The 144179-nt window shown below is 39.3% G+C and overlaps 9 protein-coding genes and 5 pseudogenes across 9 annotated transcripts in view; 11 read left to right on the top strand and 3 right to left on the bottom strand.

The window, feature by feature from the left end:
• Positions 1-500, top strand: part of LOC149062999 (uncharacterized) — a 1542-nt gene extending 1042 nt beyond the window's left edge. Inside the window, exon 2 of the mRNA XM_089215476.1 lies at positions 1-500. This exon is cut by the window's left edge and continues 461 nt beyond it. Within this exon, the coding sequence (XP_089071602.1) occupies positions 1-434 (434 nt within the window). The 3' untranslated portion in view covers positions 435-500.
• Positions 501-13742: 13242 nt separating this feature from the next.
• Positions 13743-14456, top strand: LOC149062998 (uncharacterized). Its single transcript, XM_089216155.1, has one exon. The coding sequence runs from the start codon at positions 13777-13779 to the stop codon at positions 14437-14439; it is 663 nt and encodes a 220-aa protein (XP_089072281.1). The 5' UTR covers positions 13743-13776; the 3' UTR covers positions 14440-14456.
• Positions 14457-32815: 18359 nt separating this feature from the next.
• LOC149062997 (small subunit ribosomal RNA) lies at positions 32816-33777 on the top strand (annotated as a pseudogene; the record flags this gene model as incomplete).
• A 3402-nt stretch (positions 33778-37179) lies between these two features.
• On the top strand, positions 37180-45258 carry LOC149062996 (uncharacterized; annotated as a pseudogene).
• An 18100-nt stretch (positions 45259-63358) lies between these two features.
• LOC149062995 (uncharacterized) lies at positions 63359-64947 on the bottom strand. The gene is made up of 4 exons (XM_089216192.1): positions 64271-64947; positions 63954-64088; positions 63686-63882; positions 63359-63579 (listed from the first exon to the last, which is right to left on the bottom strand). Exons 1-4 carry the CDS (start codon positions 64307-64309, stop codon positions 63423-63425), a joined length of 528 nt encoding a protein of 175 aa, XP_089072318.1. The 5' UTR covers positions 64310-64947; the 3' UTR covers positions 63359-63422.
• A 122-nt stretch (positions 64948-65069) lies between these two features.
• Positions 65070-69908, top strand: LOC149062994 (uncharacterized; annotated as a pseudogene).
• Positions 69909-72926: 3018 nt separating this feature from the next.
• LOC149062993 (uncharacterized) lies at positions 72927-73977 on the bottom strand. Its single transcript, XM_089216372.1, has one exon. The coding sequence runs from the start codon at positions 73975-73977 to the stop codon at positions 72967-72969; it is 1011 nt and encodes a 336-aa protein (XP_089072498.1). The 3' UTR covers positions 72927-72966.
• Positions 73978-74125: 148 nt separating this feature from the next.
• On the bottom strand, positions 74126-74776 carry LOC149062992 (uncharacterized). Its single transcript, XM_089217482.1, has 3 exons — positions 74636-74776; positions 74304-74479; positions 74126-74218 (listed from the first exon to the last, which is right to left on the bottom strand). The coding sequence occupies exons 1-3, from the start codon at positions 74766-74768 to the stop codon at positions 74126-74128; spliced, it is 402 nt and encodes a 133-aa protein (XP_089073608.1). The 5' UTR covers positions 74769-74776.
• Positions 74777-76569: 1793 nt separating this feature from the next.
• Positions 76570-77344, top strand: LOC149062991 (uncharacterized). The gene has a single exon (XM_089217481.1). The coding sequence runs from the start codon at positions 76570-76572 to the stop codon at positions 77320-77322; it is 753 nt and encodes a 250-aa protein (XP_089073607.1). The 3' UTR covers positions 77323-77344.
• A 128-nt stretch (positions 77345-77472) lies between these two features.
• On the top strand, positions 77473-78719 carry LOC149062990 (uncharacterized). The gene has a single exon (XM_089217480.1). The coding sequence runs from the start codon at positions 77475-77477 to the stop codon at positions 78681-78683; it is 1209 nt and encodes a 402-aa protein (XP_089073606.1). The 5' UTR covers positions 77473-77474; the 3' UTR covers positions 78684-78719.
• Positions 78720-87310: 8591 nt separating this feature from the next.
• LOC149062989 (large subunit ribosomal RNA) lies at positions 87311-88108 on the top strand (annotated as a pseudogene; the record flags this gene model as incomplete).
• Positions 88109-104971: 16863 nt separating this feature from the next.
• Positions 104972-106456, top strand: LOC149062988 (uncharacterized). Its single transcript, XM_089215475.1, has one exon. It carries the CDS (start codon positions 104972-104974, stop codon positions 106454-106456), a length of 1485 nt encoding a protein of 494 aa, XP_089071601.1.
• Positions 106457-108321: 1865 nt separating this feature from the next.
• On the top strand, positions 108322-108984 carry LOC149062987 (small subunit ribosomal RNA; annotated as a pseudogene; the record flags this gene model as incomplete).
• A 26288-nt stretch (positions 108985-135272) lies between these two features.
• LOC149062986 (uncharacterized) lies at positions 135273-136792 on the top strand. Its single transcript, XM_089215474.1, has 2 exons — positions 135273-135504; positions 135846-136792. Exons 1-2 carry the CDS (start codon positions 135273-135275, stop codon positions 136790-136792), a joined length of 1179 nt encoding a protein of 392 aa, XP_089071600.1.
• Positions 136793-144179: the final 7387 nt, after the last annotated feature.

Below are 144179 nucleotides of genomic sequence, written 5' to 3'. Positions count from 1 at the left end.
TTCCACACGTAATTGTAGGTGACGAAGCGTTTCGTTTACACACTCATATAATGAAACCATATTCTAAAAAATCAAGTAGAGAAGATGTATCAAAAAAAACATTTAATTATAGACTAAGCCGAGCAAGGCGTGTCACCGAAAATGCGTTTGGGTTGTTAAGTCAAGTGTTTCGAGTTTTTTATCAGCCTATAAATGTTCAAACTACAACATGTGATAATTTAATATGGGTGTCATGTTGTTTACATAATATGCTGAGAGACGGATACTTGGAAAAAAATAATAAACCATTTTATGAATACGACTGTGAACAAACTGCACCAACCAACAATATGTTGGAAATCAGTGCAGGAGGTGGATTTTTTAACATGGAAGGATTCAAGGTGAGAGATCAATTTAAACATTTTTTCAACAACGAAGGTGCATTAAACTGGTAGATGTTTACATATTTTTAGTGAAAAATAATATTTAAATACTGTTTGATAAAAAAATTGTCCTTTGTATTTTACTAGGTATCAAATAAATATTACATGAAAAATGTATTAATTACTTTAACATGTATTTTTTAAAATTGTTATAGTCTACTCGACATATTTTTTGTAAGAACTAAATTCATTAAATAAAAAAAAGTATTATGCTTATGTGCTTTTTAAATACATAGTTTAAATTAAAACTATTTGTATCTTATTTTTACCTTATATCTAGTTGTCGAAAGGTGCTAATGACAATGAAGAAGTATTTGCAATTGATGTTTGAAATAAGTCAGGTGAAGCGGAGGGCGTGACTTGAGTATGTGGCATTATATTGTATGATACTGGCGACGGTGTACTTTGAGTATCTGTCATCGAGTATGATATTGCAGGTGACGGCGTACCAGAATTAGAAAACTCAAGGTTATAATTTGGTTGAATTGGGTAGAAAGCTGGTATTGTTTGATGTGAATGATCACCATATTTGTCTTCAAGTTCATTTACCATATTTAATGCTCTGAATTTAGCTTCTTTTATAGCTATTCTGGGTAATTTTTTAACACTTAAAGCTACACTTTTAAAAAACAAATCAATTTCGTCATCTTCATTTCTTTTATTTTCAGCATCTAAAAGAAGCTGGTTCTGCTCTTCAATTTTTTTAATGGTGCTATGGACTAGCGTCCCGCATTGTTTAGTTCACGGTCAACTAGGTACCAGCCGAACCAAGATAGGGTAGGATGCGACCAACTTTGTAATTATAAGAGAGAAAGCATCTCGTGGAAATCATTAACGTTAGGGCAACACGTAATCATGTGGTTAGACGACTATGAAAGATCGTTGATAGGTATGCACAGGATGTGGGATTATGCATCATTACAAAAGTTACAAGAAACAATGTCATAATGTATTATTATAATGTATATTTTTTCATAATAATAATAATGTTAATAATAATATAAATTATCGAAGTCTGTAGCCGCATGGGATACGCATTTAGCTCGTACGTGGGCGAGTGGCATTTCCGTCAATCTAGATAACTTTACCACATCCGTGAGAACAGCGACAAGAGCAAGTAGACTATGGGGAGTAGAGGGTAGCACTATATAAGGGACCCCGAAACGGCCTGTATTCAGACGCGACTTGACCAGACTAGCCAGAGCACCTTCACGCCAGTCTGTTGTTTAAATTAATTCATTGGACTTCGAAAAATTTCTTACAAACAATATTTTGAACTTAGAAAATATTCGAATCACACCGAATTTATTCTATCATTCAGAATATTTAACTTACATTCAGCTTTCATGTTATAAATAAATATATGTTTTATCACAATAAATAAACAATTAATCTAATTAAGAAGAATTCTACGTTGTGTAATTAACTCAAGAGTCACCTTCCAACCATCATCCTTGACTACTGATACCTGTAGGCGACGTGATCACTACATCTGGCGCAGTCGAGTACGGAACCCTAAGAAGAACATCAAAAAATTCAAGAGGAGAAAAAGCAGAATTTTTCGCAAAAAATAAATTTTTTCGAAAATTTTGAAAAATTCCACAACTTCGAGTCAAGAATTTCACGGAGGCAGTTCGACAGAATCAACGTTGGGGAACTGATCACTTTCCAACAACTCCGAGGGTCAAAAGAATCTACGTAGAGGTCAACAGTCGATAGCGCAGGAAAATCAGCTTCAGTCAAGATGAACCAAAATACGAAGACGACAGTATTGTGAGTTATAATTTTTGTGTAGTATTTAAGAGAATGTTTTTGTAAGCTTTGTGGGGTCGCGTCTCCTTTAGATTTTTTAGGATCTATCGTATAAAACACTTTTGGTGTGTGCACCTACACCACCATTAGAACATTAAATTCATAAATATATTATTTTTATATATAAATATAAATTAAATGATTAACTCAGATAATATATATACGTTTAATGAATATTATTGATTAATAATATAATAAAATAAACAGGCAAAAAAAAAAAAAAACCTAGGTAAAATAAAATAAAAAGATAACGTTATAACGAGAAATAATTTAATGAGAAATAATTGAGTATTGATAAATGAAAATAAGTGAATTGATAAATTTGAAGAATATTAAAAGATATATATATATATATAAATAATTGAGAATAATTGAGATTTTTAGTAAGGCAAGAAATAAGACCTTAGATTATAAAGTAATTGGGATATTGATAATTGTGATTTTTTGAGAAGGCAAGAGGTAAGACCTTATGATATATAGTAATTGAAATAAATAATAGTGATTTTTTTGGAAGGCAAGAGGTAAGACCTTATATGTTGATAATTGAGAATTAATTTGGAATTTTAGAAAAGGCGAGAAAATAAGTCCTTAGTTTTATGAATAAATATTGAGAATAATTATGAGATTTTGTTGAAAAAGATATATATAATGTGTGCGCGCACAGTTTATTGAGAATAGATATTGAATATATAGTAAAAAGGAAATTATAGAAAAATGATGAATAAATGATAAATGATATATGATAAATGATAAATGATAAATGATAAATGATAAATGATAAATGGTAAATGAATAATTGAAGTATAGAGAAAATAATTGAGAATAATAAGAAATAAAATTTTGAAGTGAAAGAAAGTAATTTTAGAACCGGTTCGAATTAGATTTAAATAGTATATAATATTAGATATAAAATAATATATAATATTAGATAAATATAGTCCACATTAAGTAAAAATAGTATAATAAATAAATTAAAGTAGTCTAGAATAAGTTATAATAGTTTAAATAAATTTGAATTAGAATTATTAATTAAGATTTAATAAAAATAATAATAAATAAGTTTTGCGATATATTAATTTAATTATTTTATTTGGAGTAATTAACCAAAAGATAAATAATTATAACATAGAGGCGTAATATTTAATAGTAGTAATGATATAATTAATGCGTTAGTGTGAGTGCAGTTTATAGTAAAACTGATATAAAATAAATACGTAATATAAAACAAAAACATCGCGGAACACGATTTTTTTTTATATAATAAATAACGTGTTACGGAATCGAATAAATAATAAAAGTAATATTGAGTATAGAAATCGAAGTTGAGAATAAAGGTATTTAGAAAATAAAATATATTAAATATTATATAGTTGAATAAATAAATAAGAATAAATATTAGAAAGTTATTGAGGGAAGAATAAATGTTATTTTTATGAAATAAATAAAATTATTTTTCAAAGTTTAAATGAATAAAAAAATATATTGATGAATAAAAATTCAGGGGAAATACAAGATATTTTGACAGGAAGCATATTAGTAACATCTGACGACGAAACTAGAGACGTAGGTGTTCAAGTAGACAGCAACGAGGGGGCTGTAGTAGTCCAAACAAAGACAAATATCGTTAAAACAGAACAAACATTAATTAATTTAGATATACCAGAAGAGTATAAATATTCACAAGATTGTGATAGGGAAAAATATTTAAGAGCAGTTAAAGATAAAGAATTTTTAAATTTAACTTTTAAGTCTTTAAGTCCAGCAAGTGATAGTGATAGTACAATAAAGAAACGAACAGGTTTACGAACTGACAAAGGGGTAGTACACGTACAATTACCAAACATAACTCGAACGAAAAAAATAAAAACAATGGCTGAAATGGATATAGATAAAGCCACAGCTTTGATTCCGGTGTGTACAGGAGCAAAGAATGTATCGGAATTTATTAATACATGTGATATCGCGGTAAAATCGGTAGATAAAAGTAATTTACCATTATTAATAAAAATAATAAACTCGAAATTAGCAGGTAATGCACTAGAGGCAACAAAATATAGGGACACAGAAAAATGGGAGGATATAAAGTCAATTTTAAAGGGAGCATTTGAACATAGAGCATCTGAGAGAACGTTAACAATAGGATTAAATTTCGCGCGTATGAAAGAAAATGAGGACGTAACCAGTTTCGCAGGACGAGTTGAGGAATTATTTTATAAATTATGTAAGGAAGGTTCGAAAGATATGACAGAAGAGGAAAGCAAAGTATATAAAAAACAACTTAAAAATCAAGCATTAATAATTTTTGTAAACGGTTTACCGAAACATTTAAATTTAGCACTAAAAGCTAGGGATCCGAAAACGTTAGAAACTGCTATGCAATTCGCAAAAGATGAGGAAATGGAACATAATGCTAACTTACAAATGGAAAAATTACAAAAAGATTTAGAAAAACAAAATTTAAACGGAAATAGTAATACATCGGGAAATAATTTCAAACAAAATAATAATAGTCAAAATTTTAATCGCGGTAACAATAACTATGGTGGTCAGAATAACGGATATAACAATAATAATAATAATAATTTCAGACGTAGTAACGGTTATAATAATTTTAATCGAAGTTTTAATCGTGGCGGATATAACGGGTATGGACGACAAAATTTTGCTAATAATAATAATCAGCGTTATAATAATCAGAATATGACAACTAATAATAATAATAATAATAATAATAATAATGCATGTTATAATTGTGGAAAGAATGGTCATTTAGCGGGAGATTGTGGATTACCAGGGCAAAATAACGATAGACAGTTCGGTGCCAATAATGGGCAACAAAATGCAAATAATAATACGCGTACAATTAATAATAATAATGGACAACTACATTGTAGCTATTGCAATAAAGTGGGACATGAAATTGTAGACTGTTATACTAAATTACGTAATGAAAGGAATAGTTCTAATGTTTCAAAAAACTCGATGGTGCCAACTCAGGGCGTCGGGTTGGTGCGGGAAATAATGGGCGCGGAATCGCCATTAAACAATGTTTACATGTAACAACCGTAATATATAATAATCACGTAACAGTAGAATCACCTAATTTTACTACAAAAACAATTAAATTATTATTAGACACAGGTAGCGATTTAAATATTGTTAAAATAAATAAATTAATAGGCAAAACGGTAATAGACGAAAATCAGAAAATATATTTAAAAGGGATAAATGAAAAAATAGTACCGACTATAGGAAAAACTAAAATTAAATTAATAATTGATAAAAAAGAATTTATAACAGAATTTCAAGTAGTGAATAAGCAATTTCCGGTTGAAGGCGATGGCATTTTAGGACATACATTTTTAGTAGATAATAATGCAGTTATAGATATTGCAAATAATATTTTAACAATAAAAAATAATGATGAAATAAATGATGATAAAATATGTTTTAGTTTAGAACCTAGAACGGAAACAATAGTATCGATTAACATTGCAGATAAAAACATGAATAATAAAAATATTTTAATAAATAAGCAACAGTTATCAGCAGATGTATATTGTGCTAATATATATAATACAGTCAGGGACGGGAAAATTATAATAAGTGTGTTAAATATATCGGAGGCGAGACAGGATATAAAAGTAGGTCAAGTTAATAGAATATCATACGAATACGACATTGACACTGACATTAATGAAATAAATAATATACAAAATAATAATGAACGCGTAAATAAAATAAGGAATTTAATTAGGAGCGATCATTTAAATTCGGAAGAACGCGAATCGATAATAAAAATTTGTGAACAATATGCCGACATATTTCATTTAGAAAATGATTATTTAACAATAACAACAGCAGCGGAACACGTAATTAAAATACCTAAAGACACTCCACCTATTCACAAACGACCGTATCGTATCCCTTTTTCACAACAAAAAATAATTCAAGAACAAATAGAACAAATGGAACGGGATGATATTATAGAAAAATCTATGAGTCCTTTTAATGCACCACTATTATTAGTAAAGAAAAAATCTGATGCGTCGGGAAAAGAAAAATTTAGAATAGTTATAGATTTTAGAGCACTCAATGATGTAACTATAAATGAATTTCACCCTTTACCAAATATTACGGAAATATTAGATCAATTAGGACAGTGCCAACTCTTTTCAATAGTAGATTTAAAGAGTGGGTACCACCAAATTTCGTTATCTAAAGATTCTAGGGAACTTACAGCTTTTTCGACAAGTCAAGGACACTATCATTATAAACGTATGAGTATGGGACTTGCGTCCGCACCAAGTACATTTGCTAAGGCTATGGCTAATGTGATGGCAGGTTTAATAGGTATAAAATGTCTCGTATATTTAGATGATATAATTATATATGGAAAAAATTTGAATGATCACAATAAAAAATTAATCGATGTATTCGAACGATTACGTATGCATAATTTAAAAATAGAACCAGATAAATGCGAATTTCTTAAAAAGGAATGTTTATTTTTAGGTCATATAATTTCAGAACATGGAATTAAACCAGATCCAAATAAAATTACTTCAGTTATGAATTTTCCGACACCGAAAAATGTTAAACAAATTAAAAGTTTTTTAGGACTTAGCGGTTACTACCGAAAATTCATAAATAATTATAGTTCTATAGCTAATCCAATGACAAATCTTTTAAAGAAGGACGTAAAATTTAATTGGGATGATAAATGCCAACAAGCTTTTGATAAATTAAAAACAATACTTTGTTCAGAACCAATTTTGCAATACCCAGATTTTACAAAAGAATTCATACTTACAACCGATGCTAGTGGTAAAGCACTAGGGGCAATTTTATCACAAGGCAAAATAGGGAGTGACTTACCAATTTCTTATGCATCACGAACATTAAACAAATCGGAATTAAATTATTCAACGACAGAGCTAGAATGTTTAGCAATAATATTCGGAGTAAAACAATTTAGACCTTATCTATATGGCAGAAAATTTATAATATTTACTGATCATAGACCATTATCATGGTTATTTAATTTAAAAGATCCTTTGTCCAAATTAGCGAGATGGCGTATTGAACTTGAACAATATAATTATGAAATTAGATATAAACCGGGAGTACAAAATTCGAACGTAGACGCATTAAGCAGAATGTATAATATTAACGAAATTAAAGAAGAAAGTTACGCAACATTTTTAGAAAAATTCGAAACAATAATGATAACAAATAAAAACGTAAAAGAAGTACACGGTGAATTATTAGAATCGCCAAGCGAGTATCATATAGTATCAGAGATAGAAAAATATTATAATTTTATATCAGGAATTAATTACGAACTAAAGCAAAAATTTGGGAAAGATAAAATATTAAAAGCAAATAAAGACTTAGGCGATGTCGTAAAGTTTAAACATGAAGATAGGTATATAATATTTTTAATAACAAAAACTAAAGAAAAACAATTGACAACATATGAAAATATGCATTTAGCATTGTTAAATTTAAAATATTTTTGTCAGAAACATAATTTAAGTAAACTAGCTATGAATCAACTAGGACGAAAAGATGGATTAGAATGGGCTAAAGTGAGATCGATGATTCGATATGTATTTCGTAATACAAATATAGAAATAATAATTTGTTCTAAATTAGAATATACTAAAGAAGAAAAATTAATAATTTTTAAACAATTTCATGATTCTAAATTAGGGGGGCACGGTGGAATACACAGAACATTAAATAAGATAAAAAGACAATTTAATTGGCCAAATTTAAAGGAAGAAGTAAATGAATATATAAAAAATTGTCCTTCGTGTCAAACGAACAAAAATACAAATAAACACCATAGGAGTCCGATGGTCATTACTACTACGAGTACTAAACCATTTGAAAAAATATTTTTAGATATTGTAGGACCTTTATTAACCACTGAAACAGGAAATACGTATATTTTAACAATGATGGACGATTTATCGAAATATTCGTTAGCAATACCTCTTGAAAATCATACAGCAAATAATGTAGCGAGAGCTTTCGTAGAAGGATTTGTTTGTGTCCACGGTCTTCCAGAGACAATTTTGACAGATCAGGGTACAGATTTTCTTAGTAAAATTTTCGCGGAAGTATGCAAATTATTAAAAATAAATAAAATAAATTCGAGTCCTTACCATCCACAAACAAACGGTAGTTTAGAACGATCACATAGGACACTAGCCGAATATCTAAGACATTACGTAGATAAAGATTTAAAAAACTGGGATAAATTATTACCATACGCATTGTTTGTATATAACACAACGGAACACACGGCGACAAATTATCAGCCATATGCGTTAGTATACGGGAGAGAAATCGATATACCAGTTAAATTAAAGTGTAATCCGGAACCTAGATATAATTATGACGACTATATTTACGATTTAAAATACAAAATGCAATTGTCACACCAAGTTGCCAGGGAAAGATTAATTAATAGAAAAATAAAATCGAAAAAACAATACGATAAAAAAGAGCATAACGAAAATTATAACGTAAAAGATTTAATATTGCTTAAAGATAATACACAAAAAAATAAATTAAGTCCTTTATGGAAGGGACCATATGAAGTTTTAGACGTGTTAGACACGGAAAATATAATTATTTTACGAAACAGAAAACAAGTGACGGTACACAAAAATGATGTAAAGAAATATTACGATAATAATGAGCAAATATAAATATATAAATTTAAGATAAATAGAATTAAGTAAAATTGACATAAAAAAAAAAAAATTATTATTTTAATTGTAGGAATAGGAACAAAAGATTCGTGATAGAATTGGAAAAACGAATTATACTTGGGGAACACGATACCAGTACTGTGGGAAAGAATCAAATACCTAAATGTTTATTAGAACACATAAAAAGGGCAAATTCTTTGCTAAACGAAGTTTTCTCGGAAGAAGAATTAGAAATAATTATACGAAACATAACGAGATTTATGTATGACATGACACAAAATCACGGACATATAAACAGATATCGTTGCAGGGATTTAATAAGTTACATAGGCCATGTACCAAAACCAGAGGATTTGTTGTATTATTTAGATAAAGTTAACTTGTAAAAAAAAAAAAAACACTAATTTAGAAATAAGGGTAATTATAAGATATAAATAAGTATAATAAGTTAAATTGATAATATTATAGATTAATGATCATATGGGCAGTCAAAGGACAACAAACAGCGATTGGAGACTATGTGGTGGGAACAACAATTTCGTATAGTTATGAGGACAATGTAAAAATTAGAAATGTATCGGGTGAATTTGACGACGAATTCGAATTACCTTTAGCAAAACCATGTAACATAGCTTTAGTACGAATCAAATGTATAATGATAAGAGATCCACCACTATTTGACATTGAATTAGTAGAATAACCATTAACATATTATTTACAAAAAGAATGTACAATGTACATAAAAAGTGTAGATGGAACGGAATACGAACCTATAAAAATACCAGTAACATACAATTTCCTAAAATTTAAATTAATAAACAATTATACAGATTATGTAATATCTAAACAAAAACAAACATATACAACGTTAAAACCAGAAAATTATATACTAAAAAATCAAAATATAACCATAACTACAAATAAAGAGGGAATAAATATAGCATCACTAAGTAGCAATAGTACCAACATTGATAAAATATTAACTACAAATAACATATCTAAAATAACAACTATGATGTATAATTCAAGTTTAACGATACCACAAGTAACGGAACAAACTACGTTTAAAAATGATTTAACAACAAATACGGAATTATATGAACTAGGTTATACAGAATCCACCAATAATAATAACGAAAATATCACAGAACAGAAATATATAATACAATTAAAAAATTTAAAAAAGGATGTAAAAAATACAGATAATACCAGAATGGGAACTAATAAAATATTTAGTTACATAATGTATGTTATTTCAGGTACGTTCCTGATAACGATAATGTTAATAATAATGATACTACATAATAGATATAAATGCGTAGATAGAAACAGATATAGGTATGCGATGCAACAATTGATGGAAATACCAGAAATTGAAGCAACGGAAATTTAATATGAAATAATAATAATATATTTAGATTAAGTAAGATATAAAATATAAAAATAAAATAATAACTAGTATTAATAATAAAATGATAATTATGGTATAAATAGTTCCGATTAAATTAGGTACATTAAATTAGAAATTAAGAATGTAGATAGAATATTTAAGTAAATTTTTTTTAACAAAATTTAATAACATTATAGGCAAGAGATAATAAAGACAATTGTGGTGTATGACACCCAGACAACGAGTAAGGTGATCAGATTTGACAACAATTCATGGGAAACACCAGAATATGTATTAAAACTAATCGAGCGAGCCGAAGGTCGACTTGTCACGGTGGCATTGACGAAAAAAGGGAAATTAGTAAGAGAAATGGAGATATACAGGTATGAAGAACAAGAACCTTTTAGGAGGCGAACACCATATACAATGGAGAACGCTCACAACGAAATATGTTGGGAACAACATGAATCAGGAAATTCGCGTATGTGGGAATATTGTAAATGCATCTTGGAGGAGATTAGGGTAGAAAACCCAAAAATTAGAATTGTATCAGAAACACCTATGACATACGGCATCGGGGAAGCACCATTGTCTATTAAAAATATTGAAAAGCCAGTAGGGGTGGCAACTATAATTTATAGAGAGACCATACCACCAAGGTTGTCAGGGAATGAGACAACAGACGAATTAAAAAAATATGTAGAATTAGCAATTAGGGTAGAAAGAGAGTTTGCTAGAAATAATAACAATATTAGAATAAGTGAATGGAATAAATTCCACATAGGGTGTTTCTTTAGAATTAGAAATAGACAGGATAGTATTAGACGCAATAGTAATAGAAATAACTAAAATAGTAAAAATAATTATAAAATATAATAATCTAAACGTGTAATAGTCATTAAATTAGGGGTAAATAATAGAATAATAAAAAGTAAAAAAAAAAAAACGTGATTAACTAATTGCATATCTGTGTCAACAGAGAAAAGAAAAAGAAGCCGGTGGGTGTTGCGACTATATTCTATTGGAACGAGCAACCACCGACACTAAAAGGAGATGAGACGATAGAGCAATTAGTTATTTACGAAAACATGGCGAATTCAGCACTTAAAAGTTTCAATGAGACTAGAGAGAGGGCATGGACTTGGCCAAATGGTGATAAATGGATAAAATTTTCTTTTGAATGTAATAGTAAAATATCTTATTTAAGGCAACCAGAACCAAGAGGAGAATACATGGGGTATTTTATATAGATTTATATAATTAATATATGAATATATTATTTTAGGTTTCTTTTATTAACAACCATTCAAGGACAACTACCGTACACGGTGGAGGAATTTAAAAATCAAACACTAATGTACTGCGAAAACAGTGGATCAATAAGGGTAACGGGGGCGTCATGGGAAATTATTACATATGTACCTTTGAAAAATTATGATGATAGACATGATAAGTTGTACAGTGAAATTTATATTATGAATAACCACTGTAAGGAAAAACTAACAGGATACGAAATATGCTCTAGGTTTGATAATATATTAAAAACAATGTTTCAAGAAATATCGGTTCAACGAGAACAAATGTATGAATCTATCGGTAGATATATAACAACAAATAAAGGGGAAACAACAACGAGCCCATATAGGAAAAAACGAGGATTGTTAAATATAGTGGGGGCTGGAATGAAAACACTATTTGGAGTATGTGATAACGATTGTGCGAATGAGGCAACACAAGAAATAGAGAAAATAGAAAAGACAAATGAAAGAATGATACATATATTAAAAAACCAAACAACGGTAGTGAGATCAGCGATAACAGGTATAAGTGGTGCTTCAATTGAAATTAATAAATTATACAAAGAGTTGAGTGAAAAACAAAGTACATTACACGCAAAAATCGGAGAATTAGTAAATGTTACACATACGTTAGAAACACTAATATTATCTGATAGAATACATAGTATTTTTACAGCATTATTAACTCAGTATTCTTACGAAACAACAACAATAAGCGCGATAATTACAGCAGCTAGGACAGGAATACTGCATCCAAGTTTAATAACACCACGGGAATTATCAAAACATCTAACAGAAATCAAATTAAAACTACCTATAAATTTAAATTTGCCAATGGGCACAGACCCAAGTGAAATTTACGAACTAAGTAAAATAACAAAAATGGCAGTATTTTATAGCGGGGATAATATTGCGTTTGTAATAAAAATACCTTTAGTAACCGAATTGGAACTAACACTATACAAAATATTACCAATACCTCACCCAATAGAAATAAAAACTAACGGAATAATCGATACAAAGCATAGTATAATTATTAAACCAGAATTTCAATATGTAGGCATTACCAAAAATCGTAAACAATACACTACGTTCACGGAAACACAGTTACTGCAATGTACCGAAACAGAGCTTTTTACTATTTGTCCTGAATTTCAACCTATTCAACACGAATCAGTTAAGCAACCATGTGAAATTTCATTATTTAAAAATCCAGACACACTACCGAGTAGTTGTGAAACAGGAATAGTGATATTATCGAAAAACGTTTTTCATAAATTAAAATATGTAAATGTATGGATATACACAACGAACGGGGAAACTTTAACAATTGCTTGTCAAGGGATAAACGAACCATATATAGTTAAAATTAAAAATCAAGGGTTAATTAAATTAAACCAAAATTGTAGAGCTTATGGTGAAAACATTATTTTAAATCCTACTAGAGACATAAGATCAAAATATTATGTTAATTTCATACCACAGATAGGTGCGGGAAAGTTAACATTCGAGATACCTGATAAAATAAAAAACCTACCAGACATGAAATTTACTTATGACACAAATAAATTAGATAGCGTGCATACCATGGCTAAGTCGTTAAATGAAGTAGAAGGGTTGATAGACGAAGAAATTTTGAGACAATTAGGTCACGAAGTAAATGACAATAAATATTTGTATTTAATATATATAACAATCGGATCAGTACTATTTTCTATGATGTTAATATTATTCATATATTTAACATATAAATGTAGATGGGGTAATTGGGAAACATATAGACAATCACGTTACAGATTAGATAGAGAACCAAGAAATAACAGTAAATTCTATAGGGAAACACCATGTGCAGAAATAAAAGAACATACAAATGTGAGTCCACTTATGGAAAATAAAAAAGTAAAAAACGATCCACCAATGATAAAATGTTAAATATCAGTAGAAGAAATAATACCTAAATAAAAATAATATAATAAATTTAGAATTATAAAACCAAAATTAGATTAAGTAAATAATAACTAGAATATAAGACATTATTTTATGAAACATAATTATAAAATTTAAAATTTAAAATAACTTATATAGAGAAACTTTATTGTAACAGAAAAAAGTCACACAAGTTCGTGATAATGGACTTTGAGTTTTCAATGGTGAATAGGACAAGTATGGTGTTGATATCAGGAGCGATATCAAACAGTTTGGACAAGTGTAAGGTACGCAAACTTGAAGGGAGACCACTCCTCTTGCCACTTCATGACGAAATACGACCAATGAAAAATCATGAACTACTGTTGGCCAAGAAGGAGATAAAAAGAATATTTAAATGCAAAGAAGTACTGCAAAAAGCTTGCCTAGAACAACTAGACAAAAGTTTAAGATCAACTCTAAACAACCTGAGTCCGTTATTTATTGAAAATTACATCACAAAAGGAGACACAACTAATGTAGTAGTATTTTGGAACGGAAATTCGGATTTAAACGTCTTAAAAAGATTAGACATAAACAGATTCCCAGTATTAAACATAACGTGTTATGACACTAAATTCAATGGCACTTTTACAATATTGTTAGAAAATTTAAATACAAAAAGGACAATCTTCGAGTACGAAATAGGTACATTCAAAAAAACAGGAAGACTATTGAATTTAGAGGAAACACACGGGATGGTTTGTAATAAAAAACATAGATTAACGTATGCTCACGATCCGAGAACTGATGTAAAATTGACAAAATGTATTTTTGATTTTATGGTAAGGAAAGTGAAATACGATAATCTAATAAGACATTTTTGAAAAAAAAAAAATAAAAATACGTAAGGGTTCAATGTAAAGTAAATACACAAAAGAAAAAATACTACTACAAAAGTTAATAAATATTAATATAAAGTTTAATTTAGATTAAAAAAAAAAAAAAAAAAAAAAATAAATTTAAATATATATAAAATTAAAATTTTTTTTAAGTATAAGTAATTTAGCAAAATCATTAAATATAATATTTAAATGTCTGCTATAAAAGAGAATATTAGTACAGTCATTACGAATTATGAGAATTCTAACAGAGATCTTATAATCAGAATGGATCTGTGTTTGATTCTTGTAATTTAACTTGGGCATATATCTACACGAAAGAGTAACAGAGACAGTTGAACAATTAGAAGTCTGATTATGAATTTTAAATATTTGAATAATAATAGTTGTGACTTCTAGTGGTTCACATGTTAAAAATACTATATAAAAATACATAAAATAATTATAATCTGAACTACACGAGAAAGATAAAATCACAACGGTAATTAAAAATCAAAATAATAATAATCAATTCGACCATGGTGTTCGTCTTGAAAAACTTTTTTTTTACATATAAGTTTTTGAGTCGCGCATCAAAGATTGAATGGATGATAATCCACTAAAATAAACAATAGTAAAACAAAATGACAAATAAAATAAATGACAATAATATATTATATAATATAGATATAAGAAATCTAATAATGAATTTAATAATGATAATGATAAAGAACTCTTTAAGTAAATAACATAGAAATAATAAAGTGGTGAGGGATGATATTAGACATAAGATATTCATATTATATTAATCAATTTAATTTAAAAAAAAAAAAAAAAAAAAAATGTATTATTTAATCACTTTATATTCACATAGAAATAAGAAAACATATGGGAATGATATATTTTAATGTAATTATATGGGATTATGGGAATTAATATTATATAAAAGGGTGAGTAACACTTAATATAAAAACTAACACTAACCAAATATACTAACATATTAAAGGAAATATATATATATTGTAATACTAATCACATATTTTAATGTAATAACTAAATCGTAGACTTGTTGTAATACGAAAATATATATTTTATTGTACTAACAAAAATACTATTGTAATCAAAAATGACAAACATGAAATGTAACAATATATAATTGTAAATGCTTCATGCATATATAATATTGAATGTAAAACATAAAATATGAAATTAATGAAAATTGTATTGTAAACAAGTTATTTGAACTTGTGAAGAAATTATTGTAACATAACTATATTGTACACAGATTGATTGATTTCTGTCTTTAAAAACATAAATCAATTTTTTAGAGGGGAGGTGCTATGGACTAGCGTCCCGCATTGTTTAGTTCACGGTCAACTAGGTACCAGCCGAACCAAGATAGGGTAGGATGCGACCAACTTTGTAATTATAAGAGAGAAAGCATCTCGTGGAAATCATTAACGTTAGGGCAACACGTAATCATGTGGTTAGACGACTATGAAAGATCGTTGATAGGTATGCACAGGATGTGGGATTATGCATCATTACAAAAGTTACAAGAAACAATGTCATAATGTATTATTATAATGTATATTTTTTCATAATAATAATAATGTTAATAATAATATAAATTATCGAAGTCTGTAGCCGCATGGGATACGCATTTAGCTCGTACGTGGGCGAGTGGCATTTCCGTCAATCTAGATAACTTTACCACATCCGTGAGAACAGCGACAAGAGCAAGTAGACTATGGGGAGTAGAGGGTAGCACTATATAAGGGACCCCGAAACGGCCTGTATTCAGACGCGACTTGACCAGACTAGCCAGAGCACCTTCACGCCAGTCTGTTGTTTAAATTAATTCATTGGACTTCGAAAAATTTCTTACAAACAATATTTTGAACTTAGAAAATATTCGAATCACACCGAATTTATTCTATCATTCAGAATATTTAACTTACATTCAGCTTTCATGTTATAAATAAATATATGTTTTATCACAATAAATAAACAATTAATCTAATTAAGAAGAATTCTACGTTGTGTAATTAACTCAAGAGTCACCTTCCAACCATCATCCTTGACTACTGATACCTGTAGGCGACGTGATCACTACAATGGTCTTATTTCTTTCTTCTGCCTTTTTTGATAACAACATTGGTAGTTTGCTTGTTTTAAAACGAAATTTCTTCGGCAGAAAAAGTTAATTTTGCCATATTGTCGCAGGCGACGGTCGCGATACACTGCTTTCAGACCGGTGCTGTCGCTGGTCGCGCCGAAAAAAGTTGGTCGCAGCGCGACGGTCGCGTTTGGGAAACCAGTCAATATAAAATACATATAAACAGTGGGAGAGAGACCGTCGCGGCGACCTGTCGCGTCTAGGAAACCGTACCTTAAACGTCTTCAAAGCATGATTAAATTATCAGGAGAATATGCGGCGCCACACATTCCCCACTAATTACGATCTTACTAAGAACACATTTAAAACAAACGCATTAACTGACCAGGCTACAACACTTGGACATGTATAAATGATATTTAAACACTATTTAAATAATTCGATAAATAAAAACCTCATAATATATATATATATATATGTATATATGATAAGATATTCAATACCGGATGTTAAAATAAAATAATCAGTCTAGCTACACAAACGTTGATATATTATATATTATTATTATTATACGTAAATATTATTATACGTAATTATTCATCTTATACTTATACAGTTATACGTAATTATTCAACGTAGTTATGTTGTTTTTTCATTACCTACTAATTTGATCAAACAATCAAAAATTGAATTATCAAATAATTATTAATAATATATATTAATAAATAATAATAATTATTAAATAATTCAAAATAATTCAACTAATAGAACAACGTGAACATGAACGTGAACGTAAAAATCAACAACGACAACGTAAAAACACTAAACGTCGACGTGAACATAATTAATTATATAAAAAGTTGCCCTTCAGATCTGCAGGGCAACTTTTCATATGAAAATCAACAACGACAACGTGAACATAATTAATTGATTTACATAGTTATGTTGTTATGCTTAAATGTATGTTTTAATGTTTCGATGTTTAAAAATTTTTATTTTTATTATAATAAATAATAGAAATGGAAAATTTTAAAGCATCTTTAAATAAATACGGCAACACTCAATATGATTTTGTAAAATTAGATACATTAGAACAAGGAAAAAAATATGAGGTGACTTTTTTCGAATATTTTGATACAGAGCATGGTAAAACAATAACTGTTGTATTAGATAATAAAATTAGAGTATTTTTACCAAATAGATATTTAGATAATGATGAAAATATATCGTTATATAAAAATTCGAAAACAAAATTTAATCTTATTTATAAAGGAATGAAAAAATTAAACAAAGAAAAATCAATGCATTTGATTGATTTTGAATAAATTAGAAAAAAAAAATATATATACTTTTATAAATGGTATTTATAAAAGTAAAAAAAAATGGTTATATTCATTTACCACAACCAGAATTCAATGATAATAATAAATTCAAAATAGGTCTCGAATCAATGTATTTAAAAAGTTTAAATTTGATTAATATTGAATCAGATTGTAAAATAGAAATTGAACATAGAGAAATATATATAAAAAAAGGTATATATAGCATTTCATATTTAAATAAATTAATTGAACCGGTATTCTTATCTTATAATAATAAAAAAATTCAAATTGAATCTCCTTGTTATTATAAATTAGATGAAAAATTTAAAAAAAATTTAGGATTTGAAAATACAGAATTTGATTTTTCATTAGTTTGTAAAACTGTATGTATTGTCCTTTTTCTGAAGAAAAATATATAAATATAGATCAAGAATGTATAATTAGATTAGGTAGAAATGGTGAAATACCGAAGATTGAAATTCCAATAGGAATATACACAATAAATGAAATTGAAAATTTAATGAATTGTTATGATTTTCCTAAAATAAGTCTTGAATTAATTGATGAATTTTTAAATATTACAGCCTCAATCGGTCTAAGTTTTGATGAATATTTATCAAATTGTTTAGGTTTTGATTATATGGGATATTTAATCCCTATAAATAGGGTATGGCCTGATTCATGGAAACTAGGTCCTGATATTGAATATACAATAACAGGATCAAACAAACCAATTTTTTATACACAATGTTTTTTAAAAAATATAAACGGTATTATATTTAGCCAAACAAAAAAATCTGATAAAATATATAAAACTAAAATTGAAGGTAACTATTCAATTGATCAATTGAATAGTATATTACCTTCAAATATCAAATTACTAAATGATAATAATTTTATTAAATTAACTTCAAAAAATACTTGTTTGATAGACGAAAATTTAAAATTAAGTTTAGGGATTGATAATAATTTTTTATATAAACATGTAGGAGATTCTGAAAAATTAGATAATAATATAAATAAACAATTATTAGAAGTACATTGCAACATAATTGAAAAGTCTGTTTCATCTATTGATGAAAAAGTTATCGAAGAGGAACTTTTGTTTGTTTTTTATTATGATTCAAATAATCCTTTTATAAGATGTAATCCAATAATGTACAGACAAGTAAATGTAAGAACAATTCAAAAGATAAAAATATATATTCTTGATCAAAATGGTGATATTGTTAATTTTGGTGATGATTTTATTGTTTATCTTGATCTAATTGAAGAAAAACAAAATAAATATTAAAATTATTTTTCAATAGAAAGAAAGGGCTGGCTGTATTGGACCCACCCACCCCTCATTTCCTACTAAAAAAAACAAAATAAATATTCCAGAAAGAGGTGGAGTACTATTATTGTTGTCAGAAAGACATGAAAATAATTCTCTTAAAAGAAGTGTAAATAATCTATTATCTAATTTAATCAGTAAAAGATTCTTCAATTGTTCCTTTTTCAATATCAAATAAAAATTCATCGTTTCTAACGAAAAATACATAGCAAATTGTACTTTTAGGTAAATCTTCATTGAAATCCACATGTAAAATAATATTTTGTTTAGTTGCAGAAATATTTGTTGGTTGTCTAGTCATGTTTACAAGATATATTGTTCTAAATGTTTTAAAATCGTTTGGATCATTATACATCAAAGGAAGTTCTTGATGAGTTTTATGAAAAGTTTTTTTATAATCCATCAAACTATCATAAGCCTCACAATATTTTTCATTCTTAAAATCTAGATCTTGAGTTTCTTCAGGATAACGTCTTCCATTTATTTCAAACCTAAAATTTTTCACATTACAATGATCAAATTCACAAGGATCATGTTCTTGAGTATTTAACTTGTTTGTTTGAAATACCACACCCGCAAACAAAGGACTATTAAGACTTCGATATTGAGTTGTTAAATCGAGTTTTATGGTTTTTCCTGATATATTTCTTTCTTTAATACATTGCCATGATTTAAAATTAAAAATATTTTTTTTTTCTTGAGAAATTGTTTTTAAATCATTTAACAATAAAACTTTATACATAGGATTGAATTCTAAAATTGGAATTCTAAGTGTAAATTCATCAATAATAATTTTTCCATCTTCTGTTCCTATAACAACTTTTTTTAACAATGCATCATCATCTGTATTTCTCGTAAAAATTATTTCCATATCACCTTGGAAAACAGGATATATTTGGTCTTTAAACCATCCTAATCCGAATTGTGATAATTTACCCATAACATTAAAACGACCTCCACCTTTATATTTGCTTGAAAATCCTGAGTTTATAATTGGTCCGTTTGGATCCACAGAAAAATCTAACACACCTTTAATTGTACTAGCAACTCCTGGATTTTCGATTTCATCCAAGACTTTACCATGTTTTTTAACTTCAATTCTAGTAAATAAAAATGCAGGAAAATTATCAATTAGTTGTATTTTTGATTCTTTAGGATAATCTTTTCCATCTTTTTGCAAATATCTACCATAAATATAAAAGATAAAAAGATAAAGATCAAAAGTTGATAATGGAATATTTTATAAGATCGAGATCAAAGAATATTAGTGTTATTTATTTAACACAAAGCTATACTTCAGTAGATATAAAAACAATAAGAAATAATTTAACTGTTATAATTGTTTTTAATCAGTCAAATTATTATATTGAAAAAATATGGTCCGATTTTATTAGCAAAATTATACCATTAGACAAATTTAAAGACATTTTTAGAACTTATTGTAAAACATATGATAAAAAAAATAAAATAAAAACATATGGTTTCATAACAATAGACATAATAAAAAATTTTATCTATGACAATAAAGGTAATGATATTTTAAGTATTGATGAACGATGAAAATTATTTGTTATATAATAAATGGATATCAAACAAATTCAAAATGAATTCAAAAATAAAATTAAAAAAAATATAACATTTGAAGACCAAAACAATTCCAAGGTCGGAAATAACTTAGGAAACGAAACAGAAAAAATGAAACAATTAATTCATCTTAGACAAAATTTACAAAAAACTTTTAAAAAATCAGATTTAGAACAATCCGAAAAAAATTTAAATTTTATAAAAAAAGATGAAGATGAAGATGAAGGTGACAACAATAACGCGTCCCCTATTCAGGGACACGTTGAATATACACCAAAAAATATCCAAAAAATAATTAATCTTAAAAAAAATTTACAAAATAACTATAGAAAAACAGTTTTAAACGATAAATATACATCAGAAGAAAAAGTAAAACATTATGAACCAATATTAAAAGCCTTATCAAATGTTGAATCATCTGTTAATGATGTTAAAGAGGTTGCTATTAAAACCGATAATGATATTCAAAAGATGATAATACCTACTCCTTATAAACCTCGTAATCCAGAATTATTACGACTAACAGAAGATCAAGATATTATGAAAACGCCTAAAAGTTCTCCACGAATAACAACAAATGAATCTCCTATGCCTAAAAATATAATAATATTAGGTGAAAATGCGCAAAAATATTTACCAACTTTACCAAATGAAGCTAGAGGTATTAATCCATTTGGAATATATCATAGTAGTAAAACTGATGAATTCATGATCGCAAAATACCCTATAATATTTGATTTTGATGATATAATTTTAAATGGAAAAAAACATATACTAACCCCAGGTATGTGGAGATTATTAACTCATACAGATGTTACAAAACCAGAATATTATACAAAAGAAGATTTTGAAAACTATGAAAAAATATTAATTGAAACAGATTCAATATATCAAAATAATGATATTAACACAGGAAAACCTAAATCAAGTGTAAGTGCTAAATATAATGAAATGATTAAACCTATTTGGGAAAAAATTAAACTAACAACAACAACAAAAACTAAAGAAAATAAACCAAAAACATCAAAAAAAGATAAATCACCAACACTGAAAGAATCACAAAGCTTACCCAAAGGAGAAGGTTTAATAAAATATACAAATAATCCTATTGAATTTATTTATATCGATAATATAATAAAAATAATTGACAGACTATATTTTATATTAGCTGAAGAAATAGCGGGAAATTATGGTTTTCATAATGAAAAACTTGGTATTGTTCATTTGTTTAAACGAAACATGGAAACACTGATTGATACTCCCAAAAAAGGTGTTGAATATTTACTACAATCTTTGTTAAATTTACCAAAAGAAACAACAAATAAGTTAGAATATAATATTAAACAATTAATTGACAGACTACATGTTATATCATCTGCAGAAAGATCGGGAAAAAACACTTATCATGATGAAAAACTTGAAATTCTTAATTTTTGTATTAAAAAAATAGAAAAGATAATTGATATTCCCGTTAAAGGTGTAGAATACTTAATGTCGTATATTTTACATTTATCAAAGGATATTATAAAAGGTTCAGGGTTTTTTAATGATTTTTTAAATTGTTCAAAATTACCTCCGATACATTGGCCTGGATATAATTATCTAGGACCATTTAAAAATTTAGATGAAAATATTCCCCCGATTAACAAGTTAGACGAATATGCAAGAGAACATGATTATTTTTATAAAGATCATAAAGATACTAAAACAAGACATATCGCTGATAAAAATTTACAACAAAAAGCAATGGAAAGATTTTATGCTTCTGATAGTTCTTTGAATGAAAAAATTGCTGCTTTGACAACTGCAAATGTAATGAAAACAAAAAGATATTTAGGAATGAATTTAATATTTGAATAAAATTTAATATTTTGTATAATAAAATGCATTTTAAATTAACTGAAAACCATAAAAAAAAGTTGGTTGAAGCTCATAAAAAAAATTCTAATGCAACAATTCATATTGCTAGTGATAAAATATATAAAGGAGAAAATAAATATATTTAGATCAAAATCAAATAGATAAATTAAAAAATGCCAAGAAAAAAAATTCTGGAGTAAGGTTGGAGATTACACCGAAGCAAATTAAAGGTGGATTTTTACCATTAATTTTACCTTTTCTAGAAGCTGCAGCAGTAACTACTCCAGCTTTAATTGCATTGTATGATAGTTATAAAGATAGTAAACATAAGAAAAAAATAGAAGAGGAAATAATTCGACACAATAAAGAAATGGAAAAAAATAAAGGTTCTGGATTGAAGACAAATAAAAAAAAAAAATCGAAAAAATGATTAATTTCGATATATCAACATTTAGAAAAAACATTAAAAATTATCCAGGTTGTTATACAACTTTTTGGAGTAAAGTTAAAAATATAAATATCGAACCGTTAAGTAATTTTGATATAATAAAATTTGGAAATAATATAAAAAATTTTAGAGGTTGTTTCATGATAAATGAATTACCTGAAAAACCTTGGTTAAATGAATGTGGGATATTTAATTTAAATAATTCCACTCAAAATGGTTCTCATTGGGTTGCATGGAAAAAAATAAAAAATTATAAAATATATTTTGATTCATTTTCGAGTACTCCTCCTCCTGAAATTTTAAATTATTTAGGTGATGATAATCTGTGGTATAATAATGACAAGTTTCAAAACTATGATGATCCTCCTATATGTGGACATTTATGTTTAGAATTTATTGACAATTATAAAAAATTTATTTAAATATAATATATTAAGATATTTTTAATAGAAATATTTCTATTAAAAAAATGATGATTATTAAAATGTTACACATACTTAAAATAATTGTATTTCACGTTCTTTGATTTTATTTTCTAACAGTTAAAAAAATGCACAATCGTTATATTTTCCATTTCTATTATTTATATCACATTTCAATATTTTCTAATATTGAAATGTTGCATTTAAATTTTCAATTATTAATATCATAAATGCCCATGACGCTCACCCGAATAAGGTGAGCGTCAAAAAATAAAAAAATATTTTAATAATTATTGCAATTCAATTTTTAATTATTAATATCATAAGTTTTGTAAAAAAAATAAAAAATATTTTACGAATGTATATTGTATTTAAATTTTCAATTATTAATATCATAAGTTTTGCGAAAAATATTTTAATAATTATTGCATTTCAATTGTCTGATCTTTTTGCACATTGTTTTCTTTGTGATCTTTTACTGATAAAATAAAAGTGTGCCAGGAATGGTACATCTATACTACTGTGATCTTTTATTGATAAAATAAAAGTGCGCTAGGAATGGTACATTTATAATACTAGCGTGTTCATATACATATAAATATTATATATTCATGTAGGTGTATATAGTGTTTCGATCTATCGTGCGACGTGCTCTTCAGTATAATATATATATATATATATAATTATAATAAATTATTAAATAATATAACTACTCATCTGCATCGTATATATAACTACGGTGGTAAATATATTTATCATATACCTATCATCATCACCTAAACTATATAGATTTAAGTATAATAAATTATATACGGCATAGCACGTATATAATATAGGCACTATGAAGTATGAAGCTATCAAATAAAAATATCTTGTCTTTAACTATATTATTAATATGTAGGTAAAACCATAATGCATATTTTATGTAGGTGGGTATATCTATATTAACGAATATTATTCTTTATTTCATACCTATACAATAATATAATGGATTTAAACGTTCAATGATATATTATAGGTAGTGATAATTCAACAACATTGAAACCAAAATTATACCAGTTATATATACAGTTACCAAAAATAAAAAACAAATATTTATTAAAAAAACAGAATATTATCATATTATCATATTAAATTATTAACTTTTATTATGAAAACAATTCGGATAAAACTACCCATTATATTATAGTTACATGTTTTTTTTTTTACTTTTTTATGTATTTCATACTTAATGCTCATTATATTATAGCCTTGTATATAACTTGTAAACAAATCATTAAAGTTGTCAATATTATTCATTCATCGTCCACAAATAAAACTGAAATACTTGGACATAGATTTAATAATAAGGAACCATTATACTTAAAACCGTTGAAATCGTCAATCTTGGACATCTATTCAGTTGGTAATCTGTCATCATTAAAATGTTGGGATGTGTCAGATATACATATAAAAATGATAGTATTTTCATTTAAAAATAAACAAATAGCTATGCCAATAATCCATTCAAATTGTATTTAAAGTTTTTTTTTACACTTAAAATTGTGATAATCATGATGGATTTTTATATATTTATATTTTATACTGTAAATAATGAATGTCCCTAGTAATATTAAATATTCAAACTAGATGAGTTATATTATATATATATATGTATATAGTTATTATATAGGTAGGTAATAATATATTATAATTTCTGTTTTGGTGTTAAAGTTAATTTTTTAAATATAGTTCTATTATAATAATGTGGTCAGTGGTGGTATTTGAAAAGGGCAATTCGGTTGAGGCAGTTCCATCATGTTGGTATATCAATGGTAGATGCTTTTGGCCAAAAAATTCAAAGCACTGTAAAAAATTATTAGAGAGAAAATCCATACCAAACACCATTGAATATGACCTATTTACAGCTCGCCGATTATCTCTAAACATAAGTAAGTTTATTTACCTGTATTACCTCTATTCACCCTTGAATTTAGTTTTGGCTCATAAAAATAGAATATTGTTAAGTTACTATTGATTACAGATTTTACACTACTTATAATTATAATCTGTATAAATTCATTCTAAAACTGTAAGTAGGTAGTTGCTGGAGTAATTTTATTGTTCGATATATTCACTCTTATCATTATAAAGTAATACATTTTATTTATTCCCATCTTATTTTAGACAAATTATTATAATAGTAATTTATAGTATTTATAATAAAACATATAATAGTATACAGTGTACCGTTAGCCTAACCGTCGCCAATTCATTTTTTTTTTTTTTTTATTCATAATGTATAATAGTATTAAAATTGCTTAGATAATATATTACAGTGTACTCTTATATTGGTGAAAATATAACTCATCGGTATCAATAAATATATTTTTCCAGCGCCATCGCCAGCACAAGGGGCCTCACCTTCTCCAAAGAGAAGTCTGTAATGGTACCCCTCAAGGGTGGACTTGTACCGGGCTTCACTGCAAGAATGGGTGACAAAAGAATAAAGTCAGTTGCCAGCACTAAATATTTGGGACTACAGCTGGGTCAAAAGCTCCTCTTTGACGAACACGTAATTAAGCTATTAGATTCCTCCACAACCATGTTCTCCAGAATAAGGAGCATAAGGAAATCCAAATGGGGAGCATCGCCTGAACTTGCTATGATGCTATCCTAGCATCATAGCAATGCTATACAAGACGGTCTACATACCTAGGTTAACTTATGGCGCGAGCACATGGTATAAACGTTTGAGCAAACCAAACTGGCTGAAAAAGAAATTAGAAAGCGCGCCGCGAAGAGCACTACTGGCCGTCACTGGTGCCTATAAAACCACTTCCACAGCGTCACTACAGGTGATTGCAGGCGCGTCGCCTATCCAACTAGAAATCGAGATGAGAATCGACATAGAAGAAGGTATGACACGCGAAGAAGCCCGTGATAAATGCCTACAAAAAATGGCAGGAAAAATGGAGCACCTCTCCAAAAGGATCATGGACTTAGAATGGCTATCCCCATAACTTTCGGACATTACATAAACCAACTAATAACCAACCACGGAGACCTCAACCAGAGATTGCACAGCTTCAACCTCGTCGATGAACCAACCTGCGAGTGTGGTTGGCCGGAGGAGACCGCCAAACACATCCTCGAAGACTGCCCTCTGGCGGATCTGCCTAGATCAAGACTTCGGGATGCTATGTCCCAACTTGGAATAATCTGGCCATACACAAATGATGAGTACATACACCACAGGAAGGCATGGGATGCCCTTTCAACCTTCTCAAGAACATACTTAACCAGAAAGGAAACAAAAAGAGCCGAACAAAGACAACAGGAACTACATCTGTAAAGCAACCTACTTCTGCGCAAGGCCCAGAAATCTGGGATGGGCATGACGACCACACGTAACCTGAGTTCCACCGACCGGGGGTGGGGTTGGGTCTGCGTTAAAACACCAGACTCGACCAAAACCCGTACAGCGGGGTCGGGGAGCCCCAAGGCCGCAAGGTTCGTGCCCCGACACTGAGGCCAAACAACACCGTGGGCCTCTGGAGTTGGACTCGCTGGGGTTGTGGTTTTGCTGGAAACGACCACTAGCCATAGGCTAAGTCGGAGGTGGATCCTTAATCCGTTGTCCCTATCTACTATCTAGCGAAACCACAGCCAAGCTAACGGGCTTGGAAAAATCAGCGGGGAAAGAAGACCCTGTTGAGGTTGTCGCTGCCCCCGAGAAAGAGCCAATTGTCTTCGAGAAAGAGTCTTGGTGACCCACTCACGAGGTCTGCCCTTTTTGATATTCCCGAAAATTGATTTCTCGAAATTTCGCTTCCCTAAAAGTTTTTAAGTTAACTTCAACCTTTCTCAATCCGAAATTCTCTTTTGCGTAACTCTAATAAATAAACGGTAAATCGCAAATGACCTTCTCAGGGGCCGGTTCGTCAGTAAGTCAAATGTCCCCGTGAGAGTTCCAAAGTCAATTTCCCCTTGACAATGTTCCAATCCGGGAAGTCGGGAACTCCAGAATGCCACAGGAAATGCCAGATCAAGTTAGAGATTGCCACGTCGGGAAAAAAATTGTACTCCGCCAACCCAACCACGGAACTTTTTTTCCCGACTCGTTGCCCGACAAATTAGGACAAATAGAAATTTCATCTTGGGAATTTCGTTGTTTGATGTTTCGTATTTACACTACAACTACGCCATCTTCTGGGTTGGATTTCATTTTTATTCCTCATTCAAATTAAGCAATTTGTGTTGGGATATAACAGAATATGGTCATCGAGTTTTTCGAAAAATTCATATGTTATATTCGAAGCATAAAGGTTGTAAGTCGCCGAATACAACCGACAAACCGCCGAAGTATAAAAATAAATTTTACTACTTCAATCCGAAAATTCCCATATATTTGTCCCCGTGAGTCGGTCATAGGTCGGGACATCCGCGGATACGAAAAAACAATCAATCACCTAGCGTAGCTGTATGGCGCGCTAAATAATATAATCTTGGTGAGAAATGTCGAATTCGGTGGACGGGCGAATCATTGATTTTAGTACTTCAAACGACGGAATCCGATGCCCCAGGACTCGCTGAAATCAACCCCGAAGACGGCGTACGAATATTTCGATTTAAAACAGTTCAATCCCGAACTTCCCCGCCCGTGTCCCCGTGAGATTATCGATGTATTTTCATTATCAACTATATTCATACCTTTCTCATCAAAATCATCGCTGGTATTAATCGCGAAGACCGATATTTTTCGAGTTATCGAACTAACAAAAATTCAAAAAATGTGTGATGAAAAATTGATGTGCCGCTACGCAGGCCTAATTAATTGTGCCGGTCGTGAAATTTGAAATTTTCTAAACTTAGTGCATGTTTATTATCGGTCACGCGAAGTCCCGTAACAAACGCCCTCCGGGGTGCTCTCGCCCCGGTGACCGTTGTCTTGGAGCTGCTCGCGGTGCCAAAACGCGACTCTGACCGACCCCAACGAAAATCTTTCAGCGTGTCTCTTGTTGGTTTGAAGGGGCGCTGTGGATTCGTTTGGCAGTGGAAAGAACGGTCTCCCATGTTGGTTTGGCCGGGGCCGTTCAAAGGAAACTATATGTGACGGTCGTATTGCCTCCCCAACATCAGGCAACTGGTAATATCTAAGAGCAGTTTCTTCCGAATGTTGGAGTGCTCTCGCCACGTTTGCGCTAGTAGTCTTGTCGTGGCCCCTCGATTGGGTCTCTATCATCTTCCGGAAAATACTTGCAGAGACGTTAACGCCAAACGATTTATTTACGTCATCGTATAACTTCGTTAGACGCTTTCCCTGATTTGTCACAAAAAACTCGGTGGCAGATGTTGAAACCCGTTGCCGCAAAACGTAGTATCTGTAGGCCATTTAATTAAAGGTTAGCCGTCTGTTTACGGAATATTGTCAATAACGAATTACCTCTGAAACTGGTTTTCGTCGTCCTCACCAAAAACTAAGGTGCCTTGAAGGGGCTTTCGACGGTGGGCGCCTCGGGAAGGCCCCATTCTCCACCATACACTTTTAAACGTCCCATTATGCAAAGTCTGCAATTACACGAATATCTGTTAGTATCAAGGTCGGATATTATTATCATATTTCTACATACTGGAAGGCGATTTTTCTCATTGGCACATCGTCCCAATAGGGGCCTAATTGTTTTTTGATTAATGACATTGAAACGAGGGATACCGATCTTCGTGAATAAGATCCGAATATTTGACCGATACTTTTAAGAGTTTTGTCCACCGGGGCCCTCAAAAAACCACGGTGTTTGATGTAAATGTGTCTGGTGATTTTGTTGTCGTCTGTTTGGTAATTGCATAAAGGGCAATACTTGATCAACTGCGAAACAAGATAAGTTAATTTAAATTCGTTAATTAGTGCAAACATACTACTTACTCGGTGGCTTATTTCAATAAGATTTTTTTCCGTGACATTGAGCCGATGTCTCCGGGGTGTTTCAATAACATCATCATCAATTCTCAACGGACTACTCGCTACATGGAAAACAAACTTTTAATAATCAAACCCCAATAGACTAAGACACAAAAAAATACTCACGATGAATTATTGGCGAAACACGCCCAACTGGTGACCTCACTACGATAGCTGAAACAAAAAGTATTTAGTATTTAAAAAACAGGTCAGGACTATAATATAAATTCGACAATACCATCTTCCGAACCACCAACTGGGCTATATATTAGTGGTGACGGGGAACTCCGACGGCTAACCGTAGTCGTTCGAACCAAACTTTTGAACGGAGTTTCGATAGCTGGAATGGTCAATAAATGTCGTTAAACGTTTATCTGTTCAATTATAATTACGTGAGTTTACTTACGATCATCTTCACTGAAATCAAACAAATCCGGTGATCCGGGGGGTGTAGGTGTGTAAATTTCTTCTATCGGTATAGGAGAAGTGAATCTTAGGTGAGAGTTCACGATATTCACTGTCTCGACGGGTTCATATTCATCATCCAAAGACCCGTCCTCTTGATCGACGTCTAGATCAAGCTCAAGTGGTGAATAGTCTATTATCTTGGCTTTTTTAAAATAAGCTGTCCGGCTATGCACAGGTACTATCCGGTGAATGATTTTTGTTTTTTTGCCTTTAAAAACAGTGATAGCTAAGAAGAAAAAAAAATTAATATAATTAGTAGATAAAGTTTCTAAAAGAGATGTCTACATTACCTTTAGTCATCAACGGTTTTTGAGTTGACGGTAACGGTGAGTTGTTGGGTGACGTTAGCTTAGTAGGTGGAGACAAAATATTTCGTGACTCTGCCGGTGATGGTGAGTTTTCGGGTGCCGTTACATTGGCAGGCGAAGACGGAGTTAGTGACTTGGCGGGTGACTTAGCTGATGCACGTAAAATTACGGGTGACTTGGACTCCATGACGGGTGACGAAGATTGTCGCAAACGTTTAGAGTTTACCTCGTATCTCGTTTTTTTGGACACGCAGGTTGATGCCGCCTTTGTTTTATCTCCCAATTTTTTTAAAGCCACCCGCAATGTTGTTCTTGGGACTTTTTTTAGTAGGCTAGCCGTATTGACAGCAACCCCATGCTTTGTAACCAGATCGATTGCTTCTTGGAGCGGTTTGTTATTCTTGGTCTTAACATAATCCCGAGTACCCTGAAAAAATTCAAAGTCGTGCAAAAGTCAACCAAACAAATAAAAAACAAATTTGATACTAACTGCATTAACGGATATCCCCTCTTTGATTGCGTATTGACGCAAAGTTGTGTAAGGGATGGTGTGCGTACGGGCAACTTGGCCTAAAGAAACAAGCCCAGATTTCAGATCCCTCAAAGCTGCCTCCATTTGTGAAAACGACATGTTAACTGCAATAAACAAAAGTCAACGTTACGGAAAGATTTAAAAATCGTTTCACCCAAGTACGAGGTTTAAAAATCATTCATAACGGTAAATCAAATGCATATACAACGTATTGAGAAGGTTGTAGGGATCAATTTTATGTCTTACGACTTTCGACCTATCTATCACGGTTTTCCTGTAAAACAGTTCGTAAAACGAGAATTTTCAATTTTCATTCGCGTTTTATAATCTAAACGACAATATATCACAGGAGTTAAAAAGTTGCCGGGTACTCGGCTTAGCTTCCCCGGGAGAAAAATGAAAAAATACGAAACGCATTCTGGTGGCGGGTGGTCGGTTAGACGAAATGTATTATCACTGTCCCAATCCGCGCGCCCGGTGGTCGGTGTCGTAGGTGGTCGGCCGCACTGCTACGCAGGACCGCATAGCGGCCGGCTAGCGGGACGCGATTTGCGTCCCGCCCGCAGGCGGCGCCATTTTTTTTCGTGCCGTTCCGCCACGCGGCGTGCAGCGTTCGATTTACGCGGGTGCGTACGGTGGTCGACGACTTGTAACAACGTCACGGGTGGTCGGTTAGACGAAATGCGCTCGGGTGGCCCGGGTAGACCGCGGTCGGTGGGACGGGAGAAGATTTGTTCATGTCGGGTGGTCGGGTGAAAAAAAATTACGTAGCACTGTTACGCGCGTCCTAACGTCGTTTACGATGAACACGTTTTATTTTCCAGTCGACCGTCCACGGTGGTCCGTCGAGCCGGGGTAGGTCGCACGCGGGCAGCCCGGACGTCGACGTTGCACGGGGTTTCGAAACCGGAGTTTTTGGATCGCGATTTTTTCCAAACCCAATACCTCGTTAACGGTCGGTTTTCGGTGGACGAACCTAAGAGGTGATCTCGTCGGGCGCACCGAATACTATCAGGAATAGTAGGTCCGACGGACGTGATGCGATTTTTAAATATTTTTCGGCTCGTCACGGTCACGCCGTCACGCACCGCGATTGTGGCGGGGGTATTAGTGTTCGGGTGGGGGGAACCGATACGCGCGCCGATTGCGGTAGTTCACGGGCGCGCGTCCACCATTACACGAGCGACGCTACGCCATTGCGGTGGAAAACCCGAGATTTTGTAAATTTGTGAGCGGTTCGGTCGTCGGCGTTGCAGTCGACGGCCGGCCGCCGATCACGAACACCACTACAGCAAAGCCACGGGCGACGACGAAGACGACGCGTCCCGATCGCGTCCCGCGCAAAGACCTGGTGACTCTGAATAACTTCGAGCTGATCGCACGGTCTCCGTACCGGCGACGCATCTTTCAAATGTCTGCCTTATCAACTGTCGACGGTAGGTTCCATGCCTACCGTGGTGGTAACGGTTAACGGGGAATCAGGGTTCGATTCCGGAGAGGGAGCCTGAGAAACGGCTACCACATCCAAGGAAGGCAGCAGGCGTGCAAATAACCCACTCCCGGAACGTGGAGGTAGTGACGAAAAATAACGATACGGGACTCATCCGAGGCCCCGTAATCGGAATGAGAACACTTTAAAACCTTTAAACGAGGATCAATTGGAGGGCAAGTCTGGTGCCAGCAGCCGCGGTAATTCCAGCTCCAATAGCGTATATTAAAGTTGTTGCGGTTAAAAAACTCGTAGTCGGATCTGTGTCTTCCGCCGGGCCGGTTTTCGGGACCGGAGGTAATGATCAACAGAGACGGGCGCGGGCATTCGTACCGAGACGTTAGAGGTGAAATTCTTGGATCGTCTCGAGACGAACTGACGCGAAAGCATTTGCCAAGTACGTTCTCGTATGATCAAGAACGAAAGTTAGAGGTTCGAAGGCGATCAGATACCGCCCTAGTTCTAACTGTAAACGATGCCAGCTAGCGATCCGCCGGCGTTTCATTAACGACCCGGCGGGCAGCTTCCGGGAAACCGAAGCTTTTCGGTTCTGGGGGAAGTATGATTGCAAAGTTGAAACTTAAAGGAATTGACGGAAGGGCACCACCAGGAGTGGAGCCTGCGGCTTAATTTCACTCAACACGGGAAACCTCACCAGGCCCGGACACCGGAAAGATTGACAGATTGAGAGCTCTTTCTTGATTCGGTGGGAGGTGGTGCATGGCCGTTCTTAGTTGGTGGAGCGATCTGTCTGGTTAATTCCGATAACGAACGAGACTCTGTCCTGCTAACTAGGCGGGTAAACCCGGGTCGGCGTGGGCGCGGCGCCGGCGGTTTCGGCCGTCTGCGTTCGCGTTCCCGTCGGCTCGGCCCGGTATCCCCGAACGCGTTCGCCCGTCGTCCAAGGCGGTCGTCGGGCGCGGCCGCGCCATCCGCGTCCCGGCGTGCGGTGGGCGTGCGGGGGTCGGGGGCAACCTTGGTCGCCGTGCGTCAGTCGTGCGCTGGGCTCCGCGGTGAAGCGCGCCACGTTCGCGGCCGTCGCCGGCGGATCACGATACGTTACTAGGGCTACCGCAGGCGGCGGACGAAAATAGCCGCACGAGACTGAGCGATAACAGGTCTGTGATGCCCTTAGATGTTCTGGGCCGCACGCGCGCTACACTGAAGGAATCAGCGGGTGTTAACATTCCTGGGCCGACAGGCTTCTACCCGGACCTAACCTAACCCGCTGAACCTCCTTCGTGCTTAGGGATCGTGGCTTGCAATTTTTCCACGTGAACGAGGAATTCCCAGTAAGCGCGAGTCATCAGCTCGCGTTGATTACGTCCCTGCCCTTTGTTCAAACCTCCCGTCGCTACTACCGATTGAACGACCGCAGTGAGGTCTTCGGACTGGACGCGCGTTATTCGGCCCCCTCGGGGGCTGGGTCGTCGCGCGACCGGGAAGATGACCGAACTCGGCCGTTTAGAGGAAGTAAAAGTCGTAACAAGGTTTCCGTAGGTGAACCTGTGGAAGGATCATTAGAGACGGGCCCGCGGCGCCGGCGACTCGCTTGCCGGTCCCGCGCGCGCCTAATCCGACCCCGTGGCTGCGTGCGCTCGCGCGCGACAACCGCGCATTGTTGTCGTCCGCCGACCGCCCGCGCGCCGCGACCCCCGACCGAGAGTCGACCGATAGATGGCTACCGTCGTCGGAAGACGATTGTGTAAACGAAAAAAAAAAAAAAAACAAACACCCGACCCCGAACGTCGGATCACTTGGCTCGTGGATCGTCGTCGTGTAATCCGCAGGTTATACGAACATCGACCAGTCGAACGCACATTGCGGCCTCGGTGACCCGCGGGTCCCGGGCCACGCCTGTCTGAGGGTCGTATACCGGATACTCGGCCAGACCGATGCGCCGGCACCGTCCGCCCGGTGCTCGTGGTCCGTAGACGACGCGCGGCCGGCGGTCGGCGGGTAGCTCCGCCGCACGTCGACCGTGAACCTCCGCGGCCCTCGACTAGCGCACAGCGCTAACGTGAGGTCCGCGGTTGTAGACGCAAGGCACTAAACCCGGGAGTCTTCGTGTTGCTGATAGTGTTCTAACGGGGATCGACTCTAAGGTTAACATACCGAGAGCCGATGAGATGCTTAAATTCTGGGTGCCTATAATTGAAGGCGTAGTAGTATCTCAACCCCAGACCCCGACCGCCGAGCCATTGGCTACCGAAGGCAACCCCCGATTAGTAACAGTGCTAGAGCGCATAACCCCACAGGAGGTGATTGATTCCCTCCCGAGCGCAACAACAGCTCCCGGGCCGGACGGATTTCCGGCTCGGTTATGGTGACGTCTCCCTTGTAACTTGATAGCCGGTGTCTTCAATATGTTTAACGCGTGCGGTTCACTCCCAGAAAAGCTGGTGAGGTCCCGTACAATCTTCGTGGCAAAGAAGGGCAACCCCGATAGCCCGGGCAATTATAGGCCGATCTCGATCGCGTCGATAGCCATCCGGCATTATCATCGAATACTTGCCAAGCGCTTGGAAAGATTGTCTCTGGTGGACTCCAGGCAGCGGGCTTTCAGACGCGCCGACGGCGTGGCGGAAAATCTTTTCCTCCTCGACTCGGTGTTGAAGGATTCTCGCTCGTCCCGGAAAGGCCTGTGTCTCGCGTCCCTCGACTTGTCGAAGGCGTTTGATACAGTGTCTCATTTGTCCATTACATCTGCGATGCAAGGAGTGGGTCTTGACCCGCGCTTTGTCGAATACATTCGCAGCACGTACCAACGATCTGAGACAATTATACAGGTGAGCGGGCAATGTTCGCGTGGCATTTGTCCACGAAGTGGCGTTAGACAGGGAGACCCTTTGTCTCCCCTTTTGTTCAATCTGGTAGTAGACACCGGTCTACGAGCAATACCAGATGCCGTAGGTTACTCTCTGGGTCAAACCAGGGTGAATGCGATTGCCTTTGCGGACGATGTGATCCTTGTGGCAGAAACGCCGGCAGGTTTGCGTCAGGCATGCGACGCGTTCACTCGTAGGTTGGAGGTAACCGATCTAAGGGTAAATCCAGCGAAGTGTGCGACGATCACTCTTGTGCCCTCCGGACGGGATGGCAAGGTAAAGACCGTCGGGGAAGTCTACTCGCTTGCGGGGACAGCTCTTCCGACACTTTCCGTGTCTTCTCTATGGAGGTACCTGGGTGTAGGGTTTACAGGCAGTCGAATCGATGTCTTCGATAGTGCGGCGTATGTGGCAGCGTTGAATCGGATCTCTTCGGAGCCGATGAAATCGCAAATGCGATTAACAATCGCGAGGGACCATCTGATACCGAAGTTCATTCATGGACTGACGTTTTCGGTGACCTCTGTTCAAAAGCTACGGTCTCTCTCTTTCGAGACACGTCGCGCCGTTAGGCGTTGGCTCGACTTACCCACTTCGTGCCCAGACGCGTACATCCACTCGCCAACATCGGCGGGGGGCTTGGGTGTTCCGGATTTCGTTCGTTTCGTACCTAATAATCGCGTTAAAAGACTCGCTCGTCTTGGAAACTCGGGGGTTCCGGCAGTTCGCGAAGCTTTTCGGCTGCACGGGCCAAAAGCTCTCGCTCGTTCTCGTCGGGCTCTCGAGGCTCACTGTTCCAAGCGGAGTCACACGCAGAACTTGTATGCGAGCGTGGATGGCTCAGAACTGAAGCTATATTCTGAGGAGTCGGCATCCGTGTCGTGGCTGCGAAGGCCAAATGGCATACCGTCATCGGACTTCAAAGCTTACAACCGGATAAGGATAAATGCGCTGCCGACTCGCAAGCGGGTGAACCGGGGTAAAGCTGGTCCGATTAACTGTCGGGCCTGTGGAGCTCCGTCGGAGACGCTTGCCCATATCTCACAGATATGCCCGCGCACGCACGAGGGACGCGTGTTGCGACACGACTGCCTCGTAAAACGTATTACAGGTGGTCTGCGTGATAAAAGGTACGAAATTGAATGCGAACACCTCTATAAGCTGCATGGCGGTAACATGAAGCCGGATATCGTCGCAACGATTAGCGACGAGGTAAGAGGCCGTGTCTCCGTTATATGCGATGTACAAGTCGTCTCTGGCGTAGGACCTGAAGTATGGCACACTAATAAGGTCCGCAAGTATGCGGACCGAGTGGATCTAAAGGCCGCGATCCGCGCCCGACACCTATCGACCGACGTACAAACGGTCGCCGCCACGCTAACTTGGCGTGGCGTCTGGGTTCCCGAAAGTTTTCGAGAGCTCAGATCGCTTGGGTTGAGCAGTGGTCTCCTGGCTGTCCTCGTCACGCGGGTTCTCCGGGGGACACACGCCAACTGGCAAACTTTCAACAAAAGAACGGACACTTATGTGCGGGTCGGAGTCGGGTAGCACGCCCGGTGAAGACCGCAACAACCGTGGGCCTCCTTGACCCACCTTCCTTGAACTCTTTCCCTTAACGCCCATTCTTCTCCTTCTGAACTATCCCACTTGCTTCCCGGTAGGTTAGTAAGTGATGATACTCGGCTCGCCCGAGATCTGCCTCTTTCTCCATTCCGGCTATCAGGGTAAGCCGATTCTGTTCCACTATGTCGGTGAGCGGCTGATAACCGTTCATCGTCGGGGCGGACGACTGATACTAGCCAAATGCCTCGTCATCTAATTAGTGACGCGCATGAATGGATTAACGAGATTCTCACTGCGGGGTCGACGAGAGCGGGGTCGACGAGAGCCCACCTTGTCGTGGTGACCCCGCCCGGCTGGACATATGTCCAGTCGCTAAGAGGCTTCTCACACTAACCAAGTCCGGGGCAGGCCGACCCCCGGACCGTACTAACCCTTAGGCAGGTCAGATGCAACCGCCGAACTAGCCCGCCGGCGGCCAGAGGGTGCAGGGCTACCAGGGGCAGCCCCCCTATAACACTAACTAATAATGAATACACCAAATAGAAGAAAAGTTGTTACTGGTACAGAGGCCTCGGAAACCTCAGACCCGGCAGGTGTGGGTGAGCTCGCCACACAGGTCGTTATCATTAGCTCAGGTAACGCGCAATCGAACATAGACTGGAAAAACACGGCTTACAAAGATACGGACTCACCTAACAGAATCTGCTACACAGCCCCCCTTAGATTAAGGGGAGGGGGCGGTGACGATAACGATAACGACGATGTCGATATGTCAGATAACGCTGGCACAAGTGGTGTCATGGGCCCTGCAGGCAGCAGCCAGAAGCGCGGACCCCCCTCGCCAGCGGTCACGCACGAGGCAAAGCAGCCAAGATTCTCCAGACATTCTGGAGAAATAAACGAGCTCCTGGGATGGATTGAGCAGACAATCATCCAGGAGAAAGAAAAAAGGAAGATTGGCGTACAAGTAGCTGATAAGATAATCCAAAAGATGTCTAGACTAAGAGCGGCCACCCAGGCAATCGCACACGACAACAGCAGACTTCTAGGCGAGCTGAAGGGCAAGGACGACGCACATGCGCAAAGCCTTACAGCTTTCATAAACAAGCTCGACGCTAAAAATGCCGAAGCCAATGACTTGAAAGCTGAACTGGATGCACTGAAGGCAGCAAAAGCTCCCCCCAGCCCAGCACCTGCACAACAACAGACATACGCCGCTAGAGTGGCAACAAAAGCGACAACGACAGTCGTGCCCACGATTGCTGCCGCACCCGCGACTGCTGCCGCACCTCCGGCTAAATCCAAGAGGACAGCCGAACGGCGCCAGTTAGACAGAAATAGAAGTATAAAGGCGACGTCCCGCTTCATAATAGAAATACCACAGGATATGACGGTGGCCAGCGCGAAGGCAGGGGTTTGGCAAGCCGTTAAAACTAAATGTAAAAACCCAAAAGCCAAAACAATAGTAAGTGGCAAATCGCTGGTAATTATCCCGGACGATTCCAACACGTTGGAGGTGATGCGAAGTATTGATAATATAATAGAACTAGGCCCTAGAAAACCACGCGTTATCATATATGATGTCGACAGTGGCATTGGGATGGAAGAGCTAACTGAATGTTTGTTAACACAAAATGCAGAACTCGGCCTCACGGCAGAAGATGTAAGTAGCATCAGGCCGCTACACAAGCTCGGTCCCAGGGATAGCGACGTAGTCCATTGGGTGGTCGAAATGCCCCCAAAGGTACTAGAAAAAGTTGAGAACAAGTCACTCTATTTGGGCATGACTAGATGTAGGTGCAAAGTGCACAGCACGCTGCCCCAATGCTTTAATTTCCAGCAGTATGGTCACACGGCGCCCAGATGTGAATTTTGCCTTACAACATGGATTTGTTAAAGGACGATCGACGATCTCGGCCATAACCGAACTATATGACTGGTCTGAAAATAATAAATGTAGATACGTACTGGGCACTTTCCTCGATATCACTGGAGCCTTTGATAATATGAGATGGATACCAGTAATATCAAGACTAGAGGAACTTGGGTCGTCACAACGAACTGTGAAAATCATACAGAGTTATCTAAAAAATAGAACGGTCATGCTAGACCTAGAGGGAAAGATGTACGACAAGCGGCTCCAAAGAGGCTGTCCGCAAGGGTCGCAGCTTGGACCCACCCTATGGAAGGTGGCAATGACGGCCATCGGGAACATTAAACTAGACGTCACTGCAAAAATTATATTATACGCCGACGACATTGCGGTTCTGGTGGGGGCTGCACGATCACCCACAGCTATAAATAGGACAGAGATCCTACTAGACCAACTTACAGAATGGGCTGTTACTTACGGATTGAAGTTCTCACCTAATAAATCACAGTTGATGACAGTAAAGGGCGGGTTGAAACCCAACTATAACGTCAAGTTCGGCACGGAGGAAACGGCACCAACGATAAAGGCAACAGAAACAGTAAGATATCTCGGAGTAACATTGGACCCCCGACAAAGCTACTGGGACCATGTACTATCGTTAAAATGTAAAAACCAAGCTATGTACAATAGACTAAGACGCATGACATCGGCAAACTGGGGTATGGGCCGAGACTCAGCAAAAATAATATACGCCGCCGTTTTTCTACCACGCATCACGTATGCTGCCGAGATATGGTGGAAAGCATGCTTGCTTAAAAAGAGCATAAAACTACTCGGAAGTATACAACGGGACCCGCTTAGGGCCATCACCAGCTGCTACAGAACGGCTTCCACAAACTGCTTGGCGGTTGTGGCCGGCGTCCTACCGCTAGACTTAGAAATACGGAGATATGCCCACAAAGTAAGGCTCAGAAGAGGCGAGATCCAAACACAGGAATATCAGGAGGAACTCAGAGCACTGATAGATATATGGCAAGAAAGGTATGACCAAACGGACAGAGGGGAGTGGACCAAGAAAATGATCCCAAAAGTAGGGGAAAGGCTCACCCTCCCGATGACACTGGACCACTACACATCACAATTATTGACAGGGCACGGCGATTTCTTGGCACAGTTGTATAGATTTGGCTTAGTAAATAGCCCCAACTGCAAATGCTCCATTGGTGGAGCCGAAACCGTTGCGCACGTACTACTAAGGTGTAAGAGAACTGAAGAGCACCGTAAGACACTACGTAATACATTAAGGGACGAGGGTGAGGACTGGCCCCCCAGAGATGGAGCCTTCTTCAAAAGTCAGAAAACATATGAAGCACTAAGGACATTCGCGCAGAACAGCTTACGAAATAGATCGGACCGATAAAAACATAACCAGAATAAATAGGAAAGCCTTCCTGCAAAGGTCAGGACGCAGCCACACCAATTGGTGTATGTGCATAGACTCGGGGTGTCTCAGATGAGCACGCAGGGTGTAAGCGGCACAAGCGGTGAGGCACGCTCGAGCGCGTCCTGACCAGGGGCGTGCTCATGCGCCAGGGGCGAGGCGAACGGCCCTGCTGTGGGGGCCAGACAGAATTCCACAGCAGTACTCCCTGCTTGTCGTAAGAGGCGACAAAAAGGGAACTGGCCAGCCGGGGCCGGCGTCTGGGACGCGGACACACCGAAACCTTCGGGGACTAGGGTGCTGGAGGTTCTGACTGCGACCTCACGAAGAGCGAGTCGATCACTTCGGTGATGCCTCTGGGAGGCGTGGCATAGGCTACCGAGCCTCTAACTCGGGGGTCGCGACCACCGCGCCGGCGGCGACCGCCGCTGGTGAGGGCTCACCGTGAGCCCGAGGTACACGGCCCAAATCTCGGTAGGATCACAGCAGAGGCTTCACCGCCGACGAAGCTCGGTCCCACCATCCAACCATTGATGTGCTGACCCTACGCGGAGCGAGAATGGTACTTCGGGATGTGCGGGGGCCCCGCGGCGCTGAGGGAATTGGCGTCGTGCCCCCACACGCCGGTCGCGTTGCGGCTTCGGTCGCTGCGCGGTCGGTGGCGGATTGGTTTCGGAGTGGCTGTTAGCAGGAGCTAACCTTGTGGTGAAAGACCTAGCTTGGTCTAGGGGAAAGTTGCCGAGTGAGATTACTCCTTAGCGCCTACCCAGCCTACCAGTGGGGCTATATGCACCGGAGGTTGCCCGTGACCAAAAACGGGAAGCGATGAGGATAGCTCGCGGCCCGACCAGGGTGGCGACGGGCACGTGCACGCCTTAGCCAACGGTACGGGCGCACTCTCCCGACTTCGGTGGGAACGGGTGTGCGCCCGGTGCTCGTGGTCCATAGACGACGTGCGGCCGGCGGCCGGGGGGTAACACCGCCGTTCGTCGACCGTGGACCTCCATGGCTCTCGACTAGCGCACAGCGCTAATGTGAGGTCCGTGGTTGTAGCCGCAAAGGCACCAAACCCGGGAAACCTCGTGTCCCTATTATTCTCGTGACTGGCGCCCGGGCGCCCGCGCATAAAACTCGCCGGAGGGATGAGCCCGTGTCACGAAGGCGAGGAGAGAGTTCGCCCGCGTAAGACGGATAAGGGCTTGAAACACAGCCACCGGGGTCAGAGCCTCGTTTCTCCCCGTCACAAAGTTGGTTATGTCTGTCCCTATCTACCCGGGGTCTAGGAAGGTCCACCTTGTCGTGGTGACCCCGCCCGGCCGTCCTTCGGGGCGGTCGCTAAGAGACCTTCAAAACGGGCCCGTTAAACCAGTTGTGACGGGCCCCAGGCGTCGCGTGAGTTGTTACGTGGCGCCAAGTCGTGCGCTCGCGAGCGGCGAGCCTATACCTCGGGCTGGGAGCAACCCGCGAAAGAAACCAGTCGTCCTGCAGTGTCGTTCGGCTGGCAGGCGTCGCGGGCGTAACCCGGCCTCAGGGTCGGAGGGCCGTTGCGAACTTGCGCACTTGCGCTAACCCTTAACTGGGGCGATCGCCCTGGGACCTTAACCAGTTTTCGGGCGGTCAAGCTCGGCCGTGCACTTAACCGTGTGCGGTCTTGCGTGGAGAAGAGCTTCCGGAGGTTGGCAACTCCGGTCATAGGCGCCAGGACTCATGATGACGATTAAATTCCGATCAGGCAGATACGGATGCAACGTACGCTTAGCCCGACGTACGCCAGAGGGTGCAGGGCTAACCTGGCGGTAGGTTTAAACGCAGGGAAGGTCACCCACAAACCAAAGATGATTACTGCTCAAAACTTAATTACCCCAAGTGATAATCCGGTCAATCCGGCAAATTCATCCTCTGCGGAGGCATGGACCCACGGATTTTGGGGGGGTCCAACAGTAATCGTCGACCGGCCAGAGCCGTGCAGCCTGGCTGACGTGTCTTCGGACAGAAAATTAACTGACGTGCCTTCGGGCGATTTTGAGACATTACGGGACAAAAACTTGACGATAATTGACGGCGCTGGCTACGTATTGTCAGCTAGACGGATTTTGCGCCTCAAAGGTGGAGGCGGCGGTGAAGACGGCACCGAAGCGGGTAGCTCATATAACACCCCGTCGTTCAGAGACAAGACTGCCACGAACCTGATTAAGCGCAAAAGGCTCGTTGAGGATGATATAGCCCAGATCATAACTCCCCACAAAATATGGAGATTGAAAAGTATGCCGACGAGGTAGGATCGCTCATCTCGGGTACTAAGACCATTCTCGAGGACATGCTTAAAGAATCCAAAATTGGCAGACGCTGGACCGACCTCCTGAGCCACCAGCTGGATGAGATCTTAATAAGCAATAATCGCCTTGGCAGGGCCAGCTTCAAGATCCTTGGCAAATGGGAGGAACAGCGTGATGAGCTCAACTCGCTTCAGGAGCACGTAAAAGACCTTCACAGCGACATGGGTGCGCTGAAAGAACGGCTCAGCCAGAGCAACACTGAAAGGGACAACGCTACAGCGGAATTAGCTGCCCTCCGTACGTCCGTTAGTTCTGTTCCGAATCCGTTGGCCACGCCGCACGGGCTTATCCTCCCACCGGTAGACTTTATCGATTTGGACGATGACTGCATAATGGTCGTGAGCCCGTCTGAGAACACCTATGCTGCCGCCACAGCAAAAACAAAGAAAAAGAGGGAGGACTTCCCTAGGCTGAAGACGCCAAAAGCCCAAGAGCCCGCAAAAAGAGCCCGTAAAAATGACACCCCTGTTAACAGGAAACCCGAAACCAAAAAGCTCGCTGGTAAACAGAAGGCAGAGGCAAAGATGCAGGCCAGGGCCAGATCCGCTAGGGCAGGCCCAAGATTCGAAGTGATTACCGGTGACGAAGGCTGGAAGGACCTAAGGACATCAATCGAACAAAAGATCCCCAACCCCAAAGTCAGGACGGTTAAATCCAAAAATGGTGGAATAATCTTATTCCCTGAGGACGCCGAGACGGCAGCTGCTCTGCGCAGGACCTCAAACTTAATTGAGAGAGCTCCCCGTAAGCCCAGAGTAATAATTAAGTTTGTCGACAGATATCTGGAGCGAGAGACGATACCGTGGGCTCTTAGCCAGAACAATGATCTCGGAATTGGAGAATCCGAACTGCCACACATTAAGCCGCTATTCATGCTTGGTCCACGTGAAGGGCACGTTGTCCACTGGGTGGTCGAGGTCGCCCCGGAAACTCTGTCAAAAATCGAGCATAAGTCGGCCTTCTTGGGCATGACGAAGTGCAGAATGAAGTTCTACGACTCTGTCACCCAGTGTTACAACTGCCAAGGTTTCGGTCACACAGCGGCTAAATGTAACACAACTCAGCCCATATGTAAACACTGCTCGGAGAAGCACGACTCCAGAACGTGCAAATCGCTGGCAAAGAGATGCCCCAACTGCCGAAGCACCACGCATAATGCGTCTTCCGCTAAGTGCCCGGCGAGAACGACGGCGACAAGGCTCCTTATCCGTCGCACTGACTTCGGTACCCAAGCACTTGCTTCAGACTCCCCATGAGCTGCGAAATAAGTCTAATCCAGCACAACCTGAACCGGGATCGCACGGCCAGCCATCAATTGAGAGCGGCGTGCAGGGATCTGAAAACAGACTTTGTCTTGATCCAAGAACCACTAGTGACCAAAGGAATAGTATACGGGTTCGAAGGCTGTAAAAATTACACTAGCAAAAAGTCCAGCTCCGCGATCATCGTCCTAAATGATCGCTTCCAGTGCATAAGTCTATGAAAATTTTCCTCTAGCCACTCAGCTGTGGTTAAGGTAACTTACGGCAACAGTCCCCGCGATCACGTAGTGCTGGTATCGTCGTACTTCAAGTACAACGTGCCTACGGTAACTCACCTCGAAACCCTGGACCAGATCCTGGCCACAGAGACAAGGGTCATAATCGCCGCAGACACAAATGGCCACTCGCCCAGATGGCATTCGACGTCCCGAAACCGCCGTGGCAGGCTAGTTGAGCAACTCATTGACAAACATGGTCTTAAAATCCACAATACGGCCGGGCAACCAAATACGTTTTGTCGGCGGGACAATCGAACGTCGAACATCGACGTCACTCCACAGATAACATAAGTCCCACGATTAGAGACTGGTCCGTCAGCGACTTGACAGACAGCGACCACCGAGTATTAGGTTTTACCCTGACTGTCGCAATAATTGCAAAACCCGCGTCTGTCGTGAAGCGATACCAACTAAAGAAGGCCAATTGGGATCTTTTTAGTACCACGCTACTAGGCGAGATCGGTGGTATCCAGGATGGATGCACTGAGTCAACGGCCATGGGCATAAACCGGGCTATCACCACCGCGGCGGATCGTGCGATCCCACTTAGAAAATCCCGCCCGTTAACGGGAAGGAATGTCTGGTGGTCCCACGTTCTGACCAGCCTATCGTTGGGGCTATATTCAGCGAAGGTTGTCCGTAACCAAAAACGGAAAGCAAATTGGATAGATTGCGACCCCACCAAGGTGGCGAAAGGCACCTGTATGCCCTAGCCGGATGGTACGGGCATGCCGGAGAAACGTGTGCCCGGTGCTCGTGGTCCTTAGACGACGTGCGGTCGCCAGTCTCCGGCGGTCCTCTGGCCATGCGCAAGTGTGGGGCGGTCCGCCGGTTGGCGGTCGTATACCTCTACGGCTCTTGACTAGCACTTAGTGCTAACATAAGGTCCGTAGTTGTAGACGGAGGTCAGGCCGCAAGGCATGACTGAGGTCACAAATCCGGGAGCTTCGCTTGTCCCTATCTACCGTGACTGAAAACCAGCTAGTTAGCGCCGTCATGGAACAAAATCCAGAGCTTGGCCTGACTCAGGACGACATTGAGGGCATGACTGTCAAGCACAAGTTAGGCCCTAGGGATAGTAGCACGACGCATTGGGTAATAGAGTTCCCAGCTGAAGCACTCACCAAAGTTGAGAATAAAAAGGTATTTTTGGGCCTTACAAGATGTCGCGTTAGGGCACATCAAAGCGTACCACAATGTGCCAGAAGTATGGGCACACTTCTTTAAGATGTAACCAAGAGGGTTTCACCTGCAAATATTGTGCGGGCGCGCACGATAGTCGCACATGCAGCTCGAAAGAAGATGTCAGGTGTAGCAATTGCAGGGGTAACCACAAATCGTCAAGCTCCGCGTGCAAGGCCAAGAGTCAGGCGGTTCAAGGCCTGCTCCGTAGAACGGACTTCGGCCCGAAATGACCGCACCACTTAGAATAGTACAGCACAATGTAAACAGACAGAAGTTGGCTAGCCTACAACTTAGGGACTACTGCGAAAAAGTGACGTCAGACGTTGTGCTGATACAGGAGCCGGTTGTAAATAATGGTGCCACCTACGCCTTTGAAAATTGTAGACAGGCAATGTGTGGTCCGGACCCAGGTGCGATCATAGTGGTTCTTGACCCTAAACTCAGAATAATTGAACTGACGGACCTATGTAGCCAGCATATCATAGCTGTGAGGATCCACGGAGGCAGTGACAGGGAGTCGATAACAGCGGTATCGGCATATTTTAAGTACAACATGCCGACACCCTGGTTCACGGACAAGCTACGGGTAGTCTTAGACCGTGAGACACGCACCATCATTGGTGCAGATGTCAATGGACATTCCCAGTTGTGGCATTGTCTTGATCGCAATGCAAGGGGCCTTATAGTTGAAGAACTAGTAGAGGATTACGACCTCGCGGTGGCAAACCGGCCGGGAAATTTACCCACCTATGACCGGGAAGGCATGGGTTCATCGAACGTTGACGTGACGTTACTAACGCCGCAGGTCCGCGACCTGTTGAGCGAGTGGACAGTCTTTGATGTAACCGACAGCGACCACAATGTAATAACTTATAGTCTGAGTTTTCGCGACAGAGGTGCGCGGCCCCCGATACCGTACAACTACAACACCAGGAAGGCAAACTGGGAGGGGTTCACCCGCAATCTGCTATAACACTATAATCGCGGCTATACAGCGTGCGGCGGATGAAAGTATTCCGCGGAAAAGCAAATGACCCGCGCGGGAAAACAGCCCTGGTGGAACAACGAGCTAATGGTGCTGAAAAGGGACCTTGATAGCAAGAGGCGGCAAGGTCTTCACCGATCAGATAGGCCAACATACAATTCGGCAAAGAACAAGTACCTCAGCGAAGTAAGAGTAGCTAAGGCGAGGACTTGGAGAAATTTCGCAAACGATTTGAATGAAAATAAATGGGGCAAAGCTTTCTGCTGGGCAAAACGGGGCACTAAGGCCCGGACGATGCCCTCGTCTTTGAAACGTGATGATGGTACGTGCACGGGGAGCCTCAGCGAAACGGCTGGTCTGCTGCTGGGTTCTTTCTTTCCAGTAGAAAACCAAGGCAGAAATTTTCACAAGAACGGACCGCTTACTGCATATGGTAATGCCATTGACGCAGAGCGAGTTAAGGCAGCCATCTGGCACATGAAGCCTAATAAAGCACCGGGCAAAGATGGCCTAACAGCGGGGATACTAAGGAAAGCTTGGCCGGTTCTCTTTCATGAGATCACTACTCTGTTTGGGATGTGTATGGAAGAGGCCACCTTCCCACGGTCGTGGAAGGACGCCAAGCTTGTGGTGCTACCTAAGCCAGGCAAGACAGATATGATGAGTCCCAAGTCTTACAGGCCAGTCTGTTTGCTGCCGACGTTGGCAAAGGCGTTAGAGACGTTGATTATCCAAGACATGGTTGCAGAAACGAGTCTTAACGACTATGGAGCCCAGCATGGCTTCGTACCGGGAAAGTCAACGATAACGGCTATAAGGGCGATGTACAATTGGGTTGATGACACGAAGTCAAGGCACGTCATAGGGGTGTTCCTAGATATAGCCGGGGCCTTTGACAACGTCGGATGGTACCCGGTGTTATCTAGGCTGGACAGATTAGGCGCCTCCATAAGAACGACCAGAATGGTACAGAGCTATCTCAGGGACCGAACGGCAACTCTGACGCTGGAAGGTGAGCGTTACGCCGTGTCCTACGTAAATACGGCAAATCCGATAATCGCAATACGATGCGACCGATCCGATACGATTTCGTCATTCGATATTGCGGCGATCGGACACGTGGCAAACGTGAGATCGCATTAACGGACAATAGTCGTGCGACGGTTTTGTAGGTAGATGGAACATTGTACATGCTAATATTCGTTTAAAAACATTAATCATGCCTTTAACCACACTACAAAACAAAATGCTTCTGACTGAAAATTCGGTACTTAAGTATTTATTATATAAAAGGTAAGTTATAAATTTAATTAAATAATGGTAAATTATTAATAATTATAAGTGAATTTATAAATATGTAGGTACAAAAAAATTAAAAAATCGTATCTTACCAGAGCTATCATTTTAAAAGACCGAATGATTTTTGGTGAGTTTTACCATTTATATAACCAAGTACGTTGTGATGACGCCTTATTTCGATCGTATACAAGGATGTCAGTTGCAACATTTGACTATATAGTTGAAATAATACGACCAGAATTTGATCTAAAGTCAACAAATTTTCAAGATCCCATACCAGTTGAAGAAAGATTGGTTGTAACAATTAGGTAAGCATTTTTAATCAATGAAATTAATTTATTATATTGGTAGTAATTTATACAAACACACATAAACACAAATATATATTTATGTACCTAATAAACAAACATCTTTCAACAAAATAAAAAACCTTTCTTTTAAATAACTAATTAAAAACATTATTTTTTAATGTAAATAAGTTTTTAAATCTTTAAAATGTATTATGTTTCTACTTGTATTACAATATTGTTAAATACATTTTTTTTTAAAGCAGACACCCTTAACTTACTGCAAAATAAGTAGTAAAAAAAATGAATAAATATTTTTCAACAACAAAATAAAAAACCTTTCTTTTAACTAATTTAAAACAATATTTTAAATGTAAGTACATTTTTAAATCTTTAAAGTGTATTTTGCACCTACTTGTATACAGTAAGTTGTTTAATAAACTTAGGGCAAGTAAGATAATGCGACATTTAATGATGATTCTTGATTTTGCGACAACTCATTTATTAAAATATTTTGGAATTGATTTCTCACTCGAAGCTTTTGGATGGAATCCATTTTTTTGAAATATGGTAAAAGAGATTGGAAAAAAAGCATATGTTCATCAATTTCTGGAGCAGTTACATTGGTAGACTGTTGCAACAATGCGACTTTTTGACTTTCAATTTTTAATAAATTTTCCAAATACTTATCATCGTCTACTTTTGGTTTCTTTCTTTTTCGAGATAGTAAATGCTCTGAATCACTAGACTGGTTTGTTACTGGTGTTGATGGTGTACTTGTTTCATGTGTGTGTATAAATTGAGTACTTTGACTAATCTCTGTTTCAATTTCTGGTGTTGATACATAATTATTTACAATATCTATCGTATAAGGATTTGATACTCCCGTATCTGTAATATAAGAGTCATCATTATTTATCTGATCAATAATATGATTATCTTCATAATTTTCTGCGTTTTCTGTATCTTCCTCATCCGTAATATTTCCATCAGAAACCCTTGGAGTTGTGGTATCTTTTAAAAAAAGCAACAAATTATAATAAGACCATTTCCCAGTATATATTTCAGCTCCTTCTTGTGGATCTCCTGAGCGGCATTTCTTAACTTTTTTTTTCTCTCTTAAGAAAGTGTCTCGTAAATTTCTCCACTTTTTTTTTGCCTCTTCCTCTATAAAAATAAATTAACTAAAATATAACAATAGCTCTAACTTCAAATGTTATATATGTATAACAAAAAATTGCTCAAAGAACAATTAATTGGGAACCTAATTTACTACAAGTTCGTGTATTTTTAACGAAATAAAATATTTTCGATTTTGTGTGAAGAAAATCAAAAACAAATTTCAAATATCAAATTGTCTATTTTTTTTATTAAAATTGTTTATTATTTGTAGGTACTTGGCGACTGGACTAGCATTTAGACAACTAGCAATGGCATTTAGAATATCTAAGACTGCAGTGTCTAATATAGTGATCGAGGTGTGTATAGCTTTATGGAATTCATTAAAAAACAAGCATATGTCTACTCCTACAGTAGATGATTTTAAAAATATTGCAAACGAATTTTATAAGAAATGGAATTTTCCAAATTGTGTTGGAAGTTTAGACGGAAAACATATCCGTATGAAATGTCCGAAAAACTCCGGGAGCATGTTTTTCAACTATAAACAATACTACTCTATTGTTTTAATGGCAGTAGCTGATGCCAACTATAGATTTGTTATGATAGATGTTGGTTCGTATGGTAAAGATAGCGACGGCAGCGTCCTGTGTAATACACAGTTTTATCAACGTCTGGAAAATGGTACATTAAAACTGCCAAAACTGAGTAACTTGCCTAATTCAAATCTTAAAGCATCGTATGTATTTGTTGGTGACGAAGCTTTCCCGTTACGCAATTATATAATGAGACCCTTCCCTAGACAACAATTAGCATCAGCTAATGATAAAAAACATTATAACTATCGTCTTTCTAGGACAAGAATGACTATTGAGTGCGCTTTTGGCATTGCGTCTTCTAAATTTAGAATACTTCAAAAATCAATTGAAACTAAAGTTGAGAATGCAGATCATATTGTGAAAGCTATATGTATATTACACAATGTAATAATTGATAGAGAGAACGAATCTTCGCGTCAATGTACCATCATATCGGAAAATTTTAACATTGCAAATGTACAAGAAAGTAATAAAATAATGAGACTCCGTGCCAACAGATCTAACAATCGTGCTTCCCGAACTGCTATTGATATTAGAAATATATTTGTAGAGTTTTTTAAAACTAATAATATTACTGAAACAAATATGTAAGTAAAATATATTATGTACCTAATTAATATTGTAGTAATTTTAAGTAAGTTTTTACTATATACCTACGTATATTATAATAATGTATACTTAAATAGGTAGGTAACTAAAATCAGTTTCATTTCTTTATGTTTCTAACGTAAAATTTTGAAACTGGTATTCAGTACTATTGTTTAGTTTAATCTCATTTTAATTATTTGGTATAAAATTAAAAATACAGTGTAAAATGGATACTAATTATTAAACCTATTATTATTATATTATAAACTACTTACTATCCATTTTTGTATTTTTTGCAACTTCGTCCCATTCTCTGTCGGAAATTAATCTATCCCTATACTTTTTGTTCCACTTATTCCACAACACATTTCTCTTTTGTATTTCCGATATTAATAATTCCATAATAAAATAAAATAATATAGGTAAGTAAAATAAGGTAATAAAAAAATAATGTAATAATACAATAGTATTACATTATAATATACGTAATAACTAATAAGTAAACACCCAGCGTGAAAATCGCATACGAATATGCGATCAAAAACAAACTATTTTGTTTTTCAACGCACACGACTAAACGCATCCGATAAAACCGATCGTATCGGTCGTGTCGCATTGGTCACGTCGGACACTCCCGTTCGTTTCCGAAGATTTGTTTATTTTTAGAAATCGTATCGGTCGCATCGTATTGCGATTATCGCATTATCGTATTTACGTAGGACACAGCGTTACTCGACAGCTTTGGAGCGCGGGTGCCCACAGGGGTCACAGCTAGGGCCGACTCTTTGGAAAGTGGCCATGACGGGGATCAGCGAAATAGATTTCGAAAGGACGGCAACAGTAGTCTTGTATGCGGATGACATAGCGCTGCTCGTAGGTGCAGCTAGACCGCAAGTAGCCTTTGCCAGGATAGAGGCGTATATTGACAAACTCAGTGCCTGGGCAGGCGAGTACGGACTGAGTTTTTCATCGACAAAAAGTCAGATGATGTCGTTAAAAGGTGGACTGAAACCAGAGTACACAGTAGGGTTCGGATCGAACCCGAACGCGGACATAATACGGGCCAAAAATACAACAAAGTACCTGGGTGTAACTCTGGACCCACGTAGAAGCTTTTGGGAGCACATTAAGATGATAAAGGGAAAATCGGAAGGCCTATATAGTAGGCTCAGGAAGATGACATCGGCCAACTGGGGCATGAACAGACAGTCGGCCAGGATAATTTATGAGGCGGTCTTCCTGCCACGTGTTACATACGCGGCCGAAATATGGGCTGAAGGTTGCCGCCTGCGGAAGAGCGTGGTGGCGCTAAACAGTATACATAGAGCACCGCTATTGGCGATAACGAGTTGCTACCGGACGGCATCGACGAACTGCCTCTCGGCCGTGGCGGGTATACTACCGCTCGACCTTGAGGTCAGGAAGTCGGTGTTGAAAGGGAAGCTACGCACGGGCGAGATAGCGTACCAACAATATGAACACGGCCTCGAAAGATTAATGGAAGAGTGGCACACAAGGTATGACGCCACGGACAAGGGTGAGTGGACGAAGCATATGATACCCAACTTGGCGCGTAGGTATATCTTACCGCTGGAACTGGACCATTACACGTCGCAGTTCTTGACAGGCCATGGGGATTTCAAAGGAAAGTTACATGCTTTCAAGTTAGTACAAAGCCCGAACTGCGCCTGCGGAAGAGGATCTGAAACGGTGCGACACGTACTTATGGCATGCCCCAGAACAGTGGAGTTCAGAGAGCAGTTAAAAAGAACGATGTCCGAGGAAGGGGCGGCATGGCCTCCGGGAAGAGGGGCGTTCTTGGAGACGCGACGAACCTATGAAGCCTTGAGACGATTTAGTAAACAATGCCTAACAAATAGGTCAGATCGATAAGATCCGTCATGGGTCAGGACGCAGCCACACCAAGGTGGTGTATGGCACAGACTTGGGGTGACCCGGGTGAGCACGCACGGCGTAAGCGGCACGCACGGCGGGTCACGCTCGAGCGCGTCCTGACCGGGGCGTGCTCACGCGTCAAGGGACGACGAGGAGTTTGGGCCCTGTGGCTGGGGCCGAGGACAGAATACCGCCACAGTATTCCCTGCTTGTCGTAAAAGCCGACTAAAAGGGACTGGCCAGTCGGGGCTGACGCCTGGGGCGTGGACGCACCGAAACCTTCGGTGGAGTTTCTGACCGTGACCTCGAGAAGAACGGGTCGCTCTCCTCGGAGAGGCCTCAGGGAGGCGGGCACACCGAAACCTTCGGGAACTAGGGTGTCGGAGGTTCCGACCGCGACCTCGTGAAGAGCGGGTCGATCACCCTGGTGATGCCTCTGGGAGGCGTGGATAGGCTACCGAGCCTCAAACCCGGGGGTCGCGGCCACCGCGTCGGCAGCGAGCGCTGCCCGGTGAGGGCCCACCGTGAGCCCGTGGTACACGGCCCAAATCTCAGGAGGACTATAAGCTGAGGCAAGACGCCGACGAAGCTTCGTCCGAGCATCTAACCATTGATGTGCTTTACCTAACGGGGAGCGAGAATGGTACATCGGGATGTGGGGGAGCCCCGCGGCGTTGAGCAATTGATGCCGTGCCCTCACACGCCGGTCGCGCACCGGTCTTGGCCGTGGCGTGGTCGGTGGCGGATTGGTTTCGATGTGGCTGTCGCAGGAGCGACTATGTGGTTAACAGACCAAGCTCGGTCTAGGGGAAGGCTGCCGAGTGAGATTACTCCTTAGCGCTCACCCAGCCTATCGGTGGGGCTATATCCACCGAAGGTTGCCCGTGACCAAAAACGGGAAGCGATGAGGATAGCTCGCGACCCGACCAGGGTGGCGAAGGGCACGTGCATGCCTCAGCCGAACGGTACGGGCGTGCTTTCTCCCGACTTCGGTGGGAACGGGAGCCCGCCCGGTGCTCATGGTCCGTAGACAACGCGCGGCCGGCGGTCGGTGGGTAGCTCTGCCGCACGTCGACCGTGAACCTCCGTGGCTCTCGACTAGCGCACAGCGCTAACGTGAGGTCCGCGGTTGTAGTCGCAAGGCACCAAACCCGGGAGTCCTCGTGTCCCTATCTACTTAGCTGCCGGGAGAGATGAGCAATCTCCTAGGCTGGCTAGAGCAGACCATTGTACAAGAAAAAGAAAAGAAAAAACTAGGTATTCAAATAGCTGAAAATATCGTAAACAAGCTGGGCAGACTTAGAACCCTTATTCTAGATGTTACTCACGAGAACAGCAGGCTTACAGGCGAACTTAAGGGCAAAGAAGACGCCCACGCCTCTAGCCTCACGATTTTCATCGGCAAGGTAGAACAAAAGAACGCTGAAAATAACAGCCTTAGAGCTGAACTCGATGCTTTAAAAACACAGACAATCGTGCCCGGCCCAGGGCCGTCTCAAGGACCGACTGAAAGACCATCATACGCTGCTAAAGTAGAAACGGCTGTTGAAAAGTGGTAGAGTAGCGGCTGTAACAGCCAAGTCCAAAAATAACAAGGTAGCTGATAAAGAACAGCTCAAGAGAAGCAGGGATGTCAAGACGACACCTAGATTTATGGTTGAAATACCATCTGACATGTCGGCAACCAGTGCCAAAACCGGCGTCTGGGAGACGGTGAAGGCTAAGATCAGAAATCCTAAGGCAAAAACCATAGTGAGCGGGAAAACCCTCATTATAATTCCGGACGATTCCAACACGTTGGAGGTGATGAGAGGACTTGAGCACGTCAAAGAGATAGGTCCGAAAAAGCCACGCGTCATCTTATACGACGTAGACAGTGGCATTGATAAAGAGGAGTTGGCTACCTGCCTCCTGGCCCAAAATGATCACCTCGGCCTTACGCCAGATGACATTAGGCACATGACCCCGCTTCACAAGCTAGGTCGCAGAGACGGTGACGTTGTTCACTGGGTGATTGAGGTGACCCCAGACTTTCTCCGTAAGATCGAAAACAAGGCGATATATGTTGGTATGACTAAGTGCAGGTGCAAACTGCACAGTGCACTTCCCCAGTGTTACAATTGCCAACAATACGGGCATACGTCCGCCCGGTGCGAACAAAAGTCACCAACATGCCGAAATTGCGCTGGCACTCATGATTCCCGCACCTGTACAGCGGAGGTGGTAAAGTGCGCAAATTGCAAGGGGCCACACAAGGCTTCCAGCGGTGTGTGCAAAGCTAGAGGACAGGCCACCCGCAGCTTGCTGAGGCGAACTGACTTCGGCTCTCAATGAGTAACATCATCAGAGCACTACAGGTCAATATGAACAACCAGCTAATAGTGGCTGAGCAAATAAGAGACCGATGCATAGCCGAGCACATAGACTTGGTCTTGGTACAAGAACCACCTATAAACGAAAACGGCATGGTGGTACACTTTGAGACATGCCAGCAAGTGTCTGGCACAGATAGTCCCGGGGCGTCTATCATAATAGCCAGCAACAGGGTCAGGTGCATAAATGTACAGCAGCACACCTCTAAATACGTTGCCACGGCCAAAGTAAGCCTTGACGGTAGAGAGGAATCCAGCGTGGTCGTAGCATCGGCCGCATTGTTTTTCAATTATAAAAGCAACATATTATTGCTCGGCACTCCTCGTTCAACCATATAGCGTTTTTAGGAAACACGATTAAATAGGCAGTAAATTTTATAACTCTTATTATTCCTAAATATATCTTATAAGTAATAATTTCTCCGTAATCTTACTGATTACTAGCCACCAACACAAGATAACAATGCAATGGATATTTATGTTAGCGTTATGCTCGGAACCTTATTATTTTCTTTCAGTTTTTTAAGCATTTTTTATTGCCTAGCACCTTCGTACATTCATATAAGTTTATTTTTTGGTTCATCGTTTCATTGATTTATCGATTCATACATTGGTCTTTGCTGATTACTGTTATATTATAACGTGAGTATCGTTATTGTTGCCGACTGAAGGACTCCAACGATTATGTCGTTCGCATGTAGTGGATATCTCATTATATTGTCGATTATTATTGCATGAAAATCTAAATAAATCAATATAAAATACAGTTATTTACCGACAATGAATACTGAGGTATCTATGATCGCGCGGATAAAATCAGTATGACAAAGTTGGCTTGTTTCGGTCGGAAGTCTTCACTCAGCGTGATTGCAAATTTATATATCGCTTTAGTATAGTTCGCGCGTATTAATGCCGGGCGCCTTTAAAAGTTGTCACTCGGGCATTTAGTGGTTTTTTTCCGATTTTTAAGCGTTTATATATGATTTAGCAACTCTTTATCTAATATAAGTCATTTTTAAATTTATTTTTAACTTAACTGGATTTTTCTTCCTTTGTTTTTTTCATGCGTTTGGTTAGGATGTCTTACAATTCTATGGAATCAGCTTTAAGGCAGCTGAAAGCTGGGAAGACTTCTATTGGAGAAGCCAGCCGGAATTTTGGTGTTCCGGAAACAACACTGCGTCAGTACGCGCAGAAGTTAGATATCTGCGTGAAAAATGTAATTTTTTAGACATTTTCAGTGGAACTTGCACGTGACATATTTTTATTTTTTTTTCAGGCAACTCGCCGTTATGTTTCAACAAAAAATAGTAAGCCTCTCTCAGAGGCTATTGAATTGGTAACCAAACATGGGGTACCAACAAATACTGCAAGTATTCTAAAAGGGGTTCCCCGTACCACTTTGCGCAAGGCACTTGAGAAACTTGGACCGTATTCATCTATTCATAACTCGAAGATGCGCAAGAAGACGCGTTATGAAGTAAATAGCGCCCGATTGTCGGAGGCTTCGCCGGCAAAACTTAAGTCGCCGTCACCGTCAAAACTTAAGTCGCCGTCACCGTCAAAACTTAAGTCGCCGTCACCGTCAAAACTTAAGTCGCCGTCACCGTCAAAACTTAAGTCGCCGTCGCCGGAAAAACTTAATTCGCCGTCACCAGCGAAAGTGCAGAAGACGACGATGAAAAGTATTTTATAGAAATGATTTTAAGCACACGGTTTGTTATTATTATTTTTTTTTTCTTTCTTTTTTGCAAAGCTGTAATCAGATTCAAAGGGAGGAAGACCAAAGCCGTCAAACGGTTGGTTGAAGTGCACTGCCGATCTACGTATTTTCCTAGGGGATACAAAGCACGGAAACTGGGTACCGAGGACTACGTTGATGAGGTAGAGGAAGATGTAGAGGAAGATGTAGAGGAAGAGGAGGACAGAGATCCGGAAAATACTCTCATGTTAAATACTCACGTGCGCTTTGTATCACCTATTAGGCGTGACATATACACCCCTACACCACCCAAGTCACCTGATATGTTTGAGTTCTGCGATGACGGACGTAAGCACCTACGATTAAAAAAATATCTCCATTTTCTTTGATATAATATTTTTTTATCCAATTTCAGAACAAAAAATCGTAGAATTTAGAAGTACACCAAGGAAGTTGGGTTTACAGACTGTGGTGCCGTCATCTCAACCACTACCGGATCTGCCGCAGATGCCACGGTCACCGTCGCCGATTCCCGGTCCGAGCGGTGCTTGTGAGAGCATGCCATTAAATATAAAAAAAAGCTGAAGTTCTCAAAAGTTTCGGAAGATGGTATGTTATATTGACCATCAGTTTTTTTTCATAATTTCTATGTACGTGCTTTTCGTTTCAGCTATAATCGTTGACAGAGATTCGGAAACTTCGTCAGTCCTGAGAGGTGAGTATCGATTTCAATCTATTGATATTTTTTCTTTTTCTTCGACGCCTTTCATTAGAATTTTTTTTCGCAGACCCCAGCCCCTTACGTTTTTCGTCATTAAGTGACGAAGACCACGCTGACGACTCACAAATGAGTCAGGTACGACGCCGGCTGAACGTAACGGAAAAATTTAAAAACTCAGTGAGCCAACGAGTGAGTATTGTGTTTAACACTACAGGTGCCCCCGCTAGCGCGAAAATCAACGAAATTTTTTTTTCAGATGACGAAGTATTGTCCAATATGCAATTTCAAAACCGATGATAATAAACTGACCCGGCACATAGGCATAAAACACCGCCGCCAGTTGAGAAAACCAGTTGAACCTAGTCTCAAAGCTATTGGAAGAATTTTAGCGGCGGAGTCTAGGCGGTCCGTGTCGCTTGTACCTATGTCTGCGATCAAAAACATTATAGGACCCTATTGGGACGATAGAAATTATCGGAAAATGGCGTTCCAGTGAGTACCGTTTATTTTTGTCGTGTAAAATGCTCCATACATGGACGTTATTAAAAAACTGTTTTGAAATTCTAGACTGTGCCTAATGGGCCGAATGAAGGTATATGGAGAGAGCTGGGACTTACCGGAGGCCCCCAGACTCGATAATCCATTTTCAAAGTACCTAATGACCGACTCAAAAGTTGAACGCGAACAGCGTGATTTGGTAAGCACCCACGGCATCAGGACAACAGAAATAGACCAGCAGTCTGATATTCCAACCCGTCTGCCTGTTCCAGAGGCGGACAAGGGGTATTCTCCGTGAGTATTATTTCCCAGCGTGTACGACAGTCATCCGATAGTTTGTTCAAAAACTTTGTTTGTTTGCAGATCCATGAAACAGTTGCGCAAGAATATGATAGAAGAAGGGCTTCAAGAGCAGTTGCCGATGGAGCACCCACTGCTAAAATTGCACGCAAAAAATCTTCAGCTGAGCCACCAGAAAGACTCTACCGCAGTAAAAAATTACTTGGCAAACGTTTCGCGGGTCCTGTATTACGTCTCTGTATGGCTCAGAGACCATAACACGACCCCGGTCCACTGGTCGGATCTACTAAGTTGCTGCATCGACCCCTACCTTGAGTATTTGGAGAAGTGAGTTGGTTAGATTTCAAATTTTTTAATTTTTAATTATTCGTCGTTCTGTCCCGCAGGAGAGAGATACTAGGACAAACCGTCGCTACATCAATTAATTATTTGAAGAACCTCGGAACGCTCTTCGACATGGCCATCGGCCATTATGCCATCGAGGATCAGACGTTTCCGAGGACCTTTGACCTGATGCCATGCCAAAATAAATTGAACAAAATTAAAGTACTAAAGAACAAACTTAATTTGGTTTATAAAAACAAACTAAAAAAACAACCACAAGAGCTGTTCGATCGAAAAACCATGGAGGCGAACACTCTGCCGCAGTACGCCGACGTAAAATCAGTAATGGATCAGGTAGAGCTGGACCTGCCGGGAAATCTGGCAGCGCTTGAAGAGCATTTGGGTTCTGAAGGCTCCATTGATTTATTATCAGAATCTGTGAGCACGTCATTCAAAAAAATGGTAAGTCATGCGTCGACTCCAATCAGGTCCGGACCGACAACCGCTAACCCGTCTTGGTATTTGTTGTTGCAGGTCAGCAAATGGTGGAGGAAGGCGACTTGTGGGCTTGCCGTACAGATATTATGGGTGTCCAAACACCGCAGTGGCGTGGCCTGTAATATGTTATTGGCGGAGTGGGATAGCCGGAAAACAGAAGATGGCAAAACAGTTATTACCGTAACTAAACATAAGACCGGGGACCGAGAGCCTGCGCTAGTCGTGCTCAACTCGCCTCTCTCCGATCTTATGGACAGGTGAGACTGCGCCATTACCAGAGTACCGTAGGCCAACTGACCTAATCGCGTTTGTGTTTGCGAGTTTTCAGGTACTATCGACTCCGATGTCGAATGACGTCGACAGCGAGGGAATTTTTCGTCACCAGCCGGGGACAGCGGGTAGTGAAGCTGTATGACGATCTAAATAAAATATACCATTCGAGGTTGTCGGCTAATATTTTTAGACGAATGGTTGAGAGCCAGGCAAGGGACCACGACAAAGCGACGTGTAGCGGTGTTGCAAAGGCACTCCAACATTCCGAAGAAACGGCTTTGAGGTATTATCAGGTGCCGGATGCGGGAGAAGCGATTCGAAGACAGCGTCACATCGAAATCGTCGACGAGACCGCTGCATTTGAGAATTTAGTGGCCAAAGAGTAAGTAAATTCTTAAAACACTCACGGGACCGAACCTTGACAATACAATTTGGGTTTTCAGGTTTGACAGTTTGTTCCCTCGCGAGGCATACGCGAACTGGAACGACGGCGGAGCCGTACGGGAGAGACTATTGGATTCTGAATCTTATGCAGCGCATCCGACTGCCAATGTCTCAGATGCGATGATACAGCGAATAACGAGCCGATATAACGAGCAAGTTTTCCAGGATAGGGTGGATATCCTCGTTGAGTTACTGCGTCCTGAATATAATTTTGATACTGTATCAAAAATGGCGATCGTGGACATTGCCAAGCGACACAAAGTGCATTATTTCTTGCGACACGAGCCTGAAAAAATGGTGCGAAAGATTATTGCGCAGTTCCGAATGTAGATGAGAAGGAGAGTGGATTAGGTCTGAAGGAGATACCACTATAAAAAAAACGAATCTTGAGCCATACCTCAGGGTGGTGTGGAAACCGGAATACGAGACTATCGGAAAATGGCGTTCCAGTGAGTACCGTTTTTTTTTGTCTCATAAACGCTCCATACATGGACGTTATTAAAAAACTGTTTTGAAATTCTAGACTGTGCCTAATGGGCCGAATGAAGGTATATGGAGAGAGCTGGGACTTACCGGAGGCCCCCAGACTCGATAATCCATTTTCAAAGTACCTAATGACCGACTCAAAAGTTGAACGCGAACAGCGTGATTTGGTAAGCACCCACGGCATCAGGACAACAGAAATAGACCAGCAGTCTGATATTCCAACCCGTCTGCCTGTTCCAGAGGCGGACAAGGGGTATTCTCCGTGAGTATTATTTCCCAGCGTGTACGACAGTCATCCGATAGTTTGTTCAAAAACTTTGTTTGTTTGCAGATCCATGAAACAGTTGCGCAAGAATATGATAGAAGAAGGGCTTCAAGAGCAGTTGCCGATGGAGCACCCACTGCTAAAATTGCACGCAAAAAATCTTCAGCTGAGCCACCAGAAAGACTCTACCGCAGTAAAAAATTACTTGGCAAGTACGCGGCCGTGACGTCCGAGTGCCCGGTGACCCTCCCGAGCGGTTGTCGGGCGAAAACAAAAATACTTCACCTCGTCCCGGGGACCAGTCTGCGGAGTGCCCGGTGACCCTGCCGGGCGGAGCGCACGCCGGTCGACCGGTTCAGTGATCGTCTCTCTCGGGTTGGTCTCGCGGCCTACACCGGGCTAGGTTAGGTTAGGTTCGTGGTTCGGTCGCGGTCGACTGGCCCGCAGGTCCGGGCGACGGGCGCTATTTTTTTTTTGTCAAAACCGTTCGACGTCTCGCTACGCACCTCCATGGAATTTCGGAGTAGACTGCTGCTTGTCAGCCACGCGACCGTGATGCACAGTGTGCAGGGCTACGGTGACGACACTGTCCCCATTCACCAGAGGAGGAAAGGGACAGTGAAATATCATTCGAACCAGTACTGTCCTCATCGCTCTCACGATGCGATGCTGATGCGATCACGGTGGTGTCGGCATATTTTAAGTATAACGTGCCGACCCACAACTTCATAACAAAATTAAGGACCGTACTCGATAGAGAAAATAGAACCGTTATTGGCGCCGACGTAAATGGCCACTCTCCATTATGGCACTGCGATAACACGAATGACCGCGGAAAACAAACCGTCGACCTAATTGAAGATTTTGGTCTAACAGTCGTAAACACAGAAAGCAACCTCCAAACATATGACCGGGAGGGTATGGGTTCGTCGAATATCGATGTCACCCTTGCTACGCCCCAAACCGCGAACTCAGTACAGGGCTGGTCAATTCATGATGTGACCGACAGCGATCATAATGTGCTAACCTATACAATAGACCTCGAAATAGACAGATCCCCGATGGAGGTATCACACAGATATAACACTAAACGGGCCGATTGGGCCAAGTTCGTCACGCGACTGTGCCATCATAGTGCTAATATAAACAGTCCCAATATAGACACGCATGCCCGATCTATAGTCAAGGCAATACAGAATGCAGCTGCAGACTCTATGCCAACAATCAAAACAGCAGGCCGGAGAGCAGGCAAACAGCCATGGTGGACACCTGAACTCACCAGTGCCAAGAAGGCTTTAGAACGCATGAGGAGACTGGGCCTCCATAGGACTAACAGACCGGCTTATAACCAAGCACGAAACGCATATTTCGCACAAATAAGGTTCGCAAAGCTTGAAGCTTTTGCTGGCGACATCAACGTTAATAAATGGGGAAAAGCGTTCAGCTGGGCAAAGAACGGCTCCAGGCCTAAGAAGGTTCCCTCTACCATGGCTCGCCCGGACGGAGTGATGACAAACAACATTGACAACAGCAGAAGTACTCTTGGGGACTTTCTTCCCAAGGGAAGGACAAAAAAGAGACTATGCCAAGAGTGGGCCCTTAGAAACTTACAATGAAACGATCGACGCAAGTAGAGTTAAAGCAGCGATCTGGAGGATGCGCCCTGAAAAAGCACCCGTATCCGACGGCATCACGGCTGGGTTGCTAAGGAAAGCATGGCCGATCCTTGGGGATGAAAAAGTACACCTATTCAGAACGTGTATCACAGAGGCCACCTTCCCTCAGCCCTGGAAGTGTGCCAATTTAGTTGTGCTCCTAAAGCAAGGGAAAAAGGATAACACGAGCCCGAAGTCGTATAGGCCTAAGTAGTATATATTTGTATGTTCACAGCCAGCTTTTCCACGGTAATTTTTTTTTTTCAAGGGGAAAATTCTCCCTTGGAGCACTCTGATTTACCGCGTAACACAATACGGTGATTACACAAGATTGTCCACCTATTTGCGCCTTACACAAAAATATTTACCGTATCAACTATTTTTCCCCGTTTTTTAAAATTTTTTCAATCAAATATCGCTAATTTTTATAAAAATTACAGGGAGATTGTTTTTATGTTTTTAATCATGTTGGTTACACTGTTCTAGTTTTTAAAAATTTATATATTTTAATTTCTACTATTTAGTTGCAAGTTAATAATTTTACATTTAGTTACTGCTGATCCGTCGTGTATTCGAGTTGTGTTTTTCAAGTTATTATTTCAATTAATTAAAGAAATGAATTTACCAAAACTTACAAGCGATTTTCAATCATTAGTTCATCGTATACGAAATAATTCAGTTCCAACCCATCCAGGATATAATTCAATTTATTCAAGATTAAGATCTTTTGAACATTTTCCTTTAAATTGTTTTCAAAATAAATATGCTCTAGCTGAATGTGGGTTAAAATATACAGGAGTAGAAGATATCGTCGAATGCTTTTGCTGTGGACTTATTCTTCATAATTGGAAACGAGAAGATGACGTTTGGATTGAACATTGCAGATATAATCCAAAGTGTATATATGTATTATTAATGAAGGGAAATCAGTTTGTTCAAAAAGTGTTAAGTAAATATTGTAACAATGAATATATTTGTAATTGTGAAACTAGGTCATACGACACCGTTTGCTAAATCATGTTCTTTCATTATATGTTGTAATAAATAAAAAAAAAATATTATAAACAACTTATATGTGTTAGTTTTTAATCTAATATCTCGTGGACGTATAGTTCAGTGGATTAGTGCGTTAGGTTAATTTAATAAGTTAATTTCATGTTTCAGGTAAGTAAGTATAAATAATTCCCTCTACTCCCTTCACTACACACTAATCTACTGAACTGTACGTTCACATTTTTTTTACCATTTTTTTTTACAACAGATTTAGTATATAATATGTTTACTGATGAAAAAAAACCTCAGTTCAAAGTATATGTTCCATCAGTTACATTATACTAGATTTTTTCATATTGATAGTCTGAAACATTACTATAAATATTATTCATCATGGTTCTACCTATAATCGTATCAAAATCAACCTTCGACATTCGTCCGTATAGTAAGAAGAGCGTTACAGTCGGTTTATTAATTAATAAACAAATTTCGATTATTGTGTTATTAGAATGTAAATTATCAAAGAAGATAATTACTTTAAACTTAGAACAATGGTTTACACTCATGTCTGAATCTAATTACATTTCAATTACTAATAATTTACACACCAGATGTAGACGAACAAAAATATCTGATAACTTTACATATTCAACTAATGTTAAGCAGAGTTCAATTACTTTACATATCAATGATGATTATATCACTTTATCACATATAGATTTATGTAGACTTAAACAGCTTCAACATTGTGTAGATCTCTACATTGCAGAAAAACAGAAACGTCTACCAAGTTACCAAGCTACATTTAACACAGCTTACGATCTAATAAAAAACGACGTCCGTGGTCTACCTATCAGTTGTCAGAGAAATGAATTCACAAACCAGTATATACAAAACTATGATTTTAGTTATTACACTCATCTGCAAAACGATGACACATCATTCCTATATGAAATATTACAATACCATTTTAATACAATGTCAGACTTAATACTTCAGGATTTAATAGTATAAAATAAACAAATATTTATATAATATATTGTATTGTTTATTCAATAAAAAACTCATTTTTTAAAAAAACATATAATAATTAGCCTATTATTTTACTTTTGATTGTACGACGTCCTGGGTCTTGTAGCATCGTGTCAAATATTGACTGCATGGTCTGATTCAAGCTTACATTCAATGTCTGGTCTTTTGACTTTTCGCTTGTATACAACTTAACACCAGCTTCACTAAACTTCCACCTATAATTATTATTTTTTAAATCATGAAATGAAGTGATAATAAAAATACTTATTGAAAAAGATTAACAATAGTTTAAAAAAAGTAAATTAATTATAAATTATTTACCTATCCTTAACCGGAACATTTTCAATATTTGAACATTTATAATGTGTTATCACCCAGTAATCTGTTGGCTTCTCCTCAAATGTAGTTTTTATCGTAATTAAACCGTCACCTTGTCGAAAAGTTAGCGAATTGAAAACTTCCTCATCATATTCTTCTGATCTTAAACGATCACCAACATTGTCTCTGTATGATGCATTCTATAAATGAAAAATATAATTTATATATATATATATATATTTTATTTATAATAAAAAATAATTTAACTAACCATTTTCATCTGCTTCTTATTTGTAGATTTTTTTTCATTCGTCTTCTCAACACCACGTTTTAAAGTGGTTTTTGTTTTAGATGTTGATGCTAACGGTTTAACTTTAGAGTCAACGGATTCACTGAAATGTTCATTCTATGGATCATAAAAATAATATTTTTTTTTTTATTTAAAAATGTACAAGTGGTTTTATAACTGATATCTAAAAGAAACATATTTTATTTTTTTATGTTTCTTAATAATTATAACCATAACGTTGAGTAGTGTTACGACTGACCTCCAATTTGTTATTTGGTTTTTAAAAAAACTTTACTTACCTCTGATTCTGAAGAAATAATTGATGTTCTATAAGACATTTTTGAGCTGCGTTGTAGACTGTGTTGAGGACTGATGAACGTTAATGGTTTTACATTGGCTTTTATACACAGATATTAGCCACTACCACAATAATTTATATATGTAAAATGCTAATGTTAATAGCAATGACTTGAAAAACCTTTCTACAAACTTGTTTTACATGAACACAAGTGGCATTATATGAATTATTAAAGAAACAGGATCTAAAATAATCACCCGCCTTGAAAATCAGATTTGATATAACAACGTTAATGACCTCAAAAGACTTTTCAACAAATATGTAATATAAGCAATAATAGTATAATATATGTATATAATATTAACATTTATTAGAATCAAAAAAATAATTAGTATGAACCGGATTTCAGATATAAAAACGTTAAAGGTTAATAGCAATGACCTGAAAAAACATTTCCAAAAAAAAAAATGATTATATATGAACAAGACATTATATGAACTGGTTAAAATATCAAATATAATTTAAAATAAATTAGAATGTATATATTCAAATAGACTTCTCATATAATAATGTAATAAGAATTTGCATGAAAGACTACAAACATGTTCTTACATGGACAAAAGAGAATGGTATTAAGTAATATAATGTACAATCATCTCAGGATTATGAGAGGTACCTAATACTCAATGTTCAAAGAGAGGGTTAAACTCTAGTATAAAACACCGAATTTTTAAACATAAAGTCATCAGTTCACCAGCAGCTCTAACAGACCAAGAAGCTACAGAACAGCAACCATCCTCGACTCTCCAGCAAAACAGTTACATCAGAACAGACCATCAAAAACGTAAAAACATCTTCAACAACAATAGCAACCGTCAGCCAGACTCAGAAAACAGTCAACAGTCAGACTTAGAATACTTCAACACTAACTATGTAAGTACCTATTTTATTATTTTATTAAAACTTTTAATCTTTACTCCTATTTTTAAAAAAAAACTAGAAACAGAATAACAATGATTTAAACACATCATCATTATAATAATATAGTTTTATGATAATATTATCTATGTTTATATATTATATGATAAAATGTTAACATCATATTTATAAGATAGTAATTACATTTTATTACACATCAGCAATCTACTATTAACGAACATAACCTTAAAAATATATACCGTCTCTATCACCATAGAACAGTTAGCACTATCACCGCTTAATATTATCACCGAACGCAATATTTATTATTTTATAATATTTGATATCAATAATATAAAAAAATGTTATATTATCATAGTATAATATTCAATATTTACATAAAAATATTACAATTTGAGCTAAGTTTTTATAATTGAAATAAGTAGTATAATATTCTTATTCTAATAAGAATTCAATAAGACTGTCTGCTATTAGATATAAAAAATATGTCTATCTATAATGAATTGTATGTATTCATTTAACATTGAACACAGTTATAGTAATATATGATATGTGTTCCTATATTTTAATCTTCATGATTATGTTTTTATAAAGTTCATTTAATTTAGATAAAAATTAAATTATTTACAATACAGTTGGTTAATATATTTTATTACATTTTTTTTCTATATTAAATTGTAGGTATTCATTTAAAATTATTCAAAGGAAAAAAATAAATTTAATATACAACAAATACACAGGTATAAGTAATAGATGATGTGTGTACCTATATTTTTAAACTTCATGAATATCATAGTATAATATTCAATATTTACATAAAAATATCTCAATTTGAGCTAAGTTTTTATAATTGAAATAGGTAGTATAATATTCTAATTCTAATAAGTATTCAATAAGACTGTCTGCTATTAGATATAAAAAATATAGTTATCTATAACAAATTGTATGTATTCATTTAACATTAGACAGGAGAAAAAATAAATTTAGTATACAACAAATACACAGTTATAAGTAATATATATTAATATGTGTACCTACATTTTAATCTTCATGATTATATCTTTTTATAAAGTTCATTTAATTTAGATAAAAATTAAATTACATACAATACAGTTGATTAATAATATATTAGATTATTACAGTTTTTCTATATTAAATTGTAGGTATTCATTTAAATTATTCAAGGGAAAAAATAAATTTAGTATATAACAAGTATACAGTTATAAGTAATATATATTTGTGTACCTACATTTTTAAACTTCATGATAATATTTTTATAAAGTCCATTTAATTTAGATAAAAATTAAATTGTGTACAATACAGTTGGTTAATATATTTTATTACATTTTTTCCATCTATCTTTATTAAATTTTATGTATTCATTTAACATTATTCAAGGGAAAAATAAATAAATTTATTATACAGCAAATACACAGGTTTAAGTAATATATGATGTGTGTACCTATATTTTTTAAACTTCATAGTATAATATTCAATATTTACATAAAAATATCTCAATTTGAGTTAACTTTTAATAATTTAAATAGGTAGTATAATATTCTAATTCTAATAAGTATTCAATAAGACTGGCTGCTATTAGATATAAAAAAATATATCTATCTATGACAAATTGTATGTATTCATTTAACATTAGACAGGAGAAAAATAAATTTAGTACACAACAAATACGCAGTTATATATAATATGTGTACCTACATTTTTAAACTTAATTTTTTATTTTTATAAAGTTAATTTAATTCAGATAAAAATTATATTATATACAATACAGTTGTTTAACATATTTTATAATTAGATTTTTCCGTCTATGTTTCTATGATTTAACATACTGTGTATTAACATTAATGAATTTGAAATAATATTACAGACAATGGATTCAAAAAACAAAGATGAACTTATGAATAAATATCAATATAATTTACAAACCATGGAATCATTAAGATTAGGGAATATTGAAGATAATAAAAATAATATATTAGAAACGAAAGAAATTAATAAAAAAATTAAAGAAATAAAACATAACATTTATTTAATCAGGATATGTTCATCATCAAATGAATTTGAAATCAATAAATTAAGAGATAAATTGTTTTCTTTAAAAGAAAAAAAAAGAGAAATATTTAATAAATATGGTAATAAATATATTGATTATGTTAGAAAAATGGAAATCTGTTATGGAGAAAGATATAGTATGGATATGATGATACGTTGTCAAACATTTCATGACATTTACTTTTCTAAGAAATTATGATTTTAATTTAATGTTTATAGCTATGTTTTTTTGCTTGTAAAAATAAAAACTATTAGAAACGAAAGAAATTAATAAAAAAAATTAAAGAAATAAAACATAACATTTATTTAATCAGGATATGTTCATCATCAAATGAATTTGAAATCAATAAATTAAGAGATAAATTGTTTTCTTTAAAAGAAAAAAGAGAAATATTTAATAAATATGATAATAAATATATTGATTATGTTAGAAAAATGGAAATCTGTTATGGAGAAAGATATAGTATGGATATGATGATACGTTGTCAAACATTTCATGACATTTACTTTTCTAAGAAATTATGATTTTAATTTAATGTTTATAGCTATGTTTTTTTGCTTGTAAAAATAAAAACAATTATTATTTAATGATGATGTGTGTTACTATTTTAATATTTTATTACTAGCAGATAGTTTGCAAATATCTATATAATTTGCAGAAACATGACATCATACATCAAAACAGAAATTAATGAAGTGTTGAAACAACAGGTGGAAAATCAGAAATATGGTGAAAGAGAAGAAAAAAAATTTAAAAAAATGATTAACGATATTAATATTAAAATCAAAAAAACAAACCTGAAGTCGACTAGGGAAAATTTATTAAAAAAAAAAAAAGAAATTAAAGGTGATTACGATGAATCTAATCATATAGGTTATCGATGCCAACAAAGTTGTATATTGCATTTATCATACCTATATGATTTATTAAATAATAATTAAGTTTTTAATTTCTTTTTTTTTAAACTAGTTGCTTAGGTTTGCTGAATATTGTATGATTTATACTATAAAAAATAATAAAGTGATTACAATATTATTATTGTTTATTATATTTTTTTTTTCATTTAATTTTTTTTCAGCTTAATTATGAAAAGAAAAATGGTGACAAAACGTCAGCGAATGACATATGCTGATGAAGGAATATTTGAAATTGAAAGATTTAAAAAATGTTCAAAAACTTTTATAGTTAAGAATAATTAAAAATTTTTAGACTACACACTTTTTTTTAACTATACTTTAGACAAAATAATTCCAAAGTTAAAGGAATCATGTCTACAAACATCTATAAAATTTAATTTATATGTAGATAGTGTATATGAACGAATTATCACACAAGAAGTACAGGATATAGCATTTAAAACCTCTAATACACTTGCATGTAATTCCTCTGATTTTAATAAATTACTGAATGGGATGTTCAATAAATTATTAAGTGAAGAAGATGATTTTTTAGCAAAAGCTTCTGGCTGGTCACTTAAAACAATAGATGCATTACAATTGAGAATTAATATAGTAAATCCTCTCAGAGGAGGAACGTATCTAGATCTTCCTGAATATATCAAAGATAAAAGAGCAGTCATAAATGTAAAAAATAATGATGTTAAATGTTTTAAATATTCAATACTATCAAAGTTTGACAATCGTTCAAATAAAACTTATTTTAATAAGAAATATTTTGAAATGTTAGAAAAAAAAAGTGGCTTAGATTTTAAATGTATAGATTTTCCTACACCAATCAGTCAGATAAAAAAATTTGAACGTATAAATAATGTATCAATTAATATTTATAGTTTAAATGATAAAAAACATATTTTCCCTCTATATATTTGTAATACTGAAAGAAAAAAACATTTTGATCTACTTTTGTTTAATAATAATAACACATCACACTATTGTTATATAAAAAATTTTTCAAGATTTATTAGAAGTCAGAAAACTAAAAACTGTTCCAGATTAATTATCTGTAAAAGATGTTTTACTACTTTTAGTGAAAAGCCATGTAAAAGCAAACTTTGGGGTAAGAAAGGGTTGAGTGAACACCAGCATAATTGTAGAAAGAACCAATTAGGGAGACCAATAATGTTTGAAAAGGGGGATGATGATTTTATTTATTTTAAAAACTATAAAAATACACAGAGAATACCAATTGTTATTTATGCAGATTTTGAATGTATTTTAACTCCTAAAAATAAGTCTAGTGAATTTAATAGTTACGAAAAATCTAAAACTTATGCTACACATTTACATGAAATTATGAGCTATGGGTTTTATGTCAAAGTTAACTATGATGTTATATCAAAAGAACTAGTAAAACAGTTCAAAATTCCGAGAAAGGTGGTAATTTATAGAGGTGAAAATGCTGCAAAAAAATTTATGGAAAATATGATTGTTATTGGAAATAATATTAATAAAATTTATCAAACAAATAAACCGATGAATAAATTAACTAAAGAAGAAGAAAGTAATTTTAAAAATACTAAGTTTTGTGGAAAATGTTCGAGACATTTTAAAAATAATAATTTAATTAAAGTTCGAGATCACTGTCATTTTACTGGTAAATATAGACAATGTCTTTGTCTTCAATGTAATTTTGAAATAATTAACCCCTCATTCGTACCAATTTTCTTCCATAATTTATGGTACGATAGTCATTTCATAATTCGGGAACTTGGTTGTAATGATAAAGATATTCACGTTATTCCTAATTCGTCAGAAAAATATATATCCTTTAGTAAAGAAATCGCACATAGATTTAGTATTAAATTTGTCGATACATTCCGTTTCATGAGCGAATCATTAAGTAAACTTGCATTAAATTTATCTGAAGATAAGTTGAGGTTTAGAGAAACTCTTAAAAATTTTTCCATGAAAGCATTAGATCTAGTCACTCAAAAAGGAATCTTCCCTTATGAATATGTCGATAGTTGGAGTAAATTAGATGATACTTTCTTACCATCAAAGTCTGAATTTTATAACTCTTTGACAGACGAAAAAATAAGCGATAAAGATTATATGCATGCTAAAAATATATGGCGAACATTCGATATAAAGACTTTAGGTGAGTATAGCGATCTTTATTTAAAGACTGACGTTACCATACTGGCTGACGTGTTTGAAAATTTTAGAGACTTATGTTTATCTACTCTCAGATTAGATCCTGCTCATTACATGACTGCTCCTGGATTTGCTTTTGATTGTATGCTTAAGTACACTAAGGTAAAATTGGAAAGGTTAAAGGATTACAACATGCTCCTCTTTTTTGAAAACTCAATCCGGGGGGGCATTTGTCAATCAACTAAAAGATATGTTAAAGCAAATATACCAAATATTGAAGGACTGGACTATAATTCGAATGAACCAATCACATGGATTACATATCTTGACTGTGTAAATTTGTATGGTAAATCTATGTTAACAGAATTGCCTTTCAAAGATTTTGAGTGGGTTAATGATCTCAATATCGATGTCACTAAAATTGCCGATGATTCAGAAGTTGGGTATATATTAGAAGTTGATATCGAGTACCCTAAGTATTTACATAAAAGTCATAATGATTTCCCATTTTTACCCATTAATGAGTGTCCTCCTAATTCTAAAGCTAAGAAATTGCTTACTACATTATCATCAAAAAAAAACTATATAGTACATTATAAAAACTTAAAACAGGCGATTTTAAACGGTATTAAAGTGACGAAAATTCATCGAGCTATTAGCTTTTCACAAAGCAAATGGATGGCATCATACATTGAATTGTGTACAACTATGAGAGTTGAAGCTAAAAACGAGTTTGAAAAAAATTTTTGGAAGTTGTTAATCAATAGCGTTTTCGGTAAATGTATGGAAAATGTTCGCGCAAGAACTTCTATAAAACTTGTTTCATCAGCAAAAAAAGCTAGGAAATTAATGGTTAAAACTAATTTTAAAGACAGAACTATATACACTGAGAATCTTATGGCTATTCATCAGCGTAAGGAAATCATTAAATTTGACAAGGCAATTTATGTAGGATTCGCAATTTTAGATGTTTCAAAAACATTTATGTATGACTTTCATTATAATGTAATGAAAAAAAAATATGGTGCTAAAATTAGTTCTTTGTATTCAGATACTGATTCGTTGGTATACGCTATCCAAACAACAAATTTTTTCGATGATTTAAAAAATAGTTTACTACCATATTTTGATACATCTAATTATCCTAAAGACCATTATTGTTTCAGTGAGACACATAAAAATCAACCAGGATATTTTAAGGATGAAATGAAAGGAATAATTCTAAAAGAATTTGTCTCATTAAGACCGAAATTATATGCGTATAAAACTGTACATAGTGTTGAGGAAAAAAAGCAAAAGGTGTAAAAAAGTATATAATTAAAAATCACATGAAATTTGAAAATTACATGGATATATTAAATGCATTTATAAACCATATAACTGTTGAGGATAAACAAACTCATAGAAAAATGAATTTTATTCAATCCAATAAACATATTGTCCATTCGAAAACTATGACTAAGCTTGTTCTTAGTGCTAACGATGATAAACGTTATATAATGGATGATGGGATTAATACATTGGCTTATGGCCACTATAAATTAAAAAACTTTATATATCCGCAATCGAAATAAACAAAAAGCGCTATCTATCAGTATTATATAATGTTTTAATTGTTAAATGTTTCATGTAAATAAACAAATTTTTATTGTTATCAAAGAAAAACAGTAAAAAGGTAAAATATAATAATATGATAAAAATAATATAATATAAAATTTTATTTTAATATATCTGACAACGTTATCCATGAATTATAACTTGTATCAAAACCTAACCACTTGACAAACATTTTATTCCCAACTTTTTTTATAACACGTTCAACAAGAAAGGTGTTTGGAAAATCAGTTAATTTAATTTCTTGTTCATAAAAACCACCTAAGATTATATTGTTCGATTCATCTTTTAATTGATACGTTACTGGATTTGTATGTAAAATTTTTGAAATTGTAAATATTTCTGTCGTCCAATTTGGTGTGTATCCCTTATCAAATATATGTTTATATTTAGATATTCTTACTTTGTCATTAATTTTAAATTTTGGTTTGTATAATGTTTTGATATTTGTATGTGTGTTAAGTTTAATTTTGTTTGCATCCATTCGAGCTTCACTTGGTGTACATTTAATTGTTCTATGTTTTGTATTATTATAGTTTTGTATAATTTTTGATATTGTATTATACCAATTCCATGTACCTGTTGCAGTAAAATGTTTATATATTTTATTTTTAAGAGTTTGTATTACACGTTCACAAATTGAACACTTAATGACACTGAATGAACTATAATGTTTAATTTTATATTTTTTCATTAAATCTTGAAATTGATTATTATAAAATTCTGTACCATTATCTGTCTGTAACAATTTTGGATTAGCTTTTTTCAATATATTAAACATAGCTTTTGTACATTCCTCCGCTGTTTTATTTTTCAATGCTTCTACCCATACATACTTGGTAAATGTATCAATTATGATTAAAATTAATTTAAAACCTTTATTTTGTCTAGAATGTGACTGCATGTCTATTAAATCAGCTTGCCAGAGATCATCTTTAAACCGTGTAACTACGCTACGTCTAGGAAATATTTTTCTCGCTGGTCGATGTAGCTCATTAGCTATATTCTCTAAGGTTGTCATTATACTATAATATTCCTCTCACGTAATTCTTCTAAAATAGATATGATTTCATTACTAACGCCAGTATTACCAACTCTTTGTGATGATGTTAAAAGATTTAATCTAGTTACTAATTCATTTGGATCATCATAATAAACTAACTGTGTTTGAGGTATTACATCTTTATATAAACCAGAACCTTTCTTAGCATGTGGTGATGCAGTAAAATTAAACATCTTTTCAACTGGAGGATCTACAGACATAGAACTGTTTGCTGTAGGGTTAAAATCAAATGGTTCATTTGTTATGGTTGTATTATTATGAACGTTACTACGTTTAGCACTCGAACTAGATAAATGTTCGTTTAATTGTTTAAAGCTTATCCGAGGAGCTCTAGAGTTATTAATTTTAACTATTTCTTCGTTTAACTGTTTTTCTTCATTTTTCATTCTTTCGTAGAGAGGTTTTACAACGGTCGCCCATTTATGAAACTTTGAGGTTTTTGGTTTCCCATCCGCTTTTAAATGAACTCGAGAAGTTTTCAAAATATCGTAATAAGATTCCATATCTTGTATAGTTGTATTTTTTGGTTCTTTCTCACATAATAAAGACTGTAGTCCTAATGTCCATGGATAGTATTTATTAAGCAGCTGTAAGTTACCATGGCTAAAAGTTACAGAGTAATCTCCTATTTTGTAAGAATCACTAGTTCTATCATAATGTAAACCATAAGATTTATCATAACGTTGTGATTTAGGACGTTCAAAAAAATTTACAAATGTCGAATTTAATTCATCATCTTCATTTTCTCCACTAGTGTATGAGGTTTCTGCATTTTTATAATCAGCTAGTTGTAAGTTACACGATGTATTTTTTTCTATTTTTGTACTGAGTGGTTCAGTTATTGGTTTAAATGCTTCACGGAAATAGTTATCTGAATCTATAATACCACGTTTCATTTCCATTATTTTTCGTTTAATATTTTTTTTTGATATTATTAAATTTTTCAGCAAAACTTTTTCTTTGTTCATAGTAAATAATAAACTCAATATTACTGTATCGTATGACCACTGGCAAGACTATGTAGATAATAACAATGTTACATTATATATATATTATATATATATAATTATTTTATTTTAATAAACGTATGAAAACCACATCTATATCTTCCTTCATTCATTTCTCGAGTTTTATCAATAACCATAAACCCATAATCACTTTGATTCCAACATAAATGAGAAATTTTCCGAAATTCTGAGAAATCCATATCTGTCGACGAATGATCATTGAATATATGACGTAAATTCATGTCATCTTGTTTCAGAATTATTAAAAAGTTTGAGTTATCTCTTACCAACTGTTTTGGTATTTTAGAATATGTTTGTGCTAAATAAAATACGGAGCTAGCACCTGAATGTCTACAGATGCTAAAGTATTCTCTAATAACAGACTGTGAGTCACATATTACATCATCAAAAATTATAATAGAATTTTTCTTAGTTAAGTTAGGTTTTATAACTTTATCTGCGTTTGTAAATATGAACAAATTAGCACCTTGTATATCATCCATTATTTTTTTTAACAAAACATATTTTTCTTGATTAGAGGTTTTAGAGTATAAATAAATATTTTCAAATCTTAACCCGTTTTCATGTGTGATTAGATTGTACATTATATTTGTTTTACCCGATCCACTAGGACCAACTAATATAGCACGTATAGTATCAGGTAATAACGAACCATGTCTTGATGGTTTTTTCGATATTTGTACATCTACGTTTATTATTTCTAATTTATCTTTCTGTTCAATTAAATCCATTTTCTTATAAATACTCAAAGATTTTTATTTTATATTCAGTTATTGATGATGCGTTCAACTCGAAAGTGTAAATCGAAAAAGACTGGTAAAGGTATTGTAAACTCTCTTATAAATAGTCTTCCGTTTGAATCTCATGTTCCAGGTTATCAGTTTTGTGGACCAGGTACAAAATTAAAAAAAAGATTAAATCGTGGTGACATAGGAATAAATCCATTGGATACTGCTTGTCGTGATCACGATATTGCGTATGCATCTAGTAAAAATTTAAACGATAGACATAAAGCTGATGAAGTGTTAGAAAATCGTGCTTGGGAAAGATTTAAAGCTATAGATACTCCTAAAAAGGAGAAAATTGTTGCGTATGCAGTAACAAACGCGATGAAAGCTAAAAGAAAAATAGGAATGGGTTATAAAAAGAAACGTGCTACAAAAATAAAAAATCTTATGATAGCAGTAAAGAAAAAAAGAATGTCTAAGAAAAAAAATGGTAGCAAAAGACTGATTTTACCACCGAGACAAACAGGAGGTGTAATTCCCTTAATACCTATATTTGCGGGATTGTCAGCACTTGGTAGCTTAATGTCTGGAGGTGCTAGTGTGTATAATGCAATTCAAAATTCAAAAAGAAAAAAAGGTAGTGGTTTAAATTTAAACAAAAACAAGGTATGGAAAAAAAACTGTTAAATACGCTACCTAACAGACCGCTTTCGTCAGAAGATATTATAAAATGTATAACAAAGTTGAAAATCAATCATTTCCGTGGAGTGTTTTCACGTGATAACTTACCTAAAAAACCGTATGTAAATGAATGTGGTATTTTAAACTTAGATATATCTTCAGGTAATGGAAGTCATTGGGTAGCGTTTCATAAAAATAAAGATAAAGTAGTATATTTTGATAGCTTTGGTGATTTACCTCCACCAATTGAATTACAACACTATTTTAAAGAGTATAAAATAATATATAATTATTCTAACTATCAAGATTTCAATTCATTCAACTGTGGACATTTATGTCTTGAATTTTTATTATGCATGAATCTGTTACATTAAGTTTGACTGGAAACACAACTTTATTATCCACGAATTATTTCCCACCTCTTAACGTTTACGAGGATTCGGAAATAGCTTTGTTATATTTGAAAACACGAAATTTATTTCCAAACATAAATTTAACTAATAACCGACTGGAGATAGATGTAATTCCGTCATTAAATCATGCGCATAAACAAAAAACGTTTATATGTATTTTGGAAGAAGGATGTTATGAAATTGAAGATATTAACAACAAAATTAAGAAAGAGTTATATCACTTCAATAATGAATGGGGAACACAGCTAACATTCAACGTATCTATTGATCACGTCGATTTTAGAACATACATTAAATGCAATGGAAGACTAAAGTTAAATGTTCCAAACAGTATAGCATCTGTTTTTGGATTTGAAAAGAGAACCTATGGACCATTACATGAAGATCTTCGTTCGGGAAAAGCTGCTAATTTAAACACAATTAACTCTATAAAAGTTATGTGTAATATAGCACATGGGTCATTCAACAATCAACTTCAAAGTCATTCAATATATGAGTTTTTCCCTAGTGGAAGAACTGGATCGAAAGTAGTTCAGTCGCCACCAAATTTGATATATTACAGATTAAACAAAACAGTCATTAATTCAATAACTGTACAGTTAGTTGATCAAAACAATAATCCGATCGATAACTTTAATGAGACATTGACAGTTGCTCTGCATATTAAGCGTCACTAGTTTCATTATTAAATTTATATCTCAGATATTAGAATGTACGAGTCAGTCACTTTAAGTTTAACCGGGGACAAAACCACATTATCTGCAAATTATTTTCCGTCTATAAACCTTTACGAAGATTCAGAAATTGCTTTGTTATGTTTGCAGACATTTAATTCATTCCCGAATATCAATAAACATAATAATAAATTTGCTATAGAAGTAGGTGATCATAATAATAATAATGATCGTATGTGGTGTTATATTAAACTGGAAGAGGGATGTTATGAAATTAAAGATATTAAGCATCGCGTTAAGGAACAAATAAATATTTATAATGAAAAATTCAAAACTCAGTTAACATGTGACATTTCGGTTGATCCTAACGATTTCAGATCAAATATAAAATGTAATGGAATACTACACTTTGAGATTGCACATAGCATGGCACCTGTATTGGGTTTTGAAAAACGAGAATATAAGCCAGAGTATGAAAGACTCTTATCTACTCATAGATCGGAAAAACCTATGAATTTAAACACAATTAATTCTATAAAAGTAATGTGTAATATAGCTCAAGGATCATTCAACAACCATCTTCAAAGTCATTCGATTTATGAGTTTTTCCCTAGTGAAACGCTAGGATCGAAAGTAGTACAGTCACCGTCAAATTTAATATATTACAAATTGAATAAAACAAATATTGATACGATAACCGTGCAGTTAGTTGATCAAGATCATAAATTGATTAACAATTTTGGTGAGGCATTGACAATCGTGTTACATATTAAACGTTACGGATCTTGATATGGGATTAAAATTCAATATAAATCCGCTACTTCAGATCAGTTCAACTAGTCATAAGACTAAAGTGGTACCGGTAACATCAAATAAAGTAAAAAAATTGACGTTGAAAAATAAAAAAATTTTGCAAGCTCTAGGTTATCAATTAAAACAAAATGCCTGAAAGTGATATTTTAGATATAAGTTCACGGTACGAGACGGATTCTAAAATAACGAAAATTGAATATCATTCATATACACCGTACACAACATCGTTTAATAATAATGATGAAATACGAATATCAGTACAGCAAACAGATGTTTATCCGTATCTACACGAGAGCTTTATTTTTTTAGAAGGAACAATATCTGAACCTGATAAAGTGAAACTGTGTAATAATGGTTATTCATACCTCTTCGAACAAATACGATTAGAAATAAATGGAATAGAAGTAGATAGCACACGTGTTCTTGGAATCACAAGCTCGCTGAAAGGATACTTATCTGGTACACCAGATAACTATAATTGTTACGAAAATTCTGGCTGGAATTTGAAAAATGGAACACAATTAACAAACGATAAAGGTGAATTCAGTGCTTGCATTCCATTGAAATATTGGTTAGGACTGTTTGAAGATTATAAAAAAATATTAGTAAATTCAAGATTGGAATTAATATTAACTCGAAGTCATACTGATTTAAATGCGTTAAGTCTTAAAAGTGATATAGTTGCTGCTTCAGGTAAAGTTGTATTAAATAAAATAGTCTGGAAGGTTCCGCATATTACTGTTGATGATGAAGAAAGGTTAAAGTTATTGAAACTTGTAGAAAAAGAAAAAAGTTTGTTTATTCCTTTTAGATCTTTTGAAACTTTTGAATATCCTGAACTCGGGACTACTAAAAAAGTAGTATGGAACTTGAAAACCGCTTCAAAATTAGAAAAACCACGATTTATTATAATTGGATTACAAAAAGGTCGTAAAAATACACTAACAAAAGATTGTAGTATATTCGACCATTGTAATCTAACGAACGTTAAAGTATTTCTAAACTCGATTGCATATCCGTATGATAATTTGAATTTAGATTTTTCAAAAAATAATTTTACATTATTATATGATATGTATACATCGTTTCAAGAATCGTATTACGAAAAAAGTATACGGAACCCTATATTGAGTCCATCTACTTTTCTATCGAACGCACCCATTATAGTTATTGATACTTCAAAACAGAATGATTCGGCAACAGCCTCAGCAGTGGATGTTCAATTGGAAATTGAAGCATCGGAATCTCTTACAGGTGTAACTGCTTATTGTTTGTTAATTCATGATCGTATTGTAGAATATGTACCTTTTACTAGAGAAGTAAGAAAACTTGTGTAATTTTATTGAACAAAATAAAAAAAGTTTATTAAATAATTTGTGTTCTTTACTTGAAATATAATTTTTATAAAAATATTTGATTGAAAAAATTTTAAAAAACGGGGAAAAATAGTTGATACGGTAAATATTTTTGTGTAAGGCGCAAATAGGTGGACAATCTTGTGTAATCACCGTATTGTGTTACGCGGTAAATCAGAGTGCTCCAAGGGAGAATTTTCCCCTTGAAAAAAAAAAATTACCGTGGAAAAGCTGGCTGTGAACATACAAATATATACTACTGGCCTATCAGCCTTCTACCTACACTGGCAAAGGCACTCGAAACTTTGATCATTCAAGACCTTGAGAGGGAAACCGATTTAAACAGCTACATCCAGCAACATGGCTTCGTGCCGGGCAAATCAACCATCACGGCCATGAAGTCCCTATACGACTGGGTTAAGGGCAGCAGCGGCAGGCACGGGTTTGGAGTATTTCTCGACATCACTGGTGCCTTCGACAACGTCGGTTGGCACCCGCTCTTGTCCAGACTTGACACTCTTGGTGCGTCGCTCAGGACAATAAGACTAATCAAAAGTTACCTAGAAAACAGGACAGCAAGCCTAGTCATAGAGGGCAAAAGATATAATAGGACTATTGAACGCGGCTGTCCACAAGGGTCGCAGCTGGGCCCCACACTGTGGAAAGTCGCCATGACAGAAATAAGCAAAATACGACTGGACAACACGGCAAATATAGTATTTTACGCAGATGATATCGCGCTCACGGTGGCCGCGGCGAGACCCAACACCGCACACGCCAGAATAGAGAAATATCTTGACAGCCTCAAAGTGTAGGCTAAAGCTGTTGAGTTGGAGTTCTCACCAACAAAAAGCCAGATACTCAGTCTAAAAGGTGGACTGAAACCGGGCTACTCGATCGGCTTTGGAACGGGTGACAACAACCCAAGGATCGTTGCTGGTGCGACAGCTAAGTACCTGGGAGTCATACTTGACCCCAGAGAAAGTTTTTGGGACCATGTGTCGTCCCTCAAGCACAAATCCGAAGATATGTACCGCAGACTTAGACAAATGACGTCGGCAAATTGGGGCATGCGCCGAGCGGCAGCCAAAGTAGTGTACGAAGCAGTCTTTCTTCCGCGTATAACGTACGCATCAGAGATATGGGCCGACGGAGGGTGCACCCTAAAGAAGGGTATTGCAGCCCTAGGAAGCATGCAAAGAGAACCACTGAGGGCAATCACGATCAGCTACAGGACTGCGTCAACCAACTGCCTTTCGGTTGTGGCGGGTGTACTCCCACTCGACCTTGAGGTCAGAAGGGTGGCGCGGAAATGTAGACTGAGAGCCGGCGAAATTACACATGAGCAATATAACGACGAACTAGGCACGTTGATGACAGAATGGCAAAATACATACGATTCAGTAGACAAAGGCGAGTGGACAAAATATATGATACCAGACGTGGCTTACCGATGCAAACTGCCACTTGAGTTAGATCACTATACCACACAGTTCTTAACCGGACACGGAGATTTCCGCAGCAAGCTCTACAGCTTCAAGCTCCAAAACAACCCTAACTGCGCATGCAGTAACGGAGCAGAGACGGTGAGGCATGTGATGTGTGAGGAGTGAGACTTTTGTCATGTATAAGAACGCGAGAACATCGCGAGGAGCTCACACGCGCACTGGCGGAAGAAGGAATGGCTTGGCCTCCGGAGAAAGGAGCTTTTCTAACAACAAGGAAAACTTACGAAGCTCTGCAAACCTTTAGCAGTAAAAGTCTTAAAAACAGAACTGATAGGTAGGACCTACTATGGTCAGGACGCCGCCTCACCAGGAGGTGAAAGGCACAGACTCGGGGTGACCCGGGTGAGCACGCAAGGCGTAAGTGGCACAAGCGGAGGGTCACGCTCGAGCGCGTCCTGACCGGGGCGTGCTCACGCGTCAAGGGACGACGAGTAGTTGGGCCCTGTGGCTGGGGCCAAGGACAGAATACCGCCACAGTATTCCCTGCTTGTCGTAAAAGCCGACTAAAAGGGACTGGCCAGTCGGGGCTGACGCCTGGGGTGTGGACGCACCGAAACCTTCGGGGATTAGGGCGTTGCAGAGGTTCTGACCGTGACCTCGAGAAGAACGGGTCGCTCTCTTCGGAGAGGCCTCAGGGAGGCGGACACACCGAAACCTCCGGGGACTAGGGTGTCGGAGGTTCTGACCGCGACCTCGTGAAGAGCGGGTCGATCACCGAGCTTGGCAAACTCGGTGATGCCTCTAGGAGGCGCAGACCGGGCCCACCGTACGGGCGGCCGTATTATCGCGTATTCATGCCAATCGCCTATAAAACGTTTTCTTTCGAGCATTTAGCGTTTTTTTTCAGATTTTTTTTAAGCGTTTTATTATTGTTCTGCACCTCTTTATCTACTTTATGGCGTTTTTAAGTTAATTTGTTGAGCCTTTTTTAAATTTTTTTAAATCATGTTCTTAATCGTATTACGGGCGGCGCGTATTCATGCCGGACGCCTTTAAAACGTCCCCACGGTCAACAAACTCCGTTCCCCAGCAGACACACCTTCATCTTAGCCAATTACTAATTAGCTAATTTAATTAGACAGATTTCAACATTGATTTTTCTGTCTCCCCGGTCGACGATCAACGTTCCCCGGTAAACGCCTCTTCATCTTAGCCGATCTCCCCGCAGTCCGACTTCGACTTTGTTTAGCCGTTCCCCGGGTCGATTACCAACTTTCCCCGGTAGACGCCCCTTTATCTTAATTTAGGCGTTTGTTAAATTGTATTTTTTTAAGCGTATTAATGAACACATGTTACCCTTCAACATTCACTTGGTCGTTTGTATTTTTGAAAATCACTGTCCTTATCATAAATTGCTTGGCTGGTCTCTTTTTTTTATGAATCATTATTTACAGTGTACTAAACTAACTAACCTACAGGAGCTGAATTTTCTGCAATGAATTCTGCATTGGAAGCCGTCAAAGAGGGCAAATTGTCTGCTGGGCAAGCTGCTCGGCAGTTCAATGTCCCTGAGACAACATTAAGGGAATATTTGAAACGTAGTTCCATCATTCCCGGAATCGTAAGTTTTTTTGTATCATTCTCGATTTGATTATAATATTTCCGTATAAATTTAGGCGTCCAGAAGCTACACCAAAGCGTCGGAAAACCCGAAGTTATCTGCTGCTATTAAGTTGGTTCAAAACGAGGGCTTTTCTGTGAATGCGGCAAGCAGAATTGCAAATGTTCCAAGAACCACATTAAGAAAGGCATTGCATAATTATGACAAAATTAAATGTAAAGACAATTTTAATTGAACCTTGTAGTCAATTAGCTTTATTTAAACATTTCTAAATTGTAGTTGTACTTCCTCCACCGTCTGTTGTGGAATCCATTGTTTCTGTGGAGCCCGTCGAAGTCCCACCCGTTTCTCTAGGGGACAACGAATCCTTAGAGCCCGTCGCTGAGGAGCCCATCGCCAAGGAGCCCGTCGCTCAGGAAACCATCGCTCAGGAGCCCATTCTTCAGGAGGACACGCTAGATATGGGGCCCGTCACAGTGCCACCCCTCGTTGAGGATAAAAATGACGGTTTAGAGCCGGTAGTAGCTCCTGTTGGCCAGAATCCTAAGACGATCGTTAAAAGTAAAATAATATTCTTTTTTTTTTGTATTTTTAATACAACAAATATTTGTTACCCAGGTGTGCTAGTTTTCGGGAAGAAAGGAAAGGCGAAGACAATATATAGGACTGTTGACGTTCATCAAAAATTTGCATATTATCGTAGCCTACCAGAGAAGTCTAAGCCTGTTGGTGAGTATTGTTAAAACTCGTTATATCAGTATGACATTAAAAAAAGGTTTTTTAATTACAGCCTCCGATGAGAATGAAGAAGAGGAAGAAGACGTGGAAGAAGACGTGGAAGAAGACGTGGAAGAAGACGTGGAAGAAGACGTGGAAGATGACCTGGTTATTGAACCCGTTCGCAGTAGTAAGTAAAATCCATGACTAATTCATTCTTCATAAACGTAAAGTTTTTTTTTTCAGCCCACATACACTTCGACGACTCCGAAGGTGATATTATTGGCGATTTGACATTTAATAATGCTAACTCAGATATCATGGAGGTTGGTGTTGGTGCACAAACGGGAAACCCTCGTGAGTATTATAATTTCCCTTAAACTATTTTTTACGACTATAGTCGTTTTATCATTTCAGCCACTCCACGGCTGCTTCAGGTGGAGGAAATTTTTACTCCGTCACCAACACCGTCTCCTCAACGTAAATCAATATTGCTTAAATTAGCATCAGCTTTGCCACCACCAACCCATGACCCGTATGAGTTCGTCATGAGCGACCCGGGTAAGTACCGGGAGCGACTCCTACCCATACTAATTGAGAATTCTTAACTCAATTCATCACTTTTCAGAGCCTCGGCAATATTCCCCCGATCTTTTGGGCCCGTTACCCAAGTTCGTGGACGACAATGATTCGAATGATGAAGATATTAGGCCACGGAGGCGAACAGTGGCTGAACGCAATGCATTGAATGTCGACACTCAGGTATGCGTGTTTACTCATCTAAATCTAAATTGTTTTTATGCTTTGTTTTGTGCCGTAGATGGTGAAATATTGTCCAGTTTGTGACTTCAAGACTGCCGGCCACAAACTTGGTAGTCACCTTGATAATCACCACAGACAATATATTAAAAAGCCCCGAGACCAAAACATTAAAAAGATCTGCCAGTACATCACCTCCGAATCCCGCAAGGCCTATTCTATTGTTCCCCTGCGGGCGATACAACAGAAATTAGGCCCATATTGGGATGACAGATGTTACCGACGCATCGCCCACGAGTAAATATAATAGTGTACTATATAATTAGTTTTTAGCACCAAAGTTCATTTGTTGTTTGCGTTTCAGACTCACGATCATGGGAAGGATGAAAGTGTACGGGGGAAGTTGGAATCTTCCTGGGGTGACGGAAATGAAAAATCCGTTTGAGGGTTTTATAGCCGATGGCGATGACGGTCCGCAAACAATATACCCAGAATCAGTGACACCGGTGGTGCCAGTCTCCCTTGGAGCGGAAACCTCGGGTGAACCAACAGTTCTAAGACCAACAACCCCGGAAAACATCGTAATAACCGACACAAACGCACCATCTTCAGAATCGTGAGCATTGTCTAATTGATGTTTTTTTTTATCAAATTTAAGCCATAATGTCTTATTTATTTTTTTAACTTTATTTTCAGAAAATTGCGCAAGGCTTCGGAAGCCTTGGGACTCAACAGACAGCTTCCCAGAAATCATCCACTGATTGCGATGTTTAGGAAGACGTTGACAATCAGCCACGGAGAAAATTCCCCGGCAGCCTCCAACTACGTGTCCAATGTTTCGAGGGTCTTGTGCTACGTGCACGAACAATTGGCCGCCAAAGACCTAGCACCGAAACATTGGGCAGATTTAATATCGGCCGATGTAGAATTTTACATTGACTATTTTAGACGGTAAGGGAGTCGATGGACGATTAACAAATTATTGATTCGTTAACTACTTATTTTTTTTAAATTTTGTACACAGCCGAGAGGAGCTTGGACAGACGAAGGCCACCACAATAAATTACCTTAAGAACTTACGGCTGCTGTTCAATAACGTCATAAAATCTTTTATTTATGAAGACCAGTCGTTCCCGAAAGGCTTCGACATGTCACCCTGCTTGCAAACAGTTACCAAAATTAAGCTCTTGGACCACAAGCTGGGTCTGGTTTATAAAAGAACTACCAAGCAGCAACCCACTGAATTATTCGCCAGAAAGACAACAGAAGGAGATAATTTGCCTGATTACTCTAAGGTTGTAGAATCAATTGTGAAAATTAGCGACACGATACCTACAAATATTTCGTTGTTGGAGAAAAAGTTTACAAATCTCGGGACGGTGAATATCCGCAGTGAGAAATCCAGCTCCCCGGCAGAGAAACAAGTGAGTTATAGTGTTGCGCGTTACACTCGCGTGGATAATCTTTACCGGTTTTTTTTTATTTTTTAGCTTTCAAACCTTTGGCGTAAGGCCACGTGTGGGCTAGCCATAAATGTATTATGGACATCAAAACAGCGGAGTGGTGTCGCGGTCAACATGACCATTCCAGAATGGGAAAAGCGAAAAGTTCACAACTGCAACACAATCGTGACGGTAAAAGAGCACAAAACTGGTGACAAGGAGCCAGCGACCCTCGTGCTAAACGAAGAGATCGCCGATTTGATGGAGAGGTAATTATTTGTGAAGATGTAAATTTACGTGATCGAATCCTTATTTATGTCTTTTGTTGTCAGATATTACCGCCTCCGTATACGTACAGGGTACACACGCAACAACTTTTTTGTAACAAATAGAGGCGAAAAAATAGCAAAAATCTATGATGATTTGAATAAGACATTTGGTTCCAAATTATCAGCCTGTATATTTCGGAGAATGGTAGAAACAAAGGGGCGTGATCACGACCAAACCACTTCTGCAGGTATTGCGAAGTGTCTACAGCACTCGGAAGATACTGCTCTGAGGTATTACCGCGTGCCCGACACTTCCGAGGCCGTAAGGCGGCAAGCGCAAATCGAAACAGTAGACCACACAGCTTTGGTAAAAAGCTATGTTGATAGCCAGTAAGTAATAAACATAACTTTTCTCACTTGAATTACATTCCAAACAATGTATCTCACTAACTGGTAATTTTCTTTTAGCTTTGAAGACTTCTTCCCTAATATCCCATATAGTGTTTTTCCAAAACCTGAAATGGCCATTGACAAAATCAAAGACAATGATATTGTGGCACAGTATCCATCGGCCGTCATCGACCTAGACTACGTGTCCAGTTTGCGTGACAGGTTCGATGGAACTGTATTGGAAGAGCGAATCCAGATTTAAAAAAAGCGCATCATATGCTATACCCCTTGGGTGATGTGGAAATTAGCAAATAATCGACGTCGAATTTGAAATACATGGCTACACAATATTCATCAATGGCAAAACCGCGCTCTAGCTTCAGCTTGGGTATTGAAGTTTCTATATATTCATTTCTTCAGTTCCGTTTAACTGGAACGTTAACCACCCATATTGTCAGTAGCATGTGTGGTGTTAAGACTCATGGGGATTGCATTTTTTCAAGATAAGTATGTAACAATTAATTATAGGTAAGTATCAAATAATATTGTTAAATTTGCGTTCCTGATATTAAATAAAAAAAAATAAATAGAACAGCCCGTAATACGCTTAAAAACGCTTAAAAAAAAAATTAAAAATCTTATACGGTAGAATGAGGGTTGCTGATCAATAAAAACAATGTTTAAAAAACTGAAAGAAAATCATAAGAGCTGGAGCGTTTTCTTTCAACTTGCGGACGTTGCTAAAACTCGCTTAGGCACGGCCTTTTCTGCGGGTATACATGTTTCATAGTTTATAATGTATTTTAGCCTAACGTTTGCCGTCTCCAGTCCGTACCAATATTGATCCTCCCCGGATTCCACAGTTACTTGCAGTCGATCGCCGAGTTCAGCACCCACATTAACGTTTACGCTAGAATCGCTTCCTTATTCAGTTTTTTAAGCGTTTTATATATTAGTTTCCACCCCTCGTTCAACCAAATAGCGTTTTATAATCGTATTTGTTAAGTGTCTTAAGGCGTCCTTGCATTAGTATATGTTAGTTCCGGCCGCATGCTGAACGATTACACAAGGGTAAACGACCGAAGGAATGGCTCCGGGAACGGTCTATTTCACGGAAATTCAAGGGTTGACGTTGGGTATTTGTCCTACGTCCACGGGGTTTGTGGGCTTGATTATCAATTTCAACGTCCCATCTGAGTCAGACGGAAAAATCCGGAAAAAGCGATGTCGAAGAATCTGGTTTTTGATTTTGCTCGAGGAAACCGGGCCGTCAGACCGGCTGGTATGCTCGAAAGTCAAGCTCGAAGACGCGGTGGACGTGCGACAGATATCGACCGAGAAGCCAGGAGTTCCCATGATTTAGACCGTTTCGGACGGTCTCATGCCAGGGAAAATCGAAAAACCATTCAAGCCAGAAATTCTCGCAATGTATACTGTATGTGACTGTCCCCGTATGCCAAGTCCGAAAATTCCCTCGAATAAAGACCGTTCGTAGTGATCAGCGTCAAATCTGTCATTCCCTAGGAAAAAATAAAGAATAATTCTATGTCCGAGAGCGTTCGCAGTGGTCAGCGTCAAATCGGTGATTCTCTGAGAAAAAATAAAAAATAATTCTATGTCCGAGACCGTTCGCAGTGGTCAGCGTCAAATCGGTCATCCTCTGAGAAAAATTAAAAATAATTCTATGTCCGAGACCGTTCGCAGTGATCAGCGTCAAATCGGTGATTCTCTGAGAAAAAATAAAAAATAATTCTATGTCCTAGACCGTTCGCAGTGGTTAGTTTAGAACGGCCTAGGATCCGTTCAAAACAAACAGTAATAGAGCCAATTTATGACTCAGCTTGACAAAAATCACAGACCATTCAAAACGGTCATGAAAGACCGTTAACAACGGTCATTATTCAATCTAGATTTGAGAAATTCGGACCGTTCGAGACGGTCTGCAGACCGCCCGAAAAGGTGCGAATTGGAGAGGAGGATTAACCTGTTGAGCTTGACTCTAATCTGGCATTGTTCGGAGACATGCCGAGGTGTAGCATAAGTGGGAGTCGGGGGTCCAGGCGGGCTGTCTCGGCCGTCCGTCTCCCCGTCGACCTTGAAATACCACTACTCGCATCGTTTCCCCACTTACTCGGTAGAGCGGAACGCGCGGTTCCGGACGCGGGTGCGTCCGGCCGTCGGCCTGTGCCCGTTCGTGCCGGGCCGCGGTTGATATTCCGGTAGCGTTAAGCACCAGCCGAGGGCTCCGGGCGTCAAACCGCGGACCGCGTCCGTGCGCGTGCGGCCGGCCGTCAAAAGTCGCCGTCCGCGTGCACGGCGTTTCCGCGGGCCCGGGTCCTGGTGTGATCCGTATTCCGAGGACACCGCCAGGTGGGGAGTTTGACTGGGGCGGTACATCTGTCAAAAAATAACGCAGGTGTCCTAAGGCCAGCTCGGCGAGGACGGAAACCTCGCGTAGAGCAAAAGCGCAAATGCTGGCTTGATCCCGGACGCTCAGTACGCGTAGGGACTGCGAAAGCATCGGCCTCTCGATCCTCTCGTCCGCTGAAGAGTTTTCAGCGAGAGGTGTCAGAAAAGTTACCACCGGGATAACTGGCTTGTGGCGCGCGTTCATAGCGACGTCGCTTTTTGATCCTTCGATGTCGGCTCTTCCTATCATTGCGAAGCAAAATTCGCCAAGCGTCGGATTGTTAACCCGCTTAAGGGAACGTGAGCTGGGTTTAGACCGTCGTGAGACAGGTTAGTTTTACTCTACTGATGCACGGTCGCACGCGATCGAAACCGCCTTTACGGCGGCAGTCGTTACGATAGTAATCCTGCCCAGTACGAGAGGAAAGGCAGGTTCAGACATTGTATGTATTGCACGTATCGAGCTGCGCGGACCGCATGCGTCGGTCGACCGAGTCGCGGTGGTCGTCTCTCTCGGGTTGGTCTCACGGCCAACACCGGGCGGGGGGCGGTCACCGTCGCGGTCGACTGACGCATACGGTTCGCGCGGCGGGCGCCTTTTTTTTTTTTTAAAACATTTCGCCGTACCGCTACGCAGCGACATGTGTGTTTTGCGGTGATTTTTTTTCGGCCCCGGGGATCGGCCGGGGGACTGGTGACGGACGGACCGCGGTCGGACGGAAAATAAAAATTTTTCCTCGGCACGCGGCCGTGACGTCCGAGTGCCCGGTGACCCTGCCGGGCGGAGCGCACGCCGGTCGACCGGTTCAGTGATCGTCTCTCTCGGGTTGGTCTCGCGGCCTACACCGGGCTAGGTTAGGTTAGGTTCGTGGTTCGGTCGCGGTCGACTGGCCCGCAGGTCCGGGCGACGGGCGCTATTTTTTTTTTGTCAAAACCGTTCGACGTCTCGCTACGCACCTCCATGGAATTTCGGAGTAGACTGCTGCTTGTCAGCCACGCGACCGTGATGCACAGTGTGCAGGGCTACGGTGACGACACTGTCCCCATTCACCAGAGGAGGAAAGGGACAGTGAAATATCATTCGAACCAGTACTGTCCTCATCGCTCTCACGATGCGATGCTGATGCGATCACGGTGGTGTCGGCATATTTTAAGTATAACGTGCCGACCCACAACTTCATAACAAAATTAAGGACCGTACTCGATAGAGAAAATAGAACCGTTATTGGCGCCGACGTAAATGGCCACTCTCCATTATGGCACTGCGATAACACGAATGACCGCGGAAAACAAACCGTCGACCTAATTGAAGATTTTGGTCTAACAGTCGTAAACACAGAAAGCAACCTCCAAACATATGACCGGGAGGGTATGGGTTCGTCGAATATCGATGTCACCCTTGCTACGCCCCAAACCGCGAACTCAGTACAGGGCTGGTCAATTCATGATGTGACCGACAGCGATCATAATGTGCTAACCTATACAATAGACCTCGAAATAGACAGATCCCCGATGGAGGTATCACACAGATATAACACTAAACGGGCCGATTGGGCCAAGTTCGTCACGCGACTGTGCCACCATAGTGCTAATATAAACAGTCCCAATATAGACACGCATGCCCGATCTATAGTCAAGGCAATACAGAATGCAGCTGCAGACTCTATGCCAACAATCAAAACAGCAGGCCGGAGAGCAGGCAAACAGCCATGGTGGACACCTGAACTCACCAGTGCCAAGAAGGCTTTAGAACGCATGAGGAGACTGGGCCTCCATAGGACTAACAGACCGGCTTATAACCAAGCACGAAACGCATATTTCGCACAAATAAGGTCCGCAAAGCTTGAAGCTTTTGCTGGCTACATCAACGTTAATAAATGGGGAAAAGCGTTCAGCTGGGCAAAGAACGGCTCCAGGCTCCAGTGATATAGTTGCTGCTTCAGGTAAAGTTGTATTAAATAAAATAGTCTGGAAGGTTCCGCATATTACTGTTGATGATGAAGAAAGGTTAAAGTTATTGAAACTTGTAGAAAAAGAAAAAAGTTTGTTTATTCCTTTTAGATCTTTTGAAACTTTTGAATATCCTGAACTCGGGACTACTAAAAAAGTAGTATGGAACTTGAAAACCGCTTCAAAATTAGAAAAACCACGATTTATTATAATTGGATTACAAAAAGGTCGTAAAAATACACTAACAAAAGATTGTAGTATATTCGACCATTGTAATCTAACGAACGTTAAAGTATTTCTAAACTCGATTGCATATCCGTATGATAATTTGAATTTAGATTTTTCAAAAAATAATTTTACATTATTATATGATATGTATACATCGTTTCAAGAATCGTATTACGAAAAAAGTATACGGAACCCTATATTGAGTCCATCTACTTTTCTATCGAACGCACCCATTATAGTTATTGATACTTCAAAACAGAATGATTCGGCAACAGCCTCAGCAGTGGATGTTCAATTGGAAATTGAAGCATCGGAATCTCTTACAGGTGTAACTGCTTATTGTTTGTTAATTCATGATCGTATTGTAGAATATGTACCTTTTACTAGAGAAGTAAGAAAACTTGTGTAATTTTATTGAACAAAATAAAAAAAGTTTATTAAATAATTTGTGTTCTTTACTTGAAATATAATTTTTATAAAAATATTTGATTGAAAAAATTTTAAAAAACGGGGAAAAATAGTTGATACGGTAAATATTTTTGTGTAAGGCGCAAATAGGTGGACAATCTTGTGTAATCACCGTATTGTGTTACGCGGTAAATCAGAGTGCTCCAAGGGAGAATTTTCCCCTTGAAAAAAAAAAATTACCGTGGAAAAGCTGGCTGTGAACATACAAATATATACTACTGGCCTATCAGCCTTCTACCTACACTGGCAAAGGCACTCGAAACTTTGATCATTCAAGACCTTGAGAGGGAAACCGATTTAAACAGCTACATCCAGCAACATGGCTTCGTGCCGGGCAAATCAACCATCACGGCCATGAAGTCCCTATACGACTGGGTTAAGGGCAGCAGCGGCAGGCACGGGTTTGGAGTATTTCTCGACATCACTGGTGCCTTCGACAACGTCGGTTGGCACCCGCTCTTGTCCAGACTTGACACTCTTGGTGCGTCGCTCAGGACAATAAGACTAATCAAAAGTTACCTAGAAAACAGGACAGCAAGCCTAGTCATAGAGGGCAAAAGATATAATAGGACTATTGAACGCGGCTGTCCACAAGGGTCGCAGCTGGGCCCCACACTGTGGAAAGTCGCCATGACAGAAATAAGCAAAATACGACTGGACAACACGGCAAATATAGTATTTTACGCAGATGATATCGCGCTCACGGTGGCCGCGGCGAGACCCAACACCGCACACGCCAGAATAGAGAAATATCTTGACAGCCTCAAAGTGTAGGCTAAAGCTGTTGAGTTGGAGTTCTCACCAACAAAAAGCCAGATACTCAGTCTAAAAGGTGGACTGAAACCGGGCTACTCGATCGGCTTTGGAACGGGTGACAACAACCCAAGGATCGTTGCTGGTGCGACAGCTAAGTACCTGGGAGTCATACTTGACCCCAGAGAAAGTTTTTGGGACCATGTGTCGTCCCTCAAGCACAAATCCGAAGATATGTACCGCAGACTTAGACAAATGACGTCGGCAAATTGGGGCATGCGCCGAGCGGCAGCCAAAGTAGTGTACGAAGCAGTCTTTCTTCCGCGTATAACGTACGCATCAGAGATATGGGCCGACGGAGGGTGCACCCTAAAGAAGGGTATTGCAGCCCTAGGAAGCATGCAAAGAGAACCACTGAGGGCAATCACGATCAGCTACAGGACTGCGTCAACCAACTGCCTTTCGGTTGTGGCGGGTGTACTCCCACTCGACCTTGAGGTCAGAAGGGTGGCGCGGAAATGTAGACTGAGAGCCGGCGAAATTACACATGAGCAATATAACGACGAACTAGGCACGTTGATGACAGAATGGCAAAATACATACGATTCAGTAGACAAAGGCGAGTGGACAAAATATATGATACCAGACGTGGCTTACCGATGCAAACTGCCACTTGAGTTAGATCACTATACCACACAGTTCTTAACCGGACACGGAGATTTCCGCAGCAAGCTCTACAGCTTCAAGCTCCAAAACAACCCTAACTGCGCATGCAGTAACGGAGCAGAGACGGTGAGGCATGTGATGTGTGAGGAGTGAGACTTTTGTCATGTATAAGAACGCGAGAACATCGCGAGGAGCTCACACGCGCACTGGCGGAAGAAGGAATGGCTTGGCCTCCGGAGAAAGGAGCTTTTCTAACAACAAGGAAAACTTACGAAGCTCTGCAAACCTTTAGCAGTAAAAGTCTTAAAAACAGAACTGATAGGTAGGACCTACTATGGTCAGGACGCCGCCTCACCAGGAGGTGAAAGGCACAGACTCGGGGTGACCCGGGTGAGCACGCAAGGCGTAAGTGGCACAAGCGGAGGGTCACGCTCGAGCGCGTCCTGACCGGGGCGTGCTCACGCGTCAAGGGACGACGAGTAGTTGGGCCCTGTGGCTGGGGCCAAGGACAGAATACCGCCACAGTATTCCCTGCTTGTCGTAAAAGCCGACTAAAAGGGACTGGCCAGTCGGGGCTGACGCCTGGGGTGTGGACGCACCGAAACCTTCGGGGATTAGGGCGTTGCAGAGGTTCTGACCGTGACCTCGAGAAGAACGGGTCGCTCTCTTCGGAGAGGCCTCAGGGAGGCGGACACACCGAAACCTCCGGGGACTAGGGTGTCGGAGGTTCTGACCGCGACCTCGTGAAGAGCGGGTCGATCACCGATCTTGGCAAACTCGGTGATGCCTCTAGGAGGCGCAGACCGGGCCCACCGTACGGGCGGCCGTATTATCGCGTATTCATGCCAATCGCCTATAAAACGTTTTCTTTCGAGCATTTAGCGTTTTTTTTCAGATTTTTTTTAAGCGTTTTATTATTGTTCTGCACCTCTTTATCTACTTTATGGCATTTTTAAGTTAATTTGTTGAGCCTTTTTTAAATTTTTTTAAATCATGTTCTTAATCGTCGGTCGCGCACCGGTCTCAGCCGAGGCGCGGTCGGCGGCGGATTGGTTTCGGTGTTGCTGTCGCAGGAGCGACTGTGTGGTTAACAGACCCAGCTCGGTCTAGGGGAAGGCTGCCGAGTGAGATTACTCCTTAGCGCTCACCCAGCCTATCGGCGGGGCTATATGCACCGAAGGTTGCCCGTGACCAAACACGGGAAGCGATGAGGATAGCTCGCGAGCCGACCGGGGTGGCGAAGGGCACGTGCACGCCTTAGCCGAACGGTACGGGCGTGCTCTCTCCCGACTTCGGTGGGAACGGGAGTCCCCGCCCGGTGCTCGTGGTCCGTAGACGACGCGCAGCCGGTGGTCGGCGGGTAGCTCCGCCGCACGTCGACCGTGAACCTCCGCGGCTCTCGACTAGCGCACAGCGCTAATGTGAGGTCCGCCGTTGTAGCCGCAAGGCACCAAACCCGGGAATCTTCGTGTCCCTATCTACTATCTAGCGGGGAAAGAAGACCCTGTTGAGGTTGTCCGTGCCCCCGTGATTAAGTCAATTGTCTACGAGAAAGAGTCTCGGTGACCCACTCACGAGTACTGCCCATATTGATATTCCCGAAAATTGATTTCTCAAAATTTCGCTTCCCTAAAAGTTTTTAAGTTGACTTCAACCTCTCTCAATCCGAAATTCTCTCATGCGTAACTCTAATAAATAAACGGTAAATGGCAATTGACTTTCTCAGGGGCCGGTTCTTCAGTAAGTCAAATGTCACCGTGAGTGTTCCAAAGTCTATTTCCCCTTGACAATGTTCCAATTGTTCCACGGAAGTCGAAAATTCCAGAATGCCACAGGAAATGCCAGATCAAATTAGAGATTGCCACATCGGGAAAATGATATTACTTTGCCATCTCAACCCCGGAACTTTTTTTTCCCTACTCATCGCTCGACTAACGAGGACATAGAGAAATGCCATCTCGGGAATTTCGTTGTTTGAAGTTTAGTATTATCACTAAGACCACGCCGTTTTCTGGTTTGTATTTTTATCGTAATCATCTTTTAATTTCACCTATTCGTATAAAGATTTACAAAAGTTGGTTTTTGCGTTATTCTAAAATGGCATATTTTATGAACGCAGCATTAGGATTGTAAGAAGCCGAACACAACCGAGAAAACGACGAAGTAAAAAAATTAATTTTATTACCCCAATCTGACAATTTCCCAAATTTTGTCCCCGTGAAAAGGCCACTGCGGGGGTACGTAGCGGTACATCACGAATTAAGGTGTCGAACATTGGAAATACGTGCGACGGTGCTGTCGTCCTTCCCCGGGCACATTTCTCGGGCGACGGGTAGGTCGTCCGGTGTGATCACCGTTGGCCGCGGTGTGCGGTATAGGTCTGTAAATCAAATATTCGATTTCCGTGTATGCGACGATGGAATCCGATGCCTCGAGACTTGCCGAAGTCAACCCCGAAGACGGCGATCGTAAAAACCCTTCAATCCCGCGAATTCCCCGACCGTGTCCCCGTGAGATTATCGATGTATTTTTTATATCAACTCGCTTGTTCCTCGACCGATCGTCCCGAAATTTCGATATGTGGTAGAACATCGAAAATAAATCATAAACGCAACTCGGGTGCTAAGCGATACGACCGGTATTTCTCGACTTATTGAAGACGGAAAAAGTTCACAAAACGTAAACGGATATTCGTGAGGACTAGGTAGTAGGTACGTATTGCTATGTACTGACGTCCCGCTGAGACATCTAAACACGCATATACACGTAGATATGTATAAGTGACCCTGGGGCGTATGAATTCGCCAACCAAATCTATTGTGTAGGACCTCAATAGTTATATCGAAGGCCAAACTTCTAGCCTTTCCAAAATATTACTATAGTAATTAGATATACGAAATATTAAATATGAAATCGTAGTCTTGGCAGGCGTATCTAGAGATATGATGAATGTCGTCGGGTTATGGAGATTACGTATCGCGAATAACCAGGATGTGGACCGACCGGTCGCATGGGCGTGGGAAGCTGCGATATTAAAATAATACACGCGTACGCTTTTGCACGACTCGACCATGGACACATGTCACATACGTATCTTATCGATAGGAGAGGAAATGCAAAGAGTAGGACTATCTGGACTATATAGGAGAGCCCCGATAAGACCCAATTCAGACGTGAGCCACCAGAGTCAGAACAAGCACCTTCACGCCAGACACCAGTCCAATTTAATTATTCGGACTTAGAATATTTTACAACCAAATCATTTTGTGCAGTAAAAGTGTTTTATTTACATAGTAATCAAATAAATATCTAATAAATTAATCACAAATTAAGTTGTTATACTTATTACACCCAATCCATCTACCTCAACACCAGTCGTTTGTCCTCCTGTATGCTGGGACGCTACAGTATCCTTACACTGTATTTTGAATTTCACCGTGTACACTTCAATTCTCTACTTCCCCGATATATTGTCCCCGTGTGTAAGACATTACCGAGATTGAAGTCACACCTGTTGATTCAAAAATTACTTATCTCCAGATTGATTACGTAACGTTAAAGTTGTTGCCGGCAAGCCGAGCCGATCGCCCGCGACCGAGACCCGTGTCCGTTTCACGGGGACAAAATTCGGGGAAGTAACGGGTTGAAGGCGGCATTAATATATAATTTGAATTAAGGTTTCGAACATTGGACATACGTGCGACAGTGCGGTCGTCCTTCCCCGGGCACATTTCTCGGGTGACGTGTAGATCGTCGGGTGTGATCGAATAAAAACGCTAAATGCCCGAGCGTAAATGCGGTATTAACGCCAGGCATGAATACACGCTAATACTGACGGGCCGTAATACACATAATAAAAACGCTTAAAACACTATTAAAAAAATATTTAAAAACGCTATACGGTAGAATGGAGGGTGCTCATCAATAAGAAAAAGCTTATAAAACTGAATAATAAAGCTAAACGCCTGAGCGTAATGTTTTAAAGGCGCCCGGCATTAATACACGCTATTACGGACAAGCCTTAATACGCTACAAAAAAACTATTAAAGAACGTTTAAAAAAACAATTAAAAAATGCTATGCGTTAGAATGAGGGGTGCTTATCAATAAAAAAAACACTTGAAAAGTTGAATAAAAATCCTAAATGCCCAAGCGTAAATGTGTATAAACGCCCGGCATCAATACATGTTAATAATGACGGACCGTAACAGTTCCCCTCTCCGTCACACAGTTGGTATTGAATGTCCATATTCTTCACTAGCGACCGGACGCCGTACAGTGAACATTAGCTCCCGAGTGAACTTCATCTTAAAGCAGTATTTCGGCTTCGCTTTTTGTGTATTATTCACCAAAACATTCGTCTCGACAAGACGCTTCTAGTGGTGTATAGCGCGCGAAGTTCGGTGAAGTCAGTGAGCTTAAAAACTGTGATTAGTATATAACGTATTAAGGGCGGCGCGTATTAACGCGTATTCTTGGCGGCCGCCTTTAAAACGTTTTCGCTCCGGCATTTAGAGTTTTTTTTCGTATTTCTAAGCATTTTATTATTGTTAAGCAATGCTTTATCTCTTGTATGACGATTTTAAATTAATTTTTTAAGCCTTTTTTAAATTTTTTTTAAATCATGTTCTTAAACGTATCACGGCCGGGGCGTATTAACGCCGGGCGTATTTAAAACGTTTTCGCTCGGGCATTTTGCGTTTTTTTTCAGATTTTTGAGCGTTTTTTTTATTTTTCAGCAGCTTTTTAACTTAAGTATGGCATTTTTAAATTTATTTTTTAAGCGTTTATTAAATTAGTTTTAAAACATGTTTTTAATCGTATATTAGCCGGTATTCATTCCGGGCGCCTTTAAAACGTTTTCGCTCGGGCATTTAGCGGTTATTTTCGGATTGTTAAGCGTTTTCTTATTGTTCAGCACCTCTTTGTCTACTGTATGGCGTTTTTAATTAATTTTTTAGACGTTTATTAATTTGTTTTAAATCATGTTTTTAGTCGTATTACGGATGGCGCGTATTAGCCGGTATTCATTCCGGGCGCCTTTAAAACGTTATCGCTCGGGCATTTAGCATTTTTTTTTTCAAATTTTTAAGCGTTTTTTTATTTTTCAGTAGCTCTTTAACTTAAGTATGGCATTTTTAAATTTATTTTTTAACGTTTATTAAATTTGTTTTTAATCGTATTACGGGTGGCGCGTATTAGCGCGTATTCATGCCGATCGCTTTTAAAACTTCAATCCCGCGAATTCCCCGACCGTGTCCCCGTGAGTCGGTCTTCGATTTTCGAATTGAACGCCGGCCGAGCAGCGATTGACCGTGGCGGCGGCGGCGGCAACGACCGATAAGACATTTTTCGAATCAACAGGTGGACCTGAATCCTGCGAATTTCGTCCGTAGACCTTTTCACGGGGACAACGTTTTGGGAAAATGGAGGATGGAACGATGCACGCTGAAATTCGAAACACCGGGGATGGTTACGGACCGCAGTTACGGTCATGTGAATTAGCAGTTGTCGGTTTTTGAACTTTTTCCGTCTCGGAAAACAAGGGAAATATTGGTCGTAGCGACTAGTGCCATATAAGCATTTATGTTTTTTTTTCGATTTTCTATAAGAGTCCGACGTAGCAAGCCGATCGGCCTGAGACTCGCAAAGTTACTATTTGAAATCGTGTCGAAAACTCACGAGGACCAATCTGCGAATTCGCGGAATTGAAGGCGGGTTTCCGTTTTATTTATTGCCGTGCCGTTACGCGTGGCGTGTAAGACCTGTCTAGCTACAAAACAAAAGGCGTGTTATTTTTTTAGTTATCGGTTACCATTCACGGCATACGTGACAGCAAAAATACATTACAACTATGCAACATTGTCCTATCGTAATATTCCTCACTGTCCCAATCTGTTTTGCAATGATGTGGCAAATAATTATTTCTTCAGTTTTGAAAGATTTTTAAAATCCTTTGTTCCTCGACACTACGCATCGCAATTGGGTTCTTATCTTATTACACAGTCTCAATATATTGACTCTAATATCACAGTGCTCAACGATTACGCTCCAGCGCTTAAACATTTTTGTTCGTTTTGTAAGCGTCATATTAATGCTTAGATCACCTCAATCAACCATATACCGTTTTTAAATCATTCTTTGATATTTTTTTAATCGAATTACGGCCCGAATGCATTATTGTGTATTAAAGCCAGGCGCCTATTACACATTTACTCTCAGGTATGTAGCTTTTTTTATCCAATATTATTTATTAGTTATTCAGAACCCCTCATTCTACAATACATCATTTTTTTAAGCGTGTTTTAAGAGTTTTCATTAAGCGTATTAAGACCCGTCCATATTAACGTTATTAATTTTAAATTAATTTTTTATGTCTTCTTTAAATTTGTCTGCTATCCTGTTAATACGTTTTTAGGGATCACTTTTTAATTGGTTAGTGATGAGAGGGTGATCACAACAGCAAGTCCGAGTAAATGGCATCATGCGGCAACCGTATGATATATCATGTTTGGAAAATCCTTAAAAAAAACTGTATGTAGTCCCTACAGCTATAAAAAATACATCCCTGCAAAGGGTAGGTAGTCTGCTATCCTGTGAATACGTTTTTAGGGATAACTGTATAATTGGTATGTGATGAGGGTGTGACTACCGCAGCAAGTCCGAGTAACTGGCATCATGCGGTAACCGTACGATATTCGGCCTGAATACACGCTAATACGGACGGGTCTTCATACGATAAATTAAAACACTTAAAGCACGCTTAAAAAATTAATTTAAAAACGCCATACATTAGATAAAGAGTTGCTTATAAATAAAAAAAACGTTAAATGCCCGAGCGAAGACGTTTTAAAGGCACACGGGATAATTACGCGCCACCCGTAATTCGCTTAAGAACATGATTTTAAAAAAATTATTTAAAATCGCCATACCGTAGGTGTAGAGGTAATTAACAATAATAAAACGCTTAAAAATCCGAAGAAAAACGCCAAATGCCCGAGCGAAAACGTTTTAAATGCGATCGGAATGAATATGCGCTAATACGGCCGCCCGTACTACGATTTAAAACAAACTTAATAAACGATTTAAAAATAAGTTTAAAAACGCCAAAAAGTAGATAAAGAAGTGCTGAACAATAATAAAACGCTTAAAAATCCGATAAAAAACGTAAAATGCCCGAGCGGAAACGTTTTAAAACTGATCGGCATGAATATGCGCTAATACGGCCGCCCGTACAACGATTAAAAACAAACCTAATAAACGCTTTAAAAATAAATTTTAAAAAGCCATAAAGTAGATAAAGAAGTGCTGAACAATAATAAAACGCTTAAAAATCCGAAAAAAAACGCTAAATGCCCGAGCGGAAACGTTGAGTGTGCGGCAAGAACTAAAACATGCGTACGCACGGTCATTTCTGACGGTGTACATACGCTCCGATATACCCCAACTAATAGCCTGTGTGATCAGATAGGGATCTTATTGCACTGCGTAGTGTTTAGGGGGAAAAATATTTTAAAAATCTTTCAAAAAAGAAGAAATAATTATTTGCCACATCATTGCAAAACACATTGGGACAGTGATGAATATGAAGAGAGAACGTAAGTATTATTTGGATGACTGATAAAGTTAGTCAGAAGTTATCGTTCGTTTATTAAAACTTTCTTACCTTAGGCCATGTAAGCAGTTCCGTAAAGCTCTAGAAGAATGTTGTTACCAGGAACAGCTGCCACAGGACTATCCTCTAATAGCATACCATTTGAAAAGCCTACAGCTGAGTCATGGCAGAGACTCTGCTGCTGTAAAAAATTGTATTGCCAACGTGTCGAAAATATTATATTACGTTGACACCTGGTTGGCGTCAACAAATAAAACAGCGGGTTTTCCCGAGCGCTTTCCCGCGTTAACCCTGATGGAGGTCCGCAGCGATTCTGACGTGCAAATCGATCGTCTGAGCTGGGTATAGGGGCGAAAGACTAATCGAACCATCTAGTAGCTGGTTCCATCCGAAGTTTCCCTCAGGATTGCTGGCGCCGATGTGTCCCGCCCGTTCGCGGGCGTACGGACGCCGGTGGGACTCCGCGCTGTACGGCGCGGTAACAACCCGCTCGTAACACGGAGGATGTCTCATACGGTAAAGCGAATGATTAGAGGACATTGGGGCCGAAACGACCTCAACCTATTCTCAAACTATAAATGGGTGAGATCGCCGGCTTTACCTGGTACACCGCGTGAACCGCGTGCGAAGCCGGCGACGGAACCCTAGGCGCTTAGTGGGCCATTTTTGGTAAGCAGAACTGGCGCTGCGGGATGAACCGAACGCCGAGTTAAGGCGCCGAAATCGACGCGTATTCAGAGACCATGAAAGGCGTTGGTTGCTGATGACAGCAGGACGGTGGCCATGGAAGTCGGAATCCGCTAAGGAGTGTGTAACAACTCACCTGCCGAAGCAACTAGCTCTGAAAATGGATGGCGCTGGAGCGTCGTGCCTATACTCGGCCGTCGGCGGCACAGTGGGGCCGGTCGTCGCTCGCGGCGGCCGGTCCCGGCAAGCCCCGACGAGTAGGATGGCGCGGCGGTGTGCGTCGAAGGGCAGGTCGCGAGACCGCCTGGAGCCGCCGTCGGTGCAGATCTTGGTGGTAGTAGCAAATACTCGAGGGGCCCTCGGGGGCTGCCGTGGAGAAGGGTTTCTTGTGAACAGCCGTTGTCCAAGAGTCAGTCGATCCTAAGCCCGGGGAGAGATCCTCGTACCACGGGCGAAGGCGTTTTCGAATCGCCCATGGGGCGAGAGGGAATCCGGTCCGTATTCCGGAACCCGACGCGGAACCGCTCCCTAGTGTTCGGGGCTCTTTTGTCTCGTCCGGGCGACCGGAATGAACTCAAAGAAGCCGCCGGGGGGTCCGGGAAGAGTTCTCTTTTCTCTGTGAGCGTTGTACGTCCCTGGAATCCTCTAGCCGGGCGATAGGGACGCGAGCGCGAAGAGCACCGCTCGTTGCGGCGGTGTCCGTGACCCCCACGCGGACCTTGAAAATTCGAGAGAGGGCCACGCGGAGTCTTCGCGTCGGTTCGTACCGATATCCGCAGCAGGTCTCCGAGGTGAGCAGCCTCTAGCCGCATAGAATAATGTAGGTAAGGGAAGTCGGCAAAACCGATCCGTAACTTCGGGATAAGGATTGGCTCTGAGGAGCGTGGCGGATCGGGTTCGGGTCGTCGTAGAAGCGTAGGCGGTGCTGGCGACACCCCGGCCGTCGCCCGTGCGCCCGGTCTCCGGACCGGGAGCCTCGAGGCGGTCGCGGGCTCGTCGCCGTCCGCCGACCGTGGAACCACCGAGCTTCGGTCGCTGGCCGCGTCGCGGCCGGCCGTCCGCCCCGGTGTCGGTCCGCCGTCACCGGGCGGTACGGCCGCCGCGCCGTCGGCCGCGTAGCCGGATCGACCGCCATGTAACGGTCAACTCAGAACTGGCACGGACCAGGGGAATCCGACTGTCTAATTAAAACAAAGCATCGCGATGGCCCGGGACGGGTGTTGACGCGATGTGATTTCTGCCCAGTGCTCTGAATGTCAACGTGAAGAAATTCAAGCAAGCGCGGGTAAACGGCAGGAGTAACTATGACTCTTTTAAGATATTAGTAGTGCCCACAGGTCCCAGGCCAATGACCAAATTGTGACCGATAGGGCGAAAGCCCGCTGGCCACAAGAGGAACGAAGACTCCTCGCATTGTCTGAAGCCAAACTCGTCTTCGGAGGCATAGCATCGAGCGGAATCAACCGCGAGCTGTTTAAATCGCACAAGGGGCGTACCCTTGAGTCAATCAAGGGGCGTAGGAAGACCGGAGAGCACCGCGACCTAGTCGCGTTGTTTCTCGCTGGCCTTCGAGGTACCCTTACAGCTACTCCTAACGCTGAAGGAGATTCGATGCTACCGATTACTGAGGAGGTGGAAGACGGGCCGATGGGCAATGATGATAGCGCGGCCGCGCATGACCAAGTTGATAGATTAGATCACTTGAGTCTGGCTTCTAAAGCCAGCCAACAGGCAGTGGAGTTGCTAGCCACTGTGTCTGGTCATGGAGCAGAGAAGCTCCTTAGCGCGGCTCGGCGTCTAGCCGTGGAGTCTGAAAGTCCGAACCACGAAATAGCGGCGTGGTATATAGAATACGGCAAAAACTCCCGAGTAACAAAACCGGGAGGGCGATCGGCGGGGAAGAACCCCGTCGCTGGGCATAGCGATAGACGCAGGCCCGCGACCATAACAAAAGTATTGAAGGCAAATAGTTACAGGAGGAACGTCACAGACTGGAGGCTCAAACCCGGTACTGTTGCTGATCGTGTTCTAACGGGGATCGACTCTAAGGTTAACATACCGAGAACCGATGAGATGCTTAAATTCTGGGTGCCTATAATTGAAGGCGTAGTAGAATCTCAACCCCAGACCCCGACCGCCGAGCCATTGGCTACCGAAGGCAACCCCCGATTGGTAACAGTACTAGAGCCCATAACCCCACAGGAGGTGATCGATTCCCTCCCGAGCGCAACAACAGCTCCCGGGCCGGACGGATTTCCGGCTCGGTTATGGCGACGTCTCCCCTGTAACTTGATAGCCGGTGTCTTCAATATGTTTAACGCGTGCGGTTCACTCCCAGAAAAGCTGGTGAGGTCCCGTACAATCTTCGTGGCAAAGAAGGGCAACCCCGATAGCCCGGGCAACTATAGGCCGATCTCGATCGCGTCGATAGCCATCCGGCATTATCATCGAATACTTGCCAAGCGCCTGGAAAGATTGTCTCTGGTGGACTCCAGGCAGCGCGCTTTCAGACGCGCCGACGGCGTGGCGGAAAATCTTTTCCTCCTCGACTCGGTGTTGAAGGATTCGCGCTCGTCCCGGAAAGGCCTGTGTCTCGCGTCCCTCGACTTGTCGAAGGCGTTCGATACAGTGTCTCATTTGTCCATTACATCTGCGATGCAAGGAGTGGGTCTCGACCCGCGTTTTGTCGAGTATATTCGCAGCACGTACCAACGATCCGAGACAATAATACAGGTGAGCGGGCAGTGTTCGCGGGGCATTTGTCCGCGAAGTGGCGTTAGACAGGGAGACCCTTTGTCTCCCTTTTTGTTCAATCTGGTAGTAGACACCGGTCTACGAGCAATACCAGATTCCGTAGGTTACTCTCTGGGTCAAACCAGGGTGAATGCGATTGCTTTTGCGGACGATGTGATCCTTGTGGCGGAAACGCCGGCAGGCTTGCGTCAGGCGTGCGAAGCGTTCACTCGTAGGTTGGAGGTAACCGGTCTAAGGGTAAATCCAACGAAGTGTGCGACGCTCACTCTTGTGCCCTCCGGACGGGATGGCAAGGTAAAGACCGTCGGGGAAGTCTACTCGCTTGCGGGGACAGCTCTTCCGACACTTTCCGTGTCTTCTCTATGGCGGTACCTGGGTGTAGGGTTTACAGGCAGTCAAATCGATGTCTTCGATAGCGCGGCGTATGTGGCAGCGTTGAATCGGATCTCTTCGGAGCCGATGAAATCGCAAATGCGATTAACAATCGCGAGGGACTATCTGATACCGAAGTTCATTCATGGACTGACGTTTTCGGTGACCTCTGTTCAAAAGCTACGGTCTCTCTCTTTCGAGACACGTCGCGCCGTTAGGCGTTGGCTTGACTTACCCACTTCGTGCCCAGACGCGTACATTCACTCGCCAACATCGGCGGGGGGCTTGGGTGTTCCGGATTTCGTTCCTAATAATCGCGTTAAAAGACTCACTCGTCTTGGAAACTCGGGGGTTCCGGCAGTTCGCGAAGCTTTTCGGCTGCACGGGCCAAAAGCTCTCGCTCGTTCTCGTCGGGCTCTCGAGGCTCACTGTTCCAAGCGGAGTCATATGCAGAACTTGTATGCGAGCGTGGATGGCTCAGAACTGAAGCTATGTTCTGAGGAGTCGGCATCCGTGTCGTGGCTGCGAAGGCCGAATGGCATACCGTCATCGGACTTCAAAGCTTACAACCGGATAAGAATAAATGCGCTGCCGACTCGCAAGCGGGTAAACCGGGGTAAAGCTGGTCCGATTAACTGTCGGGCCTGTGGAGCTCCGTCGGAGACGCTTGCCCATATCTCACAGATATGCCCGCGCACGCACGAGGGACGCGTGTTGCGACACGACTGCCTAGTAAAACGTATTACAGGTGGTCTGCGTGATAAAAGGTACGAAATTGAATGCGAACACCGCTATAAGCTGCATGGCGGTAACATGAAGCCGGATATCGTCGCAACGATTAGCGACGAGGTAAGAGGCCGTGTCTCCGTTATATGCGATGTACAAGTCGTCTCTGGCGTAGGACCTGAAGTATGGCACACTAATAAAGTCCGCAAGTATGCGGACCGAGCGGATCTAAAGGCCGCGATCCGCGCCCGACACCTATCGACCGACGTACAAACGGTCGCCGCCACCCTAACATGGCGTGGCGTCTGGGTTCCCGAGAGTTTTCGAGAGCTCAGATCGCTTGGGTTGAGCAGTGGTCTCCTGGCTGGCCTCGTCACGCGGGTCCTCCGGGGGACACACGCCAACTGGCAAACTTTCAACAAAGGAACGGACACTTACGTGCGGGTCGGAGTCGGGTAGCACGCCCGGTGAAGACCGCAACAACCGTGGGCCTCCTTGACCCACCTTCCTTGAACTCTTTCCCTTAACGCCCATTCCTCTCCCTCTGAACTATCCCACTTGCTTCCCGGTAGGTTAGTAAGTGATGATACTCGGCTTGCCCGAGATCTGCCTCTTTCTCCATTCCGGCTATCAGGGTAAGCCGATTCTGTCCCATTATGTCGGTGAGCGGCTGATAACCGTTCATCGTCGGGGCGGACGACTGATACTAGCCAAATGCCTCGTCATCTAATTAGTGACGCGCATGAATGGATTAACGAGATTCTCACTGTCCCTATCTACTCGGGGTCGACGAGAGCCCACCTTGCCGTGGTGACCCCGCCCGGCTGCGCCCTTGGGCCAGTCGCTAAGAGGCTTCTCACACTAACGTCGTCCGGGGCAGGCCGACCCCGGACCGTACTAACCCGTAGGCAATCGGAAAAATGCAACTGACGACTAGCCCGACGTCAGCCAGAGGGTGTAGGGCTACCTGAGGCAGCCCCTCTTAACAAAACTAAAAATGAAATACACCAATAAACGTAAACCGTCTTGGGTGCCTCCTACTGGGAGGATCGGACCCCAGGAACCGGCTGTCGGGAGTAGTGCTCGTCCCGATGGTCGTCATCATCATGCACTCGGTAATGCGCAATCGAACAAGGACTGGATTATGGATAGAGAGAAAATGGTTACGGATGTATTAAGACTCAGGGGAGGTGGTGACACCAACCCGGACAGAGGCATGGATACAAGTGGAGCTATGGCTACTGGCGAGAGCAGTTCAGCTAAACGCGGCCCGCCAAGCCCGTTGGGTGCAACAACGGCCAAAAAGAAAACTGTCCCCACGACGAGTAGCAAGGGAGCTCTCAGAACCCTAAACGAACACATTGGGTGGATCGAGCAGACAGTCATCCAAGAGAGGGCTAAAAAGCTGACGGTTGCTGCGGCTGAAGGCTTCCTGGAGCATGCTACGGCTATCAGGAACATATATTCAGATCTGTGCGTGGAGAACAGCCGCCTCCAGGGCATCACCCAATTTAGCGCAAGCGAGATGAGCGGGTACTTAACAAATTTTACAAACTCCCTGTCTGCGAAGAACGCAGAGATCGAGACCCTTAAAAGGGAGAACAAGGAGCTTAGGGATAAGTTAGAAAACAGTAAAAACAGCATGGACTGCGTACATACTCCCACGCCTCAGGTGGTAACAGAGAAAAAGACTGAATCTTATGCCCAGAAAGCCAAGGCGAAGGCTAAGAGCAATAAAAGCAGTACAAAGGACATGCTAACAAAATGTCGGAAAGCAAAGTCAGGGACACGCTTTGTGACTGAAGTCCCAGAGGGTGGGTCTCTGGCAGACATCAAGTCCAACTTGTGGAGCACAGTCAAAAACAAAATTAGAAACCCGAGGGCCAAAACGATTATCCAAGGCAATAAAATGATAATCATACCGGATGATAATAATACGTTCGAGGTGCTAAAAGAGGTACCAAACCTCAAAGCGGTAGGGCCAAGAGTGCCCCGAATCGTAATCTACGATGTTGATAGCGATATCAGCGAGGGCGATATTGCTGAGGGGCTTCTGTTGCAGAACCCTGAACTCGGACTTGTTCAGGATGATATTGACGCTATGTGTGTCAGACATAAGTTGGGCCCTAAAGGGGGTAACACCACCCATTGGGTAATTGAGACCCCCGCGTCTATATTACCCAAACTGGAGAATAAGTCAGTCTTCCTTGGGATGACAAGATGCAGGATCAAGATATATAAAGGCACTGTACAGTGTTACAACTGCCAGAGGTTTGGCCACACTGCTCCAAGATGCGAGCAACCTAAGCCAGCGTGTCGGTACTGTGCGGGCGAGCATGATAGCCGTGAGTGCACAAATAAGGGAAACATAAAATGTGCTAACTGCAACAAGGATCATATGTCGACCAGCTCGTCCTGCCAGGCAAGGAGCAGAGCCGTGCAGACTCTACTCAGGAGGACGGACTTTATTGGTAACCAATGAACCGAAACATAAAATTTGTCCAGCTAAATGTTAATAAAAGCAAAATTGCCTCTCTACAGCTCAGAGACCTTTGCAAGAAGAACTGCATAGACGTGGCGCTATTGCAAGACCCTTTAGTGCAGGGCAACCAGGTCTACGGATTTGAGGACCAGAAGTGCGTGTTAGGACATGCCCAGGCTGGCGCAGCAATCATCATCATCGATGAAGAGATCCGCACGATAAGCCTATCCCGCCATACTAGCCAATACGTGGCCACAGCTAGATTGAGCAAAGCGGACGATACTAATGCAATTACTGTGGTGTCGGCATATTTTAAATACAACATGCCGACACCCAGCTTCATCGAGAAGCTAAGACATGTGCTGGAGCTAGAACCTAGGACGATTATAGGTGCAGATGTTAATGGTCATTCTGGGCTATGGCACTGTCCGGATACCAATGAAAGGGGACGATGCACCGAGGGTCTGATAGAGGACTTCGACCTCATACTGGCATACAGACCAAACTCAATCCATACCTATGAACGGGAGGGCATGGGCGCCTCAAACATAGATATAACGATGATGACAGCGCAGTTGGCAGGTAGGGTGCAAGACTGGAATGTACATGACACGACTGATAGCGACCATAACACCATAACATACTCAATATCAATGTTGAGCACCCGGTGTCTCAGTTCCCCAAGGAAATACTTTAATGACCGCAAGGCGGATTGGGACAAATATGTAAAAAGCCTATTAACGTACAAAAAGGACATTACTGCGACTACCATCAACGAGCACGCAAATTCTATTGTAGAGGTCATACGTAAAGCAGCCATAAAATCGATACCGCACAAGTCCAACAACAGGCGCAGACTAGGCAAGCAGCCCTGGTGGACTCACAGACTGATGGACCTAAAGAGGGCCCTAGACCGAAATCGAAGAATAGGCTTACATATCAGGGATAAACCAGCATATAACACTTTGAAAAACGAATACCTCACTGAGATAAGAAAGGCGAAGACATGGGGTAAAGCCTTTAGCTGGGCTAAGAAGGGCTCTCGACCACAACAGGTCCCAGTCACTATGAGACGGGAAGATGGCACCGAAACCAGTACACTAGATGAGACAGCTAAACTGCTACTTGGAACGTTCTTCCCTAGGGAAAACGAGCCAAGAAAGTCGTGCAGAGAAGGCCCTCTAGATGAGTATCTCCTCGAGCTAGAGACGGGTAGAGTAAAGACAGCCATTTGGCGTATGAGGCCACATAAGGCACCAGGACAGGATGGAATTACGGCAGCAATGCTCAGGAAGGCCTGGCCAGTCCTAAGTGATGAAATCACGAACCTTTTCAGATCATGCATAACAGAGGGACTATTCCCCGAGGCATGGCGAAGGGCCAGCTTGATAGTTATACCTATACACTCGACGCCAGAACATTCCCGCCGCGGCTGGCCATCGTCGCCGCGCCCGGCGGTCGCCGGGGCGAAGCCACGGGACGGCGGACTTCGCGTCGCGTCCCGGCTTCCCCCTCGATCTCGGCTGGGGGCCGTTACGAATCGGGCGAGAGCCGGTCTCGGTACGCTCGCCGGGGACCCGTGCACACACCGTCACCCGAACCCGGCGGTCGACCGTCACCCGGTCCGTCTCGTCAACGTGTCGCACTCCGTGTGCCGACCACACCACACACACACACATTTTGTTGTTGTTGAACCGCGGTCGGTCGCGCGGCCGTAACCCACAGCGGTCCCGGCCACGCGATCGCCCTCGGCGTCAGCTCGCCGCCCCCTTCCGCGGGGCGTCGGACCGGCGCTCGGACGCACGCGTCCCAGGCCGCCACGCGCGTGGCGGTCGCGGGGCGCGGTTGCAGTAAACCCGAGATCCCTGGTTGATCCTGCCAGTAGTCATATGCTTGTCTCAAAGATTAAGCCATGCATGTCTCAGTGCAAGCCGCATTAAGGTGAAACCGCGAAAGGCTCATTAAATCAGTTGTGGTTCCTTAGATCGTACCCAAGTTACTTGGATAACTGTGGTAATTCTAGAGCTAATACATGCCGACAGAGTTCCGACCGTCGCGGCGCTCTAGGGCGTCGCGCGCGGGAGGAACGCTTTTATTAGATCAAAACCGGCCCGTCGCGGCGCGCTTCGTGCGCGTCCCGATCGCGGCCCGCGCAAAGACCTGGTGACTCTGAATAACTTCGAGCTGATCGCACGGTCTCCGTACCGGCGACGCATCTTTCAAATGTCTGCCTTATCAACTGTCGACGGTAGGTTCCATGCCTACCGTGGTGGTAACGGGTAACGGGGAATCAGGGTTCGATTCCGGAGAGGGAGCCTGAGAAACGGCTACCACATCCAAGGAAGGCAGCAGGCGCGCAAATTACCCACTCCCGGAACGGGGAGGTAGTGACGAAAAATAACGATACGGGACTCATCCGAGGCCCCGTAATCGGAATGAGAACACTTTAAAACCTTTAAACGAGGATCAATTGGAGGGCAAGTCTGGTGCCAGCAGCCGCGGTAATTCCAGCTCCAATAGCGTATATTAAAGTTGTTGCGGTTAAAAAGCTCGTAGTCGGATCTGTGTCTGGGCGGTGCCGCGCTCCTGTGAAGGCTAGGTTAGGTTAGCCTGTCTGCTATCCTGTGAATACGTTTTTAGGGATAACTGTATAATTGGTATGTGATGAGGGTGTGACTACCGCAGCAAGTCCGAGTAACTGGCATCATGCGGTAACCGTACGATATTCGGCCTGAATACACGCTAATACGGACGGGTCTTCATACGATAAATTAAAACACTTAAAGCACGCTTAAAAAATTAATTTAAAAACGCCATACATTAGATAAAGAGTTGCTTATAAATAAAAAAAACGTTAAATGCCCGAGCGAAGACGTTTTAAAGGCACACGGGATAATTACGCGCCACCCGTAATTCGCTTAAGAACATGATTTTAAAAAAATTATTTAAAATCGCCATACCGTAGGTGTAGAGGTAATTAACAATAATAAAACGCTTAAAAATCCGAAGAAAAACGCCAAATGCCCGAGCGAAAACGTTTTAAATGCGATCGGAATGAATATGCGCTAATACGGCCGCCCGTACTACGATTTAAAACAAACTTAATAAACGATTTAAAAATAAGTTTAAAAACGCCAAAAAGTAGATAAAGAAGTGCTGAACAATAATAAAACGCTTAAAAATCCGATAAAAAACGTAAAATGCCCGAGCGGAAACGTTTTAAAACTGATCGGCATGAATATGCGCTAATACGGCCGCCCGTACAACGATTAAAAACAAACCTAATAAACGCTTTAAAAATAAATTTTAAAAAGCCATAAAGTAGATAAAGAAGTGCTGAACAATAATAAAACGCTTAAAAATCCGAAAAAAAACGCTAAATGCCCGAGCGGAAACGTTGAGTGTGCGGCAAGAACTAAAACATGCGTACGCACGGTCATTTCTGACGGTGTACATACGCTCCGATATACCCCAACTAATAGCCTGTGTGATCAGATAGGGATCTTATTGCACTGCGTAGTGTTTAGGGGGAAAAATATTTTAAAAATCTTTCAAAAAAGAAGAAATAATTATTTGCCACATCATTGCAAAACACATTGGGACAGTGATGAATATGAAGAGAGAACGTAAGTATTATTTGGATGACTGATAAAGTTAGTCAGAAGTTATCGTTCGTTTATTAAAACTTTCTTACCTTAGGCCATGTAAGCAGTTCCGTAAAGCTCTAGAAGAATGTTGTTACCAGGAACAGCTGCCACAGGACTATCCTCTAATAGCATACCATTTGAAAAGCCTACAGCTGAGTCATGGCAGAGACTCTGCTGCTGTAAAAAATTGTATTGCCAACGTGTCGAAAATATTATATTACGTTGACACCTGGTTGGCGTCAACAAATAAAACAGCGGGTTTTCCCGAGCGCTTTCCCGCGTTAACCCTGATGGAGGTCCGCAGCGATTCTGACGTGCAAATCGATCGTCTGAGCTGGGTATAGGGGCGAAAGACTAATCGAACCATCTAGTAGCTGGTTCCATCCGAAGTTTCCCTCAGGATTGCTGGCGCCGATGTGTCCCGCCCGTTCGCGGGCGTACGGACGCCGGTGGGACTCCGCGCTGTACGGCGCGGTAACAACCCGCTCGTAACACGGAGGATGTCTCATACGGTAAAGCGAATGATTAGAGGACATTGGGGCCGAAACGACCTCAACCTATTCTCAAACTATAAATGGGTGAGATCGCCGGCTTTACCTGGTACACCGCGTGAACCGCGTGCGAAGCCGGCGACGGAACCCTAGGCGCTTAGTGGGCCATTTTTGGTAAGCAGAACTGGCGCTGCGGGATGAACCGAACGCCGAGTTAAGGCGCCGAAATCGACGCGTATTCAGAGACCATGAAAGGCGTTGGTTGCTGATGACAGCAGGACGGTGGCCATGGAAGTCGGAATCCGCTAAGGAGTGTGTAACAACTCACCTGCCGAAGCAACTAGCTCTGAAAATGGATGGCGCTGGAGCGTCGTGCCTATACTCGGCCGTCGGCGGCACAGTGGGGCCGGTCGTCGCTCGCGGCGGCCGGTCCCGGCAAGCCCCGACGAGTAGGATGGCGCGGCGGTGTGCGTCGAAGGGCAGGTCGCGAGACCGCCTGGAGCCGCCGTCGGTGCAGATCTTGGTGGTAGTAGCAAATACTCGAGAGGGGCCCTCGGGGGCTGCCGTGGAGAGCCTACAGCTGAGTCATGGCAGAGACTCTGCTGCTGTAAAAAATTGTATTGCCAACGTGTCGAAAATATTATATTACGTTGACACCTGGTTGGCGTCAACAAATAAAACAGCGGGACACTGGTCCGGCTTGCTCGGGACCAGTGTCGAACCATTCGTTGAATTTTTAGACAAGTGAGTAGAACACTTTTGGTATTGTTGCGTAGTTGTGTAAAATAAAAAACATTACATTTTTTTTTGGTTTTTAAAGACGGGAAGAGCTTGGGCAAACGGTGGCCACTTCTATAAACTATTTAAAAAATCTGAGTGTCGTTTTCGACCTTGCACTGTCGACATATTGCTACGAGGACCCGTTTTTAAAAAAAAAACAAGGAAAACGTCCCATGCCCCTCCACCGTCAACCGTATAAAAGTAATAAAACAGAAGCTGAACCTTGTATACAAGCATAAGCTTTTGAAATTCAAAATACAGCGTAAGGATACGTACCGACGAGTTGATATAAAAAATACATCGATAATCTCACGGGGACACGGTCGGGGAATTCGCGGGATTGAAGGGTTTCAAATCGAATTTTACGATCGCCGTCTTATATAAGATAAACTTCGGAAAGTCTCGAGGCATCGGATACCATCGTCGCATACATGGAGATCGAATATTTGATTAACCGACCTATACCGCGCACCGCGGCCGACGGTGATCACACCCGACGACCTACCCGTCGCCCGAGAAATGTGCCCGGGGAAGGACGACAGCACCGTCGCACGTATTTCCAATGTTCGACACCTTAATTCGTGATGTACCGCTAGAATGTGGTGTAAAAAAATCAACCCAGCAAACGGCGAACGAATAAATCTAAATGCCGCCTTCAACCCATTACTTCCCCGAATTTTGTCCCCGTGAAACGGACACGGGTCTCGGTCGCGGGCGATCGGCTCGGCTTGCCGGCAACAATTTTAACATTACGTAATCAATCTGGAGATAAGTAATTTTAGAATCAACAGGTGTGACTTCAATCTCGGGAATGTCTTACACACGGGGACAATATATCGGGGAAGTAGAGAATTGAAGTGTACACTGTGAAATTCAAAATACAGTGTAAGGATACGTACCTACTACCTAGTCCTCACGAATATCCGTTTACGTTTTGTGAACTTTTCCCGTCTTCAATAAGTCGAGAAATACCGGTCGTATCGCTTAGCACCCGAGTTGCGTTTATGATTTATTTTCGATGTTCTACAACATATCGAAATTTCGGGACGATCGGCAAGCGAGTTGATATAAAAAATACATCGATAATCTCACGGGGACACGGTCGGGGAATTCGAGGGATTGAAGTGTTTCAAATCGATTTTTACGATCGCCGTCTTCGTGGTTGACTTCGGCAAGTCTCGAGGCATCGGATTCCATCTTCGCATACACGGAAATCGAATATTTGATTTACAGACCTATACCGCGCACCACGGCCAACGGTGATCACACCCGACGACCTACACGTCGCCCAAGAAATGTGCCCGGGGAAGGACGAAAGCACCGTCGCACGTATGTCCAATGTCCTAACCTAACCTAACCTACGATAGAATGTGGTGTAAAAAAGTCTAACCAGCAAACGGCGAACGAATAAATCTAAATGCCGCCTTCAACCCGTTACTTCCCCGAATTTTGTCCCCGTGAAACGGACACGGGTCTCGGTCGCGGGCGATCGGCTCGGCTTGCCGGCAACAATTTTAACGTTACGTAATCATGTAACGGTATGTTATGGTATGGTGCGCGGTATAGGTCTGTAAATCAAATATTCGATTTCCGTGTATGCGACGATGGAATCCGATGCCTCGAGACTGGCCGAAGTCAAACCCGAAGACGGCGATCGTAAAAATCGATTTGAAACCCTTCAATCCCGTAGTTCCCCGACCGTGTCCCCGGGAGATTATCGATGTATTTTTTATATTAAATTTCAACTACATTAAAATACTTGTTTTTTTTTTTACTTAAAAATTTAAAAAATATGTGTATTTCCTATTGCACAGAATGTGAACTAAACAACCCAAAAGACCGCATGGTTGTAAAATAAATTCTGACCTTCAACCTCGCATTTTCTCCCGTATTGTCACCGTGAGTCGGACACATATAATTGACAAAAAAAATCAAGTACCGTACGTATCCGCAAAAGATGTTTCAAAATTTTTCCCGAAAAATTGTCCCCGTGAGTCAGAAATCAGTTATTACGAAAAAATTCAAGTACGGTCCATGGCGGCGAGACAAACGTTGATCAAAAAAAAAATATGTACCCGTGAGACTTACGCAACAGAACGAAAAAATGCCACATGTCCTCGACAGTGAGACAAAACTGCAAAGAAAATCCTTGCCTGACTTACGAGCCACAGAATTGAACTTAGGATAGAGGACCCATGAGTCGGTCAATTGACTTCGGGATTGCCAGAGTAGGCTCAACCTGTCTCTGGTGGACTCCAGGTAGCGGGCTTTCAGACGCGCCGACGGCGTGGCGGAAAATCTTTTCCTCCTCGAAACGGTGCTGAAGGATTCTCGCTCGTCCCGGAAAGGCCTGTGTTTAGCGTCCCTTGATTTATCGAAGGCGTTTGATACAGTGTCTCATTCGTCCATAACGTCTGCGATGCAAGGCGTGGGTCTTGACCCGCACTTTGTCGAATACATTCGCAGTAAGTACCAAAGTTCGGAGACAATAATCCAGGTGAGCGGGCAGTGTTCGCGGGGCATTTGTCCACGAAGCGACGTTAGGAGGGACTATCTGATACCGAAGTTCATTCATGGGCTGACGTTTTCAGTAATCTCTGTACATAAGCTACGGTCTCTCTCTTACGAGACACGTCGCGCCGTAAAGCGCTGGCTCGACTTACCCGTTTCGTGCCCAGACGCGTACATTCACTCGCCAGCATCGGCGGGGGGCTTGGGTGTTCCGGATTTCGTTCGCTTTGTACTTAGAAATCGCATTAAAAGACTCACTCGTCTTGGAAACTCAGGGGTCCCGGCGGTTCGCGAAGCTTTTCGGCTGTTCGGGCCAAAAGCTCTCGCTCGCTCTCATCGGGCCCTCGAGGCTCACTGTTCCAAGCGGAGTCATATGCAGAACTTATATGCGAGCGTGGATGGCTCAGAACTGAAGCTATGTTCTGAGGAGCCGGCATCCGTGTCGTGGTTTCGAAGGCCGAATGGCATACCGTCATCGGACTTCAAAGTCTACAACCGGATAAGGATAAATGCATTGCTGACTCGCAGGCGGGTAAACCGGGGAAAAGCTGGTCCGATTAACTGTCGGGCTTGTGGAGCCACGGCGGAGACGCTTGCCCATATCTCACAGTCATGCCCGCGCACGCATGAGGGACGCATATTGCGACACGACTGCCTTGTAAAACGCATTACAGGTGGTCTGCGTGATAAGAGGTATGAAGTTGAATGTGAACACCTTTATAAGCTGCATGGCGGTAACATGAAGCCGGATATCGTCGCAACGATTAGCGACGAGGTAAGAGGCCGTGTCTCCGTTATATGCGATGTACAAGTCGTCTCTGGCGTAGGACCTGAAGTATGGCACACTAATAAGGTCCGCAAATATGCGGAACGGGCGGATCTAAAGGCCGCGATCCGCGCCCGACACCTATCGACCGACGTACAAACGGTCGCTGCCACCCTGACATGGCGTGGCGCCTGGGTCCCCGAAAGCTTTCGTGAACTCAAATCGCTTGGGTTGAGCAGTGGTCTTCTGGCTGGTCTGTTCACGCGGGTCCTCCGGGGGACTCACGCCAACTGGCAAACCTTTAACACACGATCGGACACCTTTGTGTTGGTAGGAATCGGGTAACCACCCGGTGAAAACCGCAACAACAGTGGGCCTCCTTGACCCACATTCATGCATTCATATGTGCAATATCAAAAAGGTCATCTATCTCATTCACAAAACATTCTTGTTTTATCTTATTTATTTCGGTTTTTCTCGTTGCATGTTTTTGTAAAGTTCTCCATTCTTCGTATAATGATTCCAGCTTCTTAATGTTATTGTATTCTTGTCTTATTGGAATGCGAGCTTTTTCCAAAATACAACTATTTCTTGGATAACAAGTTTTGCACTTTCGTGTAAGTTGAGTTTTACTTTACGCATATTAAAAAAAAGTACACGTAACGCCTGTCTTTTTGACGGTAATTTACTACCAATAATTTGGTTGCAAGTACTACCAATTAAAAAAATTTTATCTTGCTCACGAAGAATAATATTTGAAGTAGATGTTGAAGCCATGATGAAAAAATATGTACAATATTTTGTTTTGCTATCTATCGTGGTCCGCAGTATACTAAACGATCGTCAGATTAAAAACAAATAAGTTAGTATTTACTATCAGTTGTATAGAGTCGTCTATTTTTAAAACTGTTTCGAATCATTAAAATATTAAAAGATAATCAAATCAAATAATTAAAATGCTGTTTCCTTATCTTAGATAAAAAATTCAATCAGTTACAAATGTAATAATATAATGATGTTAGATATTTTGTAATCTTGTGAAATATTGTCACATTATTAAATATCGTTTTATACATTTTATAAACTTGTATGTTTCATAATTAATTATATATAAAAATATGATGATAATCAAAAAACTATATAGAACAAGAATTATAGAAAATTTAATTTACTATAAATAATGTCCTACACATATTTATATATGAACGAGTTGAAACGAGATATAAATAAAACATTTAAAAAAAACGTGGTTATTTGAATAAAATCGTGCTTTCGAATTTTAAGGACTCAGGGGCACGGGTTGACACGGTACGCAGCGGCAGCCAGTACAAAGTACAGGTACCGTTGCGACCGGTCTACGACTTAATCAACCATCACCACGGGTGACAACGACGCGGCACCGTCAACTCTCCCTCCACGCCGCAAAGGCTAGGCGGGACGCCAAGACAAGTCACGCCGGACGAGTACCGGCCGCCGCCGATCGTGAACTCGTTCACCGACCGTCGTACCGACAACCGAAAAACGGACGATCAATACGACACACCGACTCGTGCGCGCTGACAACGACACTTAGTGTTATTTCATTTTCTTTTTGTTCATCCAATTGCTTAGCGAATAAACGTGGCCTAGCCACATTTCACCGTACCGTCAGTGTTAAGTTCTTGGGTGTTCCCTCACTACACCACTATTACCTTACCACACCTGACCGGCCGACGCTTCACCACCTCAACACCAGCATCGCCGTGTCAGGGTTAAACTTAACCTATCGACATGAAATTTTGTAAGTATAATTTTTATATATATTGGAACCAAATTAGGGGGTAAGACTGAAAAAAATGTTATAAAAAAATCACCTATTTGACGAAGGGCCACCTTGTGATTCATGCGATCGACGATAGCGGGTAATTATTTTTAGTAATCCTACCGGTCGATACAAGAAAAAACCCAGTAGATATAATATGGTTAATGCGAATGAAGTCATACGACCACCACCATCATATCTTTTAACCCCCCTTACCACCCGCTATGTCATCGAGTCGCCGCCGTCACCGTCGTTAATCGCAATGTTACTCAGTGGACTTCAATTCTCTTTACAAAGGCTTACAGTGCACACGTTTAAAATTACAAATGGCAAGAAGACGAAAATTCCTAATTTTGTCAGTGGCCGACGACATGGCTACATTTTCCATTTTGGACAAACATCTAGGTATATTTTTTTGCTCGTATTAATTTAATATTTTATCGGTTTCGGACAACAACTCATTAACACATTCGCTGCGTTTGTCCTCAACAATATTATTATTTTTTTTTTTTTTTATATTATAATATTTTATATTTTTATATTTGTTTGGACTGCCAGCTATTCACTCAGCATTTGGCTGGGCAGCCACTAGAATAAAGGAAAATGGTGTTCGACTTTGGACGGGATAGGTGACCAATAAATATAAATAATAGCACGTCGTATATAAATGACAATAATATATTATAAGGCACGAAAAATGTGCATATGTTGGCCAGGAAAACGTCTTTTCCCGGGCGCAACTCAAAATAATAATAAACAATAAATATCAAATAATGATAGGGCAATAACGACAATTTACAATAATAATGATGATTTGATTACCGGTCGGCACATGCGCCGCGGTGCAGTGTGTAACGTCACAGAATTTTGTTACTACTTAATATCATTATCATAGTCCCCTAAACATACCTTTCCTCATATTATCAATTATATTAACATTGAGCGTACCTGTTGGGTACTAGAGCCATTATTATTATTATACCTATCGCATGCAACTATTATTATGAACTATGTTATGTAATAAATGATCCCCGACCTCCCCACCTGCAGCAGTGTTCACCGTCGTCACCACAGCGCACCGGTGTCGGTGCCTCTGTCACGTCCGTCGGGGTACTCGCCGCAGTGCAATTATATAAATTATCCATATTACTATTGTAAAAGTCCCGCAATATACCTACCCTGATCTTCCCCGCTACGATATCAATGAGACAACACCGACCAGCGACTGGACATCGGCGGCTCACTATACTGGTCATTTTTTCACTTTTATGTCCAACGTCTTTATGACTAGACGTCCAACTCAAGTTGCACTACAGTTTTTTTTTTTTGTTGTCTACGTCACCACGTGATATACCCGTCTACCCGGCCGAATCGACATAATATTGTCTGCGTGTTGTTTCATCCACACCGTTTGCATCGACCAACATGATGGGCTAGGCGACCACCATGGGCCCGATGCCGGGCGGAGCAATGCCACAACCACACCTTCCACGGCTCAAGTCATCATTATTCAGCATCAGTAATATACCACCATATTCCCCCATACCCTTTTTATTTATATTATTATTATATTGTTTTATAATACCGCGCATGGCGCCATGTCCTTCCTATTATTCCAACCTTCCGCAATGTAGGCGGTAACCCTACGGTCGTCAGATTATTTTTATTACGAACATTATATATATATTAAAAGCACCCTAGGTGTCGGCGGACCTCGTGGGCCGACCTACATTTGCACTTATTAATCCTTTATACGCACTTGTCGTGTGCGCCAAATTATTCTTTTCCCTATTAGAAATATTCCCGTAATTGCCATGTGTCAACAAAATTGTTATTTAAAATATTAACGATCAACTACTGTGTTATTGTGTGCGGGAGCCACATATTATTATAATTCTGTACTCCCATAGTATTACCATCATGTTTATTAAAAAATCTCTATTATTATTACCCTAATATTCTGTAGTCTTATTATTTATTAATGTTCTATTTTTTTTTGTTTATTTCCCCTTTTAATAAATCTTTGGCGTTCATTCGCCAATGCGTGTTCAAAGCCTATGAGTTCCACCGACTTGGCCCCTGGGGTCATCACGCGGTGCGGCTCATAGGTCACGCCCGAAGTGTTCCCCTTCGGTCGTGGGTGGATTTTGGTAGCCTCGAAAACTACCAGAATCTCACATATGGCGACCGTGACAGGACAACTCCCTATATAACTAATAAATATTTTTTTTTTTCTTTCTCTCTCTGTCCCTTAATAAAATTATCACTTAAAATTATTAAAATATAAATTTCTATAATAAAAATGGCAATATCAGTATATAAAACATGTATAAAAAAAAAAAAAAAAAAAAAAAAAAAAAAAAAAAAAAATTCCCTTATGACAAGCACATGGCATGGCAACATTTCTTATCCACTTTCATCTTAAAATACTATTATTCTTCTGTGACACAAACACATTTTAATTAAATCTCCTAAAATCCTTATTATTATTACTCCCCAAACCTCTCAAAGTTTTTTTTATATTTTATTCAAAACGTGACTATATTAGTCTCCTAGAGAGATATTTTATTATGTTGTTAACTTAATGATAGTCATGTTATTAATTATTTACTTTTGGTAAAAAAAAAAAAAAAAAAAAAAAAAAAAATACTGTTATATTGATATATTTTGTAAAAAAAAAAAAAAAAAAAAAAAATGTTATACTACCAAGGTAAATATTAACTTATTATTATTCTTAAGTTCCCCCCCCATGACAATGTTTATTATCCAATTAATCATTTCAGAAATTGTTCCTGCTGGTGTGTGTGCCGGATTGGAAGCGGCAGCGGCGCTTTGACAGTGGCGGTATATGCTGACAGCTGCGGCGACTGGACGACCGAACACTGCTGGTGACCCGTCTCTTTCCCTTTTGGTATAGTTATAATATTTTTCCCCTTGTATGACCCCCCTTGATAGTTTCCCTAGACCCGTATTCCTCCCCCACATAACATAGTTGGGAACTTTTTATACATGATAAGGCTGCGATAATTTACACACTTTCCCCAAGACCACATGGTCAATTATATTATTATTCTATTATGTTTTAAGTCTACGGATTATTACATTTCTTATGTCTCATGACAAAGATTAATTTTATTATTATACTATATTGTAAATCTGCGGATTACTATATTCTTTCTGTCTCATGGCAAAAGTTAATTTTATTATTATATTATGTTCCTTTAGAACACATGTATGCCTTGGTGGTTAAAACAAATTATTATCATATAATAAAATTATTTAAAAAAAAAAAAAAAATGAAATTACTATTTTATTTATCCACAAAAGTATCAGAACAATGTTCACTACAACAATAATTAAAATTTTGTTTTTCCATATACCTTACCATTAGTAAATATTTAATACAATGTCCCCTTAACGCCCAGGTTTATATTATTATAATGCTCTCCCTAAATTCAATTAAAATATTACTATGATTAGTCTTTATACAAGGTTAATAAACAATATATTCCCCTTTAGATAACATAAGTAGGTTCTCCCAACCATTATCTAAATAATTCCCCTTATTATTTTAAAATTATTATATCCTCACTGATAACTGAGATGCTGTATAAGAAGTTGGTTAGCCCGGTAGCTTCGCCCCGACTAGGGTCCCACTATTATTATATCCCAAAGCAAATTAAAATATTCTTGTGACTTTGGTTCACACTTACAATATTATCTGATATAGTATTATATACTATTATTATTTATTAGGTTAAATTTCATTAATATTCAATACGGTGTTACTACGCTTCTTGTAATATCCTTAACTTAAGTTATCCCACTCGCACGTGGTGCCATACACATCCAACGGTACAGTTGAACCTATTATTATTATTATTAATTTATTTTGTGTTTCTTCTCTTATTGGTGCCGGAGTTGCTCACTGTATGGTACTACCTTAGTACTTGGACCAGTTTGTTATTCTGTCATTAATAAATTTTCTATAATTAAAGTATCATTAGTACAGGTGTACGTCCCCTTAGTATATTATTTAAGAATTCTTCTTGTTTTGTTGCTATGTCGTTCAAGCAATCCATACCTGTTATTATTTAGTTCACTATTTTATTTGAATTGTGACTCATAAACATTATAAATATTTTGGTTTGTTATTTTCTTTTCTCAGAAGTGAATATTTTATTATCAGTATTGTATTAAAGGCCTTATCCCCTTAACCCTTATAATTATTTTATAACTATTCTATTTTATTACTATTATATACATGTTGTAACTTCTCTGCCTACTGTGCTACCTCGGTTACAGTGAACACCCCGTAGCTGAAAAACCCCTGTGTTTATTCGTTTTGCGTTCTTTCTTAACCTAACCACTACATGTATAGTGCTGGTCAGCGCAAGACTAAACCGCCTGATAGGTACAATCCGTCAAGCTATTATCACTCTCCCATACTCCCTGCTACTGATTTCGATCTCACTATGGAGAACCCCAATGAGGACGACCTCTCCCTATCTGAAACGACTCCCCCATCCTTAGCCTCCCTACAACGACAGATTGATGACATGAATCAAGTGTTCCATAGGCAACTCGACTCTTTCGCAGATCGGTTTGTCGAATATGATCAAAAATTTCACGACCTGTGTACCCGCATAGATGAGGTTGATGCTGATATAACGTCCAAGTTGACACAAGTGCAAACTAATTTACATACTGAATTCGTTGCAATACAAGGCAACATTGCCGAGTGTATAGCCAGTAACGATAATTCCCATTCCACCACCTTAACTCAAAGTATGAACCACACAAACAGTGTACAGCGTAGCATCAACACACAAATCCAATCCCTTTCAGACCGGGTCTGTATCACCGAAGGTCAAGCTTCAAGACTGGCGGCCCTAGAGAATAGACTTCAAAATACTTCCATCAACCCCCCTCCTTCAACCAAATCCTCAACATATCAATGCCCCCCTCAACTAAAGTCTTCATTACCCCCGAGATTAACTCAATCACTCGCCCCTCCTAACGTTCTCTCTTCAACAATCTTGCCTGATATTTCCAAAAACAATAGTCTTCCAAATAATTCAATCTCAGCCATTCAAAATTGTCAAACTGAGCCAAACCTCTCAAACAATAGTAACTTTTCCAATAATCTATCTCATACTTCTGCTATCTCTCTAGACCCCCACCGCATCCCTAAGTATAACGGTCAGCTTTCCCCCACTCACCCCGCTGATTTCCTCGATAAGGTCGATCAATATTTCTTGATGCACAATGCTTCCGACCAAGTGAAAATTAATTTTATCAGTGATAACTTTACTGGCAAAGCTTTGCTTTGGTATAACACCCTCCTTCCTCCCCCCACCAATTACAATGATTTTGTAGAACTGTTCAGAGACTATTTCTGGTCTCAAAGTTTACAGCGTTCAATACGTAACGAGTTATATCGTCCCCACTATCACCGCGATGAGGCCACTATGTCTGAGCATGCCATGGACTGGATAAGTCGAGCACGTCATCTTCAACCCCCTATCGACCAGATGGAAATGGTGGACCAAATTACCTCACATTTTTCATATAACGTATCCTTAGCCCTCAGGGGACTCCGAATTCTCACCACTAACGAATTAATCAAACAGCTCACATACCTTCAACGTTCCAATGTCCCTCAAAACAATCATAGTAACAATAGTAATTCTAACAATAGTTCTCGTCCCAATTCTCAACAACAACAATCTTACTCCCATTCCGGCCCTCAAAATCAAAATCGATACCCCCCCCGTAATAACAACTACAATAGACCACAATATCAAAACAATAGTAACGCTCAACCATCCTCCCCCCCAGACCATGCCGTGCCCCCTCTGGGAAACTAGCTTCGACCAGGCCCGCGAGGACGGGTACTGAGTCACTTCCACCAAGTCCTCAACTCTGCATACTCACTCACCCACTTGATCTTAACCATGAAGTCACACCTTCCCCAAATTATCGCCCTGAAATTTCTCTACAGTTTTTTAATAAATCATATAACGCTCTCCTGGATTCCGGTGCTTCGGTATCCGCCATCTCGGAAGAACTTTTTCAAAATTTAACATTAGACCCCTCTAAACATAAAATTCCCCTCTTCCCTCTCACTGGTATACTCTTAACAACAGCTCTCAGTAACAAGTCAGTCAAAATTAAATCTCAAATCTATTTAAATTTCTCTATCAACAATTATGACACCTTTGGTATTTTTCTTGTTGTACCCCAACTTTCTACACCTATCATTTTAGGAACTGATTGGTTGCTTGAAAACGGGGTGACCATAGACTACAATGCTAAAGAAATCTCCCTCCCCTCTGTGACAAATAATATACCTTTTAAATTAATCGCTGACCACAACCCAGACAGTCTGGTTAACTCTTTAAAAAATATCAATATCTCTGACGAGTTTCCCTCATTACATGAAGCCCCTTCCAACTCAATATACCAACCTATCCCGTTTGAAACAGAAAAAAATATCGCTCTCAATGACATTCCCCTCAATAATTCTCAGCAAAATTTAATGACCTCCCTTATTCAAAAACATCAACACATCTTTCAAGACAGACCCGGACTCCATAAATTCTTCTCTTATAAATTTAACGTCAAACCCCACGACCCATATAAAATAAAGCCTTATCTTGTACCCTTTTCTCGTCGTCCCGCTGTTCAAAAGGAAATCGACAAAATGATTCAATGGGGGGTGATCGAACGATCTGACGCTCCATATAACAACCCACTCGTTACCGTGGTAAAAACTGATGGCTCTATACGCTTATGTCTAGATGCCCGGAAGTTAAACACAATTATACTCCCCACGCGAGACGCGTCTCCCCCTATTGATGACATTCTAGCAAAATTTAATAACAAATCAGTTTTTTCTTCATTAGATTTCACTTCAGGTTACTGGCAAATTCCCCTTGAGCAGTCCGTACGACAGTACACAAGTTTTTTATACGATGGTCGTTCCTACCAGTTCTGTGTTGTCCCGTTCGGTTTGAACATATCCAATGCCGCCTTTGGCAAAGGCCTTGAGGCCGCATTGAATAATTATTCTATACCCTGTATGTCTCCGAACGACATTCACACGTATGTTGACGATATTCTAGTTTCTTCCCCTTCTTTCGAGAGTCACTTAGACACTCTTGAGTGGATTTTTCACAAAATCTCTCAAGCAGGTCTAACGTTAAAATTAAAAAAATGCCATTTTATGAAACAACAAATTAAATTTCTAGGCCACTTCATATCCCCTAAAGGTATGGTAATGGATCCAGATAAAATTAACGCCCTTCAAAATTTTCCCGAACCCCGTAATAAAAAAGACCTCCAATCATTTTTCGGCTTCTGTAACTTCTATCGTAAATTTTCACAAAATCACTCTTCCCTCCTACACCCCCTCTCTCATCTCATATGTAAAGACACTCCCTGGACATTCACAGAACAAAATAAACTCGATTTTCAAAAGATAAAAAATGCATTCTCTCTCCAAATCTCTCTCACCCACCCGAACTTCAATATCCCGTTTTGTATTCAGACTGATGCATCCTACATAGGGCTCGGTGCTGAACTTTTTCAAATTGATGGTGAAGGCCACCGCAACACCCTTTCTTTTGCAAGTAGGTCACTTTGTAGTGCCGAAAGGAACTACACGGTGACTGAATTGGAACTGTTAGGAATCCTGTTCGCCTGCCAAAAATTTAAAATTTATATTTTAGGACATCCCGTCAATGTATACACCGATCATAAAGCTCTTACCTTCCTTTTCTCCTGTAAATTAAAAAATACCCGTCTTACCCGCTGGACTCTCACTCTCCAGGAGTTCGATTTAAGAATATATCATTGCCCCGGGAAAGAAAATCCTATAGATGCTCTTTCTCGCCACCCCCTCGGTCGTGATGACCAGCCTCCCAAAGACTCCCCTGTAATCCTCCACTATACTCTCCCCCCACCAATTCCCCCCGACATTATTTCATTATTTCAAAATATTTCTGTTGAACAACAACAAGACTCAAAATTATATAAAATCATTTCTTTATTGAAATCAGATTCTTTACCAATATGGCACAAATATTATATGTTGAAAGACAATGTACTATTTACCCGAAAGTTCAAGTATGACGAGCACTGGTCCCTATGCATACCAAGACACATGGTAAAACAAATTATTATAGTATTTCACAATTATTATGCCCACTCAGGCCCCCTTAAAACGGCCCATTCGTTAAAAAATATCTGTTACTTCCCTTCCTTCTTCAAAACCGTCCGTTGTGTGGTGCAAGCATGTGAGTTGTGTCAGAAGTGTAAACCCAAGACCACTCGCATTGCTGGTCCCACTCAACCCATTCTCTCCAACAAACCCCTCGACAAGCTGTTAGTTGACTTCTACGGTCCCCTCCCTACGGGAATATTCCAATTCTCTTATATTTTTGTTATTGTTGATAATTTTTCCCGCTTTGTTAAACTATACCCTCTCCGGCGAGCCAATGCCAAGATCTGTATCAAAAGGTTAACCACCGACTATTTCCCAAAATTTGGAGTTCCGCAAAATATTGTCTCCGACCACGGTCGACAATTTATCAGCAAGTACTGGCAGACCTCCCTCAAAAAATTTAATATTCAGGTTTCCCACACTAGTATTTATCATCCACAATCAAACCCCGCTGAAAGAGTCATGAGAGAGCTAGGTAGGATGTTTCGTACATATTGCCATCACAAACATTCCACATGGCCCCAATATGTCCCATACATTGAATGGACCCTCAATAATGTACGACACGAGTCTACCCACCAAACTCCCTCTTCTCTATTTCTACAAAATTCAAAATACAATCCCTTAGCTCAATTTATACAATTTCCACATCAAGACCCCCCTGTCGACTTCCATAAACAACTTACCCTAGCCCAAGAAGTACAACTAACAAAAGCTGAAGCCCGCAAAAAATCTCAAACATCTCATCTCATCCCCACCTTCTTCAAGATTAATGATCTCGTCCTTGTCAAAACCCACAAACTCAGTAATAAAATCGATAAAAAAATATCAAAATTCTTTTTATTATACGAGGGACCCTATAAGGTTAAAAGCATCAAAACTATAAATGCCTATGAGCTAGTCCATCCGGATGATGATACTCCTCAAGGTACCCATAATATCATACACTTGAGACCGTATATACCTCCCATCAAATAACAATAAATAAATACATACCCATATATCTTTTTATTACAATAGTATAATTCTGTTTTCAACGCCAAACGTCATAATCCCTAAATTAAGATAACCATGTCTGTCGAAACAGATGCAAGTGCATTAGTGTACCCTGGGACTAAACCCTAATTGGGGGGTCAATACACGGTGTGTCCTGCCTGACACGGAACCACTACCGTGTACGAGCCTCGCTCCACGCAATTGCGTACAACAATCATCCCGGGTCATTTAATTCGTAACTTTCCGCGTTGTCCCCCCCTCGTCCCCTTTTACTCCGCCTATTTTCTGTCTCTAGTACTTTCTTTAAATTCGTTGGCCCCCCTTCACCCCAGCTCGGTAGGACCCCCGTCTGGCAGAGAGGGACTCTCTGCACGGCAAAGAGTCTGCGACACTCTTCTCGTAAAAAAACCGGTGTTGTAGTGACATCCTGAACCAGGGAGGACACGACCTTGGACCGATCAGGTGCGGCAGCCTTCTGGTCTCAGCGGTTCGCGTCTACCCATGTCCGGGGCGGTTGGTGTAAAAGCTGGCTTCCCTGGAGGTGTTTGTGTAGGCGCGACCGGGTCGATCACTCTGCGGTTCACTGTGTCGTGTATATCTATGATCTGGAGGGACGACTCCCTCTGGGAGTAAAGGGGCCACCAGACTCCGCTCTTGACCGCCCTTTCACTACAACATGCAGGAACTTTCTTGTTAGCCCCCCTAATTCCCCGGTAGGTCCCACCATGACTTGTCATGTGTGTAAAAATAATGTCCAGAGTAACTTATGCAGTGTAAGGTCATTTCCCACCTTGCCTGTACACAATAGTATTTATTTTTATTTTTTTGTCTTGTCCCTTCTACACTAAGCTCCCATAGTGTAGTCGTACCTATTTCTGTCGTGACCCCAGTAAAGGCATAGACAGATCTAGAGTCCCTATTTCCCTGTTAGGTTTCCCCGTTAGGATATTTATTTTGGTTCTGTGGTATCATCATCACTCCCCGGACTAGTCAGGATAGTAAAAGTTGTAGGTTTCCCATTATTAAAAGTTGTAGGTTTTTCATTATTATAAAGTGTTCTGTATACTAATGTGTAGGATTGTTATTGTATTATATTTTTATTATTATTATTATTACACTAATCATATTCTCCCTTGCATTTTTACTATATTGTGCTGGTCTTCTATATTACAAAATGTGCCCTGCACACTCAGGTGCAAGTTTTATTATTATTGTCATAGTAATGCTTACCATGATCTAAATTATTATTATTCATTGATGGTTGCGACCTATTATTATCATTCTTTCACTTATATTATTAATATGTATACTGTAATGAGATGTTTGTCTCTATAATATTATATCCCTATTTAAATTAGTAAATCCCCTCTTCGGGTATTTTATGTCTATGGTCCCCCAGATAGCCACCTCCTAATCAATTGAAAATTTTGTTATTATTTCATGTATGGTAACAGACCAAACTATATGATTATCTGAAATAATACTCATTAATACAAAACATTACCCCTATTTAAAATTATCACATCCCTTTAAAATTATCCATCTCTAACCCCCTACAAAATTCCCTGCCCTTTCTCTTACAACAAGTGGTTTTCGGTTCTGACTTATGTAACAACCTTAACAACTTGTTGGGGGGGTTATGTAACGTCACAGAATTTTGTTACTACTTAATATCATTATCATAGTCCCCTAAACATACCTTTCCTCATATTATCAATTATATTAACATTGAGCGTACCTGTTGGGTACTAGAGCCATTATTATTATTATACCTATCGCATGCAACTATTATTATGAACTATGTTATGTAATAAATGATCCCCGACCTCCCCACCTGCAGCAGTGTTCACCGTCGTCACCACAGCGCACCGGTGTCGGTGCCTCTGTCACGTCCGTCGGGGTACTCGCCGCAGTGCAATTATATAAATTATCCATATTACTATTGTAAAAGTCCCGCAATATACCTACCCTGATCTTCCCCGCTACGATATCAATGAGACAACACCGACCAGCGACTGGACATCGGCGGCTCACTATACTGGTCATTTTTTCACTTTTATGTCCAACGTCTTTATGACTAGACGTCCAACTCAAGTTGCACTACAGTTTTTTTTTTTTGTTGTCTACGTCACCACGTGATATACCCGTCTACCCGGCCGAATCGACATAATATTGTCTGCGTGTTGTTTCATCCACACCGTTTGCATCGACCAACATGATGGGCTAGGCGACCACCATGGGCCCGATGCCGGGCGGAGCAATGCCACAACCACACCTTCCACGGCTCAAGTCATCATTATTCAGCATCAGTAATATACCACCATATTCCCCCATACCCTTTTTATTTATATTATTATTATATTGTTTTATAATACCGCGCATGGCGCCATGTCCTTCCTATTATTCCAACCTTCCGCAATGTAGGCGGTAACCCTACGGTCGTCAGATTATTTTTATTACGAACATTATATATATATTAAAAGCACCCTAGGTGTCGGCGGACCTCGTGGGCCGACCTACATTTGCACTTATTAATCCTTTATACGCACTTGTCGTGTGCGCCAAATTATTCTTTTCCCTATTAGAAATATTCCCGTAATTGCCATGTGTCAACAAAATTGTTATTTAAAATATTAACGATCAACTACTGTGTTATTGTGTGCGGGAGCCACATATTATTATAATTCTGTACTCCCATAGTATTACCATCATGTTTATTAAAAAATCTCTATTATTATTACCCTAATATTCTGTAGTCTTATTATTTATTAATGTTCTATTTTTTTTTGTTTATTTCCCCTTTTAATAAATCTTTGGCGTTCATTCGCCAATGCGTGTTCAAAGCCTATGAGTTCCACCGACTTGGCCCCTGGGGTCATCACGCGGTGCGGCTCATAGGTCACGCCCGAAGTGTTCCCCTTCGGTCGTGGGTGGATTTTGGTAGCCTCGAAAACTACCAGAATCTCACAAGTGGTGTATCGGTGGCGGCGACTGGAACAGCTGTTGCGATGGTGCGGTGACACGCAGGTGAACGGGGAGCGGTGGCTGTTGGCGGCGGCGAATGACCGATTACGTGATGTGCAACTTACGTAATCACGGCACTGAAATAGCGTCGCACGACGGATACACACACAATAATAATAATGCCGGGGAACGATGTACCGGGTACGAATTATAGCCCGTCGGAATCAGACGACTGTGATGTACCGGCACGAATAAATAAATAATAATATGTGCGCGAATATCGGCGGCACCCACGCGACGGCGAGTAACGGTCGCGCAACGGACAACCGGTCGACGAAAATCGGTGCGACGTCGAGAACGACGACAACGGCGTCGAACGGCGCGACAGCGAAATAACACAAATCGCGGAACAATATAATTACGACCAAGTGCGGATAAGTCGCACCCACGAGGTTGTCGCAAAACGACACCGAATAACGGCCGGACGCGATACACGCACGGTCCGCTCAAGTCGAGCGTACGAAAAAGACAAGTTTTAGTCGCCGGCGGCGACTTGGCCGAAGCCCGGTGTCCGCGGGCCGCGCGACGCGCTGTCTCGCGGACCGGTTGCCGAATGTTGCGCTGGAAGCGGCGGGAAGTTCAAACAATATTATTATATTTGCTTTTATATTAATATTTTTTTAAATATAAATTGTATAGGTTTTGCAACACATAAAACGCAAGCTGAAAAATTCGAATTTCAATCAAAATTTAAAATAAAAACATTAAAAAAACAGATGGATATGTATAGCAAGTCTATATTAGATAATACATATATGTACGAAAAAAACAATATGTTTAATTTAGAAAACGATGTAAACGATGTTAGAGTTGTTTCTAAAACATTTATACGTTCCGGAACAGTTATTAAAACACTTTGCGCACAAACATCACCAATCAATCCAGAAGACATAATAGTATGTATTGCTTAACTAAAACTATTTATAACAAATACATTTTTTTTTTTAATATTTTGTTCTACAGATTGGTGTAAATGACTTTTCAATCATAAAAAGTAGCAAATCTAAAATTGATCTTTTATTTTTGGGCCCTGCCGCCTTTATTAATCATTGCTGTTCATCCAACACCAACTGGGTCGCCGATAATGCGGCCGTGATTGCGCCGTGATTGCGGTGAGTGGTGTGTCGTCCCTAACGTGGTTGTCGTGTATAGAGAAGATGTGGTCCCTTTCGAAGTCAAAATTGGTCGTCGGCGGTGTGGGTGGGCCTATCAATTTTTCCTCAAGCAGGTCTTCGTCTATAGGGGTGCCGTGTACCGGATCCCGGGATAGCAAATCGGGTGCTTCGTTTTGTTTTCCCGGGACGTGTACGGTACTAAAATCTAAATTAGCTAGTTGTAGTGACCCACGTGTTAATTTAGAATTTTTGTCTTTTGCCCTGTGTAACCACGTTAGTGCCGAGTTGTCGGTTAGGAGTTCGAAACGACGGGTCTCGAGGTATGGACGAAATTTTTCGGTTGCCCAGATTATAGCTAGGCACTCGCGTTCGACCGCGGCGTACCGTGTTTGTGTCTCACTAAACTTTTTGCTTACGTAGTATACTATGCGTCTTTCCTCCGGGCTGTCACCCCGTTGAAAAAGAACTGCACCTGCTCCGATCTCGCTTGCATCAGTTTGTAGACAAAACGGTTTACTATAATCGGGTGGCGATAATTTCGGAGATGTGACTAGCGCGTTCTTAATTGACATGAACGCGCGTTGTTCTACATCGGTCCACTTCCACCTTACTCCCTGTTTCAATAAATTTGTTAGGGGTGCTATGGTGTCCGCGTAATTATTCACGAACTGGTTGTACCAGTTGCACACTCCCAAAAATTTTCTTACGTCCTTAACCTTTTTTGAAACCGGAAAATTGTCTATGCAGACCAATTTTTCCGGTTGTTTTTGTATCCCTTCCGAGTCTACAATGTGTCCCAAAAATGAAATTTCACGAAGACCGATTTTACATTTTTTTGTGTTGCACGTTAGTCCGAACCATTTGAGACGCTCGAGAACCTTGTCTAAGTGGGCCTGGTGTTCGTACTCGTTCCTTGAAAATACAACTATATCATCTAGGTATACTTGTACGAACTCGTCCTGGTACCCTCTCATGACTTCATTCATGAGCCTCACGAACGTCATTGGACTATTTTTTAGACCGAAAGGGAGGACTCTAAATTGGAACAGACCTCTACGTGTCCGAAAAGCCGTGTATTTTCGTGCCTTTTCGTGGAGCGGTACCTGCCAGTATCCGCTCCGCAAGTCAAGTACACTGAAAATTTTTGCACCCCGCATTTGCCTAATCATTTTATTTAAATCAGGCATTGGGTATGCATCGGATTCCGTCACGTTGTTGAGCCGCCTGTAGTCGACACAGAGACGGTATGAACCGTCTTTTTTCTTTGCCAAAACTACTGGCGCAGCCCACGGCGAGGTGCTTGGTTCCACGAGCCCTTGAAGTTCCATATCGCGCACCATATTGTTTTAACGCGATCGGTGTCGGGTCTTTAAGCAAAATTTCGTGTTCAATTAATTTGGTACGTCCTACTTTTTCACTGAATACTACCGCGTATTTGTTTAATACTTCGGTAAGTATCGCGCGAGTTTCGTTGTCGTTTCCAAATTCTAATTGAGAAAAGTCAAGACTAGTGGTGGGTGGTTGTGACTTCCCTTTCCAGCACGTACGAATTTGCCTACCCATGTGTATTGTACACGCGGCGTAATCCCAAGAGACTTCGTTATTTACGAGAAAGGCATGTCCTAGTAACGAGTCGCAATACAAGTTGTCTAAAATAGTTGCTTCGAATTTGATATTGACCGCCCCTATTCTAGCTTCGAATGTGGAGGTGCCACTGGTTGACGCTGTGTGACCATCCGCCATTCGGACTGTGTCTGTTTGCCCGTAAATGTATGATGCACCGAATTTACGGTCTACGGCTGGGCTTACATACGATTTTTGCGCCTGCGAATCTAATAAAGCAGTTACGAAGCCTGCCGGAAATTCGAGTTCGACCGCAGGGGTCGGAATTTTGTCCGGGCGTGTTCGCGTGCCGTTATAATTTGTATTGCAATCGGTTGTGCGGGACCACTGGTTCTGAACCGCGACAGAGACTGTTTGGTAGTCGGTGTTAACCGCCATTACCATACTGTCCCTATCGGTTGTCACTGTGCCTATCCGATGGTCTACTTGCGCAGACTGACCTAATGCGGGGGTGTGTGAATCGTGTGCGCTTGTGTCCCCGCCACCCGTGTGGGCGGACACCCGTGTCTCTGTTGCCTTTGTCCCTACACCTGTAGCTCCCCCAAGACCCGGTTGTGGTTGAACACGCGTGTCACCGGTGAGGTGAGCGTGTTCGGTGGTGGGGTGGTGTAGGTTGGGGGTCTGTGACTGGGTGTCTATAGGTGTTGTGACGGAATAAATTTTCGTAGTTGGCTGTTCGTTTTGACGAACTACCATACTACGTGGCTGTCGAATGCCTAATTTTTTTCCGTCCGTTATGCCTATTTTTGGTGATGGTGCGTGGGGGGGTGGTGATGAGTCGGTGGGGAGGTCTAGTCCCCGTCGACTCCCCCTCCGTTTCCCGACCTAGTCGGTTTGTGTGGGCATTCGCTGTGCCAATGGAGTTCCCCACAATATCTGCACGGTCGTGACGGTTTTGGTTCTGTTGAACCTACCGGCATTTTTTTTTTGACCGGGAATGATTTTTGTGGGGGATCCCACCCTTTTTTGAGTTTTGGGGTCCATTGTGTGGTGGGCGGGTTGGTTGTGGTCGTCACCGGGTCCAAAACGTTCGCGATGCGTCGAAGCTCACTGAACGTTACCGGCCGGTGTAGACGTATATGCGTACGGAATTCGTCGCGCGTTAATCCGGCGATAATACCTACCAATTCCGATTCGGATAGGCCAGTATTTACGCGGCGTGCGAGCTGATTTTTATTTAGCACAAATTCCGTTAGCGTTTGCCTTGGCGTTTGTTGTGTTGACACAATGTCGGCGCGCAAACGAGACTGAATTTCGGGGTTATTGAAATTTTCGAAAAATTCCTCCCTAAATTCTGTCCAAGATAGGTCGAGTGCCCTGATAGAATTATACCATGTACTCGCCGTTCCTTTTAATTGCGGCTCGACCGCCCTGAACCAACCCGCGGGGTGTATACGCGCTTGTGTCAGAATTGATTCGGTGTTATCTATATACCTAACGGGGTCCTCAGCCCTTGTTCCTGAGAACTCGGGTAAGGAGGACCTGGCCGCTCGTAAATCGTCGTATGGTATAAGCACCGATCGTTCCTGCGCGCGTGTATTGTACGGCGCGTAATGTGGCGCGCCGGTGCTGTGACCCGTTTGGTTGTCGAATGTGTCGCGTGCGAAAAACGGTCTGTCGTTTCCGGCGGTGTTGTGGCTTGCATTCTGCTGAGCGCTGCCTACACAATACCCATTCGACGCACCCGACTGGTAATCCTTGTGTATACGAGTAGTTGTTTGTACGGGTGATGGGTGCGTTTCAAACCTCGGGACTATGTTGTTGAGTGGCTGCTGTACGGTTGCTGACCGCGATTCCAATAGGAACCGTGACACACTCGTCTCCAGTGCCATCAAACGGGCCTCGAACGACGTTTCGTCTTTCGTTTTCGGTAATGTTTGCTTCAACATATGCAGCTGTTCTACCGCGGTATGAAAAATGTTGCTCGCTGTATTTTGTGCGGACCCACCCTGTTGACTGGTGGGTTGTGGCTCGCTCAGTCCTGGCTGTCCGTCCGTGTGTGTTTGCTGGGCCGTGTGGCCCGCAACGCTACCCACGGACGGCCGTACGTCGAACTGGCTTGTCACTGTCCCTATCAGTGTTGATGCGGCGTACGGCTGCTCTTCCGTACTGCTCGTTGATCCGGCGATCACCGGCTGCACAAACGAGAACCGCGCGTTCACAGGGTCTTGCCCGCACTCCCGAATGTTTTCCTCCAGCCTAATCACGAGATCTGGCTTCGACCCGGATATACTGATACCACGGGCCGTGCATTCGCTACGTAGCTCGGCCGTCGTCAGCTGCTGTATCGTTTTACCAGTCATTTTGTATTACTTCTTTTGAGAAATGTAATCCAAATATGGTCGATACACTGCTGAGAGGTCAAGTCGTGTAGGGCGAATTTAAAAGGAAAAAAAAACTTTAGTGGTACGTAATTCTCTCGCGGCGTTACGGAAATACGTATGTCTATTTGTGTTCGCCGATATGGATCAGCTGGCGGCGGCGGCGCGTTTCCAAATATAGTGTTACTAGGTCAACGGCCTCGGCGGCGGCGGCTGTTGGCGGCAGCGGCTAAACCGGTTTCTGAGTCGCGGCTTGCGCGCTGCTTTATTTTTGGCTATAGTACCGTGGTACGAAAGGCGAGTGTTGGGGCGGGGTGGTGTGTTATGTAACTACTTCCCCCAGCCCTATCACGGTTATTCGTGGTCACGTGGAATTCCCCCAATATACCAGAATACTTGTTATGTAATCCTAACTTGAGTGTCCTAGCTAACCGGAAAACACACTCCTGGTTAAATACCTTAATACTAAGTAATATAAGCAATTATACCGAGGTATGTGTCAGCGTGAAAAACTCTTACCTTTACGTTGACTTGAGGTCCGTGTGTTCCTCTGCGGGGAGCCAATTTGATACGGCTTCGGCGATGACGATGTTGGTGATGGTCCGCGGGAGGCCGGTCGCAGATTTAATATGGTGTTGGTGTGGTGGTGAAAAAAAAGTACGAAATACACTCACTATTTCGTGGTATCGTCTTAACCAGACGTTTTATTGAGTTTAATCACAAAACAAATATTTATAACGCGCGTACGGGTCGAGTGTAAGTTAAGATCGATACAATCGCGTGGTCTAGTATCGTTCGGTCGTGGTGGTTTCTTTTTTTTTGCCCGTAGGTGAAACGTCTAGATCGGTACGACGCTCGGTGAACGAGTTGGCGATAGGCGGCGGCCGTTACTCGTCCGGCGCGACTTGTCTTCCCGTCCCGCCTAGCCTTTGCGGCGTGGAGGGAGAGTTGACGGTGCCGCGTCGTTGTCACCCGTGGTGGTGGTTGATTAAGTCGTAGACCGGTCGCAACGGTGCCTGTACTTTGTACTAAAGCTGTGTAAAGCGTGTAAAGTTTGTAAAAGCTTATGAAAATAAGATCGATGTAGTTATTCAATTAAAACATACACAGATTGGAAATGGTAAAAATATATTTAATTTAACTGATAGACAAAAAAATAAACTAATTAATGCTAAAAATAATAAAAAAGGTGTGAGATTAAAATTTACAAAATCTCAATTTGGAAATAAGGATAAAGTAAGTGGATTTTAACCTCTTATTTTAGCAGGTATAGGAGCCCTTAGTGCATTAGCCGGAGGTGCTAGTGCTATTGCAAATACCGTTATTGATGCAAAAGATAAGAAATTAAAACGAGATGAAGCAAAAAGACATAATAAAGCAATGGAAGAGAATGTTAAAAATATTAAGACTTTACAAATTGGATCAGGACTAAAAAAAAATAAAAAATAAAACCATTAACTAATTATGATAATATTGAAGCAGGAAAAAATATAAAAAATTGTAGAGGTTGTTTTATGAAAGATGAGTTACCTGCAGTGCCTTGGAAAAATGAATGTGGAATATTAAATTTAAATAATTCTAATCAATCTGGTTCACATTGGGTGGCTTGGTTAAAAAATGATAATAAAAAAGTATATTTTGACTCTTATGGAGATTCAATTCCAATTAAAGAAATTGTGAATTATTTAGGAAAAGATGATTTATATTATGAACAATTGCAAAACTATAATGACCCACCTATATGTGGTCATTTATGTTTAGATTTTATTCAGAATTATGAACTTTAATACATTTTTTCCTTATAAATGGAAAATATATTTGCTAATTATGACCATGCTATTATCCGTGAACAAGATAAGGTGTATTGGCCTATATCTTCATCAAATCTTAATTCTCCTAATCAAATCACTACTTATAATATAAAGGAAGAAAATAGATTTTTAAATATTAAAAAAGCAAAATATCAGATTTTTGGCCGTGTTTTACGAGAAGATGGTAGCAATTATCCAGCCGGTTCAAAAATTTGTTAGTTGATAATTTTGTTCCATTTTTGTTTGAATGGATTTGTGTTAAAAAACATGGTAAAGAAATAGATAGAATTGATAATGTTGGAAGATGTAGTTTAATTAAAGGTACAGTTAGTTATTCTGCAGATCTTAGTGGTCCCACAATAAATAGTGGATTTCAATCAAAATTTAAGAAAGGTGGTTATTTTAGTGCTGTTGGCAAATTGTCTAATTTATGTTTAGGATTTTTTAAAGATATAGAATATCCAGTATATAAAGGGGGTTTTGAAATAAGTTTTTTAAGACGTTCTGACAATGATGCTTTATTTAGAGATAAAAATGAAAAAGGTGATCTAGCTGGTGTTAGAAAAATTGTTATTGATATATTACTTATTGGAATACCAATTGTGACTTATGATGATCTTAATAAAACTAAGTTGATAAATGAACTAACTTTACTGTCTAAAAGAAACGAACATATGTTTATATTCAAATCATGGCAATGTATTGAAGAAAGAAATATTAGTGGTAAAACACTAACCAAAGACATAACAACTATGTATAGAAATATTAATAATCCTTTGTTTCCTATCATAGCTTTCCAAACAGATAAGCTAGATAATCAGTTAAGAGATCCAATACAGTTTGATAATTGTAATTTAAAAAATATTTGGCTTGATATTGATAGTATTAGATATCCGGAAGAACTATTGAATTTAGATTTTAAAGAAGAAAAATTTAATATTGCGTATGATATGTTGATGGATTGTAAGCATGTTTATAATAGATTACATCGAGATTTGTCTTTAATGTATATAACTCCACAAAAATTTAAAGATACTAAACCATTTTTTGTAATTAATATGAGTAGGCAGCCATCAGAGTTTTCTGGATCTAAAACAAGTATTGTCTTACATGCAGATTTTAATGAAGATGTGCCTGTTAATACCATTTGTTATATTTGTTTAGTATCTGGTTCAGAGTTTTTTTATGATCTCCCAAATAATACGATTAGAGAAAATATATAATGATAATATCTTAATTAAATGGATTATTGTAAGAAATGTAAAACAAAAACAAAAAATAATGGAATACCCGAATTTATTGAAAAAAATAATAAATATAGGAGATTATCAATATGTAGAAAATGTAATACAAAAAAGAACAATATATCAAAACCACCAGAATTCATAGAAGTTTGTGAGTTATTTAAACCAGCTAGAAAACATTTTGATACAAGACATTTTATACAAAGAGGTATAAATGATACTTGGCAAGCTGATTTGTATTGTTTTTATAGACCAAAATCAAAAAACATTGATCCTGATTATAATTTGAGAAATAAATATAATGAAATTAAAGTTAATGATAATCATAAGACATTGCATAAGGCTAATAATGATTTTAAATATGTTCTTAATGTTATCGATACGTTTTCTAAGTATGTTTATTCAATACCTTTGAAGACAAAGTCTGGATTGGAAGTATCTGAAGCATTTTCACAAATATTTAAATACAGGGTGATTCTTTTATCAAACAACACTCATTATTTGAAAAAGTATTGACTTTTTCAAATTTTTTTTTTTTCAAAATTGTAGATTTATGCTGTTCTAGAATTGTATATCTTTTTTATATTTTTTACCCTTATATTTATTAGGTAAACCACTGTCAACTTTTGATTTTCAAATGGTAACCTATACTTAAAATTTAATAATTGAATAAAACTATTTTTTTCATTAATTAATACGTTCTAATTTTCATTTTTCGTTAATCCGTTGATGAGATATTGCTCCTCGAAGTTAGGTGGTTTTGGGAGATAGTTATCGTAATATGTAAATGTGTTATACCTCGTCAGCAGATACCGCAGCTATCAGGATTTTTATGTCCCAGTGCAAAAGATATCACACTTTTCAAATCAGTTCATAAAGTACTTAGAGCCCCTAAATGTATTTTATTATGCCCATTTTGTAGGGAGACACGAAGTTCACCCCACGAAGGTGATTACGTCAATGGTCAGTGGTCGTAATAATTATTATCAATTATAAAGACCAGAAGTTATAAGTAATAAATTCGATATCGTTCAACCCAAGATATAGCGGCGATAATCTTTGTACCTGATCGCCGATAATACCTACATACAATAACACACGATCATAATATTACTATTATTATTGGTCTGCTTCTGTTTGTAGCTTCGATCACGATCTCACCTCTATTCTATGCTCCAACACACCATAGAATATTAGAATAACATACGGAAATACAGAATTATTTTAGTGTTTAGTCCATAAAAGTTACTGTTGTCCATGGTTTATCATTACAACTAATACAACTTACTGTCTATCATAAAGAAAATACAGTGTTACCAATATGTGTATTTACAAAATAAATAGTAACTTACTGTTTATTTGTCACAAATAAAATCCCGTTTTTGTTACTCTAGTAGACAGCCTGTACTACAGTTGTAACAACTGTTAACTGTTTTAAATCACTGCTGTAGTGTACAGTAATTTATTTTCCGTTGTGTGTTACTCGTTACTTGTCAGTATAATTTATAGCATGGTGCTATGGCGTCAGCGACCGATACTACCAAGTACTAATTACTTGTGCACTACAGTCTACAGTAGTAAACTTAATAAATTTCACATTTTCACAATAATATTATCATAATAAATAATATTCTGTGCCTTTGTAGTTATAACGAACTAGCTGATCTAGTTAACTGGAGCTCTAGTTAAATATTTAAATATGTTTAATTTATCAACTTACTTATTTTGTTATTTTCAATAAAATTCCAAGACCAATTTATTAACTTGATGTACATGTGAGTAGTAAGTGGGGCACTTGAGGACACTTTTGCTAAAAATAGCAGTAAAAGATCACAAGATTGATTTTCATCAGAAAATCATCAGAAAATGTAAACTTTATCAGAAACGCTCGCTTTATCAGAAATAGAACACAAAATGAAATAAATCATAAAAAGATCAGTAAAATAACTTTTTTCATAAAAAGATTAGTAAACTGTAATTAATCATAAAAAGATCAGTAAAATGTAATTAAACATAAAAAGATCAGTAAACTGTAATTAAACATAAAAAGATCAGTAAAAAAACTTTATTCATAAAAAGATCAGTAAACTGTAATTAATCATAAAAAGATCAGTAAACAGTAATTAATCATAAAAAGATCAGTAAACAGTAATTAAACATAAAAAGATCAGTAAAATAACTTTATTCATAAAAAGATTACAAAATGAAATAAAATCCTCAAATGCAAAATCTTTCAAAAGAAAATTGAATATCTTATTAAAAAAAAAAAAAAAAAATATAATAAACAATGGAACAAATAAATTCTATAAAACATTTAAATAAACTTCGAGAAGAAATGAGAAACTGTGTAGACAAATTTAATAAGCTACAAGAAAATGAAATGCAAAATGAAATAAGAAACTCTATATTAAATGATGAAATCTATGTGAACTTTTGTAATCACGAATACTATGAGGATAGTGGATTAATTAAATATAATCTAAATACAATTCCTATTAAAGGAAATATTGTAATTGTCGATCATGGAAACAATATTTCTGGAAATGGAAAGCCTTATGCTTCTAAAATACTAGAATCACCAACATGGTTAGAAATTTGTAAGATTGCTAATGATTTAATAATTACAACAGGTACTTTTTTTACAAATATCTTCATGATATTTGTGTTGTTCAAGATTTAGGAAATATTAAAATATGTGTCCTTGGCATGGGAGGTACACACACTAAAACCAAAATGCTTAGAATATAACTAAATAATCGTCATTTTTAATAGAAATATTTCTATTAAAAATATTTAAATAAATTTTTTATAATTTTCAATAAATTCTAAAGACAAATGACCACATATAGGAGGATCATTATAATCTTGAAATTTTGTATCAGTATACCATAGATTATGTTTGCCTAAATAACTTACTAGTTCCTTAGGAGGAGAAGGCAATCCAAAAGAATCAAAATATATTTTTTAATTTTTTAATTTTTTTCCATGCAACCCAATGAGATCCATTTTGAGTAGAATCATTTAAATTAAAAATTCCACATTCATTTACCCATGGTTTCATAGTTAATTCATTTCGCATGAAACACCCTCTAAAATTGTTTATATTATTTCCAAATTGATTTATATCAAAGTTACTTAAAGGTTCAATATTTATATATTTTTTTTTTGATCCAAAAAAGTGTGTAAACTCCTTTAAAAACTTTAATATTTTTTCTAAATTTTTTTATATCAAAACTATTCATTTCTTCGATTTTTTTTTTTTATTTTTCTTCAATCCTGAACCTTTATTTTTTTCCATTTCTTTATTATGTCTAATTGTTTCTTCTTCCATTTTTTTCTTATGTTTATTATCTTTATAACTATCATACAATGCAACTATAGCTGGAGTAGCTGCTATTGCACCTTCTAGAAAAGGTAAAATTAAAGGTAAAAATCCCTCTTCTTTTTTTTTAATCTGCTTCAGAGTAATCTCTAACCGTACACCAGATTTTTTTTCCTTACTGTTCTTTAATTTATCTATTTGATTTTGATCTAAATAATATTTATTTTCTCCTTTATATATTTTATCACTAGCAATTTGAATTATTGCATTTGTATTATTTTTATAAGCATCAGCCAACTTTTTTTTCTGGTTTTCAGTTAATTTAAAATGCATTTTATTATACAAAATATTAAAAAAATTATTCAAATACTAAGTTCATTCCTAAATGTCTTTTTGTTTTCATTGTATATGCAGTTAGAAGAGCTGGAATTTTTTCATACATATCCGTATCAGGAGCATTAAATCTTTCCATTGCTTTTTGTTCTAAAATTTTATCAGCTTCATGTCTAGTTTTAGTATCTTTATGATCTTTATAGAAATAATCATGATCTCTTGCAGCTTCGTCTAATTTGTTTATAGGTTTTTTATTTTTTTTCTAATTTTGTTCCCGGTCCTAAATAATTATAACCAGGCCAATGCAATTCAGGTAAAAATTCACAATTCAAAAAATTATTAATAAATCCTGAACCCTTTTATAATTTTCTTTGGTAAACATGAAACATATGAATATAAATAATATGCACCATTATTAGGAATATCAATTAATTTTTCCATTTCTCTAATACAAAAATTAAGTATATTAAGTTTTTCATTATGATAAATATTATTTCCTTTTCTTTCTTCATTTGATATAAAATATATATTTTTTATTATGGAATCTTTTGATATTTTTACAACTTCTTTTGGTAAGTTTGTTACATATAATAATAAATATTCAATACCTTTAGGAGTATCAATAATTTTTTCCATACTTGTTTTACATAAATGTAGAATACCAAGTTTTTCGTTATGATAATTGTTATTTCCAGCTCTTTCTTCTGCAGAAATAAGTTGTAATCTGTCTGTTAATTGTTTCATATTATCAATATAACGATATTCAATACGATCATTTGTGTATTGTCTTAAACCCTCTCCTATTGGTTTTGTTGTTGGTTTTGTTATTAACCTTTTATTTTCATTCATTTCTTTCCAAATATTGCTAATCATTGATACATATTTTGCACCACCACTTGATTTAGCTCTTCCTGTTGATTTATCATTGTTTTGATATATAGAATCAGTTTCAATTAATATTTCTTAATATATTTTAAAGTCATCATCTGTATAATATTCAGGTTTGGTAACATCTAAATGAGTTAATAATCTCCACAAACCTATAGTTCCTGTATATTTTTTACCATTTAAAAATATATCATCATTTTCAAATGTTGGTAGATATTTTGTTGCAATAGGACCTAATTTTATAATATTTGCAGGCATTGGAGAATTAGCTATTGATTTTTTACGAGAATTTTTTGGAGTTTCAAAAGTCTCATCTGTACTCATTAATCGTTGTAATTCTGGATTTTTAGGTTTATAAGGTGGTATTATCATCTTTTGAATATCATTATCGGTTTTAATAGCAACCTCTTTAACATCATTAACAGATGATTCAACATTCGATAAAGCTTTTAATATTGGTGCATAATGTTTTACTTTTTCTTCTGATGTATATTTATCGTTTAAAACTGTTTTTCTATAGTTATTTTGTAAATTTTTTTTAAGATTAATTATTTTTTGTATTTTTTTTGGTGTATATTCAACGTGTCCCTGAATAGGGGACGCGTTATTATGGTCACCTTCATCTTCATCTTTTTTTATAAAATTTAAATTTTTTTCGGATTGTTCTAAATCTGATTTTTTAAAAGTTTTTTGTAAATTTTGTCTAAGATGAATTAATTGTTTCATTTTGTCTGTTTCGTTTTCTAAGTTATTTCCTACCTTGGAATTGTTTTGGTCTTCAAATGTTACATTTTTTTTAATTTTATTTTTTAATTAATTTTGAATTTGTTTGATATCCATTTATTGGAAAATAATTTTCATCGTTCATCAATACTTAAAATATCATTACCTTTATTGTCATAGATAACATTTTTTATTATGTCTATTGTTATGAAACCATATTTTTTTATTTTATTTTTTTTATCATATGTTTTACAATAAGTTCTAAAAATGTCTTTAAATTTGTCTAATGGTATAATTTTACTAATAAAATCGGACCATATTTTTTTAATATAATAATTTGATTGATTAAAAACAATTAAAACAGTTAAATTATTTCTTATTGTTTTTATATCTACTGAAGTATAACTTTGTGTTAAATAAATAACACTAATATTCTTTGATCTCGATCTTATAAAATATTCCATTATCAACTTTTGATCTTCTAAAAGAAAATCATCAATAACCACTACACTATTAGGTTCACAATCATCAACAGATATTATATCACCATCAGAAAAATGAATGTTTATAGAAGATATTCCATTAAATATTTTTTTTAATTTTTTATAAACTGGCTGATCAATATTTTTTGTAAAAATATATAGATTTTTATATGGAATCCAGTAACTTGTAATCATATTATACAACAAAGTTGTTTTACCACAGCCAGATGCTCCTACCACTAAAACTCGTGAAGGTATTTCAAATAAAGATTTTTCTTTACTATCATCTTCAATATATTTTTTTACCATTAATTTATCCATTTATATAAAAAAAATTATATATATTTACTATTAAAAATAATAATAATGTATAATATTTTTAAAAAATACGATCAATATATTGAAAGATCTCAATATAAAACTTTTTTACCTGTGAATAATTCACAACTTAATACACCTAATAAAACTACAACTTTTAGAATAGATAGTATGGATGATTTTCTGAACATTAAAGATACAAAGTTTTATATGTATGGTAGATATTTGCAAAAAGATGGAAAAGATTATCCTAAAGATTCAAAAATACAACTAATTGATAATTTTCCTGCATTTTTATTTACTAGAATTGAAGTTAAAAAACATGGTAAAGTCTTGGATGAAATCGAAAATCCAGGAGTTGCTAGTACAATTAAAGGTGTGTTAGATTTTTCTGTGGATCCAAACGGACCAATTATAAACTCAGGATTTTCAAGCAAATATAAAGGTGGAGGTCGTTTTAATGTAATGGGTAAGTTATCACAATTCGGATTAGGATGGTTTAAAGACCAAATATATCCTGTTTTCCAAGGTGATATGGAAATAAGTTTTACGAGAAATACAGATGATGATGCGTTAATAAAAAAAAGTTGTTACAGGTACAGAAGATGGAAAAATTATTATTGATAAATTTACAATTAAAATTCCAATTTTAGAATACAATCCTATGAATAAAGTTTTATTGTTAAATGATTTAAAAACAATTTCTCAAGAAAAAAAATATATTTTTAATTTTAAATCATGGCAATGTATCGAAGAAAGAAATATATCAGGAAAAACTATAAAAATCGATTTAAAAACTCAATATCGAAGTCTTAATAGTCCTTTGTTTGCCGGTGTGGTATTTCAAACAAACAAGTTAAATACTCAAGAACATGATCCTTGTGAATTTGATCATTGTAATGTGAAAAATTTTAGATTTGAAATAAATGGAAAACGTTATCCTGAAGAAACTCAAGATCTAGATTTTAAGAATGAAAAATATTGTGAAGCTTATGATAGTTTGATGGATTATAAAAAAACTTTTCATAAAACTCATCAAGAACTTCCTTTGATGTATAATGATCCAAACGATTTTAAAACATTTAGAACAATTTATCTTGTAAACATGACTAGACAACCAACAAATATTTCTGCAACTATACAAAATATTATTTTACATGTGGATTTCAATGAAGATTTACCTAAAAGTACAATTTGCTATGTATTTTTCGTTAGAAATGATGAATTTTTATTTGATATTGAAAAAGGAACAATTGAAGAATCTTTTACTGATTAAATTAGATAATAGATTTACACTTCT

This window comes from Diuraphis noxia, unplaced genomic scaffold (assembly GCF_037042655.1).
Source record: "Diuraphis noxia isolate RWA-SAM2 unplaced genomic scaffold, SU_Dnox_SAM2 contig0001, whole genome shotgun sequence".
Classification (NCBI taxonomy): domain Eukaryota; kingdom Metazoa; phylum Arthropoda; class Insecta; order Hemiptera; family Aphididae; genus Diuraphis; species Diuraphis noxia.
This window is presented reverse-complemented; position numbering and strand designations above follow the sequence as displayed.

Bases quoted from the DNA above. Each gene is read 5' to 3' on its own strand.
- LOC149062995 (XM_089216192.1), bottom strand. From the start codon at position 64,309: ATGTCTTATAGAACATCAATTATTTCTTCAGAATCAGAG. The intron at 63,883-63,953 runs GTTAGTTAAATT...TTTCATTTATAG, and splicing joins ATAAGAAGCAGATGAAAATG to AATGCATCATACAGAGACAA. The intron at 63,580-63,685 runs GTAAATAATTTA...TAATAATTATAG, and splicing joins AATGTTCCGGTTAAGGATAG to GTGGAAGTTTAGTGAAGCTG.
- LOC149062986 (XM_089215474.1), top strand. From the start codon at position 135,273: ATGAAAGATGAGTTACCTGCAGTGCCTTGGAAAAATGAATGTGGAATA. The intron at 135,505-135,845 runs GTCATTTATGTT...AACATGGTAAAG, and splicing joins TAATGACCCACCTATATGTG to AAATAGATAGAATTGATAAT.
- LOC149062998 (XM_089216155.1), top strand. From the start codon at position 13,777: ATGGACTTTGAGTTTTCAATGGTGAATAGGACAAGTATGGTGTTGATA.
- LOC149062993 (XM_089216372.1), bottom strand. From the start codon at position 73,977: ATGAACAAAGAAAAAGTTTTGCTGAAAAATTTAATAATATCAAAAAAA.
- LOC149062992 (XM_089217482.1), bottom strand. From the start codon at position 74,768: ATGGATTTAATTGAACAGAAAGATAAATTAGAAATAATAAACGTAGAT. The intron at 74,480-74,635 runs GTAAAACAAATA...TCATATTTACAA, and splicing joins AGTTGGTCCTAGTGGATCGG to ACGCAGATAAAGTTATAAAA. The intron at 74,219-74,303 runs GTAAGAGATAAC...ATTCGTCGACAG, and splicing joins CTAAAATACCAAAACAGTTG to ATATGGATTTCTCAGAATTT.
- LOC149062991 (XM_089217481.1), top strand. From the start codon at position 76,570: ATGTACGAGTCAGTCACTTTAAGTTTAACCGGGGACAAAACCACATTA.
- LOC149062990 (XM_089217480.1), top strand. From the start codon at position 77,475: ATGCCTGAAAGTGATATTTTAGATATAAGTTCACGGTACGAGACGGAT.
- LOC149062988 (XM_089215475.1), top strand. From the start codon at position 104,972: ATGAAATACACCAATAAACGTAAACCGTCTTGGGTGCCTCCTACTGGG.